This window comes from Apodemus sylvaticus, chromosome 17 (assembly GCF_947179515.1).
Source record: "Apodemus sylvaticus chromosome 17, mApoSyl1.1, whole genome shotgun sequence".
Classification (NCBI taxonomy): Eukaryota; Metazoa; Chordata; class Mammalia; order Rodentia; family Muridae; genus Apodemus; species Apodemus sylvaticus.
In genome coordinates this window covers 22,763,923-22,908,101 of record NC_067488.1, presented here as the reverse complement: position 1 = coordinate 22,908,101, position 144,179 = coordinate 22,763,923, and the positions used below count along the sequence as shown (strand labels likewise).

Below are 144,179 nucleotides of genomic sequence, written 5' to 3'. Positions count from 1 at the left end.
TTATTAATCATTTCATTTGTTTACATTCCCAGTTTCCTTTTTGCAAAGCCCCTACTCCATCTCCTCTCCCCTTTGCCTCTATGAGGGTGCTTCTCCACCCACTCACCCACTCCCACCTCACTGCTCTAGCATCCCACTACACTGGGGCATCAAGCCTCCACAGTACCAAATGCTTCCCCTCCTTCTGATGCCAGATAAGGCCATCTTCTACATATCTGCAGCCATGGACCCCTCCATGGTTGATGGTTTAGTCCCTGGGAGATACACTCTATCTGTTTACTCTCATGCTGGTTTCTGTGAGTCTGAGGTAAAGGATTTGATAGAGGCACTGCATTTAGTTAGAGCTGTGTCCAAGGACTCTATTTCTGCATAGTGCTTGGGTGTGGGTCTTTGTACCTGTTCCCATTTGATGCAGAAGTAATCTTCTCTGATAATTGAATAAATCATGAATCTATTAGGATAGCAAAATATCATTAGGAGTTGTTTTTTTAATATATTTTTCATTTTTAAGATTAGTTGTATTTGGTTTTACTCTAAACCTCTTGGCTATCTAGTCTCTGGTGATTGGTCATCTAAGCAGTGTCAGGCATGGGTTTAATCTTGTAGAATGGGCCTTAACTAGACATTGTTAGGTTGGTTATTCCTACAGTTCTATGGTTTCATTGTTCTGACATATTTTGCATGCAGGACAGATTATAGGTCAAAGGTTTAGTGGTTGGGCTGTTGTATTTGTTTCTATTCTGGTAGCTTGTAGAATTCCTTTCCATATCAAAGATACTAGAACAAATAGGTGAAGGCCCAATATAGGCATCAGCTCAACTTATCAATATCCAATGAGTTGTATGGGTATTATCCTCAGCAACTGGGACTCTGCTGTCCCTTTGTCAGAGCGTCCCTGTTGTCCTGGCAGCAGCTTGGCTTGTTTGAAGATTTCCATGGGGCCCCCTTGGCAAACAATTCAATTGAATGTAACCCAGTTTCAGTATTGAAAGCATCAGTTGGTCACAAAAAATAGCCATTTGGGACTCCATCTCCCTCCTTATTAAGAGACCTCATTAGGAACACTTTTGTATATTTTAGGAAGTTTCCACGGCACTAGGTTTTCACACAATCACTCAAATGCCCCCCAATTCCACTGTCCATCCCATATTTCTTCCCTCAACTTTTATCTCCCTCCTCCCCCCCGCCTGATTTTCCTGTTCTAGCCTCTCTGCTCCCAGTTCAACCACAAAATCTATTTGATTTCTCCCTTCCAGGAAATCCATATGTCCTTTTCTCCATACCTATACTCTCTGGGTCTATGGATTATAAATTGATTATCATTTATTTAATTGCTACTATCCTATATAAGTAAATATATAATAGATTTATCTTTCTGGGTCTCAGTTACCTTACTCAGAATGTTTTTTCTCTAGTTTTATCCATTTGCTTGAAAATTTCATGATGTCATTTTTTTTTAAACAAAGCAGCTGAGTGATACTCCATTGTGCAAATGTATCACATATTCTTTATCCATTATGTTGGGAGCTATTAGGTTGTTTCTAGGTTCTGGCTATTATGAATAGAGCAGCAATGAGCATCGCTGAGCAAGTGTCCTTGTGTTAGGATGGAGTGACTTTTGCATGTTTTCCTGAGAGTGGTATAGCTGGATCTTGAGGCAGATCAGTTCCCGACTTTCTGAGGAAGGAACATGCATTTCCATAGTGTCTGTACAAGCTTGCACTTCCTCCATCAACGGGGACATGTTGCCCTAGCCTACATTCTCACCAGCACGACCCATCCCAGACAAGTTGTCACTCATTTTATGGATCTTTGCCATTCTGACAGGTGTAAGAGAATCTCAGAGTAGTTTTGACTTATGTTTCCTTGATGGCTAAGGATGTTTAACATTTCTTTAAGTGCTTCTCAGGCATTTTCTGAACTTTATGTTTAGATCTGTATCCCACTTTTAAATGGGATTTTTTTTATATATAGTTTTTGATATGTATTTTGAAAATTAGTCTTTGATGGCATGTGGAATTGTTAAAAATCTCTTCCCCCCATTTTTGTACGCTGCCACTGTCCATAGTGGTGGTGTTCTCCTCCTTACAGAAGTGTTCATGAGGTCCCATTTATTAATTGTTTGATCTTAGTGTCTGTGCTATTGGTTTTCTTTTCAGAATATTGTCTTTTGTTCAAGTGAGTTCAAGGCTATGTCCCTTCTATTAGGTTCAGTGTATCTGGTTTTGTGTTGAGGTCTTTAATTTTCATGAAGTCCCATTTATTAATTGTTGATCTTAGTGTCTGTGCTATTGGTGTTATTTTTACCATTTTGTCTTTTGTTCAAATGAGTTCAAGGCTATGTCCCTTCTATTAGGTTCAATGTATCTGGTTTGGGGTTGAGGTCTTTAATACATTTGAAGTTGAATTTTGTTAAGGGTGATGTATGGATCTATTTGGATTTTTCTTTTGGCAACCATATACCTTGACTAACAGCATTTGTTGAAGATGCTATCTATTTTCCATTATGTATTCTGTCTTCTTTATTAAAAATAAGGTGTCTGTAAATGTGCAGATTTATGCTTGAGTCTTCTATTAAGTTTCAGTAATCAACATGTCTGTTTTTGTACCAACACCATGTGGTTTACATTACTCAAACTCTGTACAACAACTTGATATCAGAAATGGTGAGACTCCCAGCAGTTCTTTAATGATTAGGGTTACTTTTTTAAAAACTATCCTGGGCTTTTGTTTTTCCATATGAAGCTGAGAGTTTTTCTTTTAAGTGCTGTGAAAAATTGTGTTTGAATTTTGGTGAGGAATGAATTGGTTCTGTAGACTGTTTAAGTTGTACAGCCACTTTTACTATGTTAATCCTGCCAATCCATGAGCATGGGAGATCATGCCATCTTCTGATATCTTCAGCTTCTTTCTTCAAAGACTTAAGGTGTTACCATGCAAGTCTTTCACTTTCTTGGTTAGAGTTAACCCAAGATATTTCATATTATTTGAGGCTATTGTGAAGGGTATTTTTTTTCTTGATTTCATTCTCAATCCAATTGCCATTTGTATATCAGAAGGGCAACTGATTTTTGTGAGTTCATCCTGTGTCTTGCCACTTTGCTGAAGGTGTATATTGGCTGTAGTAGCTTCCTGGTAGAATTTTTGGGATTGTTTATGTATACTTTCATTTCATCTGCTATCAGTGATGCACTGATTTCTTCTGTTCCAGTTTGTATCCCCTTGATCTCCTTTAGTTTTCTCATTACTCTAGCTAAAACTTCAAGGACTATATTCAATAGATATGGATAGAGTAGATAACCTTGTCTTGTTCCTCATTTTAGTGGAATTGCTTTGGGCTTCCTGCCATTTAATTTGATGTTGGCTACAGGCTTTCTGTAAATTGTCTTGATTATGATTACACATGTCCTTTGTATTGCTGATTTCTCTAACATTCTTTTTTTGTTATACAAAAACAATCAACGTGTATTTATTTAACATATGGTATAAGGGTTCAAGCAGACTTAATTAAAAAAATAAATAAAACAAGAATAACATCACAGCTTAGAAGTTAAGAAGATAGGACATACCATGGAAGACAAAAGAAGACACATGTAGACACTTGACAGCTTGGGCCAGGGCTCTTGGCTGCAGACCTGCTTATGTAGATTTCTTACAGGTACTTCGTAAATGCTGTGGGGTTTTTCCAAAGCTCTGCAGCATGTGTGTTCAAAGAGCTATCCTAGCAGGCTCTGGATAGAGAGCAAGATGGTCCTGACATCATATAGTTGCCCTGGGTGTCCTCATTGGGGTGGTAGCAAGGTGTGAGGAACTTTACTGTAGGGGTGTTGTAAGAGTGGCCACTGTGAAACTCTAGGGAAAGTTTATACTTCAGATCATCACATAAGATGCTGACTGTTCCAAGGATGGTCCTTACCCATTTGAACAGGTTGTCTGATTCAGAGAAGGTGGAAATTCCTTTTTTAGCAGACATCATGAGTATCATCAGCTCCTTCTGCAGTCTCTTGCCCACATGGCCTGGAGCCCCTCTTGGGCTTGACTGCCTTGCAAAAGGCAGCAATGTTGGCTGTTGCAGTTTATGCAAGGCCGTCCCAGAGGCGCTGACACAGAGACAGGAGTGTGTACACAAGCACAACTTCTCCAACATTCGTTATCATGAAGGGGTATTGGATTTTTCTCAAAGGCCTTTTCTGCATCTAATGAAGTGATCATTTCTTCTTTTGTATTTCAGTTTCTTTACCTGGTGGATTACGTTTACTAATTTTCGTATATTGAACCATACCCACATCTCCTGGATGAAGCCTACTTGATCATGGTGAATGATCTTTTCAATGTGCTCTTATTTCAGTTTTTCTGAGTATTTTTGTATCTGTGTTCACAAGTGAAATTGACCTGTAATTCTGTTTTTTTGTTGTTGTTGGGTCTTTATGTGGTTTGGGGTTCATACTGCATGGCCTCATAAAATGAGTTGAGCAATGTCCCTTCTGTATTTATTTTGTGGAATAATTTGAGGAGTATTGAAATTAACTCATTTTGAAAGTGTGACTGAATTCTGCACTAAAACCATCTGACCCTGAACTATTTTTCGGTGAGAGACTTTGGCAGTGGTTGACTTTTAATGGCTACTTTTATCTCATTGGGATTGTAGGTCTGTTTAAATTGCTTTTCAATTTTGACATTTTACATAGTTTTACCACCAAATATTATGGAAATAAATTAGGCTCATATATAATAAATATACTGCATTCTTTAAAGATCTGATAATGCTCTTTAGGCTGTAAATTCTCTCACTGATACATTTTATTCAAAGCTCAGTAAATAGTTTGGGTTTTAATTCATTGAATAACTCATGAAGGAAAATTTTTCTAATCCTTTCATCTGTGTATCCATAATTGTATCTATTCATCCTGGTGTCTAGCCATGCATTTGAGTTACTGCAAGGTTAACAGTCATTATTTACAAAGCTTATTTTGGAGTATCTGCTGTGTGCAATGCCAGAGTTCAGTCTGGTCATTGGGCTCAGTGGGTCATATGCAAGATTTCCAAGTAATTCTCTAATTATTATAAACTGGCTTAGTCATTCAGTGACTAAAAGATGCTGACTTTGAATTACTGAAACTTCTTAGTTTGCTAAGACTGTAGAATACACTATAGGATAAATATTTCTTCAGGCCACTAAAACTTTTTATATGTTGATTTTTTTTTTGTTTGCTTGTTTGTTTTTTTGAAGATGGTTTGGTTTCCCTGTGTAGCTCTGGCTGTCCTAGAACTAGACTGTGATAAAGTCTAGCCTTGAACTAGTCAGGTATCTGCCCTGCCTCTGCCTCATGAGTGCTGGGATCAGTGTAAGTGCCACCATGATCAACTCTACATATTGATTCTTTTATGCTTGGGGTTTTAAATTCAATGCTATAATTTTGGCTATGAATGTTGCAATTTCTGGCTTGAAGTTTTGGTCATGATTGTTTTCATTTTATTTGATACATTTTTCAAGTATATAAATATAATCACACTTGTCTATTATTGAATAGCAAAATATTCCCTTTACATGATAGCATGTGTGATTTGTATCTTATTTATGGGTGCTGGGTACATATTTTATGATCTGCATGTGTCCTGGGCACAGGCTCATGTACTGACAGTTTATTCTCAACCTGATGGCACTGTGATGGGAGGTTTTTGGAAGCAATTGGAGGCAGTAGATCATTTGGAGCAGGTTCTCAGTCACTGTATTTTGTCCTGGGTGTCTCTTTCCTTCTTTTTGTTTCTCTGTCTGTCTGTCACTTTCCTCTCTCTCTTATTGGCCACCTTGCATGAATATTCTTTTTTTCTATGATATTCTCCCAAAGTTGGCCTTGGACTGAAATTTATGCTGGAGCCATAAGGTCTAATAGATCTTTTCTTCTTTAAAATTTTTCTTAGGAGTTTGTAATCGTGTCATGAAAGTCTTCTAGCACTATGAGTATACACACATTCATACATATACATATGATAGTCAATATATACTCATAATACCAAATTCTAGGCTGTCTTTGCATTCAGGAAATAAGATACACTAGCAAACACCACAGCTTAGAGAGTTAATGAACTTTACTGTAAGGTGGCTTTAAGCTTTTATTCTATAATTCCAATTTGTTTGCAGCTTCTCATTCTTGGCAAATATTACTAGAGTAATCATGATCAGCAATTAAGAAACTAAAATGCTCAGGCAATAATATGAGGAAATCTGATAACTTGGTAGAAAGAGAAAACTACAATTCAGACACCAAAATTCTGAAAGGACGGATACTGATAAACATCGATAAACTCTACTGCATAAGTTCCTACCTCTTTCCTATTTTATAATTCATAAATACTTCAACTGTCAAAAATATTTTTCTTTCTCACATATTCTTTAAAATTTTTTTACAATTAAGTTTATAAAAATTTCTTCCAAATATTTAATAAAATTGAATTCCTAGTGAGGCTAGATTAGCCTAGACACTTTAAATTGTTTATTCCCTGCAATGTAAAGTAACGCTATCAGTTACTTTTACTGGGATCTAACTTCCTGTTTGTTTCTTTCTGGAGGTTTCATTGAGAAGCCATCTGTTAATAAGATTTGCTTAAATGAATGCATATTGAAAGTCCCAATAAGCAGAAACATTGCTTGCTAGATTGTGGCTTAAAATATTTTATTGTCTATTCTCAGAAATTTCTTGAAAGTTCTTACTATTAGCATAATTTCAAAGTCATTCTGCAATCAGAAGCATGAATATACCACGGTAGTGCTCTTCCAATTGCAAAGTTCTTTGTTGATGCATCTTCTTCTCTGAATGACACTGGAGAACATTTCTTGGTGTTAATGCTACCACTGCTCAAATCTTGAAATGCATGTTAAAGAACTTCATAATTATTTTAAAAATCATTGGTATTTAATGTAGATGTGTTGGTTTTTCACTTATAGTTCTCATTTTCTTCTTCCAACATTAGATTTGTTTTCTCTGCTGCCATTCATGTTCATCTCTCTTCCTCCATTCTTCCTCCATGGGAGTCTCTGAGATTTCTCTACTAGAAGATGTTGAAAGGGTTGAAGTTAAATTAACATGTATAAATGTTAGGGACAGACAGGAATTCAGCAGCAAAATGAATGATAATGGACTTCCTTCCATATGTTAAATCTGACAGTCTTTATGGGTTATTCTCATACTGTAAAAAGTTCCTCTTTTGTCAGAGGGATGGGTGCTGGTGGCTGCTCCTCTACCTTTATTTGTTAATAATCCCAGAGGAAGAAAGATAGATGGTGTCTCTCCAAATCTGTACACTAGCTTATGAGAATAAAGAGGTTGGTCTTGTACGTAAGCCATATATCATTTTGGGAACCAATCACAGTAGTTGGAGAACGCAGTTGATCTGATTGGCCAGTCTAGCATGACTTACCCAAAGAAGAAGATTCAGGCACTTTTTAGCCTCCTCATGATGACAGGGAAGCAGATATATTGAGTAACAGTGTAAGTGCTTCATCGCAGAGTGACAATCTGAGCCCCCTAGTTTCATTTGTATTACTAAAGACATAATTCTACTTCCAAAGTGCTTACAGTGTCTAAAGCCTATTGTGTAGGCATGAAAATTTGTACTGTCTTTGTATTCTAAATTGAACATGATAAATTGTCCTCCTGAATATATAGACTTACTTTGGAAAGAAATATTAGTCTATTGATAGTGCCTCACAATGACAAGTGACAACACATATACAAGGGACATGCAAGTCAAGATTGCCTGAGAGTAGAATCATGTAAGAATAGCGAAATGTATTTTAAATCCATTAGAAAGGCTTCAATAGATAACAGTAATGAGTTTTACAACATCCAGGTCAGAAACACCAAACAAGCAGCTACTTCACTCCACAGGATCCATTAATCATTGTGTCTGCACAAGTGATCTTTTAAAATGGACCATGCCCATGGTAGGTAGGGAAGATGCCCATCTGTGAAATGTTCAGGCAGAAGCCCACACAGATATTAACCACAGTGACAGTGGTTATATATTAAATATTGAAGGCTGTGATAACATTAGGGAAAAAAAGATGAGGGAAAACGAATGAAAATATTTTAGCCAGACAAATGATTATTCATTTTTGGTACCCTGCAAAAATTTTCCCATGCTCAGCATAAAACTAAACACAATCTTTCCCCAAATCTGATTGGGTTGTTTCACTGATTGACTTTATCACTTGCTGAATCACAAGGGACCCTTCCCAGAGGCCCCAAAATTCTTCCACCTGCATGCTTCAGATAGTATTCACTGATGTGTGCGTTGATTCAAATGCGTTTGATTCCAGAGCCACTGTATGCCAATTCACTTGTTATTATAGGAAAACCACGAAATATTAGTGAATGTGAGCAATAGTTGTTTCTGAGAAAACCTAAGTTGCATCTATTGTGAACTCTTATTTTCAAAAGTACATTGCAGCGTTGAGGGAGTGTTTTAGCTTCCTGTCTTCTGAATTCAGGAAGATTCAGGAAGCTGAAGGAGAAAGCCTCATGAATGCCTTCACAGGCTCCCTTGCAGTTTGTGCTTTCCACACGTTCTGGCCAATGAGAACCTCTGGGCATGGGATGGGGGGAGGGAAATCAAGGGAGGTTTCAATGTTTGTTCCCCTTCTCCCCTGTGAATCAACAGGAGGTGATCTCCTGCACCAAAGTTCTCACTTGTGGACACACAGAGGTCTCTCTTTGGTGACCACGCCTTCCCATTTCCTCTCAGACATACAAGTACTAATGCTGTTCCATTTTTGCCAGCCCACAAGCTCTGTGTTTCTCCATGCTTTGCCTAGGTCTTCATTATCCTTCCCATGTTTAAGCTTACTCATTTTGAGTGTACCTTCCAGTTCATCCCAGTACTCCAATAGACACAAGACCTGGAAAGAGGTTAAAAAAAATGTCACCTCCAGTCAATTCTGGTGGCAAAATTTGACTTCATTGCTTCCTATGCTGATAGAAGAAAGCAAAACATCAAGGAAAACTTTCAAATTACAATCAAATATTCAGAAGCGTGTGATTAATAAGTTCCTTACAGGCACATGTTCTGTTCCTACTGCACAGGGGGAAACTAATTATTTATAGCTTTGTTTAATTCAGTGTCTGTCACCAGATTTAATAAGTACACATTACTGGTACTACTTGAAATTTGGTAAAAAAAAAAAAAGTTTAATTTGTGATTAAAACCAATATTTTTTCAGATGTATGCTCTAATAAAGTCCTAAACACTGACCAGATAACTTCTGAATGAGATTTAGGAAGAATATTCGTTAGGCATAACTAGATTTGACCATGTAGAGAAGTTTTATTCATGTCTTTTCATACCAACAGAATTGAAGTAAAGTAAAATGTGCAAATATAAATGTGGTAAAAAATATGAATCATGAAAATGCATGTTATTTTGACAGTAGAACCACATGGGTCATGGTGCCATACATACATGTGCGTACCTACATCTGATCATCTAACCTATTGGAAAATCCTGTATTTGTTAGTTTTCTGCTGCACTATGTCCTGAGGTTTCAACATTTTTCTTTTTTTTTTTTAAATTAAATTGTTATATTTAGGCATGACATTTTACTCTCCTTTCAAAAACAATTTTTCATTTTTTAACATAATTATATTATTATATCATTTCTTCATTCCCTTTCTACTTTTCTTTTTTTAATATTTTTATTTTCTATATTCTTTGTTTACATTCCAAATGATTTCCCCTTTCCCAGATCCCCCCTCCCCATATGTCCCATAAGCCTTCTTCTCTCCACCCATTCTCCAATCACCTCCCTCCTTTTTCTCTGTCCTTATATTCCCCTCCAATGCTAGATCAATCCTTTCCAGGATCAGGACCCTCTCCATACTTCTTCATGGGAGTCATTTGTTATGCGAATTGTGCCTTTGGTATTCAGAGTTTCTGGGCTAATTAATATCCACTTATCAGAGATTACATTCCATGTGTATTCTTTTGTGATTGGGTTACCTCACTTAGGATGATATTTTCCAGATCAAACCATTTTCCTAAAAATTTTGTGAATTCATTGTTTCTAATTGCTGAGTAGTATTCCATTGTGAAAATATACCACATTTTCTGTATTCATTCCTCCTTTGAGGGACATCTGGGTTCTTTTCAGCTTCTGGCTATTATAAATAAGGCTGCTATGAACATAATGGAGAATGTGTCTTTATTGCATGACAGGGAATCCTTTGGGTATATGCCCAGGAGAGGTATAGCAGGATCCTCCGGAAGTGTCATGTCCAGTTTTCTGAGGAACTACCAGACTGATTTCCAAAGTGGTTGTACCATCTTACAGCCCCACCAGCAGTGGAGGAGTGTTCCTCTTTCTCCACATCCTTGCCAACACCTGCTGTCTCCTGAGTTTTTGACCTTAGCCATTCTGACTCCCTCAATGTGGGATTGCTTCAAGTTTCTCTCTGTTTCTCTCTTGTGTGTGGGTACACACATGTGCTCACATGTTAGTACAAGTCACGGTGCATGTGTGAGGTGAAAGGATGAGATCAGGAGTCAGTTCTCTTTTTTTTTATTCGATATATTTTTTATTTACATTTCAAATGATTTCCCCTTTTCTAGCCCCCCACTCCCCGAAAGTTCCATAAGCCCCCTTCCCTCCCCTTGTCTTCCCACCCACCCCTTCCCACTTCCCTGTTCTGGTTTTGCCAAATACTGCTTCACTGAATCTTTCCAGAACAAGGGGCCACTCCTCCTTTCTTCTTGTACCTCATTTGATGTGTGGATTATGTTTTGGGTATTCCAATTTTCTAGGTTAATATCCACTTATTAGTGAGTCAGTTCTCACCTCCCACCTCCTACCCTTGGGGCAGGGTCCCTTATTGCTCACCACCATGTATGCCCGGATTGTTCGTATGCATGCCACAAAGGTTCTGAGCTTCCCCTTCCCCCGTACCCTATTTCACCACAGAAGCTTTGGGATGTCAGTCATCCGCTATTACATATAGCTCTACCCACTACTTCATAAAGCTTTGTGGAGCATCCTGAGATCCGAAGTAGATATTCACACATGTGTGGCAAGCATTTTAACCCCTGAGCTATCTTCTTGGGTCCAAAATGATGTGACACTTTAAAAACCACATCACCATGAACTGCACATCATATTTTTCTCAGTACTTTATATGTGGAAGACATATGACAATCTAGTGTGGTAAGTTGTTTATTCCTCCCATTTAAAGAGAAGGCACCTGAAACACAGAATTGAAGGATTTGTTTAAAAATCACTATCTATACCCTTAACCTAGAGCTTTTAGGAACATTTTTGTTCCATGTTTGACACACTTTCCCTTCTACAGCCCACAAAAGGAATATCTTCCCTAGGTCATTCTATATTAAGAACACTTAATTTTTCTCATGGAAAATTCATGAGATTCATTGTATCTTACTTACTTATTTATTTAGAGACAGATTCTTACTGTATAATATTGACTGTCTAGGTATTTACTGGAGTGAGTAACCTTAAACTCATAAAGGTAAACCTGCCTCTGCCTCGCCAGTGCTGGGATTAAATTATGTGTCAGCACTCCTGGCCATATGATTCATTTTAGACTGAATTCTCTTCAATGGGAAAAGCATTTCAATTGCTGGGCATACTGGGCCATTTAAACAATAATATTTTTGTTTCAACTTACAGAAATAAATATTTTTCACTTTCTCAAAAAGTGTCTTTGGTGTGTGTGTGTGTGTGTGTGTGTGTGTGTGTGTGTGTATGCAAAGAAAAAGATGCAATGAATTTGAGAGAGATTAAGGATGTGGGAATGGTGCCTGGGAAAGGTTGAGGAAGAGAGTGGAAGAGAGAGAATAATGTAATTAATATTGTAATTATATTTTAATTAAAAAGTAAAGAAGTGTCACCTTATTCATCTACAGGGGACTAATCTAATTTTAATCAAGGAATATCATTCTATGGAGTCCAATGATGAAACACTATATGGAGATACTCAAATCCCTTCAGTCTCTGTCCTATAAAATCATGCAGTGAAGCTCTTACTTTTTTCCTTTACTGTGGTGACCTAGGAGATTAAAGGTAACCTATTGTATCCATATGGGATGGAAAGGAGTGCCTAGCCTGTTCTCAACTGTAAAGTGAATAAAAATTAACTTTGTTATTCTATGATGCATAACCAGAAAGACTATGCCACCAGCAACTAGAGCAGAACAGGCGGCATTAACCTATGCTTTTAGAAATAGATGGATAGGCAAGAACATCAAAATCTTGGGTCAATACTGCTTGCCTTGGCAAGGTGATTATAAGTGCATGTCTAAGAAAGAAACTGGCCACCGCATGAATGAATCAAGAGAAGCAAACTGTGGAAATCGGAGTCTTGCATGTAAGAAGATCTTGAATCCTTGATGATGAGAAGTCCCAAGAAATTGAATAAGGTCCTAATATAGCAAATTTCAGCAGGACATAGACTTATTACTTTTGGTTCCAGAGATTTTCCAAGGAAAAAAGGCATTGGCTTAGGAGAGACTATGGTGACAGGGAGGGTGAGCAAGGTTCTGATCCAGGAAACAGACATAGGGTTTGAGAACTCCTCTGTCAAAGAACTCTGCACTTGCACATGGGGCCAAAAGTAAGCATACCAGAAACCTACTAACTTCTGAGGTGTTTACATTACTAAGAAAACTACAATCCTGATCTCTGAAAAAAAAATCATTTGTATTTTTCAGACCTCAAACTACTCTTAGGTCCCAAAACCTTTGAAGAAAAAAAGTCAAGCTGCAAAGGCTATCACAGTTCATGTGTAAGCCTGGTCTCCAATATCCACATTAGATGTGGCTGGGGAGAACAATGGACAAAGGAGATGTCCTTGCCACAAAACCATGGCTGACAGAATGCCTCAGTCGAAGGCATTCTCCTTTCACAGAGAGGAGCCCTGCTGGTGGGGTCAGCAAGTAAAACTCTATATGTATACTTATCATAACTCTCTGAACAAGCTCCATTTCTTAAATGACAGTGTTATCAAGTTTCCAGATATAGTGAGTCATCTTAACAGAAAAAAATTTGCTTTAAGTAACAGAAGCAAATATTGTTTCATCCCTGAAATGCAAGCTTGAAGTAAGTGTAAATACACAATAAGATAATGATGGGCATTGTAACAATTTGAAATACATTATAGAGCTTGCATGCTTGCTCTGTGGAAAATTGCAATTGCGAGCACCCCATTTGGGAAACCTCCAGTAACTGTCTAAATACTCAGGAAAATGAAAATCTCACTGAATTTGAAAGTGATATGGCATTATAAGATTGAATTCTGGGCAGTAGTTACATCCTTATGGTCTTATTCTTATTTGATTTCTGTGTATACAGTAAGCATAGTCTTGCTGGTTGGATTGAGGTTTAAACCAGTGTTCCCAAGGAGGAGCAGGTCAAAGGGAAATGTTGCCTATATATATTTTTTTTACTACCAGCTTTAGTTTAAGGCTGAGAGGACTCATTATTTTACAACAAAATAAATGCGCTGCACTATGGAATAACAGATCACATCTTTTAGAAGAAGTCTTGGGATAAGATGCATAACTGCAAATGAATTCATGCCTACAGCAATCATATCTGACAAGTGTCTCTGGGCTGAATCACTTGGCAGGAACAAGTTAACTGAGAACTGGAGGATGAGAGAGAACAGAAGGAATTAAGGAGTGTAGGAGGCATTCTACAATTTAGCAAGATGGCTAGTGATGCCTTGTGATAGTTATATATAAAGTCCCACTGGTCTTAGGACACTGGGAAGAAGAACTAGATGGTATCAGGACTTTTAAGATAGAAAGTGCTGAGTAACTATGATGGTAGAGTCGTAGCCTACATATATCAACTAACTGTATTTTACATATTTACCTTCCTCCTACTCAGCTCTTCATTTAAAATTAAGTCAGCACAGTTCAAATATTAGTATTTCATATGAGAACTAATGTTTCTATCTCTGGATTGATATGAAGAATACATCAACTCTATGGGCTAGTGAGATACTCTATTATACCCTCACACTTGTCATTATGATGTGTTGGAACATGGTCTAAGAATGGAGTTGTGTAGGAGAATTCTTAGTACTTGTGTGAAAACTCCATGAAAATAAGGGTCTTGTGACCTAAGTTTCTTCAAAAACAGAATTGTTCTTGAAATGTGTTTTTAATCTCCTTCAGGTTTAGCAGATTGGAGTGAGTTTACTTCAACTTATTTATTATACTTGGCTATTATTATTTATTTATATGCTCCTATGGAAAAGACATGCTTTTGCTACATGCAGTTTGTCTGCCATATGTGACTTGTCCTTATAATTGTACACTTTACTCATGTGACTCTTTCTAATCCCCAGAGGGGAGTTCAATGTCATAATCATAATTGTCCAATGCTCTGAATAAAGTTGGCTAATGCATCAGGCTTTAGTCTGCCTTATTTATTGACTCCATTTTCCCAAGGTCCTAGCCTCTAGAATAGTGGCAAGGGTGAACATAAGATCAAGAACAAACATTTGTGGCAACTACAGGTGCTGGGTCCTGCATGGTCTTGGAAGAAAGAGTGTACTATGTTTTACTATCTCTGGAGCAGAGCCAGCATTGGCCACCATGAATGTTGACAGTTGCTCAGCATGAGGCTTTGTATAAATATATATATATATGTGTGTGTGTGTGTGTGTGTGTGTGTATACCGCTCTGCCAAGGATAATGACTCTATGATAATTAGAGACAGCTTGAGCCTGACAGGTGAGGGTTTATCTATGTCTTTAGCAAAAATGGTAAATTCTGTAACCTTCAGGATAGCTCTTAAGGCTGTGGGAAAGAATTCTGAAAGCATGAGTTCAAAAATGAATAATTTCTCAACTATGCAAAATATAAGAATGCACTATGAATTATATGAAGGACTTCATAGACCTAAAAGAATATACACAGCCACACTGTGAGGAAGCTTGTTAGAAAGATACAAAGGCAGGCAGATTCAAAGGCAGTCAGATTCTGGAGTTCAAGGTTGGCCTGGGACAGAGTGGTCCAGGTGTGGTTGGAATGATAATCTCAGGATGGGATCTCACACAGCTAAATTTATTGTTTGTGCTTACAAAAGCAGGCAAATCTCTGAATTCATTTGCAATTTAAAAAAATGTGTTTGCTGTCTTTTTCTAAGAATCATAGAGCTGGGGTCATGGTATGCTGATTCATGAAATAATCAAAAGGGAATCTGGAGTAAATGACTGTATTGATATGTAAATGAAACACTGGGCTTTGGTCTGGGAGAGCTGAGCTATCTCAGGAACTGTCTGGAGATCTCCAGAGAAAGCTGACTTGAGCAGAACTCAGGCCATCAACTTGTACCCCATGATTGACTTCAAGTCACTTTTTTGCTGCTTTCTTTTTTATTTATTTATTTTTTTTATTTACATTGCAAATGATTTCCCCTTTTCTGGGTCCCCACTCCCCGCAAGTCCCATAAGCCCTCTTCCGTCCCCCTATTCTTCCATCTACCCCTTCCCACTTCCCTGTTCTGGAATTCCCCTATACTCTTGCACTGAGTTTTTCCAGAACCAGGGCCCACTCCTCCATTCTTTTTGGACATCATTTAATTTGTGGATTATGTCCTGGGTATTCAAAGTTTCTAGGCTAATATCCATTTATCAGTGAGTGCATACCATGATTGATCTTTTGAGACTGGGTTACCTCACTTAGTATGATGTTCTCCAGCTCCATCCATTTGTCTAAGAATTTCATGAATTCATTGTTTCTAATGGCTGAATAGTACTCCATTGTGTAAATATACCACATTTTTTGTATCCATTCCTCCGTTAAAGGACATCTAGGTTCTTTCCAGCTTCTGGCTACTACAAATAGGGCTTCTATGAACATAGTGGAGCATGTGTCCTTATTGCATGCTGAAGAATCCTCTGGATATATGCCCAGGAGTGGTATAACAGGGTCCTCAGGAAGTGACATGCCCAGTTTTCTGAGGAACCGCCAGACTGATTTCCAAAGTGGTTGCACCATCTTGCAATCCCACCAGCAGTGGAGGAGTGTTCCTCTTTCTCCACATCCTCGCCAACACCTGCTGTCTCCTGAGTTTTTGACCTTAGCCATTCTGACTGGTGACCTCCACATAAAACCTGACACACTGAAACTAATTGAAAAAAAAAAACTGAGGAAGACCCTGGAGGACATGGGCACAGGGGAAAAGTTCCTGAATAGAACACCAATAGCTTATGCTCTAAGATCAAGAATTGACAAATGGGACCTCATAAAACTACAAAGTTTCTGTAAGGCAAAGGACATTGTCAAAAGGACAAAACGTCAACCAACAGACTGGGAAAGAATCTTCAGCAACCCTAAATCCGACAGAGGGCTAATATCTAATATATACAAAGAACTCAAGAAAGTAGAACCCAGAGATCCAAATAACCCCATTAAAAAGTGAGGTACGATGAAATCTTAGGGTTGTTTTGATTTGCATTTTCCTAATGACTAATGAAGTTGAGCATTTTTTAAGATGCTTCTCCGCCATCCGAAGTTCTTCAGGTGAGAATTCTTTGTTTAACTCTGTACCCCATTTTTAATAGGGTTGTTCGGTTTTCTGGAGTCTAACTTCTTGAGTTCTTTATATATATTGGATATTAGCCCTCTATCTGATGTAGGATTGGTGAAGATCTTTTCCCAATTTGTTGGTTGCCGATTTGTCCTCTTGATGGTGTCCTTTGCCTTACAGAAACTTTGTAATTTTATGAGGTCCCATTTGGGGAAATGCAAATCAAAGCAACCCTAAGATTTCATCTTACACCAGTCAGAATGGCTAAGATTAAAAATTCAGGAGACAGCAGGTGTTGGAGAGGATGTGGAGAAAGAGGAACACTCCTCCACTGCTGGTGGGGTTGCAAATTGGTACAGCCACTCTGGAAATCAGTCTGGCGGTTCCTCCGAAAACTGGGCACCTCACTTCCAGAAGATCCTGCTATACCACTCCTGGGCATATACCCAGAGGATTCCCCACCATGTAATAAGGATACATGCTATACTATGTTCATAGCAGCCCTATTTATAATTGCCAGATGCTGGAAAGAACCCAGGTATCCCTCAACAGAAGAGTGGATGCAAAAAATGTGGTATATCTACACAATGGAGTACTATTCAGCCATTAGAAACAATGAATTCATGAAATTCTTAGGCAAATGGATGGAGCTAGAGAATATCATACTAAGTGAGGTAACCCAGACTCAAAAGGTGAATCATAGTATGCACTCACTAATAAGTGGTTATTAACCTAGAAAACTGGAATACCCAAAACATAATCCACACATCAAATGAGGTACAAGAAGAAAGGAGGAGTGGCCCCTGGTTCTGGAAAGACTCAGTGAAACAGTATTTGGCAAAACCAGAACGGGGAAGTGGGAAGGGGTGGGTGGGAGGACAGGGGAAGAGAAGGGGGCTTACGGGACTTTTGGGGAGTGGGGGGGTTAGAAAAGGGGAAATCATTTGAAATGTAAATAAATTATATCGAATAAAAAAAATTTAAAAAAAAAGTGGGGTACGGTGCTAAACAAAGAATTTTCACATGAAGAACTTCGGAGAGCTGAGAAACACCTTAAGAAATGTTCATCATCATTAATCATTAGGGAAATGCAAATCAAAACAACCATGAGATTTCACCTCATACCAGTCAGAATGGCTAAGGTTTTTACTGCTTTCAAACACCTCTTCTCTTAGACCTCTCTCCAAGCCAAGGCTGGTCCTTAGCACACAGGTGTTATGTCATCCTGTGGGATGTATTGTTTTTTTTTCCTCTCAACTGATAAAGAGGAAGAATAAGAGTCTGAGCTATATCAATTTTCCTCTAATAGGATGAGAAAACAAAAAGGGAGATGAACAAAGACTAAGATAACCAAAAGATTAAAACCAGATTCACTGGTTTCCAAGTCATAATCGAATCATGGTCCTGTCTTCTGTTTTCTTCCTTGCTTCCATTTGTGTGAGCTGGATTTCTGTCTCTTGTAATTGAAACTCCTAACTCCATAAGGCTTCATACATTTTGCATCGCATCAGGTTTTTAATCATTCCTCCCAGTTTTCACCTCCAAGTCACATCAGGACTACTCATCTTAATCTTATTTTTCCAGTGTTTGCTGCTCTTTGGATTTCAAGGTTTTTGAACTTCCTGTTTTTTCTTGATTCTTATAAGGAATATTCCTCATAGGCAAAGATTATCCTCAGTTGGCTTAAGAAGCATGTATGGAGTTTACTCTGTTTGGGATTTTATTTGCCCATTTGATTTTGTTTCTGTCTGGCTTTACCTTGTTTAGATACTGAAGATGATGAATTTTATACAAGAAATGGATATACTGCCCTCTGGCATCTGGTTTGCGTTGGTCAATGTGCAGCATATGTCAGAAAAAGAACAGAGGATTCAGGACAACTCCTGAGCTTTTGGCTTCCCTCCTTGACTGGATGCAGGAAAAATTCTTACCTCCCCGTTAGTTCTTGCCAGGTAACTCTTGTGTGAATGTCGGTCAGGATCTGTAAGTTGTTTCGACCACTAGCTGAAGAGGCTGTGGCTTTCCAATGTGTTCATTATCCAGTGAAATTTCTCCTTAGGACCTTCATAATTCATTACCTTTACTATTCTTCTCAACTCCTTTGTTAATACAGGCCATGTTTCTCAAAGTTTGTACAATAGCATCTTGCACATAGTAGGACCCAAGGCAGCAGTGATTTTACATTCTATTCCCAGCTTTACCACTTATGAAATAGTTATTGGGTAAATATCAGTCCATTACTTGTTATATCCTGGACACTATTTTGACATTTGTGTTATGAAGATGAATGTGGCACCATAAGATGTCATCCATAAGAATTCAGAATAAACTCTCGACAGACACAAACCTGTAGCACCTCACATTTGGACTGCACAGCCTCTAGAACTACAAGAATTAGATATCTGTTGTCTACAAACCACATTAACATTTTTTCTGTTCTTTGTCAAGACAGGGTTTCTCTGTAGCCCTGGTTTTTCCAGAACTCACTCTACAGACCAAGCTGACCTTGAACTCAGAGGTTCACCTGCCTCTGTCTCCCAAGTGTTGGGATTTAAGTTCTGTGCGATTATGTCTGGCTATAAGCCACATAACCTCTGACATTTCCTTATAGAAACACATTTGCACTAAGACAGTGGACAATAGGCAACAACACACTAAGTTAATAAACATAAATCAGGAAGGTGAGCCCTCTGTGAATACTACTAATAGATATATAGGTTTAAAAATGTGTATCTAAAATCACAAATGATGGGAGTGAACTTATAGAGAAGGTTACAAATAATGCATATTCATTCATTCATTCATTCATTCATTCATTCATTCTTGTTGCCTGTGCCCTGGACAGCTCTCAGCTCAACCTTACCTGCTCTTAGGGGTTGGGAATGAGTTGGTACAGAGTCAACCACACTGATTCCGGGAGCAGGTGAGAATGCTGTAGGAAGCTCCTTTAATATCCTCCCCTGATGCCCCCATTGGTCCCAAGAAAGTATCTATTCTAAGCACCAGTTCTTGATTGGCTGCTGTTGTTTACACCAGTAATCTCTGCTCTCTCAGGCAGTCCTCAATTAGGTCCTCCTGAAGGAGATGCTTCTGCACGGGGCCTCCAGCATTTACATAGCAGCAGCCCTGCCATTCCTGCTACACATTCATTCATCAAAATGTAGGTTTTGTAGATGTTAAGAGTTCACAGTTTTATTTTGTGAGGCTTCAAGAGAAAAAACATGATTGCTGTCATGGATAAATTGAATGCTACTTCATATGTTAAATAGAACTAAAATAACCTGGTATACACATCACAATAGTAAGAGAAGGAGACCAGTATCATTTTAGACTGATGAGAGTCCTTTTTGGTTCTAGAACACTATTTTTTTTTTCATTTCTGAATTTTAAAAATTATTTTATTTATTTACATTCTAGTTATTTTCCTCCTCAGTCCCCTCCCCGCATTGTTCCTCATTCCATTCTATTCCTCCTCCCCTTTGCTTCTGAGAGGGTGCTACCCCACCGTCCAGTCTCCCTCTTCCCTGGAGCCTCAAGTCTCTTGAGGATTAAGCACACAAGAATACTATTTTTTATAATAAAGGACTTACTTGTTTTTAGAATCCTGAACAAAGGATCACTCCTCAGCCTTTCTGCTAAGTTCAAGGGTAGAATCCCAAAAGAAAGGACCTAATGTCCTTATCTCTATATACCCATAAGCCTGCTTCTCTCTAGCAGCACTCAAAATGCCCTTTAAGAGGGCCCAGTGCTCTCCATGTTTCTGTCATTTGCTATTCCAATATCTCATTGCTGTAGCCCAGGGGACTCCAATACATCATCTTCTCTCTTCTGTCTGAGCAGTCGCCTCTCAAGTTCTTTTAGGAAACTTTATCATGTCTGACTTTAAGTGTTTTCAACCAAGTCCCCTCAGAACACTCTATCTCTATTAAAATCAATTCCTTTATGTGAGGCTGTATTTTTACTTGCCTTTTGAGGGACAGGGAAAAGAATAATTTCACAATTCTTGAAATATCTATTTGTACCTTTTGAGAAATGGATAAAATGTTCTCAAGTTTCAAGTGTACCCATGACTGATGGAAATGTCGTGAAGTAGCAATGTTTTTCTGCCCCCATATATCCATGAACAGATGTGCTCTACATGCAAATAATGGGCTTAAAAAGAGCTGAAAGAAATCACATAGAACATGAGTAGGAAAGCCATAGTATAAATTCAAAACCTTGCAAATGCCAGTATTGTATATGATGAGACAGAATAGTGCAGTGGTTAACTAATACTGCAGTAGATCAATGGGGTAATTGAAATGTTAACAAGTTGACCTTAGATTATAAGAAGGTGACCTTAGAATGTTACTAATCTTTGTGACTCAGTTTTTCCTTTATACTATAGAAAATACTCCTACTACAGGTACAACATGAAGTTATTTGAATATTAAATGAAAATTGCATGTAAAACGCTTAGAACTGTGTTCATGTGGTAATGATTATCACAGCAATTGCTCCTTATTGGTTGGTTCACTTCTTATCATTTCAAATGCTTGAGCTCAATATGGTTCACAATTTTGCATGGAAAATGTTGGAAATAAGAAATGGAGGCTTAGATTTTGAAAAAAAAATTCCTTTTAATAAAGATTCTCAAACACTTTGATCCTCACTTCTACTTGTTGTCCAAAGGTAGGGAGAGAAAAGATGGCAAATAGAACAAAAGGACATGAACTCCTTTAGAAGTAGTTCCTTGGGGGCAATTCCAATATCCATTGTCAGGACACCAGCAGTCCAGTTCAGTAATGTTAGGCTACCAAACACAAATCAGCAGTGGTGGCATGATCTAGCAGAATGATCAACCACTAGGCCTCGGCTGAATCAACACTAGTGAGCGGGAGTGACCAGGCCTAGCAGTGATGCCAGGAGAAGTTCTTTGCCATGCCTCTCTCAAGGAAGTGAAGATCAGTGAAGACTGGAGAACAGCACTGCAGAGCTAGCTGTGCAAATCCCTCTCTCTATTCCTTAAGTCCTATTTATATTCTCTCCAAACATCATATGTACTCCTATGGGTCATACCTCAGCAAAACACCATGTGAGTCTGCCCTAACAAATCACTATGTGAGTCTACATCGTATGACATTATCAGAAATTTCTACCTCAAAAAATTTATAATTTAAAACTATTTACTCTTCTGAGTAGAAAGATGAAATCTTGTGTGTCCTCTCTCTTCCCAACCCAGGACATAAATAACCTGTGTGGAAAGTGTATCCTCACTGTATATAATCTGCCTAGGGCATGAATATTCTCTGTGCAAAGTGTATCCTCACTGTACACTATCTGTCCATTTGTTACTTGGCAGCTTCCTTGGTTATCTAACTGTCACAACTTGTATTTAATTAACTCTTATTTTGCTTAATAATTGCTCCAAATCATGAAGTCATAAATACAAGAAATTTGGATACAATAAGAAGAACCTGTAATTCAATATCTTTATGTAAAAAGAAGAAAATTCTGTGTCTAATATGAAAAGAAAAATATTGTATGTTGAGCTAGCATTGGTGAGAACCACCCTTTGGTCTATGAATTTATGATCCTAATACTGATTTTGTTGCCATACCTCACATTGCAAGTGTTACTGTCATAGTACAGGAAAAATGCATGGAAAAGACATAGCATTTGTAGATGCATGTGATGGGGGCAAGCACAAACTGGTTTAGGTATTATCTTTAGACTGAGACATCTCCTGAGGTCTTGGACTATAACCCTAGGAGCTGAAAAAAGACTTACTGCCCTGTTTTCTGGGAGCCATTTCAGACACCATTCTTGATTTTTTTTTTTTACTTCCTTTCATCTCTGCAAGCAAGCTTGCATCAAATACTACCCATGCATTCTTCCTTCACTTCTTTCAGTTCATCTCCTCTTCATTCTTACTCCATGTTTTCTTTTACCTCCATTGTGATATTGACAAACCCAACAGATGCTTTAATGCATTTGTATACATTCAATACAAGTGATTGTTTTCTCTTTGAGCACTTTTGTATCTATTAACTACATTTCAGGCTCTTTTCCTTATGTCTTTCTAAAGAAATGCTCCTCATTTTTCCTTTTTAAACTTTTCATATAGCTGATAGTGTATTGATGCATTTCTCAGTCCTCATCTGAGAAACTTCTCTAGTACATGGTGACTAACACAGTGACCTACAACTGGCAAAGATTCAGAGAATAGGAAATTACAGAATGCTCAGCCATAAAGATAATATTTATAATGTACCCTGCCATCCAAGGCTCAGGAATCATTACTGAAAAGGGGACCAAAAAGAGTGTAAGAGCCAGAGGTACCAGATAACTATAAAGAAATATTATTTTTTCAAGAACGCAGTGGGTCAGCTGCAAATATGAACCCACAGAAGTTGCATCAGCAACACACACAAACTTGTGAAACTATAGGCTGGAGTAAATCCCAGCATGGAGATAGGATATAGGCACACAGGCCCACCCTTAGCCATAGCCATAGAGATATTGGCAATTGTTAGCTGCTAGGGGAGGGAGAGACAGTCTTTTCTAAGAGTGCATCCCCTGGTAAGTCAACTACTGTCCAGTTGATGTCCACATATCCAGGAGTATTTAGGCAGCACAAATTGGTCTTGAAGAGTTAAAAAGGAAGACACAGAGTTAGGTGGGTGGATTTAGGAAGAATTTGGGGAGACAGGCAATTATGATAAAAGTCTCAGCCCTAAAAGAATTAACTCTTGAAGAGTAAACATTTAGAATAACTTAGATCTCAACCTACTTCTCAAATTCAACATCTTTTCTTTTAAGTAATCACACTCACATCTATACTATCAAGACTTAATCTATGTTCATGGTTTCTATAGTGCTCTATAGCCAAACTTGGAAAGTACAGGAAAGAATGTAGGTGGAAACCATCTAGGTTTTATGACATTGCAAAGTTGACATTAAAAAGTGTGAATCTTGGAATGTGGTCTTTAGTTATGTGTGACATGGCTGCTGAGTAGGGAAATCAAAGTCTTCCATGGTAACTTAAGTTGATTCTGACAAAGCCTTTTGAAGAAGAAACTTGATTGCCTAGGGCTTGTCTACCATACTGTGCATCTCATCTCATGTGGGTTTGCTGAGCACTATCAACAGGAGTGAATCCTAATGAGTAGTAGATAAGAAACTTAGATGTATAAGCTTAGATGTATAATTTGGTAGATATCAGTCTTGGTTAATTAATCAAATGTGCATAAGTTTTATTTCTTCAGCACTTTAAGTCATTCCTTACTTCTTTGATCTAGGTCTAAGATATTCTTAGGGGATGAGTTTAATAGTAAAGATAATCTAATAGCTGATTGGAGATGAAAGGAAATAAGGATAGAATACATTCTGTGTGTCAGAGTGGTTTGGTAAGAGATGAGACAAAGTCTTATTGAACACATTCCACTAATGGTGGTAAAAGAGAATTTATGTCCATGTTCTTGAAAGGTGGATCAGAAACTGACTACTTTTGGCTGCTGTGGAATAATTGGAGAGAACAATTGAGTACAGAGATAAGGCTTAGAGAGAGAGAGAGAGGGGGGGGAGAGCAGAAGTCTTGCTTTCTTTAAGCACGTCAGTGTTATTGGGACAGTTCTTTGAGTCAAATTGCTGCCATCTCTATCAAATCAGCTGGACCCTCCACTCACTGAAGTTCACCGGAAGAAGTCAGACTTGGTGGTATCTTCTATTAATTCTGATACAAGGAGACAGAGACATGCAGGTCTCTGGAGATCGCCAGCTAGCCTGCTTAGCCTATTGGCCAGCTGGAAGCCATTTAGAGAACCTGTCACCAATGTGTTTGGCCCCTATGGAACCATACCAGGTTTTCCTCTGGTTTCCACATGCATGTGCTGTGTGTAAATCCATTTATATACATACATATATATAAAAGCATATATATATATATATATATACAGACAGAACACACACATGCATGCACACGTGTGTGCACACAGCAGTTTCTAAATAAATGGGAAATATCATTTTTGAATTTGTTAACCCTAGATATTTCTACATAGTGAGATATTTTAGAAATTTAAAAAGTTATAATTTTTTTTGTGTCAATCTTTTTGAAAATACACAAAGATGGTACAAGACCCTCTTCCTTCAGATGACCAGTGTCATTGATGCAGGGGTAAGCATTATGCCCCTTGGGGTCTATAAAAGGGCTTTTGTGGTACATCCCTAACACCTACATTTTAGAAAACTCAATAATTTGATTGATACCAAATGTTTGAACTTTATCAATTCCCATTCCACAAATCATCGTAATCATGTTTGTACAGTGATATCACTCATAAAGCAAAGGCTGTGCCCTCTACACACAAGCTCTCAGCCCTGAGTGAACATAAACCACTGTGTACCTGGTTCCTGCTATTTGCAACCTCTGGTAGTCTTTACTGTCAGATTCTTTGCATTCCTGAGTAATTTGTGAGCTTGTGGTTCTGAGTCATTCTTGCTTTGATCATAACTTTCCGTTCTATTAGCTCGTGAGCACTACCAGTCATACTATTCTCAGTCAGACTATTTTCAGCCTTTTCATGAACTTGCTGGGACAATAGATTCTCAGTTCCTTTACTCTTGACACGACTGCTTTCATTGGTACTGATTGCTGAAAATGATAAAGGGTATCTGCCATGATAATTAGGAATTAGTCCCTGCTTCTTTAGGTTTATGAACTCAAAATGGCTTCTCTTAGTGTAAGAACTAATGGATTTCTTTCACCACAATTCAATGAAGTCTATCTTACCTCACCCAGCCTGGATTGGTAATACTTTAACAAATGTTGGGAGATATTTGTCTAGGAAGAAGACAAATCTTTCTTCCTTCCCAGACACCTTTGTACACTTCACTGGAAGAACACAGATGAAGCTCCTAGTTGTGAAGAAGGGTAACAAGGCCAACTGCTCAATGTAACAGAGACAACAGAAGCTCTCAGTCACCCACTGGGCATTAGAAGTCTTGGAAAATTAAATATGCAAGATTTTGTTATATTTGATCCTTTTCTGTAACATATGTTATCTGTTCTTGGAAAGTTCTTCAGAGACTTGATGTTTGGTCAACCATATATCTACCCTAAAAAGAGCTATTAAGCCCATAGACACATCACCTAGGTGGAAAGCAATTTAACATTCTGCTCCATTTGATTTACTGATTGGTGGAAGAGTCTTTAATTCTAAGTGGTGGCTGGGCAAACTCTTACCTCCTCCTTCTAAAGTCCTAGACACATACCTGGCTTCTATTCCACTATACTTCAGCCTGGAGAACTGAAGTTCATTAGGGCTACTTACAGTGTATGAGTGGGGGTTCTGGCAGAAGCTTGCACCCAAGCAGACACACTGGGAAGTGTGCATCTGCAAGAATCCTGTTCTTTCTCAGCTCCCAATGAACCTGGCATCAGATGTAATCAGTTGCTGCAAACTCTTGCTGGTGAGCTATTCAGCATCATGCCTTACCTGATGTAATAGGTTTGAGGCCAAATAAATTCTTCCTCTCATAAATTACATGGACATGAAGCTGGTCATACCTATGAGCAAAGTTCTAAGACTCTTTGGGTATGCAAGGGTCTCTGTTATTTGAAATAGAGAGATACAGGGAATTCAAGTGCCAGTAGAATGTTTCTTCAATAATTGAAGGATGTGCCACCCCCAACAGTGCTCTGGTCACAAAAGTCAAGCACTAACATTTCCTGAAAGTGTTCACTTCTAAAACACTCCCTTTCTGTTGGCAAGCTTTCTCCAGGGTTCCATTTTGTGAGCTGGTTCAGTAAACAGCTATGTAAAGTTGTGACCTTCCAGAGAAAATGATCTCATTCTTTAATGTCATACCAAGCCGACTGTGATTCTCACTTTTATATTTGCAATCACCTTACTGGATTGAAAGTGAATGTTACTTTATTTTCTCAAGACTTGGCTGTGCTTCAGTGACTTGTGGGGTATTTTACACACCATGATTCAAGTTATGAATACTCTTTCTAGGACTAGAATTTTCTCAGTATATCAAAGGGTGTACTGTAACCAGTGACCATGTTAAGCCCAGCTCCTGGAGGCGTTCTGAGTATATATAAATTAAGCTAAACTTCATAATGAGAACAATGCATGTGACAAAGAGTTAAATTGCATAGGAATCTTCTCTATTTCCCAAAATGTACTGCAAATGTTAGGTAAGGTTTGTAATAATCACAGTTTAGTCCACTATAAAATGAAGTAATCACATTGTTATCCCCTTCATATTTCACTATAAAACTGACAGTCTTGGAAAATAAGGGTTTTACTGACTGTCAGGTATAGGTCAGGAGAATGATAAGGCAAGAAATGTTTGCCACTTGTGAATATTCATTCATGCACAAACCCAAAGATATATTCTATCTTGTAAAGAAATAATGTGGGTGTATATACACATTGACATGGGACGTCTTGTTCACATAAAAAATGAGTAAGCTGAAACAGATGAATTAATATATTTGAACAGATGTGTCAGTGTTACTCTTTGAGAAAGGGTGATGTAAATCCTCCTACAAAATTTCTTCAGCCAAGTTATTTTAGTGTACTGTCGAAGAGATATTATGTTAAAACAACACAGATGTAAAGCAGCATGCCTTTATATAATCTTGGCAATGTCTTTAATCTTGAATCTCATTACCATAGACTTGATGTACCAAGGACCCAAACTAAGTTCTGCTCATGCGGGTGGAAATCTGAGTTGTCTTCTCCATGGTTTTCTCAGTTCTCAACATGATAACATTAGAAACACAGTAGATAGACCATCCCATAGATGATCGGTGCTGAAGCTAACAAATTTTGTTGCTATCCTAAACACAGCTTATTCTAACTGCTCCCCCATGAAAACATTGTGCTTTTGTGAACATGGATTATAATTTTGACTTCATTCTCCCATTGCTATAAGACTTCTGTCCTTAACACTTTCTATGGGATTTGCAAACCATCAATTTATAGTGTCTTCCCCAGATGTTAGATTCTGTATAATACAGTCACTCATTGAATAAATCATCTATGATCGAGATGTCCCAGTTGATTGAGTACTACCCCCTTCTTTTCATCTTTACCTCTTGTGTCTCATGAACACAATTTAGATTAATTGGTTGTGATAGAAACTATTTAGTATTTGAGAAGGTTGTGGTACTGGATACCACTTTGATAATGTTTGGCATGGCAAAGACAATTCTTTCTCCTGTATCCCCTTTCCTTCAGAGCCTGCTGTTGATTCCCCAGTGGATCTCAGGACTAGGCTTCTCAATTATAAGCAGCAAAACGCAGAACAAGGATAATGACTGCAAATTAGATGAAATATATTTTAATTTGTTACAAAGAATTATTAAATTACCGAAATCATACAAATACAGATTGAACGAGCATCTGTTAGAGTCACTGTGAAACATATCCCTATACTTTATAAAGGTTTATGTATAAAGGATCAATGGAAAATAGTTCTTCTTCAATCCCCATTGATATGAGATATTTTCCCTCATACATGAAAGGATTCAGTTCTTGTATGACAAGATACTCTAAAGGCAGTACAACTAACAGTTTTATTTTTTTAACATAAGATTTATTTTACTTCTACAATTAAATGCAAATATGAGTATGTGTGTGTGAGATTGTGTACATAGCAGTGTATGTGCCCATGAAATCCAGATAATAGTGTCTGTAGGTTTAGATTTGTCAAAGTCCACATTATTTAGGGTTTTAAATGCTTTAATCTTCCTTCTAGCCTCTGAACCAGAGGTAGGGGAGAAGGAAGATTAATAGTAAAAGGGGGTTGTAGTCCTGTTTAGAAGTAGTTCTTTAGGGTGATTCTACTCTTCATTGTCAGGATAGGAGCAGTCCAGTCTAATAGCATACATCAAACATGAATCAGTAGTAGTAGCACAATCCAGCAGAAACTGCAAGTCTGCGCTGAATTGCCACAAGTCAGAAAAAATGGGCAGAATCAGCTGGAATACCATGAGACATTCTTTGGTTTGCTTCACTCAAACAAAGTCAAGACAAAGACCAGCCAAGACTAGCAAAGTGTTGCCCAGCCAGCAAAGATGAGCAAAGTATGCCATAATGTTGTAATGCAAGAGAAACCTTTCACTGATTTGGGGGATTCATTTATATTCTTTCTAAACATCATGTGCCCTCTCAAGTGTCTGTTTTCAGCAAAACATCACATGCTTCTCACAAAACAGTTTCCATAAAATACCAAGTGACATAATTGTGTTTTCAAAGAAACCAGAAATTTACACTTCAGGTGCTGGATACCTTGAAGTTGGAATTACAGACAAATGTTAGCCACATAATGTGGATTCTGGGAACTTAACTGGGGTCCCCATGGGCTCTTGGCCACTGAAGTATCCTTCCAGATGCCTGTGATTTTACTTTTATGTTTTAAAACTCATATTTTATGTAATTAAATATAATTTTTCTATTTATAATATACTAATGTACATTTATATTTACTTTAGTAAATTGATATCAAAATATGTTATATATCTCAAAAGATTCTTTGTTTCTCTCATGTACCCCATAGCACATGTAGTTAGTAGTAATGTGTGAGTCCTGTGTCACCCATATACTGTGTCTAGTTGATACTCTTCCAAATACCTCATTATAACTCCTCTTTAGCTGTCAGGGTTCTCTATGGCAAAAAAAATGATAAGGACAAAAAGTAAAAGACATTTAAGTTATATCCAGAACATGGCTAGGAAGACTCGCAGTCAGCAATGACGTTTAGGGAGCTGTCATGGCCAGATGTAGAGTTTTGTGCAGTGTTGACTCAGGAGTATCTCCCTAAATGAGCCCACAGTACCAACCTTCTCATTGGCTATAACTCTTACAAATCTCAGTCTCTGTAGACACTTCAGTGAGGCTGCTCACCTCATTCCTCAACCCCCACACCTCAACACAAAGACCTTGCTACCTTCTAAGCATGCAATCAGGGAACTTTCGGCTTGGACCAGGATAGAAACTTGCTTTTCTCTCAAATGCACCAATTTGTTAATATCGTTGCTTCTCAGAGCTGCAGTGTTTCCACTGGAAAATGGCTGTAAACATTCCTTCCTTGAGGAAGGAGGTTTAGAGGCTTTCCTAAAATACAGAACACATTGAAAGGCATATTTTCAGCTGGGCTTGGTATTGCATAGCTGTTACCCAGCATCCAAGAGGATGAAGCAGGAAATTTTTGAGTTCAAGGACAGCCTGGGATATATATTGACACTCTCACTTGAAAGACAAATAGAAAAAGATACTCGTTTTTACCGAGTATTGATGTAATGTCTTAAGACATTCTTCCAGGCAGGAATGGATGGATCCTATTCCTTGAGGTTGTCATCTACTTTGTGAAGTGCCCTCCCAACTGAGATGAGTGACTGAGAGAATGATTGTTAGCATTATAAATTTTTAACAGAAATAATAGCATTTGCCATATGTTCAAAATATTCAGACTTCAGGGACTCAGAGCAATTTTAAACAGGAATCCAATAGGAGCCGCCCTAGGCTGGGTTTACTCTTGGCCACGCTCTCTCTTCTCTCAGTCCTTTCTTTTCCTTCACATGTTTCTGAATGTTCCAATTCTCTGAGATCTTGGCTGGCATTTGGCGTGATGCCCTGATTTGTTTGTAATTATATTCAACTGATCAGCCTTCAAAATACCCTATGCCACATTCTCAAAAGAGACTCTGTAACTACTTTAACCCGATAAATGTCAAAGATTTAACAAATTTCTCCTATTGAGCTCAACTGAATAAGGCTTTCATGGGAGACCTGGCATTAAAGTCATCATTTCCTAATAACACCTGGCACAATTAGAACCTTCCCCGGAGATGGAAATGGAAAGTTCAGAATTGGGTTAACAGACATTTTATTTTTAGGTCTTAGAGCCTAGGTTAGATATTGATTAATTGTCAACACTTAGAAATATGGAGTTATAAACTTTCAGCCATTTGACTTCAGTTCAAATGTCAGGATACTGACTGGCAGTGATTCTGGGTCTTTGGTGACTGTGACAGCAGTGGCTAAGAAGTAGTTGGCTCCTTCAAAGAGCAGTCTATGACTAGTGGATTAGGGGCCTCACCACTCCCAGTTCATCTATTTATGTCATCTTTCTGGACTCCATAAGATGTGGACTTGTGTGTGTCTTGGTGAATTCACAGAGCCAATGCCAGGAATCTCTTCTCACCCTACCAGTTAGTCATAGGCGAAGTCATGAACAGATGGTTTAAGGAGAACATATGTTGTTGATCTGTTTCTCTTGTTTCATTAACTGTTTTGTCAGCATTTTAAACGATCTAATCATGTGTCACAACCCATAAGCAGGGCATCCATTTCTAAGGAGAGAAGCTAGAGTTTTGTTCAACTGTTTATTTTCAAATGCTAGATTAAAGCAGCTTTGAGGTTTGATCTGCAACTCTAGGTAGACTGTTGCCAACTCAGTAAATGAGGATTCTAAACACATTCCAAATGCTGTGCTGGACATATCTCTGTGATGTCAAAATAATAGAAAGGGCGTCTCCAGCCACATTAATTTTCGTAGAGTGAAAGGCCTCCCGTGAAACTTTTCCATGAATGACATATTAGCTGGTAGGGGAAGTGGCCCTGGAAAGGGTAGTGCTTTAACACTTTTAGAGATTTCTGAAGGCTTGAACCCTTACCTCTTGATTATTTATGCTGAAGGTGGAGAATATCTATATGAACACATTCATGAAATAAAATGGAGTCATTAATAGCAGGGGACAATTTAACAGAAGGACTATAACTTGTATTGTTTCAGAACTACCTCTTCCTTCCTCTTCTGAGTTCTAGTGTCTTCCATCTGTTATGCCAGAGGGTTAAATAAAGATGCAAGGGAAAGATCCCCCAAAACATCCAAGTAAGCATCATGTGTAAAACTGTCACAAAACACAGAAGATAGTGGGGGGGGGGGGGACAGAGCCGGTATGTCATTTTATCAAGAGCAACGTAATTAGGAAGGCAAAGATGGATAAAAGTAACTGCAAAGAGACCCAGTGAAAGGGTAACTGTGTACCACGGGGAAAATTATTTTTTCTTCTTGACAAACTCACAGACAAAATACATGGTAAGATGACACTCTGTGTCATTCCACCTGCCGGAGCTCAGCATTTCCACACAGTCCTCATGGCCGTAGGGGTCACTAGGCTCCCCCTCCTTCCAGTTGCTGTAGTTCTGCAGTGGAGTGTTATCTGTGAACACATACTGCCCCTCCCTCTCAAGGTCATTCACCCCAATGAATACTCTGAAGAAGCCACTCTTGGCGACATAGTCAGCAATAAGGGTGTTAACGACTTCATCCTTGGGCATGGCTAACATCCCTCCCCGGATCCTGCAGTGGGTCAGAGATTCCCTGTAGTTCTTTTCCTCCTGCACAATGTAGTAGAATTTCTCTTCAGTTTCCCGGATCCCTGCTATGACTGCAAGGAAGAGAGGAAGAATAGCATAATGTATCTCAATACAAGAAGAAGCAAATTCCTATATAATATTGTCACATTGGTACATTGGTACTCAGAGCATTCAAGAGCTCTTTTGCAAGGTTACAATGAGGTAGCTACTCATTTAATTTCTTCTGTGCCTTTCTGTTTATTGGATACAAAATGAAAGTCTACCATTTGTTCTCTCTCAACTTCCTCCTTAGCTTCTCACATATTTGTCCCATAGCACCCCTGGTAACAAAAGCCCTATTAAAATGAGCTGCTCCCTGGATCATCTCACCATTTTTGAATCAGGTATATGTGGGACTTTTCTTTCTCACCCACACATTTCATGCCTGGGAAATCCCTGATGGTCTTTACATCTCAGAGATAATGAGTTTTTCCATATGAAGCTTGTTCAATACCCCATGGTGAATGTGGGGTTTTCTATGTCCTCGCTGTCCTTTCCTATTTCCTTTTAATATCACTCAGCATAGTCTACTTTGCTTCTTTGTGTATATCTTCCATTGAACTATAAATGTCTTGAGGTCAGTCATTATGTCTGATGTTCTTCAACCTAATGCATAGAACACCCTACGAAATGCCAAATTATTATTACAAGCAAGTTCAATGGACAATATGGGAATAAGAAACTTTTTTGTCTATTTCAAGAGTTTGTAGAATATGGGCATACACAATAATTGAGATTATCCACACAGTTATAGAGTAGACTTCGCTATTGAATTTTCAGGATACAACTAGATATTGAAAATGACTTTCAACTCATGATACTGTCTTTGTGGTTTGTAATCATTTTGGGGTCCTTAACTTCGATAAGAAACCTGTAACTGCTGAAATGTTATAACTTTTGGTTGTCATGTGTTCGTGACAGTCTAAGTCGTGTAAAATATGCAATTTTATCTTTAAATTTATTTTTATTTATGACTGTATGTATGCCTCTCTCAGTAAAGGACATGTTATATGAGGATGCCCATGGAAATCAGAAGATGGTGTCAGAATTTTCTGGAAGTAGAGTTTCAGGTAGTTGTGAAATGCCTAACATGACTGGTCAGAATTAAATCTTTTTTTTTATTCAATATATTTTTTATTTACATTTCAAATGATTTCCCCTTTTCTAGCCCCCCACTCCCCGAAAGTCCCGCAAGCCCCCTTCTCTCCCCCAGTCCTCCCACCCACCCCTTCCCACTTCCCCTTTCTGGTTTTGCCGAATACTGCTTCACTGAGTCTTTCCAGAACAGGGGGCCACTCTTCCTGTCTTCTTGTACCTCATTTGATGTGTGGATTATGTTTTGGGTATTCCAGTTTTCTAGGTTAATATCCGCTTATTAGTGAGTGCATACCATGATTCAATTTTTGAGTCAGGGTTACCTCACTTAGTATGATGTTCTCTAGCTCCATCCATTTGCCTAAGAATTTCATGAATTCATTGTTTCTAATGGCTGAATAGTACTCCATTGTGTAGATATACCACATTTTTTGCATCCACTCTTCTGTTGAGGGATACCTGGGTTCTTTCCAGCATCTGGCAATTATAAATAGGGCTGCTATGAACAGAAACTAAACAGGGACACAATGAAACTAATTGAAGCTTTGGACCAATAAGATTTAACAGATATATATAGAACATTCTATCCTAAAGCAAAAGAATATACCTTTTTCTCAGCACCTCATGGTAGCTTCTCCAAAATCGACCATATAATTGGTCACAAGACAGACCTCAACAAATATAAGAAGATTGAACTAATCCCATGCCTTCTATCAGATCACTACGGAGTAAAAGTGGTCTTCAATAGCAACAAAAACAACAGAAAACCCACATACACGTGGAAACTGAACAATATTCTACTCAATGATACCTTGGTCAAGGAAGAAATAAAGAAAGAAATTAAAGACTTTTTAGAACACAATGAAAATGAAGACACAACATACCCAAATCTATGGGACACAATGAAAGCAGTGCTAAGAGGAAAACTCATAGCCCTGAGTGCCTCCAAAAAGAAAATGGAGAGAGCATACATTACCAGCTTAATGACACACCTGAAAGCCCTGGAACAAAAAGAAGCTATTTCACCCAGAAGGAGTAGAAGGCAGGAAATCATCAAACTCAGGGCCGAAATCAATCAAGTAGAAACAAAGAGAACCATACAAAGAATCAACAAAACCAGGAGCTGGTTCTTTGAGGAAATCAACAAGATAGATAAACCCTTAGCCAGAATGACCAAAGGGCACAGAGAAAGTATCCAAATTAACAAACTTAGAAATGAAAAGGGAGATATAACAACGGAAACCGAGGAAATCCAAAAAATCATCAGATCCTACTACAAAAGCCTGTACTCAACTGGAGAATCTGGAAGAAATGGACAATTTCCTTGACAGATACCAAATACCAAAATTAAATCAGGACCAAATAGATCATCTAAACAGTCCCATAATGCCTAAAGAAATAGGAGTCATAGAAAGTCTTCCAACCAAAAAAAGCACAGGACCAGATGGTTTCAGTGGAGAATTCTATCAGACCTTCAAAGAAGAGTTAACACCAATACTCTTCAATGTATTCCACAAAATAGAAACAGAAGGAACACTACCCAATTCCTTCTACAAAGCCACAATTACGCTGATACCAAAACCACACAAAGATCCAACAAAGAAAGAGAACTTCAGACCAATTTCCCTTATGAACATCGATGCAAAAATACTCAATAAAATTCTTGCCAACCGAATCCAAGAACACATCAAAACGATCATCCACCATGATCAAGTAGGCTTTATCCCAGGGATGCAGGGTTGGTTCAATATACGGAAATCCATCAATGCAATCCACTACATAAACAAACTCAAAGAAAAAAACCACATGGTCATTTCATTGGATGCTGAAAAAGCATTTGACAAAATTCAGCATCCTTTCATGCTTAAAGTCTTGGAAAGAACAGGAATTCAAGGCCCATACCTAAACATAGTAAAAGCAATATACAGCAAACTGGTAGCCATCATCAAACTAAATGGAGAGAAACTTGAAGCAATCCCACTAAAATCAGGGACTAGACAGGGCTGCCCCCTTTCTCCTTATCTTTTCAATATTGTACTTGAGGTACTAGCTCGGGCAATTTGACAACATAAGGAGGTCAAAGGGATACAAATTGGAAAGGAAGAAGTCAAACTATCATTATTTGCAGATGACGTGATAGTCTACCTAAGTGACCCAAAAAACTCCACTAGAGAACTCCTACAGAATTAAATATTGATCCTCTGAAAGAACAGTACAAACTCTTAACTTCTGAGCCATCTCTGCAGCCAAAAGATGTAGAATCTCATTATGAGTTCCAACTAGAAGTTATAATCAATTAAGTTGCTTAGTTAAGCTTTGGTATTTCCTATGCCTCTATCATTACATTGTGACTCTAAGCAATCGGTGGTATTTGCTTCTACTAATGTGCAACACACACATCCGTATTACATTAAGTGAAAGTTCAGCCAGATGAAATCGACCACAGTCAGTGCATCAGATTCTTCAATAAAACTCTCTCAGCCAAGCCATTTCCAAGTTGAAGTCTTTAGTAATGACAAGTGTGGGAAAATTGACAAGGGGCAAGAAAAATGATCAAGCTGAAAAATTTATAGAAACGCCTAAGACTTGTACTGAATGTATTATTAGGAAGGGGTCAGGAAAACACTACTCTGCTCTGTGTATCTCTGGATGGGACACTTCTCATGCTCCAGATGACTCGCAGCACATGGAACATAATACTGAAAAACAGCAAATGCTCTCTTGTTAGTAGTTAGGTGCTTTCCCAAGCACTCAGCAATTAGCCCTGGCTACTAGGCTAGTTTCAGAGATTCTCTTTCAATCTGTGTCCGTTCTGGCATGGCATGCTCTGCTCTCCTCTTTCCTCCTTCTGTTTGATGAACCAGCTCACTGCATCTTAAGATTAAAATCCACCTCACCTTGTTATGAGGTCAAAACAAGCTCATTCCTGTTTCTGTAAAACCTGGATTTGACCAGGTCTTGACCCATTTTCTGGAATTTGATATGTTCCCCATGCCCTCCACCCTGATAAGATAAAATATTCTGAAAAATAACTTTGAAATGTTCTGCTAAGTTCCTACATAACCAAAAACCCTGGAAAGTCCCTGGGCCTATAGTATTTTGGGTTCTACAAGTCCAACTTTTTCCTATGTTTGATGCTATTTTCTCAAACCTCAATTTAGGGAGATAGCCTTGTGTGACAGAAAATAACACTTGCTTAATTTGACCAAATAATTTGAATAATGATATTTGCTCCCATTCAGTGGGATCAATACTTACTTTGGCAAAATCCCCTTTCCTACTGAAACACCACACACATATGACTGAATCTGTGCAGTGAAATTAAAATTATTGGAATCTGAGAGGATACTCAATCTTTTGAGAGGCTTTTGAACTGTGATATTTCGCTTGACCTAAGGTCATATTTCTTGCAAAGGAATATAGTTTTTAAAGACCAGATTAATAGATATGAAACAGAGCAAAGCCCTGACTATGTTTACCATTCTTGATGAATTTCATTGATGTCTTAAGTCGAGAAACACTAATATCCAATTGTCCAACCACTTTCCGGTACCTGCCACAGTCACAGATGGTACCTTGAAAAGAAGGACAGAACTGTCAGTTCATGTTGAAGTACACCACGACTTTTTGGAGAGGACCATTTCTCTATTTTCAGTGTTTTCTATCATTTTCTAGCCGGGCTACATATCTCTATGAATTGCTCCATGTTTAAACAAGGCTTGCAATTTGTTATTTTCTCTTAAAAAGTTCATAAAATGTCTTTTAGAAATGTTTGGTTAGGGTTATGGGGATAGTAAGAGCACTCACATCTCTTCTAGAGAACCACGGTTCAAATCCCAGCATCCTTAGGGCAACTCACAACTCTCTGTAACACCAAAATCTGACACACACACACAAACACACATGCAGGCAAAACACCAATGCACACAAAGTAAAAATATATAGATAAAAAATAAGTCTGAATAAGTTTTTAAAAACAAATCTAGGCTCTGAGTCCACAGCCATGAGTATGATCAGGTTACAGAGACTTGCCTCTACTGCCTTCCGCAGTGGTAATAAGAAGGTCTGATTGGACCCCAACGACAGCAATGAAATCACCAATGCCAACTCCCGTCAGCAGATCAGGAAACTGACTGAAGACGGGCTGGTCAGCTGGAAGCCTGTGACTGTCCATTTGTGGGCTCGCTGCCAGAAAAACACCTTGGCCCGATGGAAGGGCAGGCATATGGGCATAGGGAAGAGGAAGGTTACCGCCAACACGCGGATGATTGAGAAGGTGACCTGGATGAGAAGAATGAGGATCCTGAGCCGCCTTCTCAGAAAATACCGGGAATCTAAGATTGACCACCACATGACCTTCGCAGCCTGTACCTGAAGGTCAAAGGGAGTGTATTCAAAAACAAGCAGATTCTCACGGAGCATAGCCACAAACTAAAGGCAGACAAGGCTCGCATGACTGGCCTTACTGGATGACCAGGGCGAAGCTGGCAGGTCTAAGACCAAGTATGGAAGTGTCAGGAGGAGCGCCTCCAGGCCAAGAAGGAAGAGTTCATCAAGACTCCGTCCAAAGAGGAAGAGAGTAAAAAAAAAATTTGTTATCGTTGTTGTTATTATTGTTATTGTTTTTTATTCAATATATTTTTTATTTACATTTCAAATGATTTCTACTTTTCTGGCCCCCTACTTGTTCAAGAGAGCGAAAAATAATGCTACCCTCATGGCTGTACATAGCAGCCTGGCCGTGGCCTCTCGTGGATCACTCATTAAAATAAATCAAGCCTTTGTCCGTTCAAAAACAAAATGATAAAATAAAATAAAATAAAATAAAAACAACCCTGTATGAGGGGTTTTATAAGGAATGATCAGAGATGGTGAGCCACTTGGCATTTCTGTTGAGTGTGGAATGGTCTGGTCAATTTCAGGAGGAACATTTTACAGCTTCCTTAAAACATATTTGCAGCCAGGCCTCTGTTCTGATGCTTCATTATTCATGAGCTCCCATAGCCCTCCCAAGATACAGGAAGCTTTTCATGATTCAATCACACGTTAACTCTGATTATCCATGGAAAATATAGCTGTCCAGTTTCAAAGCCTATGTTTAAATACTGTAAATAAATGCAGTTTAAATTTTAAAAGACATCCGTCCAGTTTATCGGTTAACATAATCCACACATCAAATGAGGTACAAGAAGGAGTGGCCCCTTGTTCTGGAAAGACTCAGTGAAGCAGCATTTGGCAAAAACAGAATGGGGAAGTGGGAAGGGGTGGGTGGGAGGACAGGGGAAGAGAAAGGGGCTTACGGGACTTTCAGGGAGTGGGGGGCTAGAAAAGGGGAAATCATTTGAAATGCAAATAAAAAATTATATCAAATAAAAAAAAGAAAATGAAAAAAAAAGAATTATTCTAATTTGTTGTGCTGCTTGTTTGGCTTTCTACCTGCCTCATGTCGTAGCGAGGAGAAATGGAATCAGAAAATGATTGGTAAACGGCTCTCTTTTATTTCTGTTTAATGGTTGTTGCATATAGTTTTCCATTTCTTTATCGCTTGGAAGCATGAAAAGTTAAATTGATTTTATTAGGCAAATGGAAAAACACCCAATGCTTTAATTAATCCATGGACACAGATAAACACAGGGATTATTGGGCAATTCTTTGAACAAGTCTGAGCTAAACCACTGTGAATAGAAACAATGGGATTTTTCTCTAAATAATCTACTTTCCTTCTTCATATCAAACATTACACACTGAGTTGTCTGAGGACTCCTCCAGTTCGTGTAAGAACTGGGTTAGGGTTAGGGTTAGGGTTAGGGTTAGGGTTAGGGTTAGGGTTAGGGTTAGGGTTAGGGTTAGGGGGTTAAGGTTAGGGTTAGGGTTAGGGTTAGGGTTAGGCATGTAAGGCAGGGCATCCTAGCCAGGTAACCTTAAAAATCAGCACTGGAGGGCAATCTCAGGCCAGCATTTGGCTCAGATGCTCTGAGCCAGGACTCAAGGCATGGATGCTGATGCAGTTTCTCACGTGGACGTTTCTCTGGGGTCCAGAAAGCTCCAGGCCCTGATGTACCAGGCTCGCTTCTCACCATGAGCACAGCAGGGATGGAATGTGCTCTTAATCTCTTCCCCAGGGCTTTCAAAGGCACCAGTGTGCAGACAGGAAGGTTTTCTTTCTCCAAGTCCTCTAGAGCATGGAAATAAGGTAGAATGCCCTGAAAGAGGTTCTGGTCTTGTTTGTTTGTTTTGTGTGGTTTTGTTTGTTTTTCTCTTATTAGTTTTTGTTTAACACATAGTTTTGAGCTTGACACATTTGAAGTGGTGTCAGAAATCAACAAAAACAAAGTGAGCACCTCATTCATACCTGCCTTGCCTTTTTCTCCAGGAATGCCAAGCAGACCCTTCTCCCCTTTGTCACCTAAATAGAAACAGAAACAAAAAAACCTCATAATAACTAAATAACAGTGAGTTTTTTCAAGCTGACATCATCCTATATCCTATACCTCTAAAGCCAAAGGAAACAGCCTCCAAATTTTATTTTCATTATCTCCAACTAATATCCCTTGGATTTTTACCACTGACTTGCTTGAGGTTATTCATAAGCATAAATAATCAGGTGAGCCACAATTTATTTAGAGTGATCATTGAAATTCCTGCCGGATATATAAAGACCAGAATCTGTGGTACTTCTCTTACTGATAATATGGCCTTCATCTAGTAACAATGCCAATAGCATGGTTTTAATTTTAAAAATACAATTGCGTTGCAAATCTGTATCCACGAATCAACATACTGAGCTGCCTGTAGTTCTATCTTTCAGGTCATTCTATATGGTTTTCACATTGGCAAAACAAAACAAAACAAAACAAAACAAACACACACATTTTTTGTAACCAAATGATTTCAACAAATATTTGCCATTTATTTTGTATAATACTTACAGCTAGGTTTTTGGGGAAAATACACAGAAGGACAAGATTCAACTTCCGACTTCAAGGTATTTACAATTTTTAGGAAGGAGGTAACACATGAAAATATCAGCTCTTCTGCGTCATATCACATTAGACTAAAATGTCAACCTTGATAATTTTTCTTTCTTTTCTTTCTATGGGGCTGCAACATTACTTAGTCAGAAGCCTCCAAAAAATAATTCTCAAAGAAGCAGGGCTTTTGAAACAGGGAGAAAGAAATAAAAGAAAAATATTGGTTCTATTTTTAAAACTTCAAAATACCTCCTGAAGCCCACATCAGACACAATAACTGAAAGGCAGGACTTTTGATTTCCAGGAGAACATGTTTGGCTGAGATTCTTGAAGATCAAAAGAGAAGACACTGAGCAGGGTAAAATAAGGTTTCATGGACTAAAGGTGATCTGGCAATATAAGAAAAAATATTACCAAGGATAAACACAGACTGGAGGTCACCCAGATTGAAGGAGTGGGAGGCAGTTCTTCTTGGATAAGAACTTAGGGAAGGCAGGAAGTTGGGCATATGATCCAATAGGTTCTGCACGGTGTCATCTCTCACAAGGCCACTCTAAAGCTCTCAGGTTCCTTCTGTCATCTGCTCTCAGGGTGTCATTCTGCTGACACTCTGTCTTAGACAACCTCTATATGCTGAGTACTTCTCGCTAAGATTCTTATGTGTTGAAGAAAGCATTTTTAATGGGATACCATGGATTTGCTATGCCTTTCTAAACTGATCTTTATGAACACTTTCTTTACAGTGATGCCACACATGCAGGTACTTGGATAGCAGTTGGGAAGAGGCCGGTGTGAGAGTAGAAGTCTCAGAACTTGCTTGTGGACAATGCTGAACTCAAGAATCGCATAGTATGATAAATCGCATAGCAAGTATCTCTGGGAGTGATACTTCTAATAAACATGATCTACCTAAGAGGGAGTCAGAAGCGATAGGACAGTAGTAGGAAAGATGGAGTACTTTGCAATTAAGTCTGGCCATCAAGAACTTCAGCTGCAGTAGATAGAAGAGCAGAGACATCATACATGTGGTGAGAAAAACAAAAACAAACAAACAAACAAACACTTGAGAAAATGCCAAATGTTCTTGCTGAGGAAGATTGTTCATATCTTAGTTGTTTCCTAAAGATTGTTATTCCTTCATATGTAAATTAGAGAAAACTGTGAGAATGAGTTAATAGAAGAACACATACATTTTCTAAATATAAATAAGTTGCCAGCCATTCTCCATACTTCACTTATATTATCAGAATAAATCCCATGAGGTAGGCAGTCTGATTGCCTTCTTTTTACAACTGTAAAACTTGGGTTCATGTAGGTGAAAAACATGCTCAACAGTTTGAATGGCAGGGTGGGTATTCAAACCCAACCATTTCTGACTTCCTAGTTCGTAATGCCTCGCAGATGAGGTTGGCTGATGATCTAATGAAACCAAATAAAGCAAAAATGTCATCCAAGTGAAATAAGCCAGGTACAGAAAAATAAAAATCTTACTCATATATGCAAGTGGAAAAAGTCAGTCTTGTAGATGCAGACAGTAGGATAATAGTTAGCAGATTCTGGGAGGGGTAGGATCAGGAGAAGTTTGAAATGATTGGTTCAGGGGAATAAAATTAAACTTAGCAGCAGCAAGCCCTGGTGTTCTGTTGCACAGCAGGGCGATTATTGTTGGTAGTAATGTGTTTTCTGCTTCCAAATAACTAGAGGAGATTTTGACCATTTAACTGTAAAAGAAACAGCAAGTATTTGAGGGGATAGATATGTGATGTGCATACAAGTCAAAATATCATATTATAGCCTTTAGGTCTGTCTAATGATCTGAGGTTAAAAAATAAAAACAACACTTCTCAAAGAAATAGCAGTCTTTGCAATAAAAATTCACATAAAATCATGAATATGTGTTTAGAAGATCCAGCAGCCCCATCAACTAGAGCAATAACACTATTCTATGAATGCAGGTTTAATATGTTGTTTTTTTATAATTTCTATTTTGATTGCAATTAAATCTCTTTAAAATTGACATGGATTGAATATGGATTCTAATTATGTTATAATAACTATTTTGGATAAGTCTTCTAAGAGACATAAAATATAGATAACAACAATCTCCCCTTACTGACTTTTGATTTCTACAGTTGTAGATCCCTGTGATCAACCATAATCCAAAATTTTTAAATGGAACCTTCAGAAGTCAACAATTGATGAGTATAAATGACATGTACTGAGTAGTACAAAAATATCTCATTTTAGCTTCCTGGAAAATTAATCTTCCATTTGCATGATGTCCATTCTGTGTATGTTACCCATCTAGCAATTAGTTAAATGTTATCTCAGTTATCATATGGATTGTAACATTAATATATTCTACAATAACACTTACAAAGAATCATAATCATTGGAGAGAGCAGGAATTCAAGGTCCATACCTAAACATAATGAAAGCAATATACAGCAAACCAGCAGACAATATCTAACTAAATGGAGAGATACTTGAAGCAATCCCACTAAAATCAGGGACACGACAAGGCTGCCCACACTCTCCATATCTATTTAATATAGTACTTTAACTTCTAACTAGAGCAATAAGGCAACAAAAGGCAATCAAGGTGATATTGGAAAAGAAGTCAAGGTATCACTATAATATAAATAAGCAACCTCAAAAATTCTACCAGAGAACTTCTACAGCTAATAAACAACTTCAGCAAAGTGGCTAGATATAAAATTAACTCAAACAAATTAGTATCCTTCCTTTATACAAATGATAAATGTGCTGAGAAAAAAATAAGGAAACCACACCTTTCACAATAGTCACAAACAATATAAAATATGTTGATGTAACTCTAACCAAATAAGTCAATTATCTGTATGACAAGAGCTTCAGTTTTTCAAGAAAGAAATAGAAGAAGACCTCAGAAAATGGAGAGATCTCCCATGCTCATGGATTGGTCGGATTAACGTAATAAAAATGGCCATTCTACCAAAAGGATTCTACAGATTCAACGCAATCCCCCCAAAAGTTCCAACACAATTCTTCACAGACATGGAAAGAGCAATTTTCAATTTTATATGGAATACCAAAAACCCGAGATAGTGAAATCAATTCTTAACAATAAAAGAACTTCTGGGGGAATCACCATCCCTAACCTCAAGTTGTACTACAGAGCAGTAATGATAAAAACTTCATGATATTGGTACAGAAACAGGTTGATCAATGGAATAGAACTGAAGACTCAGAAACAGACACACACTTATGGACACTTGATCTCTGACAATGAAGCCAAAAAATATAATGGTAAAATAAAGGCATCTTCAATAAATGGTGCTGGTCTAACAGACAGTCTGTACATAGAAAAATGATAATTGATCCATATTTATCACCTTGCACAAAGCTCAAGTCCAAGTGGTTCAAGGATCTCAACATAAAATGACCTATGGCATATATGACCCAAAAGGACTTGTATAGTATGTATTCACTAATAAGTGGATATCAGTCAAAAAGTACACAATACCCAGGATACAACCCTCAGACCTTAAAGAGTTTAACAAGCAAAAAAGCCCAAGTGAGGATGCTTCAGTTCCACTTAAAAGGGGGAAGAAAATAATCAGGGGAAACAGAGAAAGAGAGGGACCTATGTGGAAGAGAGGATGGGGAGGGGAAAGGGGCTAAGGCATGGAGGGAGGGCAGGATAGAAACCCAGAGGGCCAACAAAATGAATGGCAATATATGGCTTCAGAGGGTGGGAGGTGGGAGGTGGGAGGTGGGAGGTAGGGGGACTGGGTCGAATGTACCAGAGACCTGGGAGGTAAAAGACTCTCAGGTCTCAGTAGGAGTGACCTTAGATGAAATGCCCAACAGTGTAGAGAGAAAACTCAAAAGAGTCCACCTCCAGTAGATAGATAAGACCTCAAGTGGATAGATAGGGTTACTAATGCACAGTCAAATTTTCTGACCCAGAATTATTCTTGTCTAAAAGAACTACAGTAACCAAAGTGGAGAAGAGACTGAGGGAAAGGCTGTTCTGTGACTGACCCAACTGGGGATCCATCTCATGTGGGTACACAAAGACTTAATGCTATTGTATACTTATATACAGGAACCTAGAATGGCTATCCTCTGAGAGGTCCAACCAGTGGCTGACTGAGACAGACACAGACACTTGCACCCAACAGTTGGACTGACGTCATGGTTGAATCAGGGGAAGGATGGAGGCGCTGAAGGGAAAGGTGACCCCATAGGATACCAGCAGTTTCAACGAATCCAGACATCTAGGAGCCTCCAGACACTGAGCCACCAACCAAGCAGCATATGGGAACTTGTCAGAGTCTCCAGACATATATACAACAGAGGACTGTGTCATCTGGCCTCACTGGGAGAAGACATGCCTAATTCTGGAGAGACTTGAGGCCCCATGGAGAGGGAGATGCCTGGGGAACATCTTCTGGAATACAGAGGGAAGGATGAATGGGACTTGGGAGCGGGCAATAGCTGGATTGTAAAAAAAAAAAAAAATTACAAAGAATGTATGAATTGGGAACAAATTCTTGCTGAATAAAGACAGTGGATTATTATCTGCAGCTTTGGTATCCATTGCAAATCTTGGACGTTTCTGCCAGGAATTATAAAGGTCCCTATTTGCTTTGGAAGAAAGAAGGAATGGCTGTTAAGGAAATAAAAACACACAAGAGAACAAGAATATTGACATCAGGATATACTAACATTTCAAAATAAACCAAAAGCCTGGTAGGTAGTCGGAACAGGAAAAGACCCTTGTGAATCACCGCAGCAACGGCTACAAGGCGGCACCATCCTGGTCTGATTTTTGTGGGACATGGTTTCTTGAATTGATATGTGGCCTCTTCTGTTCTGAGAAGCTGTGATCACTGTGGCCATTTTTTAACGTTTTGACACAAAGCCGAAGTCCTTTCCCTTTGTGACAAATTGGAAGACACAGCCGTGAAAGTGAATGTCCAGGTGTTTGAACTGTGTGTTTGCTGGTTTGTGGACAGGCTGCTGAATTTTCTTAAGTCTGTATTTTTCCATCTTAAATGGGAATAATGGTACCTAAAATGATAAGTCATTCGGGGAGTAAACAAAGCAATCCCATCTCTTAATGGAATTCTCACTGGCCTCTACTCAGAGGAGGCTGAACCAACCTGAGCTCAGAGTAAAGCACTCAAACTGCATCCTTTGCTTGCTTACCGAATATTTAGGCTTAGTATATCTATCTTTGCTAATAATGAGTTCAAGTCTCCCCCAAGACCTTCTTTGGACCTCTGAGTGGGAATATGCCTATAACAAGTCTCTTAAGTAAAGAATTAGAGGTCACATTCAGAGAAATAAAAAGAAATCAGAATGCTTTCAGTGTGAAAAAGATTATTGGCCTTACTTTGCTACGGAGATTGAATTTACCTATACTAAATCATTCTTATTCCTTATTCTTAAAATGGAATATTGACATCTGGAAAGCTACCTTAACCATACAGGTGACAGCATTAAGGTCAGCCTAGAGAGAAAGTCGAGATTAATCCAAGCCAATGAAAAACTAGGAGGGGAACAGCCAAATGAGGACAATACATTTCAAAGTACTGATCAAAAATGAAATTAATCCAGGTAAGCCAAAATACTTCATCTTCGTTTTTCTTAAGATAGGTTCATAAATTTTTATGACACATCTCTAGAGGGGAAGGAAATCTCAGCAGCCAGTAGTGAAACTGGTAGTGTAGAAAAGTGGTTCTTAAAAGAAAAGAGTGAAAATTTAGGCTACCTTGTAGGAAATAGTATGTTTTATCATTCAGTTTTTAAGTACACCCATGAACACCTATACATGGGTAAACATGTGTGTTTTTGTGTATGAAGCACAGAGCTTGTCCTAGGCAACCTTGCTGACATTCAGCTATATCTGCAGTCAAATTGTTGGCATTCTTTTTTTTTAAGATTTATTTATTTATTTATTAAGTATACTGTAGCTGTCTTCAGACACCAGAAGAGGGAATCAGATCTCTTTGCAGAGGGTTGTGAGCCACCATGTGGGTGCTGAGATTCGAATTCATGACCTTAGGAAGAGCAGTCAGTGCTCTTACCTGCTGAGCCATCTCTCCAGTCCTTTTTTTTTTTTTGGCATTCTTAGTACAACAAATTATTAGAATATTTTTACTTAGTTATAGGCATAAAGGTTAAATTATAGTCCTCAGGTAGTTTATATGTGAACACATACATGTACACACATACACACACACACATACACACACATACACACTCATACACACACATATTTTGTGGGTGTATGTGTATTTATGTATGTGAGTATGATACATGTACACCTGTACATATGGACTTGAACACCGTATAGAAGCCAGAGAAGGACATTGAGTGTCCTGTTCTACCATGTTTTGCCTTGTCTTTTCAGACTTGGGCTTCTCTGTTCTTTGGAAATCCTTGGGAATCAATTAAGTCTGAGCAAGTTTCTCGTCACACCCGCATCTCACAGTGTTGCCTCCCCTGTACCCTGGGCATTGCATATGAACTGATGAATGTCCTACGTAGAATCCACAACGTAATTCCACTTTGACTCCTCATGCTCCAGAGCATGGCTGCTGCTCTCTTACGCCTTCACGTGTAAGCACATTTTTTGTTTTGTTTTAAAAACTTGGCCACTCATAATTTTCAGAAGGATTAACTTGATGTAGGTAGCAGCCTCTTGCCCTAAAGTCAGTGTATTGTTTGATTATTAACTATGCTATTGTTCTTCTACCATAGCAACTTATTCTTGATAGGATATGTATGTTCAGACTATCATCATGAGGACACATTCTGGTAAAACCCTCGTCATGTATACCCGAGGTGTCTGATTTGCAAAACTCCAAATTATCTCCAGCCCTAGATTTGTCAAGCATTTTTCCCTTGCTTATTTCTCTACATTTCTTGTGTTGCATGTGCCTGGGCACAGTCAGCACTTTTGTTTCATGATGTGTACTGGCCCACACAGTAGGTGGTAGGACTATTCTTGGAAGCTATCCCTACATTTCACTTGTTGTTAATAACTTAACTGTTTATGAAAGTAACTTCAAACTGCATAAACATTTCAGCTTAATTCCAAGCTAAATGTTTTTCTTCACTTAAGCCTGTCTCAGTTCACTTCATGAATACTTGTGTCCACTCCCAAATCATTTAATACAAGAAGGATGATAGTGAGAATTTAGAGCTGGAGACAGTGGTCTTAACTCATGTTTTGTTGGTAGCAATATCAAAAAATGGGTTAAGGGTTGAAAAAGAAACACACTTTAATATATAATACATACCATTATATGCTAATATATTACATATGTGTGTGGTTGGAGGGACAATCATTTTAAAAATGTAGAGAATCACAGTTTCAACTGATGGATATAAAGTGCTTACCAAGTTATATATCTGTATAGAGCCGGGAGAAGCCTCCTCTGAGGATTTTGGGTAAGACCTGTGCAAATGAAGAGTTCTGAAGCTAGCTCGTCTCAGATTTTTTGAAAACACCACGGACTCAAGCAACAACAGCTGCCCCAGACTATGAAGCGCTTTTGTAGCATTCCTCAGTTGGAAAGATTTTAAGCAGTGATGAACAACCAAGAGAGACATCCATCTATGTCTCTCAGTCCTACTGGAGGAAACTCCTTAAGGATCAATGTGGAGAAGAGTGGGCTGAGACAGACAGGAGGAAGCAGAGCCTCCAGATGAGACAAGAAGCCACAAGCTTTAGCACAGACTACATTCTGGCAAGGTGCATAAGAATGCACGGTTGAGCACCACTAGACACTTGATCAGTTTTGAAAAGGGCCAAATGTTTATGAATTATGCATTTGTCATAACGTAAAAGATGCATTATTACCATACTCATGGCACTGAGTAGCTTCTTCTTCTTCTTCTTCTTCTTCTTCTTCTTCTTCTTCTTCTTCTTCTTCTTCTTCTTCTTCTTCTTCTTCTTCTTCTTCTTCTTCTTCTTCTTCTTCTTTGGTTTTTTATTTTTGTTGTTGTTATTTTCGAGACAGGGTTTCTCTGTGTAACCCTGGCTGTCCTGGAACTCACTCTGTAGACCAGGCTGGCCTCGAACTCAGAAGTCCACCTGCCTCTGCCTCCCAAGTGCTGGGATTAAAGGTGTGCACCACCACTGCCCGGCTGGCACTGAGCTTCTAATCTGAACCTTTGTAGAAACTATTTCATGCATTTCCCTCAAATGTCTTTCCCAGGTCCACAAAGACTTGTTGCCATTCCTTGAGACCTATTTCAGTTTCTCCTCATGTCGGTCCTGCCTGCCTTTCCCATTTGTGCCTCTAGTACTCATGTTCAGGATTATAATTCTTCTTGAGAAAAATCTTATCTTTCTGAATCATCTCTGAGCTGCTGGCAAAGCATTTTGACTTTTCCTTCAGCTTCATGTTTCCAACCAAGTGGAACAATGCCTGTATATATAAATGTATTAATGAACTTGAGAACAATTGAAATTGATACCATTGGGAAATTTTATGAGAAGAGGGCAGGAAAGGGGAAATTGGGTAATAAAAAGCAACTTATTTAGGCTGCAGTTATAGAAGAATCTGTCCAAATGGGTGGGTATTTTTGGATATACTTCAATTTCCTATCTTGATAATAGATTTTGGAGACATTATTATTATTAATTTCTCTACTTTATACATCTCTACATTGTGTTTTATAAGTAATCATGACAGCATTTTAATCATAATATCATTAGGTCATAGCAAAGGTTAGTAGTTGTTCAAAGATCCAGGGAGGGAGTTCAACATAGAACCTACCAGAATTTTATGTTTGCTTCTGTTCTAAAATCTGAAATCTTGCTTACTTTTACCCCATGGTTTATTTTAATTCACAACTATGAGATATATTATTTGTGTAAGACTCAAGTTCAGGAGATAGAATGAACACTATTTAAGAGAAAGAAAAGTGATCATTTTCATGACATAAAACATTAAAAGAATGCATTCACCACGTTCTCCCTTGCTTTAGTTTGTACTGCCAAATAACATGGCCAACTTACCCTTCTTGCCAATAGGCCCAGACTTGCCAATATTGCCCTGGGCTCCCATATCACCCAGCTCTCCTTTGACTCCTGAAAAACAAAGCATGCCTTTGTATAACATGGGGCTTTTTCTTTCCTTTAAGGATGTGACTAACATGATCTTCAATTAAAATAGATACCAATATACATATACTTATTTATATAGTTATTATCTACATTTAGTTATATATTAGGTTACTGAGGTTGAATATATTATATAGAATTCTATAAGAAAAACTATATATTTTATAAAATATATAATATATATTATTCTATGTATGTATGTATGTATCTGTCTATCTATCTATCTATCTATCTATCTATCTATCTATCTACCTATCTATCTATCTTCTACCTAAGATGTCTAATTGTGATGGTTAGTTTGCTCAATAATTAGGATGACCTGCTGGTATATCTGTAGGGTTTATCTTGATTATGTTCATTGATAGATGAAGATTCGTTCATTGTGGATTGCACCATTCTTTGGGCTTAGTCTTGGAGTATGCACAAACAGAAAAGAAAAAAGTGAGTTTGGCATATACACACACACTTGCATTCTTTGCTCTCTGTTACTGATTATGGATGCAATGTGCTAAGATCCCCCAAGCTTCAGCTGCTGTGGATGCTCAAGTCCTTCTTAGAAGGGGGGACAAAATATTAACAGGAACAAATATGGAGACAAATTGTGGAGCACAGACTGAAGGAAAGGCAATCCAGAGACTGCCCCACCTGGGGATCCATCCCATATACAGTCACCAAACCCAGACACTATTGTGGATGTCAAGAAGCACTTGCTGACAGGAGCCTGATATAGTTGTATTCTTAGAAGCTCTGCCAGAGCCTGACAAATACAGAGGAGGATGCTCACAGTCAGCCATTGGACTGAGTACGAGGTCCCCAATGGAGGAATTGTAAAAAGGACTGAAGGAGCTGAAGGGGTTTGGAACCCAATAAAGAACAACAATATCAACCAACCAGAACCCCCAGAGATCCCAAGAACTAAACCACCAACCAAAGAGTACACATGGAGGGACCCATGGCTCTAGCTGTATATGTAGCAGAGGATGAACTTGTCAGGCATCAGTGGGAGGAGAGGCCCTTTGTCCTGTGAAAGCTAGATTCTCTCTCACCTCTTTAGGGCACGAAAGTGGGAGTGGGCAGGTGGTTGGATGAACACCCTCATAGAAGCAGGGTGGGGTAGTATGGGGGTTTCTGGAAGGGAAACCAGGAAAGGGGACAGCACTTGAAATGTGAATGAAGAAAATATCCAATAAAATAAAAGAAAAAAGATATTACAGGAGATATCATAATACCTGACCTCAAGTTATGCTATAGAGCCATAGTGACAAAGTCTACATATCGGTATAAAACCATTAATGTTAACCAATAAACAGAATATGAAGAAATAGCACAGCTAAGACCATCTGAATTTTTGTCAGTATGTGTCAAGAACTATACTGGGAATAAAAACCAGCCTTTTAAACAAAGAGTGCTGACAAAACTAGATTTTTCTCTCTCGTGCTTCTTAACAATCAATTCAAAGTGAATCAAAGAATTTAATTTAAAAGCATCAAAACAAATATCAAGATATTTATATGCAAAATCATTCTGAACCATATTCTAACAGCATAGGGATTTCTTCAAAAAATAACAAATGAACTAAATTAAATTGAAGTTCCTGCACAGCAAAGTAAACTATCAAAAGCTTTGAAAGATAGTCTACATAATGAAAGAACATTTTGGAATATTTTAAAGAATAAATCTTAGGAAAAGACAAAAGAGGTTGTGACAGGGATTAAATAGATTACACTTTTTTTTCTAAGCTAGTTTTGATTTTAACTTCTTCCAAGCACCTAGATAACAATTGTGAGCAATTACACACAGCTACACTGTATTCACTACTGCCTAGTGTCCGTGATACTGGAACATATTTTGGATGATAACAGAAGAAAAAAGAAAACACCAACTCAGCTACAATCTCTTTGATCTGCAGTCATGTCCTGACTGCAAGATATACTAGTACTACAGAGGCACAAAAGCTGTGTGGGTAATCAACCAGTATGGGATTGGGTTTAATGCCCTCTATATAAGATGGAATCCATGCTCGCTCCTGTTTGGGTGGACAATGCCCTGGGACTACATAGGCCATGGACCTGGGGCAAAAACATATACTAGTGTTCTGCTAAAGGAACAGAGTGATAAAGCGACTCTTCGTGGCATTCTGCTGTGTTCAAATTCAGGGACTTCCCCAGTCATCATCAGAGAATCTTCCTCCTGCAGTAGATGGAAACAGAGACCTGAAACTGAACAATGTGCAGAGAGAGAGAGAGAGAGAGAGAGAGAGAGAGAGAGAGAGAGAGAGAGGAGACCTTCGGTGATGTCTCCATCAAATCCCTCATCTCGGGGGACAGGGAACTCTGCAGAAGAGAATGCAGAAAGATTCTAACAGCCACGGGCATGGAGGACATCTAGGAAACAAGGCATTCTAAGCAGAGCAGAGCTTATAAGCATGAAACCGAGACTGTCACGAACGCACAGGCCCTGCATGGGACAAAGCCCAATGTGGTCCCAGTGCTGAGAGGGGAAGTGGACACACACCTGCATCCCCAACCCAGAAACTCTCTCACATTGGTAGATGTTTGTTAAGGGAAAAAGGGTTTGACAGTGAACATTTCACTGGGTGCAAAAACCACACTTAATAGGCAGCTCAAAAATAGCCAACACAAAATAAACTCAATGGTATTTTTCTAGAAAAAAAAGGAAATGAACCCGACACTAATATGTATATACTATGTTTAAATAGAGTTAGAAGGAATCTATTAATTGAAATGTTATGATTTTAACAATTCTGGGCATGTTAGTGTTAAAATATTTACTGCCCAATATTAACTAATGCCCACAGCAGAGTGTCTGTAAAATAAAAGGTAGATAAGTGGCAGAGTAAGCTTCTTCTATTTTGTTTTAAATAGGTTCACCTCTAGATAAAGTTCTGGTTTTTGCCTTCGGATTGATTTCTCTCTCTCTCTCTCTCTCTCTCTCTCTCTCTCTCTCTCTCTGCTTTCAAACAAGATTTGACAGTTTTTTGCTACTTTGGAACAGGGAGGAGAATGTGTAACCATAAAACCTGGTGGTGAAAGAGACATTAGAAACTGTCTTGCTGAAGTTCTGTTGCTTATTTTTGTCTTTGGAGACAGCATCTCACACTGTAACGCAGACTGGCCTGGTGTTCACTCCAGGCTGACCTCAAATGCAGTTCTGCCTCGTGTCTGGATGCTGGGATTGCAGATACTGTCCACCACAGCTCACTGTGCTGCTGAGCTTGTAATCATCAGGAACCCGCTACATTATTTTAAAGTCTTTGTTTAAAAAAATAATAATAAGGGATGGGTATTGTTGTGCACACCTATAATACTAATTACTCAGGAGGCAGATGCAGGTAAATTTCTAAGACTAAAAGGCTAGCCTGGTAAACATAGCAAATTTAGAATTTTCCAAGACTGTATTATGAGACCTTTCATAAAATACAAGTGAAATCCAGCCAATCAACCAAACAAATACAAACAAAATTCCCTCAAAAGGCATAAAGAAAAATAAAGCCAAACCAAATTAAAGATCAAAGCCAAGCCTAAGTAACAAATAGGTGATACTATAAAAACATTCACTAGATACAAATCTTTGCTTTGTGAGACTTAGCAATTAGCATAAGAACTTTTAGACTGGTACAGTGTTTCTCAGATTGAGGTTCTAAGGGTTTGGGAGTTTCCCCTTCACTTTAAATTAACTAAAACTTCAAAGATTTCTCACCTGAAGAACTTTGGATGGCGGAGAAACATCTTAAAAATGCTCAACTTCATTAGTCATCAGGGAAATGCAAATCAAAACAACCCTGAGATTTCACCTTACACCAGTCAGAATGGCTAAGATTAAAAACTCAGGAGACAGCAGGTGTTGACGAGGATGTAGAGAAAGAGGAACACTCCTCCACTGCTGGTGGGGCTATAAGATGGTACAACCACTCTGGAAATCAGTCTGGAATCACTTCTTTCGGAAGTGACATGCTCAGAAAACTGGGCATGTCACTTCCGAAAGATCCTGCTATACTACTCCTGGGCATATACCTAGAGGATCACCCAGTATGTAATAAGGATAAGTGCTCCACTATGTTCATAGCAGCCCTATTTATAATAGCCAGAAGCTGGAAAGAACCCAGGTATCTCTCAACAGAAGAATGGATGCAAAAAATGTGATATATATATATATATACATATATATATATATATATATATATATATATATATATATATATATATATATATATATATATGTATACACACACACACACACACACACACACACACACACACACACAATGGAGTACTATTCAGCCATTAGAAACAATGAATTCATGAAATTCTTAGGCAAATGGATGGAGCTGGAGAACATCATACTAAGTGAGGTAACCCAGTCTCAAAAGATCAATCATGGTATGCACTCACTAATAAGTGGATATTAGCCTGGAAAACTGGAATACCCAAAACATAATCCACACATCAAATGAGGTACAAGAAGAAAGGAGGAGTGGCCCCTGGTTCTGGAAAGACTCAGTGAAACAGTATTCAGCAAAACCAGAACGGGGAAGTGGGAAGGGGTGGGTGGGAGGACAAGGGAAGAGAAGGGGGCTTGCGGGACTTTCGGGGAGTGGGGGGGCTAGAAGAGGGGAAATCATTTGAAATGTAAATAAATTATATCGAATAATAAAAAAAAATTATGAAAAAAAAAAGAAAGAAAGAAATAGAGAGCTTGGGCACAGGCAAGAGTTTCTTTCTTGTGCAGGCAGCCCTTTCTATGAACATGACTATTTCTTTCTTTCCCTGAACATATTTTCATTCATTACTTGGGAATTTCACATCATGCACCCTATTGCACTCAATGTCCATTCCTCCCATGTCTACTGTCCACATCTTCAACAACGTCCCAAAAAGAAAAGTAACAAAAAGGGGGGTGGGGAATCTAAGTCCAATTTGTGTTGTTCATCTACTAACTGGAATATAAACCAACTCCAGCCTCTTAAAGGAAACTGAGTCCTCCTCCTGTAACCTTGCCCTCAAAGCTTTGGTGCCCATGTTTCTTAAAACTCATCATCTTTTATTTTTTTTTCAGAGATTGCTCCTCCCTGAGCCACAGAGTGTGAACAGCCTTATGATACGGCCTGAGAAAGCCAACAGAGTCTAGCCTTCAGGCAAGTCCATAGGGGCCCTTCGCTGGTCCCTCAGACCTCAAACACATTATATCTAATTCTGGGGCAGAGAGCTTGTGAAACTGCTAATTTCTAAGACAAGGGCCAGGGGTGAGAAAGAGGGGGGAGAAGGGAGGGGAGGAGGGGAAGAGGGGAGGGAGGTGGGGAGCATTGCACATTAGACTGGCCATTTCAGACGGGCTACCCTACCTTTTGGTCCCTGGCGTCCCACTTTGCCATCCTTGCCTTCTTCTCCCGTGTCTCCTCTTTCACCATCATCTCCTTTTAAAACAAAGTAAGAGAGAGTAGGTCATCTCAACTAACGGCTAAGCTCAATCTTCCCAGGGAAACAAGGCCATACTCAAAATGCCATTGCAACGTGGATGGGAGAATGTCCCTAGGATACAAGGATCGGTCGGCTGAAAAGAAAGGATGTCCATAGTAGTCATCACAGCAGCTGTAGTTATCTGCACGGGTCCTACATAAGAGTGACAATCAACAGTCTGTCATGGATGGGAGAGGGACTCATTGATTCTTTTTTTCTCACATATTTTTATTGACTATATTCTTCATTTACATTTTAAATGTTATACCCTTTCCCAGTTTTCCCCTCCTAGAAAACCCCCAACCCATCCTCCCACCCCTTGCCTCCAAGAATATGCCCCTCCACCCAACCCACTCTCATCTACCCCCCACCCCGATTTCCCCATGCTGGGATATCTATTGAGTCTTCACAGGACTAAGGACCTCTCCTCCCACTGATGCCCTACAAGGCATTCCTCTGACAATCTTTTTGACTGGAACCATGTGTACCCCTTGGTTGATGGCTTAGTCCCTGGGAGCCCTGGGGCATCTGTTTGACCGACATTGTCATTATTCCCATGGCAATGTAAACCTCTTTAGCTCTTCCAGTCCTCCCTCCAACTCCTCCACTGGGGACCCTGCACTCAGTCCTATGAATGGGTGGCTGTTAGCATCTGCCTCTGTATGTGTAAGGCTCTGACAGGGCCCCTCTGGAGACAATTATAACAAGCTCCTGTTGATTCTTGATCCTTATTGCTGAATTCATGGCTATTTGTAGATGCTAGGAACTTGGAAGAGGGTCAATGTCTTTCTTTACCTTTGGACCTGCTGCTGAGCCCACAAGACTCTAACAGATAGCTCCAAACTCATGGTCATTCAGATGGCATTGGTTAAATGGGTCAGAATGCAGGAAATAAAAATGAACGTGGGAAAAAGATTTGTAAGGAAAAGGAGAGATTAGATAGGGTTGGGATGGAGGGAGATGTTAGGTCATTGTTTCATTGTAGATCAGGTACACTCTGGCTTTGAAATTGTCAAATAGCTAATTAATAAAGTAATAAAAGGGAAGTTGCAGTATATCTTCTTCTCTCATTAGAGGGACCCCAATTTGAGGTCTGGAGTGGGAAGCTAAGACAAGGAGACTAGGAATAGCAAAGAGCTGACAAGCAGCTGTATGTGACAGTGACGGCCACAGCCACAGATGAGTGGAACTTCAACAATTCAAATTGACTGAACAGATGTTCTGCCGAAACATTTACTGAAATGGAGTATGAGTTGGAAGGCACAGATAATAATATCATGCCAGTTGCTAATAATTTGAGTGGTTCTTTGATATGTTGTGATACAGCTTATTGCTTTTGGTGGAAGAAGGACCCCGCTCCTCTGTGACCTAGATGGAGAAATATAAACAAATGACCATCTTTTCTGAGCCTCATTTTTCTTTAATGAAAATTAAAATAATAATGTGTGGGCTACTAAAAAGTTTCCATGGACCAATATACACAGAAGATAGGAGCACAACTGGTGTGTTATGGTGGCTACTGTTACTCTCTCCTGTATTCTGTGTTTCCTTATCATTAGTATGGGATATTACCTGCCCTCCCTGACTTGTCTAGTTGTTTTAGAATCAATAATGCAAGAATGTGAATTTGCTTTGGAAACAAAGAGCATAACACATACCATGTTGTGAGTATATACTCACATCGTCACCTCAGGCTCAGGACAGTGAAAACATGAAGAATGATTGAAAATGAGATTCCAGGCTGTGAGATTATCCAAGTGTCTGGCTGTTTTACAAGGCTGACAACAGGATCCTTCTGGAGTCGTTTTTTTTACAAAGATGCTTAGATGACTTCTGTGGTCAGACTAGAGGAGTTGTGTTTGGACTGGATGGCATTTTACAGTGCCGGAGGGTTGGGTAGGTGGGTGATGTTTATTTAGCAAGGTTAATATGTGGTGTGCACTTGAGCTAAAGATTTTGACATGGAATTGTGGCAATTCCAGGAGGTAGAAACTATTCTCACTCTAGTTCATAAATTAAAACAAAAGCAAAGAAAATACCCAACAACAACAAAACATCTAACAAGATGCTGTGTGGTTAAGATACTTGTGAATTATCGCAGAATTTCTGGGTATCCCAGTGAGAATTTTCCCATGTCTGTATCTGCCCTCCCCATGTAAATTTAAGACATTCTCTGTAGGCTTCAGGGGCTCCTAGCAGATGGTAGATTTTAGGAAACTTGACATTTGTCAGCGTTTTCAGAGAGACTGGGAAAAGTTACCAGGCCAAAAAAAAAAAAAAAAATTGACAATTTGTATTAACTTCTAAACGAGAAAGATAGTTGGAATCTTGTTACTATTCCAATGACTTAATTCATGCAGAATGTATCCCAGGGGTAGAATTTGTGAGACCTGGCTTTGAGGCTCACTAGCAGAGCAATTCTTCATTCTAGGAGTCTTTTTTATCTTTTTGAGTATTGTTTTACTCAGTGGTAGAATGGACAAAATATATTTTTATTTGTGTGTGTGTGTGTGTGTGTGTGTGTGTGTGTGTGTGTGCATGTCTTCCAGAATATTTCCTCCCCTGCCCCCATCTTTTTATTTGTTCTTTTCTTTATTTTCTCATTTTTCACCCAAGCTGACATTATACAGAAATCTATATCTTCGCTACCATTAGAAGACTGAGCTAAATTCTTCTGGTTACCTTTTTATATTTAATGTGTCAGCTCATCTCTGCTTAAAGCTCACATTCAGTCCCCTAAGACCTGAGGGATAGGCTTCAATCCTAAACAATTTTTTTGTTTGCACACAGAGAATTTAGCACAGCCTAATCTTGAAATGTGATGGACGTTCTGTACTTTGTATGAACCATATGACACTTTACAAATGTTATGATAGTGTTATTGAATATTATGAGCCAAAGTGTCCATTCTACCTGACATGTACTCTATCATTTGATCCCCATGACAACCTTTCAGAAGGATGCTATCCTCAGCTCCATTTTACAGATGAGGGAATGAGGTCAAGCAGAGGTAAGGCAACATCGCTCTGGTTACAGCATGAGTAATGGTAATGTTGGGATTCTTATTTTGCGTATCTTTCCTCAGAAACCTGTGTCCTGCACAAGTGGAGTGATTTTAAGTGGATTTTTATTCTCATAATCTTGGGACCTGGATTGTGGATCCACCCAATGGGACTAAAGAGACAATTCCTGGTCAGTAAAGGGCAAGATCATAAAGCCACATGGGTGTGAATATTGGTTCCATTATTTTTTCCTTCCGTCCTCCACTCCCTGGGATCTTTCCCATTAATTTCCAAGCAAGCCTCTCACTGGAGGAGGCAAGGTGAGTGATTTAGTCATTTGCTGCTCCCTGGTGGCTTCTGAAGAAAAATCCTGGAGGACAGAAATGAGATTATGGTTCTTGTGACCTATATGACTACACCAGCCTGCCGGCTAGAGCTGAAGGAAGCAACTTGTGTCTTCATCTTCTGCTTGGGTCCCGGTAATTTAATCTTTGAGAGTTACTTTAGTGAAAACAGAGGCCCCACATTTCAATGTTGTCTTTTACTGTCTTGGAAATATTTTATGAGATTCCTTCATTAAAAAAATAACTACTTACATTTTTCAAAACAAGCTAAGCTAAGCTATAAAAGACTAATTTTAAGTTTCTAAAAATTATTTGCTTGAGCCCCTCCAGGCCATCAGCATGCTGTAATAATCTCCCCAGCAGAATTCCAGCACACATACAGTTGACCGCCTTTTTTAGGTAGGATTTATTTGAAACTAAATAGCTGAACTCAAGTCTGTAGCATGAATTTAAATGGAGTAACTATGTAAAGGGATTATTATAATCATTTTGGAAATGCTAAATAAAATCACTGGAAAGTGTGTATTTTCTAATGTTAAAGTAACCTTAGAGACAGGAGAGAAGTTGTTAGCAATCTTTCCTCTGATCGCCCTTAGAAGTGGGTGGGGCATGTGGTATGAGAGCCCCAGCAAGGCTCTGCCCCACAGCAAACTCCTCAGCCCTTCTTAAATTTTGTTTCCAAATTTGCCAGTTTCATCTCTTGTTTTGAAGTTTTCAGTAGAAGGACCGAGAGGGCTCATGAGCCTCAAGGGATAAAGTTATTATACTGGATATATATGTTTTCTTCTCATCCTCTCCAGTTACTCTTCTCCAGTTACTTTGAGTTACTTTGCTGAAATACGTGGTCCTTCTTGGGATCGGCAATTGTTTGCCTTACCCTTGTTTTTCTATTTATCACTTCCTCAGTGCCTTCATTTGCCTTCTTGTCTACTCCAATTTCTTTCTGCTCAGTCCTCTCTACACACCTCTCCCTGAGGCACAGGGAACGGGTTAAATTGTTGAAAATTCCCATTTCACCTTTTTGAGTCTTAATTTTTTTATCTTTAAAAGGGGAAAAACTCACCTATTGCATAGGACAGTCTCAAATGAAAGTTATCTCATGCAATGGGTGAAAAATCTCCAGCTACTTGTTTGGTATGCTCTACTGTTTGTGTTTTAATAGGGAGTTAAAAAGTGATTATCCCTGTGTATTCACTACTTCAACCCCTACCCTGTAACTTTATTACATTTTTGCTTGACTGCATGGTTTTTACTTCACACCACAAAAATTTTCACACTTTGAAAGAAGGACAGATATACCAGTACAAAGATATAGCTACTAGCTTGGTGTCACTACCTTAACTATGTTTTGCTGATTTAAAAAAAAAATCCAATTACAGACATGACAACATATCATCCTTAAACATGTCGACAAATGTCTAAGGGTTAGGAACAACATGCTATGTAAGCACATTACTATTGCAACAATATTGAGTTTTATTCAAGTACTTGATAAGATCTGCTTCATAGAATTCTTGTGGTTCCTCTTGTCATCTGCCTATAGCAGTATGCTTTTCCAGTCTAATCTAGTAAGAAGGAAAAATGAACAGTTAGAAAGAGAAGCCAACATTTATAGCAATGGACCTGAGTTCTTTGAAAACAAATCACGAACAATTATGTCACTTTTCTCTTCTGCTGAGAGAACTATAATAGACTGAAAGGAGCTGGGGAAGACAAATTCCTGATGGTCATTTATAGAAAGCAACTATCCTGAGAAGGTTGGGTATAAACTGATTATATCCATAGGATCGAACCTTACACATCAAGAGTTCCAGTTTCCATCAGATCACTTTCTACCTTCTGCTAGAGTTTGGATGGAGAGGGGTCTCCTGCAGTTCATGTCTTAAAGACTTAGCAGTTGGGGCATAGTATGAAGTTCCTTGGTCATTGGAGACATGCCCTAGCATGAGATTTAGAAACCTAGTCTCTTCATTTTCTTTTGTTTCTTATCCATAAACTAAGCAGTTAGCTTTTCTAAGACCTACACCATTGTCATGTTTGCCACATGTTTGCCAAAAAGTAATGGGTTTGCTCTAACAGCAAGCATTAAAGTTAACTTCTTTACATGTCAGTTATATCATGCATTCTGTTACAGTTAGGGAAAGTTGATTCTTCCAGGCTTACAGCACAAAAGAACCAGTTGCATCTTAATTAACTGGGACTCTTGTCCTTAAGTTATCGATCTTACAAGACATATAGCAATGCTATAAGAAGATGTGACTTGGGACTGGAGAGATGGCTTAGTGGTTAAGAGCACCGACTGCTCTTCCAAAGGTCCTGAGTTCAAATCCCAGCAACCACATGGTGGCTCACAACCATCCATAATGAGATCAGACGGCCTCTTCTGGAGTGTCTGAAGTACAGCTACAGTGTACTTACATAAAAAATCTTGCTGGGCAGTGGTGGCGCATGCCTGTAATCCCAGCACTCTGGGAGGCAGAGGCAGGTGGATTTCTGAGTTCGAGGCCAGCCTGGTGTACAGAGTGAGTTCCAGGACAGCCAGAACTATTCAGAGAAAACCCTGCCTCGAAAGAAACCAAATCCAAAAAAACCAAAAAACAAAAAAAAAAAAAAAAAAGAAGAAGAAGAAGAAGATGTGACTTTATACTATCAATTCATGAAAAGTTTAAGCACAGACAGTGATAAATTCAAAATATTGATGAGCTCTGAAATGTCAATTTGCAGCCTTAGGTATCAGTAAAGAATGGAGCCATGCTAGATTCACATTCTTTAGCAGTTTGGTCTCCTCATGGCTTTGTTCTCTTCTATAGTTGGATTAAAGATCCATTAAAGATGCCTGGTGTTTTGCAGAAGTGAATATTTAACCAATTTTAATTTCCTATGTAAAAATAAACATCCACATTAATCTAAAAAAATGATATAGTTTGTTAAGGGCTCTGGCTTTGAGAATAAGTGCTGGGATACTCATTCAAATCTGTATATATAAATATACATTTATGTATTCTTTGGATGCACCTATATGAGATAGGCTCAAACTTTAAATTTTCCAAATAAAAGCTCTTTAATAACATGTTAAATAATGTATAGTTCTATTTCATCAAATCATTACATTTAATAAATAATTGAATTATAATAATTTTAATACATAACTTGTTAAATTATTTTATCAATAATTTAAATTTAAATTTAAATTAAATTTTACACTAAACAATTAACATCTATTCTTCAGAGTTATTGGGAATGGAACTATTTTGTTATGCAACTACTTGAAAATCATGTGAGATTATGGATGATCAAACTCATATTGGAGTCCTTGGATCAAAGGGATCCATTTATAAATATGTATATACTGAATAGTCATCCATTGACTTTATTTTTGGTATATTTTTCTGGGATTCTGATAACATGTGACCCTATATGGAACCACAAATTTTAATTAAGGATTTTAATTAGAGCTCCCATAAACTAGAGGAGAATCAGTCTGTCTTTAGGGGTTTGAGACAAGATATTGAATAGATCCTAACAGCACAAGAACAAACAAGGTTTACACTGTAGCAACTGTAGAGAGCAAAGCCAAGGCAAGAAATGTGAGCCCAGAACAAGTTGGTCAAGCATGTGGCTCTAGCACGGCTCCATTGCCTCATGATACAGGCTTCATGCCTGTAAATTGGCATTCTCTCCTCTGTTTACTGTTTTGGCTTGTGTTAGATTCTTTCACTTGTTAATACAAGTTTCTTAATAATATAATTACTAGACGATGATTAAGACAGAAACAGGCTTCTCTGTGGCAAGGGCACAGCCTCAGGAAGCCAAATAACAGTGTAACAAATGCTAAAAGAATCTGTTACAGGAGTTAAAAGAGCCACTGGCCTCCATATGCCTACATCCCCAGCTCTCCCTTGATTTTTGTTAGGGAGAAGTAGCATCTCTGAGAGGGATTTAACAGAGTAGACTTACAGCTAAGACAAGTGCACAAAAATGAGCCAATGTAGAGTTTCATTAGTGTATTATAACAAGTGTGTGCTAAAACACTCTCACCAATAAGAGCTCATGTGAATTTTTATATTCTATTGGGTGACACGCTCCTGACAATCCCAGGTCAAGATCCTCCTAGATACAGGTCTGCCTAAAGAATCGCACTTTAACACAGAGAATTAATGGTGCTCCCTAAAGGGTATTCCTCCAGCACCTCATAGCTTCCTACTATAAGGAGTCATCCCAATATTGGATAGATCAGAAACGACATACGCTCTTCTTTGCATTCCCAGCACTTGGCATCAAGTCTGAGCGGCAATATTGAACTCTGTTCAATAAGAGTTCTTGAAAGGAATAACATCCCTAAAGACAAGATGGATAAATGTGAGCTTAATGACAATACAGTCAAATGAATTCGTGATTGATTGAAATGTCATTCTCCATAGTGGTTGATTAATGAATTGGCCTCAGTCTGTGGTACAACCTATAAAGCAATAAGGCAGCCAGGAAGATACACAGAACAATACTCCTGCTACTGCCCTGCAGTGGTTTTGTTTCTTCATCTAATTTATTTTCTCTCCTAATATTTCTACCATGCTCGAATGTCCCAGGCTCAACAGTCAAGCTGGTTTTGATAATTTATGTGTCCTCAGGCCCATCTTCATTCTTACCCTTTCTCATTTTCTACCTTTCTTTTTCTTCTCTTGTTCTTGTCATCTCTGTCTTACCTATTCTAACTTCAGGCCCCAATTCTTATGCATTGTATATAATTCATAAATGGTCTTTATGAATTATAAGCCTAATATTTATAATGTTTAAGTAATTGATGCATCCAATGCAATTAGAATAGTTTCTGTTCAACAAACTATTGAAATACCAGTTTACATGAATCTGAACTTTGCTTTATCAAACTATCTTGCAATATTTTCACTGTTACTTCCTCATTCAAAATGTTCTAACAGTTTCTGTAACGTAAGACCACGCTTAGTCCAGTATATGGCCTTGCAGTTTATCATCAAGGGAATTATTACACCTTATTTTATGGTCTTCACTCAGAGAATCTCTTCTTGACCAAGCTGTTTGTTTCTTGATCATCAAAATGCCCTTGAGCTCTTGTTGTCACTGAATGGCACATACACATTCTCTCTGTGTGAATTTCATCCACATAAAGAAAAAACAAAAGTCATAAAGGATAAGTGACTTGGTGAGAGTTTAAAGTAATATACATAAATTTATGAAGAATGTAAACAAATAAATGGCAAAAGAAAAAGTGAATACTTGATATAAGAAATAAGTAATTGTCGCAATATACAAAGAACTTAGAAAAATTCCTTTTCAGAAAGGGCAATGAATGATTTCAAAAGATTACTCAAAGGTTTAAATAACAAATACTATATATATATATATATATATATATATATATATATATATATGTATATATATGTATACATATATATATATGGGTGTGTTGGTATATATATCATATATCATACACCATATATTATATCAGTATCCTATATTATTTATTCTTCTATAAATATCTATGCCCAAAGAAGACATAAATATTCCAAAGAAGACATAAATAGTGTGGAAGTTTCTCATTCATGATTCTTGACAACAGAAATACATCTAGAAACTATTTGGAAGTAAGATTAAAGGGTTGATTGGGGAATGGGCAGAGGGAAGAGGGCTTATGGGATTTATGGGGAGGGGGAACCAGTATATACCATTCCTGGGCATATACCCCAAAGAGTCTCCAACAAGTAACAAGGGCACATGCTCAGCTATGTTCATAGCAGCCTTATTTATAATGGCCAGAAGCTGGAAAGAACCCATATGTCCTTCCACAAATGAATGGATATAGAAAACGTGGTATATTAACACAATGGAATACTACTCAGTTATTAAAAACAATGACTTCATGAAATTCTTAGGGAAATGGTTGGAACTGGAAAATATCATCCTAAGTGAGGTAACCCATTCTCAAAAGAACACACATGGAATGCAGTTACTGATAAGTGGATATTAGCCCAGAAGCTCTGAATACCCAAGACATATCAAATGATTCCCAAGAAGACGGAAGGAGAGGGCCCTGGTCCTGGAAAAGCTTGGTGCAACAATGTAGGGGATTACCAGGACAGAGAAGTGGGAGGGGGTTGATTGGAGAATGGACAGAGGGAAGAGGGCTTATGGGACATATGTGAAGTGGGGGACTGGAAAAGGGGAAATCATTTGGAAAGTAAACAAAGAATATAGAAAAGAAAAAAGAAAACAGACTACTCCAGCCAGGGAAGCAGGTAGGCTAACTGCAGATCTTCCCTTGTTCCTACACCCTCCCAAAATCAATTCTCCAGTCCCATCCTCATTTCTATAGCAGAACAGTTGCTGTGGCCTCCCCTTCCTCTCTGCCTACTTCTCCAGTGGATCACACAGAACTTTCTCTCCAAAACTCCCTTTGCTATAATTTTCCTGGGCTTTATCCAAACCCCAGCAAGGCAGAGGATAGTAAAACAGGTAGGCTTTTGGCGTATCTTCGCCGGTCCCTCCATTCTTTCAACTCCATTTCTCACTCTCATCCCCAGTTCTGTATCAAAACACCAGTTAAAGATTTTCCTCTCTGACCCCATTTCCATGGGAATAAGCAGAACATGATGGATACCATTTCCCTCTCATCTGTGGACCTTAACCCCTTCCCCAGCCCATCCTCATTACCAAGTGTCAACTCACAATGCCTAAAAATACATTTACCTGGAACCTCAAATGGTTATACCTATCAGGATTCCAAAACAATTCTTTTCTACACAGAACACAAACACACAGCCATACCTATCTCCTAAGAACCAGAGAAGATGATAGGAACCAAGGAGCAAAGCACTGACAAAAAAGATAAGAACAAATATCAGCACCTCAAATGATAATCTTCCTAAACCCAGAAGACTAGATGGTAGCATAAAAACACAGCCAGGGCAATATATCTCTACTAGAATTCAGCAACACTACCACTGTGGGACTTGACTACTGAAACACAGCTCAAACACCAGTAGAAGACCTTAAAACAGTCTTAATGAATACCATAGAGGTTCTTAAAGAGGAAATTAATAAAACAGCCCCAGATGACTAGATGCTAGCATAAAAACATAATCAATAACAGTTAGGACTATCATAGAGGCTCTTAAAGAGGAAGTGAATAAAACAATCTAAAGTGTCTAAGAGAAAATTTAATTAGTAGAGAAGACCCAAACTCTAGGAAATCTGGAAATGAAAAATTTAGGGCCTCAAACAGGGTCCTCTGAAACAAGGCTCATCAAAAGGATATAAGAGATGGAAGAGGGAATCTCAGTCATTGAGGACACAATAGAAGAAATGGATACCTTAAAGAATGTTAAACTTAAAAAATCCTGACACATAACATCTAGGAAATCAAGACACTATAAAAGGACCAAATCCAAGAATAATAAGGATAGAGTAGGGAGAATAATCCTAAGTTAAGGGCTTAGAAAATATTTCCAACACAATCATTGAAGAACATTTCCTTAACTTAGAGAGGGAGGTACCTATCAAAATACAAGAAGGATACAGAACACCAAATTCACTGGGATAAAAAAATCAGTTACATAATAAATTAAACCAATAAATGCATAGAAGAAAGAAAGAATCCTAAAAGCTTCAAGGAAAACAAGACCAAGTAACATATAAAGATGAATTCAGAATAACACATGATTCCTCAATATAGAACCTAAAAATCATAAGGAACTGGACATATGTTCTATTTACCATAAGAGAGCACAAATGCCAGCCCAGTCTACTATACACAGTAAACCTTTTGATCACAATGGACGGAGAAAATAAGATAGTCCATGATAAAACCAAATTTAAACAATATCTTTATGTATAAATCCTGCCCTATAGAAGGCACTAGAAAGAAAACACCAAGCTAAAGAAGTTAACCATACCCAAGAAATAGAGATAATGAATAATCCCAGACCAGTAAATCAAAGGAGGAAAATGCGTGCACACACTACTACCACCACCACCAATACCAGCAGTGCCACCATCACCCACCACCAGCAGAACAGCAAAAAAACATGAGGAATTAGCAAATCCTGATAAGTCTCAACATCAGTGGACTCAGTCCCCACAACAAGAAGACAAACTACCAGAATAGATATAAAATCAGAATCTATCCTTCTGCCGCAGCTAGGAAACACACCTTAAAAATCAAGTATAGATACCACCTCAGAGTAAAAGGATAGAAAAAATTACTTCAAACACATGGACATAAGGGGAAAGCTGATTTAATCATTTTAATCTCTGACAAAATATACTTCAAATGAAAACTAATCAGAAGAGATAAAGAAGGACACTACATACTTAGCAAAGGAAAAATCCACCAAAAAGCTGGTTCAATTCTTAATAATAAGGACACCAGTTCATAAAATATTTAAAAAACAACTAAAAACTTCAGCTTGAATCGCAAAACACTTGACTCTCAAAACACTGTTAGAGATTTTAATACTCCATTCTTGCCAAAAGACAGACAATTCAGACAAAAATTAAACAGAGTAATTTGGGAGCTAAATGACCTTATGGACCAAGTGAAACTTGGAACTAAAATAGCTTTGCAGAACATTTCACACAAACACAAAATAACATACCTTCTTCTCAGCATCTCATGGAATTTTTTCTAAAACTCATCACACACCCAAAGTAAGTCTCAACAGATTTTAGAGCATCAAAATAACACTCTGCATTCGATCTGACTACTACAGATTAAAACTGGATATTGTTGATAACAGAAAGAACAGAAAGTTTACAAACTCACGAAAACTGAACAACTCTTTTCTAAGTGAAAACTTGGCCCAAAGAGAAATGAAGAAAGAGATTAAAGACTCCCTAGTATGGAAAGAAACTGAATAAACAATATACCAAAGCTTATAAAATATGATGAAGGTTAAAAGGTTCTAAGAGCTCATAGTACTAAGTACCTAGATAAACTATCAGAGATCTCTACTAGTAAGTTGACAGCACACTTGAAAGCCAAAGAACAAAAAGAAGATATCACATCTAAAAGGAGTAGATGGCAAGAAGAAAAAGGTCAAACTCAGGACTGAAAATATTTCCAAAGAAAGAAGGAAGGAAGGAAGAGAGAGAGAGAGAGAGAGAGAGAGAGAGAGAGAGAGAGAGAGAGAGAGAGAGAGAGGGGGGGGGGAAAGGGAGAGGGAGAGGGAGAGGGAGAGGGAGAGAGGGAGAGAACAAACTCCCCAAAGAATCAATGAAATCAAGAGTTGGTTCTTTAAGAAAAGCGTAAAATTAATTTAAAGGTTCAGAGAGAGAGTATCCCCCAAATTAGAAGTGAAAAGAGAACATAACACAGATACTGATGAAATCCAGAGACCCATAAGGGCATCTTATGTCCTTTAAAAACTGCACTCCACCAAATCGTAAAATCTAAAAGAAATGGATAATTTAATCAGCATATACCACTTTACCAAAGTTAAATCAAGATGAGAGAAGCAATTGAAACAGACCTATAACTCTTTGTGAAATAAAAGCAGTTATTAAAAATCTCACAAGAAAAAAAATAACGTCCAAACAAAACCACTGAAAACAAAACCAAAATAACAAACAAACATTCATACACACAAATAACAACACCCTAAAGCCCCCAAAAAACAAGAAAAACCTCAAATCAAAAAAAAAAAAAAAAAAAAACCAAACCAAACCAAACAAACAAAAAAAAACCCCAAAAAACCAAAACATGAAAAAAAAAAAGGTCAGGTGGCAGAAGTACAGTATATATATATATATATATATATATATATATATATATATATATATATATATCAGACTTTCAAAGAAGAATTAATGGCAATATTTCCTAAATTGTTTCACAAAATAGAAACAAGGAATATTGCCATATTTTTTATGAGGCACAGTTAGTCGGATGCCAAAACAACATAAAATCCAGTAAAGAAAGAGAATTACAGAATTACAAATTTTCTTTGTGAGCATGGATATTCCCAATGAAATCCAAGAACATTGCCAAAAGATCATTCACTATGATCATGTAGGTGTCATCCCGGAGATGCAGGGATGCTTCAACATGTCTAAATAGATAAATGTAATACACCACATAAACAAGAAAAGTTAAAAGCGACACCACACAATCATTTCATTAGTAGATGAAAAACTTTTTAACACTTCCAAAAACTTTCTATGATAACAGTCTCAGGGAGTTTAGGGAAACAAGGGACATACTTAAACATAAAAAAGATAGTTTACAGAAAATACGCAATCAGCATAGACTTAAATGGAAAGTCAAACAAGCTCACTAAAGTTAGGTTGTCTACCCTCTCTATACCCATTTAAGACCTAAAATCTTAGCCAGAGCAATAAGCGAAGGATATCAAGGGTATACAAATTCGGAAGAAAGAAGTCAAAGCATCATTATATGCAGATGATATGACGGTATACACAAGAGAATCTAAATTGGTAGGGAACATTTATAGCGATAAACACTGGATAAAAAATTAACGCAAAAAGCTAGTAGCTGTCTTACATACAGATTAGAAACAAATGGAAAAGGAAATAAAGGAAACAACACCTTTTATAATTACCTCAAAAAAAAAATCTGTGCTGTGGTAACTCTTACCGAGCAAATATGATAAAAACTTTAAGACTTCAAAGAAAGAAATTGAAGAAGATATCAGAAGGTGGAGATATCTCCATGATCATGCATTGGCAGGATTAACATAGTAAAAATGACCACTGTATCAAAAGTAATCTACAGATGCAAAACAATCTCCATTGAAATTCAAACACAATGAGAAAAAATGCAAAACAAACTACTTTGAGAATTTCCCTACACCAGTCAGAATGGCAAAGACCAATAAAACTAATGACAAATCATGCTGGTGAGGATGTGAAATACGAAGCCCACATCCATTCCTGGTGGTTTCTGAGGAAACCAGTGTGGCAGCTCCTCAGAACGATGGGAATCTGTCTACTTCCAGATCCAGCTATTGCACTCTTGGGCATAAACCCACCTACCACAGAGGCACTTGCTCGACATTGTTCATTGCTACTCTTTTCATAAAAGCCAGAAATTGGAAACAACCAGAGGATATCCCTTTAACAGAGGAATGGACAAAGAAATATGTGGTACATTTACAAAATGGAATAGTACTCAGATGATAAATGAAACCACGGCATTTGTAGTTAATTGGATGAAACCAAAAAATCATTCTGAATGAGGTAACTCACATGCAGCAAGACAAATATGGCATTTTTTTTTTTGCTTATATATGGATGTTAGCATTTAAGTGTTCAATTAGTAAGCTACAATGGATGATAATCTGAAAAAAGAAATCTCATCTTAGGTCTATTGCAAGATAGGAAAACAGATCATATTTCCTGCTTTGTGCCTTTCCTAGCTTCCTGGCAGTGGCTTGTTCAATGTTTTCAAACTGGCTTTGCCACACAATCCTTGAAAGGCTGCCTGCCTTGCTCTTTGAGGAATAAACTGAGTAAGAAGATGACACAGGTAAATTCATATTTCTAGACGTCCATTTTCTGAGGGGACATTCAGTGTAGCCTTCCACATATTGCTATGCCCATTTCATTCCATCTTAAGTTGGCAGAGACATATGAATCTCATATCATTCCTTGCTTTGTCCATAGGTGGCCCAAAAGATGGTTCAATGTCATAGAGGTGACTTTAAGTTTAGTCTCTGAATGCTATTGTTTTCTTTTGAGACAGTTTCATTTTTAGAACAGGAAAGCACCACTATTGAAATTTTGATTTACTTCATCAAATACTTCTTCTTACTGTGTCAGCAATTTGTCTCACAATGCATAAATGAATCTAGAAGAGCTTTGAGTGTAAGGTGTAGCAGGTGTCACTTGGTCAACAAAGTTGGTATCAATGGTTCATCTAGTCTTCCTTATTTAGGCATCTATTCTTCCTTATTCCGGCAGGGCTAGTTCTTCTGATGCAATGTGACTCAATTAATAGATACAGTATTGGTGATGCTTACACAAACCATGGTATTAAGGAGGGAGAATAAGTCAGAATTTATTTCTCTTTAAAACACTTGCCCATCATGGTTCAGTGGAATCATAAACAAAAGCAGTGCCTGAGTTTTCTCCTCTTGTAAACAAGGGCTGAGATCCCCATATGTGTCAGCAGTGCTAAAAAAAAAAAAAAAGATGCACCCTGTTGTAAACTCTAAAGTGATGTGCATTTGCTAAAAAGATACAAGTATTGTCAAGTGGCCACAAGAGACCTGAAATGATGCTTATAGAGTTCTCAAATCAAGTACAATCACAGTAAATAAGCTCCAAATATTAAATTATTTAGATGACATTTCCCTTGACTGTCTGGAGTTCAGAATTTTACTGCATGTATTTACAATCTATCCCTAAAAGAGCAAAGATAGCTATAAAATATAATTTAGAAGACTTTTATGATATGATAGAAGATTGCAGATCAAATAATTTGATGCATAAAAGCTGGCAGACTCATTAGGGAATGAAATGGCATGAGCTGTGACGGTTGATAAAAGCATTTTAAAAGAGTTACCGGGTTATACAAGAGGAGTTTCATAGGCTAAATGGAGAACAAAAAGAGATATAAGTTGTTGCCTGACCAGTGACTCCCAACAATGGCTGGAGGAGAGCGAATGTGTTGCCCAGTGTAGACAATAGCTGATGCAGTGCTGCATGAAGGAGGAAAGATGGAGAAAAAGAAGGAGGAGGAGAAGTAAGAGGAAGAGGAGGTGGAGGAGGAGGAAGAGAAGGAGGAGGAGGAGGAGAAAGAGGAAGAAGAAGAAAAAGAAGAAGGAGGAGGAGGAGGAGGAAGAGGAAGAAGAAGAAGGGGGAAGAGGAGGAGGAGGAGGAGAAGAAAAAGAAGAAGAAGAAGAACAACAACAACAACAATAACAACAACAAAAACAACAAAGTTTCAAGACCCAGTCTGATTCTCCCTTTGCATCTGCTAAACTTTTTATTTGGTTACATTTACAGAATCATGAAGCTATATCATATATAGTCATTTATATGTGGCTCAACTCCTTCCTCACAGTGATGCCATGACACAGGTAGAGAATTCTCTTCCCCATGTTGCAGTTGAGGAAAAAACGAGGCTTTGATAGGCCTGTAGTGAGTTTGAGGTGGGACTAGAAGCTAATATGAAGTTCCAAAAAGGGGTAGAAAGTTATGGTCTTCTCAGGTGGAGATGCTTTTGTAAAGCCAAATTGTTAAGCCTATAAATGAGTTTTTGAGTGGAAGTGAAGAGAAAGCAAGCTAATGTTGACTAGTAAGAGCAACAGAAGAAGGCAGAAGAAGTAATGATAGCTGAGATATATGCTTGAATTTAGTTTCGAAATAAGCTTTTAATATGTATGGAACCATATATTCCATTTACAGTTGAGGGCACCAAAAGTTTTAGGCAGCAAGGTTAGTTATATACATACATGTATGCATATTATTATATAAAGTTATAATATATACATATAATTGTACATATATACAATATGTATGATAATACCTAATATTATCTTTGATACTTATATATGTATGCAGACATATATAATTATAGAAGATCTCAAATTTAAAATCATACACACACATATATATCTATATATCTATCTATATAATTTTTTCCAAAGCCAACAAGTTTTATCAATATGCAGGAGCCTGCTGCTAAGGTCTCAATCAAAGATTTGTACATACACAAATAGTTACATAAGAGAATTGGGAAATGATACAGAACAAGGGTTATGCCTTATTAAAATGAGACCAATAACTTCTAAGATCACTACTGTTCACTACCACTGATTCATCTTTATAATTTGATGAGTGAGGGTTTTATACTTCCCCTCCTAACCTAGCTTTGAAATGTTATCTTGGCATCTACTCAAAGGAAATAGGGGAGGGAAAGTGGTCCCAAACACCCTCAACATAGAATCTAAAAGTAAAAGAAACCAAGCTACTTGCTTACATGCTCTGTGAAAGTCTCTTGCACTGGCCAGGTAGCTTAATACGTAGAGATGACCTCATCAATTCTGTCCTATGTTGTGTCATACATTGATCTCATAGATCTCTTTTTCTAATTCTAACTTGTTAAACCAAACAATCAGCACACACACTGTGAGAACATGGATAATGAAACAGAATGGGTGAAAAGGTCAAGGTTCTCAGCTCTATTTGGCACTCGGCCATCAATGCCCGTGAGACTGGCATGACATTAGTATGCCTCACTAGACCTCAAATTCACAAAACTGGGCTCAAACCAAATGATCACAGAGAGTTGCCCGACAAGTGATATACACCTAACCTAAGAATGCGAGAGATTCTTTAAATGTTCCTTGGTGTATCCAATTTTACACATGAGGAAGTGACAAGAACCCATCTTCTTACTGGAGGTTAAGAATTGTTTGGAGAAATAACCAAAACTGAGTCAATTCTGCAATATAGAGTCATGTCAAATAATAAAGAGGATGACCAACTATATGTCCCTTTTCTACAGTTAAACAATTTTTCAGGAAGAGCTTTTCATTCATCCCCATGGGGGATGATCTTCACCTGTCTTCTCTCACAATATGGCCTCTCTTAGTTAAAAAAAAAAGCTGTGACACACATAGGCCATACATAGACCATAAATTTATTGCTTTGCGCACAGACGTGAGCTCTCGTCTCCCCATGTATGAGTTCTACAGGGACCAATGAAAGTTTTAAGTAAAACCCAAATCAGCTAATTTCTGGCTCCAGGCAATACCACATCGCACTCAGCATGGTTTGAGGCCCATGCTCTGGCTAGCTAGACCATTCCTCAGGCTGATTGCAGAGAAATACGAATGGAGCTGTGCAGAACCCAAGTCTAACATTCCTTTTCCAGCTCAGAGCCATCACACTAGTGACTCCGTAACTCTGAACTTCAGTTTCTTTATATGGCCAACGGGAATTAAATATCTTTAGCAAAGTTTATTGAGATAATTAAAGTCCACCATGTGGCAAAGTACTTACACAGTACTTCAAATGGCAATAATTTAACATGCGATACTAGAATAAAATAATGTTACTTCCAAATAAATGAGACACCAAGTTTTAGTGATTAATGCGAGTATATGCTTCCTTTGAACATACTTTAGTGTCCAGTACCACCAACGGACTGAGGTGATTTGAGTTCAGTGTCCTGTGATAATGAACAACCAGTGATTACCATCAGAAGGTAGCCATCGGCTGTATTCGTATACAGTGTAATATATGACAACTACAAACTAAAGTATGTCATGGAGGGACTGGACCTAGACGAGAGGGCGAGCAAGTACAAGAACAGCTACAGCTTTAACTGAACTCGGGAGCTCTACTTGGCCTTTCTAAAGATTATTTCCTCATGCATATGCTTAGGATATTGATAATAGATATGGATGCTGTGAAAATTAAACAGGACAGTGTATTCAAAATCTACTCGCAGTTTGCCAAGCATCTGCCAAATACTCCTTACTGATTTAAAAGTTTTAAAAAATTTTTTCTCATCCATGTTGTTTACAAATAAAACCACCAGAGGTCAGGCTTTCACATAAGTTGCTAAAAGACTGCAGTGGGATGGATAAAAAAAAATAACAAAAGAACATTTTCTGCTAAGCAGTATAAAATAAACATTTCAGGTATAGAAAGAAATATAATAATGGAGACTTTTAGCAAAGAAATCTTGGTAACTAGAATACTTAACACCAAAACTGTTACTTGGTGCATGTGAGAGGCAGGCAAAAGAAAGAGAAGTCAAATTTGTTAAATATGCATTTGTGATATCTGTACAAGGTTAGTTTATGGTAATTCATATATCTTCAAAATAAGAAATATATATATATATATATTCACATATAGAACCTGAATCCTGAGTAGATCCAATAGAGTCTCATTCTTTTCCTTGGATAGAATGCAGTTCAGACATGCTGAAAAGCATATTCTGTAACTGGTTAGTATTACTGGTGCTTCATCTGCAGGTCTGAATAATTTATTTAGTTCCCACTATCCTGAACAAATTTAGAGTCACATTCCTTTAATTGTCTGTTTCTTGGAGAATCTGAAAATTTCTGAGCACAGTATTGCTGTGCTGGTAAACATGGAAATGAGATGATTATCCACGGAGGAAAGATACTAAAGAAAAAAAACCCTATAATTTGGCAGCTTACAGTGACTCCTTGGCCATCAAATTATGTTTTCCCCTTACAAGGAGTGCAGTATTTAGACCTGACTTCTTGGAGTGAGGGAAGGCCTATTGTAGTTCTTAAAATGAATAAAGGTCCCGTGTACGTTTACCTCTAATACTGTGTCCAGAAGACAGGAAAGGCATCATTACACATGCAGAGGTTACTGCACTGTGAAGGCAGTTCCCAAAGATACAAGCCAACTAGGAACTCGGCTAGAGCGCGCAATCCATTCCCAAGCTTGCTACCTAGAGACAAGACCTGAGATGAAATCCCTATCTTATCTCAAACCTACATCAACTTGGGAAATATTCAGTATGTTAGAGAATCATGGACTCTATTTACTGAGAAGGGAACTTACAACGCAAGTGGTGCAAAGGTCACATCCTTCACGAGAGGAAACCAAATCCGCATCTCGACGATGTGAGGTTCCGAATCGCGGTGTTCTGAAGCTCTCTCTCAGCTCCTCCTTCAAGGCATGTTTATAGCTCTATCCTTCCTCACCAGCTCAGAATCTGCCCACGGTTCTCCCTGGGCTCAGGGAGAGAGTGAAGCTTGCGAAGTTTAAAACTGTACTTTAATTTCTAATGAGAAGACTACCTTTGCACCAGACATAATTAAAGGAGACTTATGGATGCTATTGGTTCTCGATAAACACTATTATAGATTGAAGTGATAAAATGAAATAAAGATGTTTAATCTTTTAGAAGGTACATGTCTTCGTTTTTCTCTCTTATAAAGAAACCTGCATTGTTTCTCATCAGGTAGATGGGAGTCATCCTGCTTCAACCTCCTGAATGTGGTGGTACCCGACTGCTTTTTGCAGACATTAAGGATTTCTGCTACATATTGCCTTTGGAAAGCCAGAATTAATGAAGGCTTTTTTTTTTTTTTTTTTTTTTTTTTTGGAGATAGGGATTTTCTGTGTAGCCCTGGCTGCCCTGGAACTCACTTTGTAGACCAGGCTGGCCTCGAACTCAGAAATCCGCCTGCCTCTGCCTCCCAAGTGCTGAGATTAAAGGCATGCGCCAACACCGCCCAGGAATGAAGGCTGTTCTTAAGCACATTCTATAGACTTGTTCCCGTCAATACAATTTCTGTTGTCACCTGTTCTGCAGTAAGATGCCCAGGCCTCAGCTCAATATTCTCTTAGAAAACCTATGCAAAACAACGTATCTCTTTATTGCTTGTGACACTAATATATTATTTAGTGCACTGCTGTGCCTAAGATGGGACCTGGCAATATATAGTCAATGTCTACTAGTTGAATTGCAAGGCACATAGTTGTCGAATGGGAATGTGTTATGTTCAGTGTATTTAATTAAGAGCTTCTTGTGCTTTCTTATTTCATCGCAAACATTGTAGCTTTTCTTCAAGGGGGGAAAATACCTCAGCTAGATTCTCTCAGTTGCTCATCTCAGGAAGCCTTCAATATCCAGTCCTCAGGACACCACAGGGAAACACAATTTCCTTGTATTCTGTGTAAAGACTTAAGTAAATAGTATTTCTAACCAAAACTTTCCTCTCTGCACATTTGCCCTTACATTATTCATTTATTCACCAAGGAAATGATTTGGAAGCCCCAAGGTCTCACTGTGACTCCCTCCATTTATTTTATGGTAGCAAAGGTTAGAAGCTGGATTGCAATCAGAAGAGAAAATTAATTCAATGATTAAGGAAAATGCGCTTTAAGCAACACACATTTAAATAACTGACAAGCATTGGGCCACGTTTCTTTCCTTCGTTTTTTCTTTTCTTTTTTAAAATTTATTTATTTATTTACGCTCCATATTCTATTCTCCCTCATCCACTCTCCAACCCTTCCACATCCCATACCTCCTCCCCACCCCTGTCTCCACGACCATTCCTTTCTTCTTTTAAATCCTTTTTTTTTTCTATTTGAAATTTTAAGCAGCTACAGTTCCTCCATCCAACAGCCTCGGGAGGCATAGCATGAATTACTAATAGGCGAGAACCAACTGCAGTGCAGTGACCACTTTCAGAACAAAAGGGTAAGAGCTGACACAAGGAAAACAGATTCATTTAGCTGTTGCCCGCCCCACCCCAAGGAAAAACCAACCAGTGCTAGAAGGGTATCTGGACCTTAGACCTTGACTATACTTTGGGGGGGAAAGCAGTATTTTAATCTTTCTCTGGCTGAAGGCAATTGACCTCAGAGATTCCACTTTCAAATAAAAAATATTCTTTTGTATACTACTTTGGATCTTTAGTTAAAAATAATCTTCCCCATTGGAACTTAGGAACCCATTAATTATAAAATATATACTCCAGAAAAATTATTTTTGGTCACCTAGCTGAATTTCTCTTCAGAATCAGTGTGAGTGAGAAAAGACAAAAAAAAATAAAATAAAATAAAATAAAAAAATAAAATAAAAAAAAGACGGCAGTTCTAGAATGAAGGAAGGTGGTCTAACCAAAAGGTTATGGCTCCTCAACCCCATCTAAATGCAATGGAAGAGTTTCTCAGCGTATTCAGTGTTTGACATCAGCCTTATATCCTAGGATTCCACCTTCTCTAACTCACAATCAAGGGAAGCCTATGGTAAATAAGTCATAGTCCACGGGTGTCTAAAATAGACAGGAAGTCAGAAGAAACTAGGAAGGAGGGGGAGGGAAGTCACACAGCTCTAGGGTGGATGTGAAATGGAGAAAGAGATCCACATATTGTATGAAATTTGTGGTTTCTTCCTCACCTTTAGGTCCTGGTGAGATGGTATGTGTGGCACAGACTTCTGCAGCAGATCGACTCTCAATATCCAGACCCAGACTCTGAAAGTGCAGGAGAAAAAGCAGCACCAGGATGGATAGGTTGCTTCGAAGCAGGACTCTAAAGCCATTCATGACTGTGGTTCTTCAACAGAGGGTCTCCAAGACACACGAAATAAACAGCATCATTTTTTTTTTAAAGTAAAACCTTCTGCTACAAAGAAAAGAGAGGAGGTTTCTGGAAAGCACCTTCCAGAAATGACTGCGAAGACAAGCAAGGAGGCATTCCCTTGGTTGTTTATTTTCTCAGGATCTCAAATGAACCATACATTGTCCAGACTGCTTCTTTTCCAATGACAACAGTTTATTGAAAATTATCTCTAAAGTAAACACTCAGATGTGTGGGTCAGTGGAAACCTCCCCGTAAGCAGAGAGAAGAGAGCTGACTGCTGCTTCGGCCTCCAGCTGGCTACTTAGTCTGGCATTGAGTTTAAATGTAGCATTCCGGGACTGTTGGGGAGGTTGTGACCTGAGATTTCTGCACATTTTGCAAACATAATGTGTGGATTTGAGATTCTCATAATGTGGTGCTTGTTACTGGATGTGGCAGTTGATCACAGATGTTGTTAATATTTTCTATGACATACCTCTTCCTCTTGAGTGCATAAATTACCCTGAGAGTAAGCTCCAAATGAATGAATTTTTCTGCAAGTCAATCTGGTAATAAGTATGAAAGCTATTGAAAATGCATATAATTATGCCCTGGTTATTGCCCTTCTAGCATGCTATCTCAAGGAGATAACATAAAATAATGACAGCTTTATTTGGAAAAGGGGACAAGATAGGAAAGGACATGATTTGTCTATCTCCACAATAATAGCTGACAAGTTATGGTAAAATACAAATATGTGAGAATGAGGTTTGTAACAAGTTCTTTACTTAATTGTGGAGAAAGTATCCAATTATATTTCTTAAATGACAGATGATTTTTATATATTGTATGGACTTGATATAGATGAATAGACATTATGGTGATTGAGGTCTCCATTTATGTATCTCTATTCTCATATAGCTGTGTTTCACTATGAACAGTCTAGATTTGATTGTAACTTATTAGAAAATTAGAATCAGTCATTTACATTGGAGAGACCTCTTATATTCTTTTTAAATTTTGTGTCTCTCTGTCTATCTTTTCAGGTTATGAATCTCTCTTCCTTTCTCCCTCCTCTCCCTCTTTCCCTTCTCCCTCTCCCTTCTCCCTCCCTCCCTCTCTTCCTCCTTCCTTCCCTCCCTCTCTATTTTCCTCCCCGCCTCCTGTGTATACACATGGATGCAGGTATGGTCATAAGCAAGCATGTGTGCATGTCAAAACAAGAGGTCAACATTAGGAGTCAGGTGCTCTCTACCTTGCTTTCTGAGATAATGTCTTACTAGCTCTAAAACTTGCTGATTTGGCTAGAGTGACCAGCCAGGAAGCTCCTAGGTCCCCCTATGTCCACACCCAAGCACTGGGATCACAGGCACTGGGGTGCCACTGGGTCCAGCTTCTTTTACATGGGTGGTAAGTATCGAACTCAGATAGTCATGCTTTCATGGAAAGCATTTTACCAACTGATTTATTGCCTAGGTTCTTCCATTTTTGATTATTGAATTATTACATTAATAGATGTACTATATAGAATTAGATAAAATGCACTTCAAAACCATTCCTCACTTTGTTAATGAAGGTTCTTAAAGATATGACTGAGATAGTCCTTAAGAGAGATCATTACAAGTAATAACCAACCTAAAGAAAAGAAAAACAAACAAAAAAGACTGTATGTATGCCAGTATCTCAGTGCTAACATGATGGAGCACCTAAAATTGGGTGCTTAAGCAACAGAAATTTGTACTAAAGTGCTTTCTTGGTGAGAGGCGAGCAAATCCTCCCAGGAACAACAGTAACAGTTGAGTGAACTGTTGATTTCTTGAAATACAGAGAAGAGGGAGGAAGGGGACTGACATTGTGTCTTATATATAATTATATATTATGTATTATATCATTATATACCAGAGATGAACAATCTCACTGTCACCTCATTTCAGGCACAGATATTATTACTATTACTATTCTCTGTGGAATAGATAGTAAGGCACCCATTCTGTAGCTAAAGCAGCTGATGCTCAGAAACTCTAAGTATTTTGTCTAAAGGCAACCACTGAAGAAGCCAAACACACAAACACACTCTCTCTCTCTCTCTCTCTCTCTCTCTCTCTCTCTCTCTCACACACACACACACACACACACACACACACACACACACACAATTGAAGGAAAATTATTTCCTAAAATTCTTGCACTTAAAATTTGGTTTCTACAAAGGTAAGTCCTCTCCAGTCTTGAGCATGCACTGAGTTTTACAGTCACTTAGGATGTCCAGAGTGGAAGCACTTATCAGGCTGACAGTGACAGGAAGATAGGGAGAACAAACACAACGATGCCAGAAGCTTCAAATTCCACATCTGTCACTAGTAGATACCTGACAGAGAAAAATGACTCAATTTCCATGGCAGCACAACACATAAAGCAAGCTTTGACTTTATATCTAGTGCTCTTTGAAAACTGATACCCTTTAAATTACTTAGCCTAATCTGAATCTATTTCATTTCTTTTCTTTCTTTTCAAGGATTCCCAGGAATGGGGTGAAAGCAGACTTGTTACATTTGTGCATAGGGTTAGCAATCTGAAAGAAAGGCCGGTCCTTAGCATTTTTGCTAGCTCATTTCTTCTATCTCCAATCTTCACCTTTTAGTAAACAGTGCCCATAAATATCTTTCAATGTCTAGTGATAGAATTGTTACATTATAATTTAAGTAATTGCACATTATTCAAATATTTTACAAATAAAACTGTCTCTAATCAATGTAGTAGCAGAGGCATTTTAGACCCTATTGATGTTATGAATAACACTGTATTAGGCATGTTTATCATCTTTTAGCCTAGTCCACATCCATTCCTTTTGATTCTTAAGGAAGACAAATACATGTGGCTTTTGAATTCATTGACTATTGCAAACTATAGATTACAAAGAAACAACTTAAGATGGTATTCTACTATACTCATCTCTCTTGTGTCGTTTGTTTTAGGTTTGATTATTTTCATATTTTAACTTGGAAACTATTTTTCTTTCTGACTGATAAACTTGGAAGCTTCTAAATATGATATTCAAATAAGACATTCATGTATCAGGCATTTTAACTAAAAGATGTATCCTTTTAGCTAAAAGGGTTACCCTCAAAATCACTTCTTGACTTCAAATTAGAGGGCTTGAAAACATATTATTCCTACTATGTGAATCTGAAGCAGTATTAATTTTTTATGTTTCCATAGTTTTATTTCTGTGTATATGTACATGTGTGTCTCCAATATCTTCTCAACTACACAAAAAATAAGGCATTTATCTTTTAACAATTTTTGAATGACTAAAATCCAAAATCTTAATAACTTAATTTACAAAATGCCCTGACATTTCTTAAGTTTACATATTATTGCAATTATAAGGTTTTGCAGTGATTTGGATGTGATAAGCTTTGTCACATCTTTTATTTGTTACACTTTTGAAGTCACAGGGATTCAAAGAGACATTTTATTCTCAGTTGCACAAAATTGGAGTAAGATTCAATGCAATCCCCATCGAAATTTCAAAACAATTCTTCATGGAGATAGAAAGAGAAACTCTCAAATTCATCTGGAATAGCAAAAAAAAAAAAAAAAAAAAAAAAAAAAAAAAAAAAAAAACCTGGATAGCAAATACAATTCTCAACAATAAAAGAACTTCTGGGACAATCACCACCCCTGATCAATAGTATAGAATCGAAGACCCAGAATAAACTCACACACCTTTGATCTTTGACAAAGAAGTCAAAACCATTTATTGGAACGAAAGAAAGCATTTTCAGAAAATGGTGCTGGTTCAACTGGCTGTCGGCATGTAGAAGAATGCAATTGATCCATTTTTATTTCCTTGTACAAGTCCAAGTGGATCAAGGACCTCCACATAAAACCAGATATGCTGACTCTAATAGACGAGACACTGTGGAAGAGCTGTGAACACACTGGCACACGGGAAATATTCCTGAAATTATTACTTTTGAAATAAGAACATTTAGGCCTTTGTGATTAAGGAAATACCAGAGTGAAGATTATAAGCAGGAAGTTTGCAGATCTCAAGTCTGAATCAAAGTCTAAAGGAAACTCTGAGACTGTAAATGAAAGTAGAATATTGCAGGAAGAACTGTAGAATATAAATTTCAAGAGAGTCACCATTCAGGTAGTAGTCTATACACAGATAACAACCAATAGTGGAAACCAAAAGACAAAAACAATTGGACATAGCACCCTTGTCAAACAAATCCTGGAAACACGAGATGAAGGCTGAGCACAAACTGGGCATCTCAGGAGTCAGTAATGATCAACAATAATCTATGAATGAAATAGACCACTCAATGGAATGAATTAAACAAAATGAAGGATGGGAGTGGCAGAGTAACATCCTACCCCTGCATGTTCAACAGTGATGATGATAACAAAACAAGTAATAGAAACACTTATTATTACTGAATTTTTGTCATGTGCCTGGGACTGTGAGAGTAACTTAATGAACAATATTTTAATACTTAACACTACTTTTTAAAGAAAAGCAAGTATCCATTTCACAAAGACAAAAGGACATGGTTGAGAACACAAATGAGCAAAGTCTTTGAATTGTTCCCAAATCTCATTATCTCAATTATTTACCCTCAGCTCCTGGAAAACAAGGATTCTTTCTTTTCAAGGGCTCTAAACAGTGCTTAAATCAGAAAGCAGTTAAACTTGAGTAGTTCAAACAAGGAGTCAATGGAATTGCCTCTGATTTCTCAACACATTTGTTGATGCATTTAAACAAAAACAATAGTAGAAGGTGTTGATAGGAGTCCACTTGTGAACTCATTAAAGTCGGCAGGTATGCACATGCATGTGCATGGTACCAACACTCTGCAAAAGGCTTATTTAAGTTCCTTGATGTCCCTATAAATATGGGATGGCAAGGATTTTAAGAGAGAAGAATTTTAAAATTGTCAAATTACGTTAAATGTGTTTTCTTTACTGGGCTAAAAATACTTCACGTTGCTGAGGAAGACTTAATACTGGCGTCGCTAAGACTTCACTTTCACTTATCCCTGAACTGAAGCAATTGAGAAATTCAAGTCAACACTGGTTTTGGTCCATAATATTGTTTTAAAATAGACAACAAGCCCAACAAGTTTATAGCTGCAATAAAATTGGAAGGAGGTTAAAGCAAAATCCCAAAAGAAAAGGCTCCATGACTAGTTTTCAGAGCTGTTTCCAGAATTTCACATTTTCTTGGCTTATTTTTCTTCCATTCTCCAGGACAATACATTTCAGGCTCAGCATTGCCCAAATATGACGTTCTACTAAAGGGAATAATATGTAACATTCCCCCTTTATACTCCTGTACAGTTTTAATGGTTTAAGTGGCAGCTTTCTATAGATGTATCCGTATCCTGAATTCCCCAATCTGTGAATGGAACTGTATTTGGCAGATTTGTTTTATAGATGTCATTAAAGAAGATGTTTTGAAATGAGATCATGGATTATCTCCATTGGCCCTAATTCCAATGGCAGGCGTCCCTATAGGAGACACCCAAACAGAAAGACAAGGTCAAGAGTAGAAACACATGTAAAGACAGAGGCATGGACTTAGGCAACCCATAAGCTAAGAAACAACCTAGCCCCTGCCAGAAGACATAAAAGGCTGGGAACGAATCTGCCAAGGAGCCTTCAGCATGAGCTCAGCCCTGCTTGAAACTTTGAGCTTGCATCTTTGGCCTTTAGAAATCTGAGGTAATAAGTTCCGGTTGTTTTAATCCACCAAGTTTGTGCTAATTTGTTGCAGAACTCGTAGGAGTCTGAAATGCCATTCTTGTGATTTTCGTGCACAGTTACTGGAAGAAGTGACACATGAAAACATTTGCTCAGTGCCTGACAGAGACCTGGGAACATCTGTTCTGTGCACGTTTTAATTATCATGCATCCAGCTCAGATGGTATCTGGAGGGGAAACCAAATCCAAGGTATAAAATGAGCATATCCTAAGGCAGTTGTGTTTTACCAGCAAAAACAAGTGGGGCAACCACCTCATCTCCACAAGGGCTTTCCTGACAAGTTGGTAGGACTTGACTTTGCTGTTTTCTCTGGTTTGTCCATTCTTGTAAGTACCTTACTGGGTTCAAGATCCTTCTGGTGGGTTGACTTAATTTGATGCAGTTTGGAAGCATCAGAAATTAGTAGGATGGCTTTTACAATGCATATTTAGAAGAGAGCATGCAAATATGCCCATAATTCATTTACTCTTTTACATGTCAAGTTAAATATGGATGAAAGCATATTTTAAAAACTCAAATGGTGTTAGCAGACCTGTAAAATAAAGGCAGAAGCTTACAGCTTCTCCCTTTCCACTTCTAGTTATTATTCCCACAAGGAAACTATTTGAATACTTTTAGTATCTATTCATTTACCTCTGCATTATAAATAACAAATAGATAATTATAATATCTTAAAATGTAGATATTTATTGGCTTCTGAATTTGAAAGTTAGAAAATTCTTTTCCTCTTTTCCCTCCAACTACCCCATACATATTTCCCTGATTTTATATTTGTAACTTAATAGTATAAATTTAGAATAATATTCAATGTTTGTATTATGATAACTGCACAAAAATTACTCACAGCCAAGTCACAAAGTGCATTATAATTACATTTTGTTTCTTGTATTATTGTTTCCTGAGTTTAATGATTATATTATTTTCTTTTGCATGGATTTCTATGTACATACAAATTCTTTAACATTTATCACTTCTATGGAAATGTAAAATGTTCTGTTTATTTCTACTGCTTTTCTTAGATAGCACTCTCTTCTGGAATCCTCTGGTTTAATGTATTATTCAGGCTGATTACACAGGCCTGTTATGCTGCAATATCTCTTTGTCATTGTCTAGGGACCTACAATCCCTTTTCTGATAGTCATATCTTTTCCTCTCGACTTCATCTCTCATTTTTGTGCTGTATGCTTTACAGCAGTTTACTGGGCCAAAGTGTATTGTAGATTAAATTTAGAGACAATATATTTCTGAAAATCTAATAATTCTCCTTTTGTATCATGTGACAGTTTTGCTGGATATAGAATCCCAGGATGAAAATAATTTTCACTCCCTGTGTAAAGACATTGCTTTAGTTTTGCAGCTGAAACATTTAATGTCAATCACATTTTCTGCAATTTGTAGAGATTTTTTTCATTCCCTTTTTTGAAGATTTTTGAGAGCTTCGCTTATCAGTGTTACAAGTTTTCTTATGCTACTTTTTAAAATAATTTCCTTGCTCTTACCATCAATCACCTTCACCTCCATATTTATTTTTCTCTTTCTCATTCTCAAATACTTTCATAAATATATTGAGTAACTTAAACTGATACTGTATTACTTCTCAACATTTGCTTTTTAATTCTTCTGTTGAAGATATCTCTTATACTTTATAGTAAAACATTATAAATTACTTGTTTATCCAAACTCTATGACATACACTCAATAAATATGTATTGAGTACTTATTAGCTGTCAGATATGTTATATTTTTCCTTCTCTGTAGAGCCTCCCTTTTCCAGTACAAGTGATTGAACACAGTCTTAGCACTGCTAGGCCAGCACTGCACCCTTGAGCTATATCCTCAGGCTTTTTCCTAATTTTTATTTTGAGAAACAGTTTGGCTCATTTTCCTAGGGATACTTGAGCTTACTCTGTAGCTTAAACAGATCTTGAATTTGTGATCCTTATGCCTCAGTCTCCTAAATTACTAGGATTATAGACTTGTGCCATTAGCCTTGGCTGTAGCACCTGTCTTTGTTTCAATTTGTCATTTTAGCTTATCAGTTAGAGTCTTCAGAGAAACATATTCTGTTTCTTATATTGTCCCTATTGAATATAAATTTTCTAACTTCTGATTGTTTTAATTTATGCATATTTATCCCTATTTCTGTGAAAATGTTTGGTCACTCCACAATAATCCATTTGTAATTAAGAGCTGTGACATGTTATAAGAAAACTATATGACTATAAATAGAATTAGTTGGGTGTGGACTGTGATTAGTTTTAATTGTCAGTGCAATTCAAATCACCCGAGAACAGTCGTAGTGAGGGATTGTCTTGAGTGAATTGGCCTGTGGGCTTGTTTATGGGAATATGACTTTATTATGTTTATTGGTGTAGGAAGACCTATCCCACTGTGGGCGGCAATACTCCCTAGGCTTATGTCGTAGACTGTACAAGAGTGGAAAATGATTTGAATAGTAAACATGAATGCAGTTATTCATTTTGCTTTTGTCTGTGAATATGATTGCTTTAAATTTTTTGTGTTTTTAACTTCCATGTTATGAAACTTGGAAATGTGAGCCAGTGTAAACTCTTTCTACCGTAAGTTGCTTTTTAGGAAGGTATTTTATCATACCAAAAAAGCTGAGACTAGGGCATTAACATATTACAACTATAGTAAGAGAGGGTCAAATGGTGCCTAGTTTAATGAAGACCACGCATTCTCATCATTTTTATAGTTTTTCCTGACCTAGGCAATTTACATAGGGTACTCTTTTCTTTTGCCCAGTATGACATACACATCTTCTTAACTGCTTCTGGTATGGGTAGGATTTAGGATCTCTAGGCTCATTTTACCTTTCTCTTTGTCTTCTATTGCTCAGCATGACCTCAGTTATCCATGAAGTCCCCTGACATACTTTTTTCTTTTTCTTTTTAGTTTAGTCTCTGTGTGACAAAACATTATCTTATTTAAGCTCCAGTATATGAAGAGTATCTTTCCAGACTTCCAGAATGAGCTAGGAAGCTCAATGCAGAAATCACCCTTTAAAGACTTCCATTATCTTCCAATTTTGTCAGCAAGCTAAATGGCATCTTGTAGCTTAAGTACCCCAGTCTTCTGGGTTCTGGTGTATTGCTGACTTGGATATTTCTGTCACTCATGGTGACAAATAATTTTCATATCTTACTGGTCAGTTAGGATTGTATTTTCACAATAACAGTGTCACTTTCCCTGTTGCTTCTTACATTTTTCTCTCTGTCATTGAGGAATGCTTTATTTTATGAGTGCTATTTTGGGGCCATTCTGTAGGGAGTACAGAATAAACATGTAGATTCAATCTGCCATATGGACACAGATGTTCCAAAATAACTTTATGATATAATTTGATGGAACTCCTGTGGGAAAATGTGCTGAAATGAGGTTAAACAACATATTTTTCCCCATAAAAATCTGAACGGGAGAGAACATTCCAACAATGGCTTTGCAAAGTGTTCAGAACATTCTTCCCACAAACATCTATAACACTACATGATATTATGCAAAAGAATCATTTCAGAGCCTGTACACATTGGCCAGAGTAGGCAAGTTTTTATGTATTTATTCTTGCAAAGCTGCCACTGATTTGTGTAAGAACAGTGCGGTTTAAAGTCTTTTTTATAGAAAGCAAGTCTACCACTGCGAACATCTCAGCTGGTGACAACAGCTATCTGATGAGCAGAGATGGCCGGAATATACTGCAATTTCATTGCTGCAGAACAGATTCAATATAAAGTATGGTTTGAAAACAAGCAATGGTTACTATAAGGAACTCGTAAGAACAAAAATAAACACTCCTGGTAAGTATTAATTTGCTGTTAATGAAATTCCTGCTGTGGTTTGAATGGAAAATGTCCCCCAGTCTCTTGTGTTTGAGTATCTAGTCCTCAGTTGGTGACATTGTTTTGGGGAGATTATATGATTATTGGGATGGGAGGCATTGCTGAAAGGGGTATAAAATGGAGGATAGGCCTAAAAAGGTAATAGACTGGGTTCATTTGGGGCAAGGATATTGTTACCTGCCTGCCAATGTGATATGATGATTTGAAGGTTTTCATCACCAGTGGTCGAGCTCTTCCATCCATGACACTGTCCACCAACATGGCCGAATCCATAAATCTGTATGCCAAAGAAAACACTCTTCCCTAAAGTTAGTTGCATAAGATATTGGTTGTAGTAACTTAAAAGCAACTGAAAAAATATCCCCCAAAAGTCAGTGGAGTAAATGATAGTCTTATTAGCAATCGATACTGGAAATTATGCACACACAAGTAAGTGAACTTAGAACTATATCACACACATGCAGAAACTACACTCCAAATTATAGAATAAAATACAAGATTTTTCACTGTCTTTACTTACATTGAAGATCCTTACTACACAAAAAACAAATTCATGAAAAGCTGTAAATTATACTGCATGAAATCTAGAAACATTAGGCTAGAGAGATGTTTCAGTGGTTAAGGTCCTTGCTGTTCTAGCACAGGACATAGGATTGTTTCTCAGCACCTATACTGGATATTTCATAGCAGGCTATAATTCCAGTTTCAGTGCACTCTCTGGCCACTGTGCATGTGCTGCACATATGTACACTAAGTACACCCACATACACATAAAATAAATAAATGTTTAAAAATTATAAACATTATTATAGAAAACTACCATTTAAAACAAACTCACACAGACAAGATACAGATTGAAAAAGAGGTATTTTCAATCATATATCTATTAGAGAACTTGTATCCAACTATATAAAGAAAATATTCACAAATTGTATATTCAATGAAGGACTTGTGCTTGACTAAACAGCAATACATATTACCAACTGAAAATCAGCAAAATATTTATACAGCATAGCAGCATAGCTAATATATATGAAAGTATACACCATATCTCTTCATTAAATTCCAAAGAGAGATTATTACGAATAGATAAAATTGTACATCACTAAAATTAATCTGATAACCTGTAATAATCACTGATTGATTGTTCTGATGTGTAGTAACAGAGTCCCTTTGGAAGGAAGTTTGCTAGCATCTCAGGAAAGTTAAATATAAACTTCAGCCATAGAGCCAATCAAGCAGTTTGACTCCTAGATATCTATTTAAGAAAAAATAAAATAAATGACCACTTGAATTTTTGTAAATGAAAGTTCACAATAACATTGTTAAAGAAAAAGGGACCAAAATTGGAAGGATTCATCAAGCAGTGAATAGATAAAAAATTGTATCATGTCTTCCGAGTAGATTGTGAATTAATGGTTATGGAAACTGTTTAGTAATAAATAGAAAAAAATGGATAATATCTCTACAAACTGTGCAAAATAAAAAATGATACAAGCATGCATTATAGATTCCTTTTAAGATGAAATTTATTTTTAAAAGTGGGGATATATGGTTGCCTAAAAAGGGAGCAGGAGTCGATTGCAAATGAACACAACTTTTAGAGGTAAGAGCTCTATTATACAATTAGGTTAGAGCCAACTGTACAGTGCTATATAAATTTACTAAAATCAAACTCTTCATTGAAAAATCAGTTAATTGTAAAATATATGATTCATACCACCATAAAACTGTAAAATAACTGTCATGAAAATTGCATTTAATGCTGTTTGAATGATTATGAGCTTTGAGTAGTGTTTATTTGCTCAGTATCAGTCAATAGATGAATTCCTGCTTTTTGTGAAATGTCCTTGTAATGTTAGTAAGTGAGAAACCTTACGCTTGTTTTCAGTTCTCTATAATCTGATTCAGTACACCTAAAACTTTTCTATAAAGAATTTTTCAATCAAGATAATTGATCTGAAATAGATAAAAGACAAACATTAGCAGACACACAACTCAAAATTTATGATTTATATCTAATGATAACATTAATTACAAATTAATTATATTAAAGATCATAGAAATCCCAACCAGCTTTATTTACAAAGGGATCAATATCTTCTTCTGATGCTAATATACTTGGAGGTAAGGCATTGATTTTCATTATTGTTCTGCAGTGATTAATTACATAGCAGTGTTTTGACTTATATTGGTTAAATTAGCATAGATAATTATATGGACACATAATGAAAGTTTAATTTTGAATGATAGTTATGTGTAATCATAATGCCTTCATCCATCTACGTAATATTACTTATTAGATACCATTATAAGTTATGTGAATTTTATATATAACAATGAATAAAGTGTCTTTTCCCTAAGAGATTTATCTTCATCTTACTGAGGTTCCAGAGAAAGATAAGATAAAAGCAATTGCCATCAGTATGAGGCTTACTTTATATCAATATGGTATAGCACATGATATATTGTGCATATATACTGGCCCTGTAGTTTTCATGGAGAGTTAGAGGTGAGGCACCGTACCTAGGTATAGCAGATCATAGGATCTGTTGGATTATGGAAAGCCTGATAGAGTTTGCTGGTACAATGAGCAGAATAAAGGTATGCTATTCCACATAGATCGAAAGCACATGTGTCTCAGTTGCAGGATAAGAAGGTGAATTGGGGAACTGGAGAGAGTCCATCAAAACTAGAGCTGGGAACTTGATAGGGTGAGTGGGGTACAAGGCTTAGGGTAGGGAGCAGATGATGTAGGGTACAGTGCATGTTGTTAAAGAGTTATAAAGTCTCTTCAGTGAAATGAGAACCAATGAAAAATTTAAAGACAGAGAACGATTTCACTATTAGAAGTGAAGCAAAGATTGTGAAATATGCATCAGAAGCAGAACTTCACTGCGTCTTTGAAATGGAAACCAGAAGCAGGTTTGGAGTTGTTTCTTGGTGTAGAATAATTTTTCAATTTATCTGAAGCTTCAAATAGGTCTCTAGCACCACAAAGGCAAACAGAAAAGAGACTCAGAAAGAATAGCTAGGTGGATTCATGGAGTTAGAGGTGTTTTATTTGCTTCTTTATTATGTTGTTTACTTTTCCCCTAAGTTTTTTAGTTCTTTGAGAAGCCAGTATAATATATTTTGAAAATATTCACTTCCAATATCAGCTCCTTTTAAAGCCACCCCATTTCTATATCTACTCACATTTGTGCCCTCTTTTATTTTGCTGTGGGCTTAATAAAAGTAAAATGTGTGCTTCTCATATATTCTGGTATGCGCATTCTTCTGTTGGACCATGGTCAAGTTACTAGTATTCACGCCCTTAAAGAAAACTGATTCCCCACTTGGCTAGAGCTGGGACTGGGACCTCATGCCCATCTCCCCTTTCTGTGCTTGGAGTTTAGCTTGTACAGATCTTAAACATGTTGTCACAAATGCTGTGAGTTCATATGTGCAATTGCCCTGCTATGTCTGGGAAACAGGATGTTCTTGTAGTTGGTAACCACCTATGGCTCTTAGAATCTTTCCATCCCCTTCCTTACTATTGGTCCTTAAGTCTCAAGAGGATATGTCTCATCTAGGATGAAACAGTCGACGTTCTCATTCTCTGCACCTTTACCAGTTCTGGGTCTCTGTGTTAATCACCATCTACTATGAAGGAAGCTTCTCTGGTTCTATGATGGTGGCTGAGAGATGCACTCAACTATGGATATAGGGGTAAGTCAATAGGAGTCTGTTTGATACAATGCCATTTATCATATATATAGTAGAAATTTCTTCCTTGAGACCTTTGACTTGTTTAGCTGCAGCTGTTGAAATTGATAATATAGCATGAATGGGTTTCAACTTGTGGGGTGGGGCTTAGGTCCAATCAGAAAGTGGTTGGTTATTCCCATGACATCCATGTTACTACTGCATCTGTCTTCTTTCCTTCCAGGTGGATCATTTTTCTAGATCACCGGTTCATAGATGAGTAAGAGTGATGAGCACTTTCATCATTTGGTAGCATCCATAACAATTTCCATCACTAGGAAATCCATGCTTTATAGCTGGGAAATTCTTTGATGCTTTTGGCAGTACAAAAGGAAATTGATGTTTTGCAACACTTTTTTTTTCACATCATTCAAGGCATTTTTTTTTTAATATAAATTCTTTGTACTCAGCTTCAGTACATGATAACTTCTAAATTGCCTTATACTCTCCAGACAAAGAGGATGATTAAATCGAATTTGTTTAATAGAAATTATGTTTAACAGTAGATGTGACTTGACATTATAAAGACCTGGGTCTAGTTTTTAATTATATCACAAAGTTTGCTTCTTGGGTGATAATTTACTTATACTACATCTTAACTTTGCATTTTGCTTGCAAATATGGAGAATGAGGCCCATTTCTCTCCCTACACAGAGTTGAAACAAAGGCCCAGAGTGCTGGACTCAGGACAAATGAACAGATAAAGGCGGAATGCTGATGGACATACGTGCCTTTCTGCTGTCTGTGCATGGGGTCAAGGACGAATGTCCTCCTAGTCAGTAGCCTTCATGTTCTTTCACCCGTGGGTTCTGAGAAGCCACAAACAGTGAGGCTTCCACGCATTCCAGGCAGTGTCAAGCTGATCTGCTCTGTTTGATATTCAACACAGTGGAGTAAAGAGGCCATCAGGCATTTGTTGCGCTGATAAAGCGTAGTGTATAACTGATTCCTGGGAAAATATTTTCTGCCTTAAGGAGATAAATATTTATCTCTGCTCTTCTGGGAAGCATGCTTTTAATAAACGATGTTTCTTTTTCTAATGGTCTGTTTATTTTTTAAGAGTCTCCACTTTACAAATTAGAGTATCTCTCATCATATATAACTCTCAAAATGTATTTTTTGTGAAATATTTTCAAGAAGACTGGAATTTACTTATCAAGAAAACATTCTTCAGTTTCTGAGTTCCCATAAGTGGCTCAAATTTTGACTTCTTAACCAGACTAGATGCCAGCTCACATAATTACTTTTTATTTCAAGGACATATTACAATTTATTTAATACCCAGGGGCAAATTTTATTTTAAAAAGAACATTTTGTTGCAAAATATTTTTTCTGGTTTTTTTTTTCAGTATTGAAGGTTGAACACAGAGCCTCACAGATACTAGGCAGGTGAATTATAGTTGTATCCTGAGCACCCTCCTCTCTTTGGTATTTTTAAAAAAAATGGAGATAGTGTCTTGCTGTTTCTCAAATCTGTACTTGTATTCACTGCCTAAGCATGACTTGTAGTTGCAATCCTCCTGCATCAGTGTCTTCAGTCAATGGCAATATAGCTGAGTCACCAGACCTGGCTTCAAAAGCATACCTTTTATACATGCTGATTTCAGAAGCAAGACTATTTCCTAGACAATGGAAGCTAGCATTTATGAACTCTGACTGAAGACCATGAGTGATTCTAAGTAGGCCTCTATTTTGGGATTACAATACTGAAACGAACTCAGTGTTGGTTTTGTGTTCCGTTCACTTGCTAAGTAACTTTGTCACAGACAGACTTCATAAACATCTTCAGCAACTATCTTTCAAAATATAAACATCCTGCCTACCCCATGTGCAATATGTTGATATGGAATAGTCTCCCTAGTGAATAATTACATCTACAAGCTTCATTCTTGAAATAAATGCTTTCACCAAGATTAATTAGATCTAGACAAAAGGAAAGACTAGACATCATTTTGTAAGGTCTGCCGTATGCGAGCATTCCTACTAGGGGACCCATGTTTCCATTTTTATTGCCTATAATCCGAGAGCCAGGTGTTTTCTGCATTTTACAGATGTGGGCCTGACTTTACAAAGGTGTGGTGACTTCCTTACAGCTACAGAGGAAAGGAAACACCTGGATCCAGCACCCACTTACATGTTGCAAAGCGTACGTTAAGAATAATTGCACATAACTTTCAACAAGGCTTCTCATGCTACAGATGTCTGATGAGTGTTGAATGTCAAATCTTGAGATTTCCTTTTGGAGACCCATCTTGCTTATTCGTGTCAAAATAAAACTGGTTTGAGCCTTACTGCTATAAACTTGGCCAGCCCAGTACCCATTGTCCAGAGTATTGTCAGTGTGATGGTCAGCCTCATTACTCGCTGCTGTGCCTTGTCTCATGCCTCTCTGGTCTAGTTGTTCTCAACCTTCCTAATGCTGTGACCCTTTAATATAGTTGTTCATGATGGAGTGACCCCCAACCACAAAATTATCCTCATTGCTGCTTCAGAGCAGCAAATTTGCTACTGGAATGAAGCTTAATGTAAATATCGGATGTGCAGATGGTCTTAGGTGACCCCTATGAAAGGTCCCAAAGAGGTCATGAGCCAAAGGATGAATTACTGCTCCCATGTGTGTCTTCTCTCATTCTTTTTGATTCTCCAAGCTGTTCTAAGGTAGAGCACATAGCCCTTGCCTTCAGTTTCTCTGGGACATCACCAGTACCAGGTAGTTTGATGTAACTTGCTTTTTCCATTCATTGAGGTAGAGGGAATAGCAGGAAGGGGTGATCCTAGAAAGCATCTAAGTGCATCATACTGAAGTTTTGACCCTCTCGTTGCCTGCAAAGTTTCTAAGAGAGGAGCTTCCGCTGAGCGTTTTCTCACAGGGTTCTCTCTCCATTTTGACCCTAGCATATTGCTACCACTTCCACACTCCTCATGATTCTCAGGCCTCCTTGCCCAGTCTCTCCTGTGTGTAGTCCAGGGGACTTTGACATGCTGTTGCTTTGTTTTCCTTCCATGAAGGATTAGGCTTTCTTCCATCTTTGACATCTATAAAATCTACCTAATGACTTCAGACATGAATATCACTTTCCTAAGATAAATATTTCCTCCACGAGCATATATTCAAATTAAAATGTGTTAAAACCCCATTTCTTTCTCTCCAAAAAGATAGAATAACACAAAACCATCAACAAAGATCAAGCTTGGGAGGTGGCATGGTCTTACTTTACTGTGTATGGTTTGAGTCACCGAGATCGCATTCAACTGAGACTATCATTTGCTCCACTAAGAAATAGATACTGAGGCCCTTTAAAGACATGACAAGTTTGTATAACCAATAAAGTCAATAACCAGAAATTGAATTTTGATCTTAAGAATTAGGTCAGCAATGAAATCTGTGACAGCTTTAAAAAATAGACGAATGTTTGGGATAATGAAAGAGCTGCCATTTTTTTCCCTCAATTTTAAAATACTTTTCCAGCAGAGAGAAGTTGTAATTAAATGTTGCCCAGCGACACTGTCTCCCTAGCATGAATTTAGTCCTTGTGAGAAATCAGTATATGCAAATATATCGCCTAGCTACTATTCTTTAAAATATGAGTAGCATTTGACCTTCTATAAAAACATAACTGTCTGGCGCACTCTATCTTGGATCATGGGGTGTTATAGGACCACATTATTTAGTACATCTCAGTAACCACTCCAGAAAGGTTATTTGTTTATGCATTTATGTACTTATGTATGTGTATATTTATGTGTTTATTTATTTATTTATTTATTTATTTTATTTTTGGAGAGCCACATTTGTTTATTTGTTTATTTATTTATTTGGAGAGCCACAGTTGTTGCTTCTGATGCTTAGTATGTAAAATAGTTATATAAAGTTCCCATGAATAAACTGAGTCACAGTAACTTGCCAGTATCAGCTAGAAGCCAAAGTACAGTCTACGATTCAAGTATCAATCTCTACCATGATCTACTCTGACCCTTTATCTCCATGTTCTATTGTCTTCCTTGGAACTGGGATGAATAGATTCCACCAGTTTCTGGTCCAGCCACAACTGACAAAGTGTTACAGCTCTCAGAAGAGAAGTGAGGAGGTCTATCTTGGCTATGGTCTTAGTTCTACCAGCATTGGTGAGCAATGATGGTGTGTGTGATTGTGTTAGCAGAGCTTGAGCCAAGCCTGCCAAGTGGGTGCAAGGCCCAGTGATGAATGTTTCAGGAGAGAAAACTCTTCCCCCAAATACTGTAGCTCAGTAAGGCAAGCATTCTCAGAGGATTCTTGGTGAAATAACTTGTGCACTTTATCCCATGTAAATAGGGCCTTTATAAATATTGAGGAGTAGAGTGGGATTCAGTGGTAGATGCTTCCCTTTGGCTCAGCCTGAGATTCTAGTGATGCTCTATTTGTATGGGGAAGGTATTTTCTCTACATGACAGAGTCTCATGGTCTTCTCAGTAAAGTCTACTTGTTCCAGAGCAGGTAGAGTTAGGCAGGGAGTTGGCCCCACTCCTACTTTTCTCAATTATGAGATTCATGGGGTTTGGACTCACTCGCTCTTGCCAGTTCTTCTCTCTGATGGCACAAGTCACTTGCCCCACAATATTCTGCCATTAGCTGCAGAGGATATATTCATCACTTTCGATGTTGCTCTAACATTTGAGACAACATTAAAGCTATATAGTCAAGAACCCAGCATGTTTATATCTCCATATTTGGTTAGCAAATAAAAATGTCTATATGTCTGTTTGTGTGTCTGCTTATCTATCTATGCACATTTATGTATGTATGTATGTATGTATGTATGTATGTATATGTATATATGTATGTATGTATATATTCATTTATTTATGGACATTAAAGAACAAGTAATGAAAATAAGGTCTTTAATCGATGCATTTATTGCCTGTCTTGAACAAGTATCTATAATCTGTACTTTGCCTCTGGATTATGAGCATGGTTAGCCTTTAGGCAAAGCTTCAGGCTCAAGGCCATATTGGCTCTTCTTGCAGTGGCTAATTCAGCTATAGAAATACTATTTTCCTTGAAAAGTGAAGAAAATGGAGCATTTATATGATGGCACTCTTTGATCATGACAGCGATAGACTGTGGTGAGAGCAGTAGCCCACGTAACATCAATGCTGAAATGACATATTTCTTCTTCAGAACGAGTCATTTTACTCTCCTCCCAATAGTGTGCGATTATCAGAGATTATCAGAACTTTTTAAGCCACTTTTTGCCAATGTGACAAAATAATCAGGAAAAATCCACTTAAAAGAGGGAGGGCTTATAATTTTGGAACAGAGTTGGATAACTCTGTTGTTTTGTGTCTATGGCAAAGACAGGCAGCTGACGCCGGGGCAGTCAGGGAACAGTGACGACTTGAGAATAAGGCACTAGGGACAAAATACACCCTTCCAGACCTTGCTCTTCTCCAGTGCCTGCTCTTCCAGGCCTCATGAGAACCTGCATTCTCCCACCTGCCAACAATACCCCCATGTTATGCCTCTTTCAACTGATTAAATCAAAGACCCCATGATGTAATCACTTTCTCAAAACATCACTCCTGAGCATGCATTGAGGACCAAGACTTTCACATATAAGCTTGATCCAACTTATAGTAAGTACCTACTATGTTTTGTGAATTGGCATAAAAGTTAGAAATTGTAGTATGAGCTGTAATCTTTGAACTCTCTTAATTAAAAAAAATTTTAAAAGAAATTAAAACTTTTAAAATTGTGCTCTTCTTCTTTATTAAATTACCATGTTTAAAATAATTTCTTTCTTTGATGAGTGGGCGCCTGAATTTGTGCATAATTAGGCAGAACGAAGGCTTTTACCTCATGGTAGTTCACAAGGGGATTTAGAAAAATGGATTAAATTTGTTCAAACTAGAATTTGTCTTGAAAATCAATATTTCTAGCATCCATAAGAACAACTTATTTTATTGGTCTCTCTAAATAGAAGAAGGCAGGACAAACTTCATTTAATTTTATTATTGCAGAGAACTGTAGTTTTATTAATTAGGTTGTTTTTTTTTTTTACAGTAATTGCTATGACATCCTTGACAATGAACACTCAAAACCATTTGCTTCATCCTATTCCTTTTTAGTTTCTTTTTACAGTAAGATCCTGAAAACTGGGAGGCTTTATAATAGAAATCAACAGTAACAAATATACCCCTGCATAATGCACAGAATATCTCCCATTTGCACACAAACATTTTCCAGAAAGGAAACTTATTATTTCAAATGAACTTATGGAAACGTTTCCTCCCTTACACATGGATACAAATGCACATTATGTGAAAGGGTTCCCTCCTTTTGGATATGGTGCTCATTTATATCCATTTGTCCACACTTCACCAATGATGATAATAATACATTTGAATAATATTGGAGATAAGAATGCTTAGTTACTTAGATGAGATAAACCAGCACTCAAGGGTTTTCCAAGGTCTGCACGTCCCAAGGCTTCAAAGGGCTCTCAGCTGAGTTCTATTCATGACCATTCATTTCAGATGAAAACCAAAACTATTTGATTCCTAAATAGACAGTAGAAAGCTGCTATCCATTTTTAGTTTTTTTCCATCAATCTGTTGATTAAGTATATATATATATATATATATGTATATATATATATATATATTAAGAGGATCAAAATATTAAGGTAAAAGTTACAATCATTTGGATATACAAGTCATTTTTCTCACGTTTGGAAGAATTCTGACATCTCAAGCTTCAGCATAGCGAGTAGACATATGAGATGTAACATTCCAACTCTATATTGTTCCTTTTAAGAGGCAACACAGAGGAGATAGCCTGGGCACAATAAAATATGGGCAAAGCAAGTGCTGAAAGTACTTTTTTGGATGATAAATTCATGTCAAGAATTTCCAATTTACTGTACATCTATGGGCTTATGATCGCCAGCATTAATCATGGTCTTCTTGCTGGAGCCTATTATAACCTGTACAGAATAACCAATGGGGGAGAAGTAAGACAGAAAGGCAGGTTGCTAGGATGAATGTTGTCGATTCCAAACAAAGATGAGTGACACACATCGGGTAGGATAAATCCACAAATAGCATAGAGCCAGACATCAGACATTATATGAGGTGACAACCTTTTCATTAACTAAAAGAGACAGGGAAAAAAGAGAGATGGAGACAGACATGAAGTTGACACGGTCGGTACAATGGCATGATTCATTTCCACAGAAATCACCGTTGAGAGGACATTTTTCCTTCTTCAGAACCAATAACGAGCCTCCTGTAATTAAGCAAACGTTCTCTCTGCTATCAAAACAAACTGTTACGCCACAGAGTGTCTCCTGACACATCTACCCCTCAGCCAAAGCTATAGTATTTTAATCTAACTGCAATGCAAAGATGTGTGAGTCAGTCTACCGTAAGTTTTCAGCAAATAGTATGTGTCATTGGAAATAACTTCGGCTTTTCTGAAGACCATAGATTTATTCTGTAGGAGTTTTAGAAACAAGCAACAATAATTTTAGCTAAAGCAATTCCCCATGTTCACTAAACCATAACCGTCTGAAACTAGTTATTTCTAGAATTACACAGAACTAAAATAGCAAACATGTAAACAGAGCTATGGGATAGAATTCATCAAGTGAGAGGAAAAATGTTTAGAATTTTAAGGTATAAAATATCACATCTGTCAAGTATTTATAGATGTCCAATTTAAGTGCATACTTCAAACACTAATTAAAAACATTCTCTATAAATAGAAATCCAATTTGCTGTGTGTGCAGATTGAGGAATACAAGCAACTTTCCCTAGATATCAGTTTTCTCTGCATGCAAGCAGTCAAAAGTAATTGACCTTTGGACTTCTCATTAAAACTCAGCACTGGAGGCTGGAGCGAAAAGCAACTGGGTCTATTCATGCCGTGAAGCAAGGTTATAGCCAGTCTAATGCCTTTGTTTCAGAGCTCACTTGTGTCAACATGACTTGATGGCCTTACAGTTTTAACTAGTAGAACAGAATGCAGAGTTAAACACAATGCCCATGCCATGCTTTATATAATGTTTATGTATAGGTAGATTCTTTGTTTGCATTTAGCTAATGAAATATAACATAAGTGGCATTGGCTTCTGTTGAGCATTGAAATTTGTTATATGACCATCACTAATGCCAGAAGCAAACTCCAGGAGCTAATATTCTCTGTGTTGCTTATCTCTCTTGTTCTTTGAAAATTTCTCAGGGAATATTTATGTTATCAGGAAGTTGAGACTAATTTATGAGTGGTGTATAATAAATTTTTGGAATAAATAAATTGTGGAAGTCCCTTAAGAATTCAGTTAATATCACATGATTTTAAAATACATAAATTATTTCCCCTATTTTGTAGAGGATAGATATGACAAGGGGCTGAGGCTGAAGAGATTGCTTAAGAGGTACCAACATTTGTTGCCCAGTATAGGGACCTGAGTTCAAATTTCCAGGCTTGGCTAGACTCACCTATAACATCAACACTCCAGCAGGTGGGGACAAAAGGATTGCTAGGGTTTCTTGGATACCAACCTCATTTTAGGCTCAGTAAGAGACCCTGTCTCAAAGGAATAAGGGAAAGAATGATACACACACACACACACACACACAGCTGTACACATTTGCTCATTTATAGGCACATACACAACACTTAATCACAGAAACAATAAAATAGAATAAGGATAAAGTTAGCAACAAGGAACAAATAGCTTTGAGGCATGGCTGGGACTGAGCTCAGAACCCTGAATCCTTTAGCTGTATTTTCTAAGTTCTAAGACAGCTTCACTATTCTCTCAGTGACCATGGCAATTCTTATAAAAGAAAAAAATTCTTTTTTTCTTTTTTTATTGGATATTTTCATTATTTGCATTTACATTTCAAATGTTATCCCCTTTCCCAGTTCCCCACCAGAAACCCCCTATCCCATCCTCCCTCCCCCTGTTTCTATGAAGGTGTTCCCCTACCCAGCAACCTACTCCCTTCTCCCTGCCCTGGCAATCCCCTACACTGGGGCATCAAGCCTTCACAGGACCAAAGGCCTCTTCTCTCATTGATGCGCGACAAGGCCATCCTCTGCTACATATGCAACTGGAGTCATAGGTCCCTCATGTGTACTCTTTGGTTGGTGGTTTAGTCCCTGGAAGTTCTGTGGAGGGGTGTGTGTGCTCTGATTGGTGGATACTGTTGTTCTTTCTACGGGTTGCAAACCCCTTCAACTCTTTCAGTCCTTTCTCTAACTCCACCATTGGGGACCCCATGCTCAGTACAATCATTGGGTGTGAGCATCCCCTTCTGTATTTGTCAGGCTCTGGCAGAGCCTCTCAGAAGACAGCTATATCAGGTTCCTGTCAACAAGCTCTTCTTGGCATCCACAATAGGGTCTCCATTTGGTAACTGTATAGGGGATGGATCTCCAGGTAGTGCTGTCTCTGGGTGGCCTTTCCTTCAGTCTTTGCTCCACATTTTGTCTCCACATTTGCTCCTGTGATTATTTTGTTACCCTTTCTAAAAAAGAACCAAAGCATAAAATATCCAATAAAAATAAATAAATATATATTAACTTAAGACTTCATTTAATCAGTGTCCTCGCCTTTCTCTCTCTGATTCTCTCTGGCTCACTGTCTCTGTCTCTGCCTCACTGTCTCTGTCTCTCTCTTTCTTTCTCTCTCTCTCTCTCTCTGTGTATGTTTGTGTAGGTGTGAGCATGTGCATGGGTGTGTGATTTCTATGATTGTATGTAAATTTTAAAATGTCTATTTCCATGAAAAAAATAGAATACAGGTTTTAAAAGACTTATAATTAAATCCAGAACTTAAAGAGCAATTTATCAAATCATTGTACATATAATTTTATTCATTAGAAATTCAAGAATCTAACTTTTTTCAGTTTTTAACATAGCAAGAGTATTCCCATGCCTTTACTTCCTCCAAATCTTCTCATATAACTCTTTGGGCTCTACTTCAAATTCACTTCACTCTTTTTCCTTAGAGGTTCATTGTGTGTATATATGGATATATGTCATTCTAAATATAACCTGTTCAATATATATTTTAAAAAAGAAAATATTTATTTGGGGCTGGCTTACAGTTTCAGGGGTTAATTTGATTGTTATCAGAGCAGCAAACATGGCAGCCTATAGGGAGACATGGTGCTGGAGAAGGAGCTGAGAGTTCTTCATCTTAATCTAAAGGCAACCAGAAGGAGACTGTTTTCAGCAGGCAGCCAGGAGGAGGCTCTGGATTTGACATATATATGAAACCTCAAAGCCTTACCTCCACAGTGACATACTTCCTTTACCAAGGCCATATTTCCTCCAGTAAGACCACACGTCCTAATAGTGACACTTTCCATGGGCCAAGAATATTCAAACCACCACAAAATTCGATTATTGACTCTTATCTGTTTGTGAGTTACTGACACACAGTAAGTTTTTTTTTTCTTCTTCACCTGTCTGGAAAATACTTTAGTTGTGGATACTGATGGTGTAATAGTGTCTCTGATGGGGAAAATCTCATTAGATGCTGTGGTGGTTTGAATGAAAATGCCCCTCATAGGTTATCGGCAGTGGCACTATTAGGAAGTGTGGCCTTGCTGGAGTAGGGGTGGCCTTGTTTGAGGAAATGTGTTACTGAAGATAGGCTTTTAGGTTTTAGAAACTAAGGCCTGGCCCAGTGGACTTGGTCTCTATTCCTGCTGCCTGCTGATGCAAACATAACTATTTCAGCTCTCTCTCTAGCACCATGTCTGCCTGTGTGCCACCATGCTTCCTATCATAATGATAATGGACTAAATCTCTGAACCTATCAGATGGCCTCAATTAAATGTTTTCCTTATTAAAAACTGAAAAAAGACTAAAATCCTAAATAGGAAACTATCAAAGAACACTTTGAAAACATGCTATTAGGATGCTGAAGTGGAACTCTCTACATTTGATAGTGTGAAAGGACGCGAATCTATCTGAGCCTTAGGCTGCTGAGAGTTAGACTACTCAGTAAGTGTATAGATAATACAAATTGGACTCTCTTTTTTCCAGTTTTTTTTTAATTTTTAAATTTTATATTCATTTATTGTTATTGCATTTTTTGATGGGAAAGGTCTCAGTGGTTGGGGAGTGGATTTGGAAGGACAGGGAAGTTAGTATAATCTGGGTGTGTGATGTTAAGTCCCCAAAGAGCCAATAAAAATATGTTGAAAAAAAAAAGAATTGCTGTGGTCACAGTCTTTCTTCACAGCAAGAGAAACTCTAGCTAACACAGATGGTGTCTGTTGGCTTTTAGTTACCTCCTGTTTGACTAACCCTCAGTTTCTAGGCATATTCCTTAGCTTCTTGCTCTTGTTTCTAGTATTTGGAAAATTCTTTGCATCTCTTCTGTGTCTTCTGAAAACAATGTTTGCAAGACAAAAGGAAATTGCAAAACCCGTATAACTTCAGAGGTGTGAAATATTAAAACATAAAAACATAAAAGTGGTTGGCTAAGGAACAGGGATAAAATTCATCATACATTCTTGATCCGTATCTGCTTTAATAAACCTTCTCTTTTGAATTGAAAGTGATAAGCCTTATCTGCCTGCTGCATATATCTTGGGCATAATTTGGGGCAGTGTTTTACTTTTTTTTTTTTTTTTTTGTACTTTGCCTGTCTGAACTTTTATGTTTCAAAACTTCATCAAGTCGTATAGTTGAGCATAATTATAGCTAAAGGCATCATCACCCTTGAGCAAAACACAAAGGCTGGATTAATCCCAAATTCTGCATGCATCATTTAGCAAGTGTCTTTGCTCCCTGCCATGTACAACATATTCCAATCTATCTCTGCCTAATCTCATCATTTATCTATGCCTTTCCTCCAAAGCTAAGAAGGATATGATAATCCAAACCGAGAGAATCTCTATGGCTTACTAGCATTAGTCTGTTCTTCCTAGTAAATGATGATGTTCCACAGTCGCAGAAACTACTTTTTCTAATTATTTTTCATGAAATAAGTCCACAGTACAGATTGGGCAAATAAAAGCAGAATGCATTTTTGCTAAGTCATCTAATCACATTTATTGATACCTAACATTTAATGCTTACCAGGCATAAGGTACAAATGACAACATTTTCCCAGGGTCATACTGTAGGAAGAAGGAAGACAAATTGAAAAAAGTCAATTCTAATTCTTCAGCACTCAACCATTCTGGCAGACAGTATTCCTTGCCTCTGATCCATCTGATAAATGTAAAATGCATTCTAATAGTGTTTTGGTACTAGGTTACTGGATTAAGTATTATGTGTAATAAAGGAAGCTTGAGGTACAGTCTTATATTTCAGTCCTAAATGGCAATCAATAACTCAAGGACAAATCCAGAAAAAAAGTAAAATACTGTCTGAGTGGTTTCTTCCTCAAACACAAAAATTCAGAATTAGGCAGTAATACATCTCTGGATTTGGAGCAAAAGAATCTGAGGGAATGTTAGGTTTGGGTCCTGTTTCTACCAAGGATCCCTGGAAGCAGAGTATTAGATAGGAGTCTGGGTGCTCTTTCAGTGTGGTATCTGATAGATGTGACATTTAACCAGGTCCTTGGAAAGATGAATGTCCAACATAAACTTCATTCCTCTATATTTAGGTTTTACTCTGTGTTGCAGTGATTTCTCCATTGCTACAGCAAAACAGCATAACCAAGGGAACTCACACAACTCAGCGTTTAATTTGGGACTCATGGATAGGAGGGTAGGAAAGTCTATGACTACCATGTCAGTAAACATGACATCAGACAGGCAAGGCATGGTGCTGGAGTAGTGCCTGGGAGTTTACATGTTAAGACAACAGCTGTGAGGCAGCAATAGGTAGATGATATATATAGATATAGATAGAGATAGATAAATATAGACTAGATATAGATTAGATAGATATAGATATATAGATATAGATTAGAGATAGAGATACACAGATAGATACATAGATACATAAATAGATACATAGATACATTGATGAAATATAGATGATAGATGATAGATAGTAAATAGATAGATAGATGATAGATAGATAGATAGATAGATAGATAGATAGATAGATAGATGACAACAACCACGAGGCAAAAAGAGAGACAGAGAGACATAGAAATATAGAGAAACAGAGACATAGATACACACAGCCACAGATACATGCAGACACACATGCAGACACACACATACACACACACACACACACACACACACACAATGGGAAAGATAACTAGGAAGGGTATTGACTTTTGGAACCTCAAAGACCACCCTCAGTGACACACTTCCTCTAACAAGGCCACAGCTCTTAATCTCTCCCATACAGTTCTACCAACTGAGGATCAAGTATTGAAATACATGAGTTTTGGGGGACATTCTCAGGCACAAACCACACTTTGCATTAATTATTCTCCATATGCATTGTTCTTATTATATCACATTATGATGATCTTCTTACCCTGTGGTCTTGTGCAAAAGGTAAGAAACACTGATTGGAGATGTGTGTCACATTTGAACACATTTCTACTATTAATGGTCACAGCTACCAATCTTTCATTCAATTTGATATTTGTTTTTTTTTTTACCATCTTTCTTTCAAATCCTGCCATTCATCTCTGTAAAATGTCTTTTCATTAAATTTTTTTTTAACTCAAAGCCCCAGAATGCACATTTTCCTTCTGGAGTTCTGGCAGATGGACATTTGAGTCGATATTTTTTATGTATCTCAACAGACAGGATAGCCTAACATATGCTCACTATACAGCCTTTTCCTCCTTCTTCCTTCTTTCCTTCCTTCTCCCTAAGCACTGCTGAACCAAAAGTAATGGAGCCTCTCTGTTTCCCTTAGAATAGATAGATTCTTCATATCACATGCTGAATTTTACTTCTTATAGTTTAGAATAAAACTCAGTTCTCAGTATTCCACATTGATATGCCAACATATTAGTAAGAAATTGGGAATGTTCTTGTTTCTTTGAAAAATGACTGTGCTTATGATCATAATCATCATAGGACATAAAAAGAAAACATAAAATAACAGCTAACATAAGAATCAAATGTAAAAAATCACTGTGCTTAGAAACTGCTTTCCATTTTTCCACGTATGCTGCCTCATAACTTCTATTTGCTATAGTTACATATTATTTACTTGAGATAAAAGGGCAGAATATTGCTGTGTTTCCACTAAGTATTATTTGGATTAGAAATAGAAAATACCAAAGACACCATCACTTTAATGTCTTATTTTATGGAGGTAGAAGTTTATGGATGGAGAGTAACATGTTTATTTTAAGCAAAATGATAGGTCTATGAGATATAAATAACCTAATATTCAGAACTTTATACTAAGTTATGATAGATGGCAACAGTGCATTAGAAGTGTAGATGAAAAATAGTTGCAACTTTTACCTCTGCAGATCAGGTTGGCCTTGAATTCAGAGATACACCTACCTCTGCCTCCCTAGTGCTAGGATGAAAATGTGTGCACCACTATGTCCAACTGAAAGTAGCAATTTAAATCAGGTTATATCACAAGGGGACGTTTAGTTTGGATTGCCAGAGTGGCCTTACTGTAGTCACTGAGCCTTCAAATGAAGAAGAGTGGAAAGCCTAGAAGAGAGTCAAAGAAATGGCATCTAAGAAGGACCCAAGGAGCTGAAGGGTCTGCAGCACCACAGGAGGAACAACAATATGAACCACCCAGTAGCCCCAGAGCCCCCAGGGACTAAACCACCAAACAAAGAGTACACATGGAGGGACCCATGGCTCCAGATGCATATGCAGCAGAGTATGGCCTTGTTAGACATCAAAGGGAGGGGAGGCCATTGGTCCTGAGAATGCTAGATGCCCCAGTATAGGGGAATGCCAGGACAGGGAAGTGGGAGTGGGTAGGTAGGTGAGCAGAGGGAAAGGGATGGGTTAGAGGGCAGTATGAGGGGGACTAGGAAAGGGGATAACATTTGAAATGTAAATAAAGTATATATCTAATAAAAAAAAAAGAAGTATCTGACTGGATGCTGGCACTGAAGATGGAAAAAAAGAATATCTATCAAGTATTCTATATGTGCTTGTTAGCCCTCAGGACCTCCAGAATGAACAGTACACAGCATTAATACTTTGTAGCTTGTTTGGGCTTCCTAAGACCCTAATCTGTGGGGTACTATTTTTAAACCATTAAATTATTTTAGTATCAAAAAGAAACTAACAACATTCCATAGCATATACATTAAGGTGTTTAGCTCAAATTCTTTTTTTCTTGTTTTTGTTTTTGTTTTTTTTTTTTTTTGCTTAAATTTTTTATTAGCTATAGTCTTCATTTACATTTCAAATGTCCCATTTCCTGGTTCCCTCTCCCCAAAATTATCATAACCCACCTCTCCTCACCCTATTTCCTAATCCACCCTCTCCTGCTTCCCTGTCCTGGTATTCCCCTACACTGCAGCATTGAGCCTTCTCAGGACCAAGGGCCTCTCCTCCCTTTGATGTCCAACAAGACCATTCTCTGCTGCCTATGCATCTGGAGCCATGGGTAACTCCATGTGTACACTTAGGTTGATGGTTTTGTCCCTGGGAGCTCTAGGTGTATTGGGTGGCTCATACCGTTGTTCCTCCTATGGCACTGCAAACCCCTTCGGCTCCTTGGGTCCTTTCTCTAGGTGCTCCATTGTGGGCCCTGTGCTCAGTTCAATGGCTGGATGAAAGTGACCCTTTCTGTATTTGTCATGCACTAGCAGAGCCTCCCAGGTGACAGCTATATCTGGCTCTGGTGAACAAGCACTTGTGGGCATCCATAATAGAGTATGGGTTTTGTAGCTGTATATGGGATGGATCCCTAGGTGGGGCAGTCTCTGGATGTTCTTTCCCTTAGATTCTGCTCCATAAAATTCTTAATCTATAGCTATTTGTTGAACATCTTATTTGGGCATTTCACTGTGACAGATGAAAAAACACTCAATGAGAAATCAGATGGCCATAGTCCCTCCCTTCTTTGATAATGTAATAGATGAAGATGTAACTTACATGTATCCCCATATAAGATAATGGACGGAAGTGATAAACACATTGATATTTAGTTAGGAGACATATTAGTCACAGGAAGTTTGCTGTACTTTTATGACCTGCAGAGTAGGTGAATGAAATAGAGGAGTTTCTGATCATGATTGTTTTCAGTTGACTATTCCAGGGTGGGCAAAAATTAATCAACCTTGGAAATATGGATGGGAATGGGATTTAACACACAAGGAAATTGAACATGGAAAGAAGCACAAATGCATCTCAGAAGGTTTTCTTGGCTGGAGTGATGATTTAAGAAAAAGCAAGGTAAGAAATAAGGCCTTTGATTATCAATAGAGATGTATATGCTACAGATTGTTGCAGTCTCTGGTACTAACTGATATTGATAGTGTGACTTAAGAATATTCGAAAGACTGCTTTGACTCTCTATTCGTCAATATTGTGATGCTGTGGGGATGTACAGCATTCAGAGCCAAGTGGTTATGCAAAGTGGCAGAGATCTCAAAGAAACTGAAAGAGTGGCAGAGGGAGAAGAAGATGGAGAGGGAGATGGAGAGGGAGAGGGAGAGGGAGAGGGAGAGGGAGAGGGAGAGGGAGAGGGAGAGGGAGAGGGAGAGGGAGAGGGAGAGGGAGAGGGAGAGGGAGAGGGAGAGGGAGAGGGAGAGGGAGAGGGAGAAAGCACAAGAGGCTCACTGGACCAGACATGGTGAGGTTAGGATACTGGTTGCCCAACTCAGAAATAAGAAGTTCTGTAAATGCTGTGGGCTGGTAGCTCATGGGTAAAATGTAATCCCACTAGGCAGATGTCACCAAGAAATGAGAGTGGGAAATTCCCAAGTGTCATCCTTCCATTCAATACCAACACTGGTTCATCAATATGTTCCTGAAACAAACTCAAATACCACATTATATAGGAAGAAAAACAGAAGATGTGTATACATAGTTTTGTTCTAGCCCATTGAATTGGGTTTTATTTTTACTTAGGAGAAATATAGCCTAATAGTAAGATTAATATTCTGTACCTTGTGGGTAAGAAGGATTAAAGAGAATGATGGTTTACATTACACTATGCTTCTTTTCTAAAATTACAACAAGAGTCTTAAATCTCCCTTCATTCAAATATACTGGTCCATTCTTTTTAATGTGAACATATTCTCTGACAATACTCCAGGGTAAGGTACTAGGAAAAGGAAAGCTAACATCATATCAAGTGTCAGGGAATTTGCAGGGTATGTAATCCTATTACATGTGCCTCCAAACCTCAGAAGTTGAATATTGCTTTGGGTCATCAGTGGCAAAGCTGAGATTTGAGCTCATGTCATTTTTTTTTCCTTTTCAAAGAAATCAGAGCCCAAGTCCAAGTTTCCACTCTCTTCACTGTGATGGTTTTCATGCTCCATTCACTGGTATAAAAAGAGTGAGAATCCATTGTGGTACTGTGGCTCAAAGACTAGGGAGATCTATGCCCTAGGCTGATCCCCAGCCTCAGAAGAGGGGAAAGAATGCTGATCACCAGAAAATTCCCCAATTCTATTGCTTGCATTTTCTGTCTGGCTGTGCTTCTGAATATCACCATGAAAAACCAGGGAGCTGCTGAGATGCATTTTGGTCTATCTAAACAGTGGTTCATGGGTGCTAAGAAATAGGAGGAACTATGTGTGTAATAATAGTACAGTTTTCAAGACCTGATACACAAGAAGAAAAACAAAAACAACTATGAAGCACTGCCATGTGTCATGAACCTATTTTTATAAAACAAACATTATGTATGTGAGTGGATTCGTGTTATGCCTATGAGTGGATCTATATAAAATTTAGAAAAGAAATTTAAAAAAGTTAAAAGGAGAAAGTTAAAAGGATTGCCTTTAGGAAGAGAAACTAAAGAACCATTATCCTGGCTGTTTAAGCTTTGTTTCCTTCCGTTTGAAAAACCATGTGTGTGAATTAATTTTGTTATATAAAATAAAAAATATGTGGGAATGTAATATTGCTTACGCTATAATGTCTATATTTGGAAAAATATGTGGGAATGTCTATATTTGCTTACCCTAATAGAGGAATTCTGCTTTCAGAACTCGAAGTTTCTTAGAGGTGAAATATAACTTTTTAAGATAAAGTTATAATAAACTGTGTTGGCACATTAAGTAGTATCAACATGTAGCCTGAAATGGGAGCATTTTACTTCACTTATTTTGCATGGAAATCTATTGAAACTGACTTCAAAGGCCCAACCATACAGCCACGAGAGCCACCAGGAGCCTCATAATGTAACCGCTACTGGTATACTCTCTTATTATTTTTTTTTTTTGCCATACAATTATAACTACAAATCCCAAACCGTATAATTGTCAACTAAGGTTTGGAAAATGCAAATACTTTGTCCAGAGTATAAAAGGCCCCTCCACTTCTCTCTGAACTGTCTGGTGGCCTTCAGATACAAAATAACCTAGTTTGAGTGATCCTCAAAGATGAGGAAAATAATTGTATTTCTGGAATCCATGCTCTCTAGACATCAAAGGTCATTGAGATGGGTTCTGTATAACTCTATTTCCTTTTCCCAGAAAATGCTGGCATCCATCCAGGGTTTTCACTACAAATTAGCATCATCATGCACACAAATATGTTTTAATATCTGAGATCAGCTGGTATAGCCATTTTATGCAAAACCTATTAATGTTCTGTTTATGCCTTAGATATTATCTTATTAATGTGCAATATTTTATATATTTCCCCTCATGTATGCTTTTTAGAGTTAATCCAAACCAACCTTAAAATTGCTGATGATATTCATGAAAGTATACAAAACTATGGTTACTACCCACATGAAACCATCTTAAGCTCAGATTTCCTTCTAGAAGAATGCAAATCATATTATTTGAAAATGTTGATAATCCCATGTATACAAACAAATGTACTGCACTAATTTATCTGTATTCTGTTTTATGAAAGCAGAGGCTGTTGCTTTAAGATGGCTAGTTACGCAAGGTGAAGGCAAGGGTTTCATGTGGTCTTATTCAGTAATCAGGAGACTTGAGGGTATACACCTTACTTCTGCTGCTGCTTCAGAATAGAAATCTTAACTATTTTTCAAAACTATAGTTAATTTTTGTTTATTAAACTTCAATATGGTTTTTCTTAAACTTTCTTTTAAGTACTTCATACGTTTGACTGAATTTAAAATTGATGTCACATTTATACGAAAAATATTTTCTAGTGGAATCTTCTTATTTTCCTTCCACTAGGCCAGCCTTAATATGAAGACTTTTGCCTTGTTTTATCACATCTTGTTTTGTCAGGCTTAGTTGTCGTCTTTTAGAGGATTGCTTTTTTTTTCCTGAATGTAAAAGAAGAGGTAGTGGATCTGGAGGAGAGGGAAGGTTGGGAGGAATGGAGAAGTAGAGGGAGGAGAAACTGTGGTAAGGATGTATTTATGAGAGAAGAATCTGTTTTCAACAATAATAATAACAATAAACAGAGAAATGGAAATTCTGTTTAGGCAAAATAATAGAAACTGATAAATAACTCTCTCCTATTTGCCTTTATCCCAAACTGACTTCTTACACAGACAAGAAAGAACAAGTCTAGATGGCTAGGGTAAATACGTGCAATCTGGTAGGAGGAATAAGATGTCACTTTGGAAAGGGTCTTACCCTTCACCCTTCCTACTGTATTCTTTCAGCAGCCTGCCTTACACCAGGAATCAGTCTGGAGGCTCATCTGCATAGCTACTTCTGTCAGAAATAGAACTCTCTTCTCATTAACCTGGCTTGTTCAGGGCTTAACCTCCACCCATCCGTTAACACTCAGCCAGACTCTGTCATGGTGAGGGTGACTCTTTATCCAACACCAACCTTTTCTCCCTTCCTGCATGTCTGACTTTTCCACACCTATAAAATTGTAGCTTTAATTCTTACTTGCCTCGTTCCTTCACCAATTCCTAGAATTTTCTAGGCCAGAAGGTTGATACGTTCTTTATTGGCACTGCTGTGTCCTTTATAACACTTGACAGGCAGTACGTGCTCAACCACTCTGTTTTATTATGAATGAGGATCTTCTATCCTCTTGTGACTGATCACTATTTGTTGGCGAAGGCTATTTCTTTTGGTCTACGTGTTCCAGAGACAGAATTTTGGAGGAGGTCCTATGAAACCTTGATGTACCAATATATTCTTTTTTTAACTAGATATTTTCTTTATTTACATTTCAATTGTTAAACCCTTTCCCTGTCTCCCCCACCTCCAAGAAACTCCCGATCCCACCCTTCCTTCCCCTGCTTCTATGATGGTGTTCCCCTACCCACCCACCTACTCCTGCCTCCCTGCCCTCGAGTTGAGCCTTCACAGGACCAAGGACCTCTTCCATCGATGCCCAACAAGGCCATCCTAGGATACATATGCAGCTGGAGCCATGGGTCCCTCCATGTGTACTATTTGATTGGTGGTTTATTCCTTGGGAGATCTGGGGCTTCTGGTTGGTTGTAATTGTTGTTCTTCCTATGGGGATGCAAACCCCTTTGGATCCTTCAGTCCTTTCTCTAATTGCTCCATTAGGGACCTTGTGCTCAGTCCAGTGGTTGGCTGTGAGCATCTGCCTCTGTATTTGTCAGGCACTGGCAGAGCCTCTCAGAAGACAGCTATATCAGGCTCCAGTCAGCAAGCACTTCCAGGTATACACAATAGTGCCTGCATTTGGTGACTATATATGGGATGGCTCCCCAGCAATGGCAGTGTCTGGATGGCCTTTTCTTCTGTCTCTGTTCCACATGTTGTCTCCATATTTCCTCCATATTTCACCCACACTTTGCTCTTTCTTCTTCTTGAGCTTCATGTGGTCTGTGATTTGTATGTTGGATATTCCGAGCTTCTGGGATAATATCCACTTATCAGTGAGTACATACCATGTGTGTTCTTTTGTGATTGGGTTACCTCACGCATGATAATATTTTCTAGTTCCATTCATTTGCCTAAGAATTTCATGAATTCATTATTTTTAATAGCAGAGTGTAAATGTACCATATTTTTGTATCCAATCCTCTGTTGAAGGATATCTGGGTTCTTTCCAGCTTCTGGCTATTATAAACAAGGCTACTATTATTCATAATGGAGCATGTGTCCTTGTTATATGTTGAAGCATCTTCTGGGTACATGCCCAGAAGTGGTATAGCTGGGACTTCAGGTAGTACTATGTCCAGTTTTCTGAGGAATCACCAGAGAGATTTCCAGAGTGGTTGTCACACCCCTCCCATATCTCACTAACAATGGAGGAGTGTTCCTCTTTTCCACATCCTCACCAGCATCTGCTCTCACCTTAGTTTTTGATCTTAGCCATTCTGATGGAATCTCAGGATTGTTTAGATTTGCATTTCCCTGATGATTAAGGATGTTGAACATTTCTTTAGGTGCTTCTTGGACGTTCGATATTCCTAAGTTGAGAATTATTTATTTACCTCTGTACCCCATTTTAATAGGGTTATTTGATTCTCTGGAGTCCAATTTCTTAAGTTCTTTGTATATATTAGATATTAGCCCTCTTTCAGATGTAGGATTGGTAAAGATCTTTTCCCAATCTGTTAGTTGCTGTTTTGTCCTATTAACAGAGTCCTTTGCCCTACAGAAGCTTTGCAATTTTATTAGGCCACATTTGTCTATTGTTCATCTTAGAGCATTATCCTTTGGTGTTCTATTCAGAAAATTTTACCCTGTGCTCATGTGTTCAAGGCTCTTCTGGGGAAATCACCATCCCTGACTTAAATCTGTATTACAGAGCAATAGTGCTAAAAAACTGTATGGTACTGGTAGAGAGAAAGGCAGGAAGATCAATGGAATATAATTGAAGACCCAGAAATGGACCCAGATACCTATAGTCACTTCATCTTTGACAAAGGAGCTAAAACTATGCAGTGGAAAAAAGACAGCATTTTCAACAGATGGTCCTGGTTCAACTGGTAGTCAGCATGTAGAAGAATGCAAGTCAATCCATTCTATTTTTATCTTTTTATTGGATATTTTCTTTTTTAATTTTAATTTATTCTTTTCTTTTCATTTCTTCTTTTTCTTTCTTTCCGTATATTCTTTGTTTACATTCCAAATGCTTTCCTGTTCCCGGTTCCCCCCTCCCCATAAGTCCCATAAGCCCTCTTCTCCACCCATTCTCCAATCACACCCCTCCCATTTCTCTGTCCTGGTAATCCCCTACAATGCTGGACCAAGCCTTTCCAGGAACAAGGACCTCTCCTTCCTTCTTCTTGGGAATCATTTCATATGTTAATTGTGTCTTAGGTATTCAGAGCTTCTGGGTTAATAAATATCCACTTATCAGTGACTGCATTCCATGTGTATTCTTCTGTGATTGAGTTACCTCACTTAGGTTGATATTTTTTCAGTTCCAACCATTTGCCTAAAAATTTCATGAATTCATTTTTTTAATTGCTGAGTAGTATTCCATTGTATAAATATACCACATTTTCTGTATCCATTCCTCCATTGAGGGACATCTGGATTCTTTCCAGTTTCTGGCTATTATAAATAAGGCTGCTATGAGCACAGTGGAGAATGTGTCCTTATTGCATGCCGGGCAATCCTCTGGGTATATGCCCAGGAGTGGTATAACAGGGTCCTCTGGAAGTATCATGTCCAGTTTTCTGAGGAACCTTCAGACTGATTTCCAGAGTGGTTGTAACAGCTTGCAATTCCACCAGCAGTGGAGTAGTGTTCCTCTTTCTCCACATCCTAGCCAACACCTGCTGTCTCCTGAATTTTTAATCTTAGCCATTCTGACTGGTGTGAGGTGAAATCTCAGGGTTGTTATGATTTGCATTTCCCTAATGATTAATGATGTTGAACATTTCTTAAGTTGCTTTTCATCCATTTGAAATTCTTCAGGTGAAAATTCTTTGTTTAGCTCTGTACCCCATGTTTTAATAGGGTTATTTAGCTCTCTGGAGTCTACCTTCTTGAGTTCTTTGTATATATTGTACATCCTCTGTTGGATGTAGGGTCAGTGAAGATCTTTTTCCAATTTGTTGATTGCCGTTTTGTCCTTTTGACAGTGTCCTTTGCCCAGAAACTTTGTAATTTTATGAGGTCCCATTTGTCAATTCTTGATCTTAGAACATAAGCTATTGGTGTTCTGTTCAGGAACTTTTCCCCTGGGCCCATGTGCTCAAAGCTCTTACCCAGTTTCTTTTCTATTAGTTTCAGTGTGTCTGGTTTTATGTGGAGGTCCTTGATCCACTTTGAGTTGAGCTTAGTACAAGGAGATAAGCATGGATCAATTTGCATTCTTCTGTGTGCTGACCTCCAGTTGAACCAGCACCATTTTTGAAAAGGCTATTTTTCCCCCACTGGATGGTTTTAGCTCCTTTGTTGAAGATCAAGTGACCATAGGTGTGTGGGTTCATTTCTGGGTCTTCAATTCTATTCCATTGATCTACCTGACTGTCACTGTACCAATACCATGCAGTTTTTAACACTATTGTTCTGTACTACTACTGCTTGAGATCTGGGATACTGATTCTCCCAGAAGTTCTTTTACTGTTGATAATAGTTTTGGCTATCCTGGGTTTTTTGTTATTCCAGATGAACTTGAGAATTGCTCTTTCTAACTCTATAAAGAACTGAGTTGGGGTTGTCTCTGTGTACCTGGAGCTACCTATCCTCTCCATCTGGGAGTGAGAATGGCAGCGGGAGTCCCTCCAAGTGCCAATTACTCTGCAGGGCAAACGACCCATGACAAGCTGGCACACAGACAGACTGCAGAGCTGTCCAGGCTTTGGGCGCAGGCAGAAGCCTGATAGTCTGTGTCCCAAGCGATGTTAGACTCAGGACATCTCTGTACCTGGAACTGCCTGTCCTGCCCTTATGGGAGCAAAGATGGTGGCTGCGAGCTGGATATTTTCTTTATTTACATTTCAAATATTATCTCCTTTCCTAGCCCCCCCCTTCAAGAAGTCCCAATCCCATCCTCCCTCCCCCTGCTTCTATAGAGGTGTTCCTCCACCCACCCATCCACTTCCACCTCCCTACTCTCGATTCCCCTACACTGGGGCACCTTTTGAGCCTTCATAGGACCAAGGGCCTCTCCTCCCATTGATGCCTGACAAGGCTGTCCTCTGCTACATATGAAGCTAGAGCCATGTATACTCTTTTGTTGATGGCTTAGTCCCTGACAGCTCTGTGGAGTCTGGTTGGTTGATATTGTTGTTCTTCCTATGAGTTTGCAAACCCCTTCAGATCCTTCAGCCCTTTCTCTAACTCCTCCATTGGGGACTCCCTGCTCAGTCCAATGGAATACACAAAGTATTCACTCACTGATAAGTGGATATTAGCCCCAAAGCTCCAAATACCCAAGATACAATTCACATACCACATGAAGCTCAAGAAGAAGGGAGACCAAAGTGTGGGTGCTTTGGTTCTTCTGAGAAGGGGAACAAAATACAGGAACAAATATGGATACAAAGTTTAGAGCAGAGACTGAAGGAAAGGCCATCCAGAAACTCTTCCAGCTGGGGATTCATCCCAGATACAGTCACCAAACTCTGGCATTATTGTGAATGCCAAGAAATGCTTGCTGAAAGGAGGCTGATGTGACTGTCTCCCGAGAGGCCCTGCCAGAACCTTACAAATACAGAGGTGAGTGTGCAAGTCAATACATTCTTATCTCCTTGTACAAAGCTCAATTCCATGTGGATTAAGGACCTCCACATAAAACCAGACACACTGAAACTAATAGAAAGTGGGGAAGACCCTCAAAAATATATTCTTATAACTGTATAATAGGGTGTTTGAAACCACAACTCAGAGTCCTTTAATCTGGTCTAAAATATTTCTCAACATTGTCATGATCCTATGTCTTTTCCCAAAAACTGTATTGGCCCATTAGATATGATTTCCATATAATGTGATGACAGAATGTGACACTCTCTTGGACTTTCTCCCCATCCTTCTATCTTGAAGCCACCATGAAAACTTAAAATATTCCAATAAAACATAATATTAGTGATTATAATTTTTCTATATTCTAGCTCAGAATTACAAATGAGGGTTAGGGTGGTAATTATCTTTAATATGAAATAATGTTCAACCCATATGTATTTCTTTTCATGTTTAAATTTTCTGAAGGATAGGATATTTTGTTAAATTTACTCCTTCAAAAATAATAGCACACACTATTAACATGTTCATTTTTATTCTAAATTATTGTGTATATTTATTCACACAAGCCTCTCAACAACCCAAGGCAAATGTCTCTATGATTATAGCTCTCTTTACAATTGAAACTGAGACACAGGAGTATTCTCTCTATGGTAACATAGTTAGGCAACACTAGAAACAGGTATAAAAGAAAACACTGCAAACTTCAACACATTTCATATTGTAGACCACATGCATGCAAGTGTGTGCACATGTATATCACACACACACATACACACGCACGCACGCACACACACACACACACACACACACACACACACACGCACGCACGCACGCACACACACACACACACACACACACACACACACACATTTAGCTTTAAAACATTTAGGATGCCTTTCAATAATGGGATCATTACTGATACATCAAATCCAGAAAAAACTGTGTTTTTACTATTGTGTACTATTTCTAATATTATATTACATTTCTCTTGAAGTAAAAGAGTTATGCTCACTAAGTACATACCTACAATATTTAAAAGTCTTATTGCAAATGACTGCAGCTATATGGTTTTGCTCTCCTGCATATTTTACAGCTTCTTGTCTACACTGTTAACAAGATGGTACATAAGTGACTTTAAGCAACTCATTGTCTAAATTGGATTTGGATTCCACAAAGGTTCATGCCAAAGAATATGAATATGAGTTTATTTCTACCATGTAACCATACATATAAATATAATAAATAAATAAAACTACATCTTTTACTCACTATAGTAGTGGACTCCTTGGTCAACTCTTATTGCTGGCTATGTACTTACATAGGTCTGTTTGGAACTAAAGAATCCATAAAGAGTTCCAATTTATCAAGTAGGGCATGAATAATGTTTAATTAGAGGGCTAGAAACACAGCAAGCTTATAGTCAGTCTTTATTTTTCACTTGTAATTACTACATAAAGTTGTTTTCTTTAGCTAGATTAGACGTTCCTGAGAAATACAAAGTATTTCTATTACTTTACAATTGCCCCCAGGAATGGTACAATCTAAAGAACATGAATTGGGTTCTGATTGGTATTCAGTGAGATGCTCAGTTTGTAAGTCAAAACTTTTCCACCCTGAAATAACAACAGACAAGATGCCTAATGTAGTCTCCTTTACGTAAATGGAATTTCTTCCTTAAGTCTTTGTATGAACATTATCATGACACCTGTGGTCCTTATTCTCATAAATCATAACATATAGTAGCATATATAATAGCATACTTTTTATAACATATACATATATTTCACATTTCACATACATATATACAAACATATATGTAGAATATATATATATATATATATATATATATATAAAATAACATAGATAATAACATCTTTCAAAAGATGAAGAAATTAGTGAATGAAGATAGAGATTTAGAGAATGAAACCCCAATTGCCTAGATCCTGGTGTCCTCCCACATGAGCTTTCCGGCTCTAGTTTCTATGGTGAATATGCTGTCATTGTCCCTATTTTATAAGTACAAGGCAAAGTATAGGGAGACATTCTCCCAAGAACACAGAGCTATGATAATAGTAATGGTGACATTCTCCTTTCCCTTTAGGATTAGAAAAATTCCTTTATGGCTGGTAACACTGCCCTCAGGAAACCCTCAGCTCTCAGACCCATTAAGGGACCTGCACATTTCCCAAACTCATTTTACCCTTCCCAGAGAAACCTTATAGCCAATGGCTGATCGATGGAAATGTCCACAAAGTTCAAAAAGTTCATCTCTTCTTTTTAGTTGCAGATAACTCAGTGAGGCCGGTTTGGCTGAGAATACAACACAGCTATCGTTTTTGTCCAAGCTCACTTCTTTCCATAAGCCTCATGATGGTGATCTGAAGTGGGTAGTGGAAGAATTAAAACTTTTAAATATAAAACTTTTCCATAACAAGTAAAACATTTTAAAAAGGGTATTCCTTAGAAACTTCCTTCAAGTTAATCTCCATTTTATAAACTGTTCTCTTCCCGAACAGCCTCCAAGTGAACCCAGATAAATTGCTTATAACAGCCATAGCTGTAAAAACCTTTCTATATAGCTTCCTCATATAGAAAACTCTAGAGCAGAATAGTTCTACCTCAAGAACCAACTATATAACTCCTGGCCATATACCCCAAAGATGCTCCAACATCCCACAAAGACACTTGCTCAACTCTGTCCATAAAAGCCTTATTTGTAATAGCTAGAACCTGGAAACAACCTAGATGTCCCTCCACTGAAAAATGGACAAAGAAATGTGGTACATCTATATAATAGGATACCATTCAGCTTTTAAAAACAAAGACATCATGAACTTTGCAGGCAAGTGGATGGAACTTGAGACTATCATGCCGAGTCAAGTGAGGTAACCTAGTCCCAAATGGACTTGCACAGTATGTATTCACTTATAAGTGGATATTAGCCATAAATTCCAGGTGCCATTCTATACTCCACAGACCTAAAGAAGCTAAACAAAAAGGAAGGCCCAAGCAAGGAAGCTTGAATCTCAGAGGAGATGGGGAGAGAGGATTGGTGAAGGATTGTAGGAGAGGTGACCAGTATGTGGGATGTAAAGTGAATAAGTAAAATTAATAATAACAATAATAATAATAATAATAATAATAATAATAATAATAATAACGCCAGTGCTGCAAAAGTTATTCACAAGTGTGATTGCTTATATCTTTTATAGTTGTTCATAATAATCCTGATAATGTCATTTAATAAACTTCACATGAAATAAGGTGGATCGAGATATGGAACTAGGTTATGTCAAAATCAAAAACGGTGTGGGGTTCAAGAGGCAGGAACCAGTCAACCACATCAAGTTGTTATTAGATGACATAGTCTGCAAAGTCGTCAATGGCTTTTGAGAATGGAATGGCTTGAGAAACACAAGTGAATTCTTCTGGCATGTTACAGTGAAGACACAAGCAGTGGTGCCATGCCCCAGACAGAAGAGAAGGGGAGGATGGAGAGAAGGGGAGTAGCTGTCAACCATGTTATCCATCACTTTGGCTTTCAAGGGAATCAGGATGATGTCTTCATGATACCAATATTGCTATCTGTCAAACGTGAGTCAGGATAGTACTTACTGCATATAAACAGAGATCCTACTTGATATGGTCTGTAGTAAATCTTAGACAACACATACTTAACTACAGAGATTGTCTTTTTTAAGCTTTAGCTGCTATAGCCTCTATTACATGCCTGGTTACTACTCTCTGCTGAGAATAAATAAGCACAGAGTGACCCAAGCATCTCAAACTGGATGCTGTGCCCTGTGGGTTTGTGGGAGAACATTTTCAGTGGTTACTTTATGGGGCCCCCCCTCCGCTGTGGCCATAGGTAAGCTATAGGTAAGCTTCAAACCTGAAGCAGTTCCTGGTGTATTTCATAGGTGTGACAGGTCAACCTCGAGGAAAACATCACCTTGCATAAAAGTCCAATGTGTTTACCTATGCAAATCATGTGTTCTTCCTAGCCACTATCTAGAGGTGACCCAGTGAATTTTCACATTCCTTACTTTGATGTGCCCAAGATTTATGCTTAGTTATTTTGTGTCCATAGTTCACACATTGGACTTTTATAAAAGGTGATGTTTTCCTTGAGCTTGACCTGTTGTCACACTATGAAATACACCAGGAACTGCTTCAGGTATGAGGTTCTTCACCTAGGGCCACAGTGGTGGGTGGCCCCTAAATTAACCACCTAAAATGTTCTCCCACAAACCCACAGGGTACAGCATCCACGTTTGAGATGCTTGGGTCGCTCTGTGCTTATTTATTCTCAGCAGAGAGTAGTAACCAGGCATTATGTAATAGATGCTATAGCAGCTAAAGCTTAAAAAAAATAATCTCTGTGGTTAAGTCTGAAATCAAATGGTGAAGACTAGAACATTTCAGATTTTCCACTCAGTAGATTGAATTGCCAGATACTCCAGCATCGCTTTCTCTCCATTTAGTTTTGGAAAGCAAAGATCAAATGTATGACCTTGCAGTCAATTTCCACAATTCTTCAAAGAAGAGACCCTGGAGATTGAAGCTAGAGTCTGAGCTCTGAAAAATGGCACTGTGTAGACATGAATACTTATTATAGGAACTGACTGACTCTTTTATAGGCAGCAGCATCTTTTCGTCGCAGTCACGATTCGTGTGTATTATCAGTTCACTGTAACCAGCTAGTGGAAATTCCATGTGGGTTATCTTGCCCCAGTTTATTATGGGGTGATCAAGGATAACAAAAATTATGATTTTTATGAATTCTTCAGTCCTGAGACGTATCTCTCTGTAGCTCTTCTGCCTCTTCTACCTGCAACTGCTTACTGCTTCTGAAAAGTTCAGGAGGGGCCTTCAAGGACCCTGCATGTTTCTGCCTTCCCATGCATATGGTATTCCTTTATAGTACATGTCCCATGAGTCTGCTCTTGCCTTCTTGTGGAAACATTTTAATTTGGAGAAAGCTGCTACCCAACACCAGTATCTCTAGATGCTTCATATAGCCATTTCTGTTTGAAGCCATGCATTGACCTCTGTCACCTTCACAAACTAGTCTAAATTGTATGTTTGCAGCTACATTGTAATGAATCACACTGCCTTTTTGGAGGTTAACCTTCCGACACTAGACTGCTGATAAATGTCAGAGCCAAACTCAAAGCTCCTTGAGAATGTCATTCTAGCCACATTGCTATGGTGACATCTAAGCATGTTTCTTCTTGTGGCTGGTTTTGCATTCAGGAAGGAATGATGGCTAAATGCTATCACCAGAGAAATTTCCAGAATAATTTAAAGTTTCTAATATTCTACTTTACTTTCATTTTTTTTCAAACATTGACATTTTTCTTCATCAAAGGCAAGACCAAAATCCTCAAATTAAAGGTAGGTAGGAAATAAAGGCTTGGTGCTTACCAACTTTGGATTTTATCAAAAATCACATGCATGTAAGCATAATAATTTTCTTAGAACACAAGAGTGAGTGTTCTAGAGAACAAAGACATGCCTTTTCTTTTTTAAAAAAGATTTATTTATTTATTTATTTATTTATTTATTTATTTATTTATTATATGTAAGTATGGTATAGCTGTCTTCAGACACCCCAGAAGAGTGGAGTCAGATCTCGTTTAGGATGATTGAGCCACCATGTTGTTGCTAGAATTTGAACTCAGGACCTTTGGAAGAGCAGTCAGTATTTTTAATTGCTGAGCCATCTCTCCAGTCCCAGAAATGCCATTCCTAAACTATACTAGCACACATTTTACCTACTGGCTCTATTCAAATTAGTATGTATATACATGTTTTAGCAAGTCAAATCAACTGGATGGAGTTTACTCCACACAAGGTTTTAATTTACAGTGCTTAGCTCTATACAAAGAAGCTTGTGGACGAGGTTGGTACACATCTTTCCAAGACATAAACAGCAACCTGAATGCTGCTGCTGCTGTCTGTTCATTTCAAATGATTGTAATCATAGTTCTCACAGAGTATGTTGACATTAAGTAGGTTGACTGAAGATTAAATATGGAATGTGGCAGAGTTTTTTTCTGAAAGATTTAATGATTAAATTAAAAATTCTAGCAAAAATAATATTATTATGCAGTTTCATTAAATGTTCTTTCACTCTTTCAACATAACTACAGTTTAAAATCAGAATGTTTTCCAACTTTCACAGAAGGTACGGAGGAACAGCAAAGACAAATACTTAGTGTGTTAATGAGGTTAGGAACTAGATGGGAAAACAAGACTTTGGAATTAGTTTTAGTTTGAGCAACTACACTCTTTTACATCATCATTCTTTCTGAAGCACCCTCGCCTTCTTTATTTAAAAAGTATTCTGTGCTAGGATTTTTATGTTTCCATATGGGTTCTCTTTAAGTCCAAACCCTCAGGAGCATTGCGATGAGCTAGTGGAGTAACACTCACCTATTTACTGAAAAAAGGAAATACATGAATGAACCAAGTCGTTATAAATCTTAGCATGCTTATAATTCATATGTGAGAATGAATGAGAGGTAGGTACTAAATAATAAGTACAAAATGTTACACAGAATATTAAACTAAATAAGAGCTGCAGGGGGAAAATCAGAGAGTCTGGACAAGCAATACTAGTAAACAGAAACGGGGCAATGTGTGTGTGTGTGGACAGAGTGAGATTTAATCAGAGTTTCTATTTAAACAAAGACTTGAACATGGAAGTATAGACCATTTATCTGGAAGATAAAAAAATCACTCTTGTCTGTTGTAGCAGCAGGGGGAGGTGCCTCAGGTAGATGGCATCCTCTGAGTGCAAGGAAGAAGCAGGGGCCCAGGGTTGAACTCAGAGGAGCAGGAGAAGTGGGATGCTGAGGGATTTGTGAAGATTCAACACTTACTAGAAGTGGGATGCATGCCACTGAAGGGTTTTAGTAGACGTATTACATGTCCCGATGCATCTAAAAAGAACTATTCTGGCTAGTGGGTTAAATTCACATCATAATCCATGTAGCACATTTAATTTTCTTGTGACAGCTCTATCATCCCAGTCCTGACAGTTACAGCTTCTATTTTTCTTCTGACACATCAAGAGATTATATTTAGATATTGCTGGGAGAGGTGAGAGAAATCTTGGCATTTTGAGTTCGGTGACTGCTGGAGGAAGGGATATCAGCCAGGAAATGGTCCAGTCAGCTCTAGCCCCACAGTCAGCTTTGGAGGTGATGATGACATGACCTAATATGTACAGTGACTGCCCTTCAGCTGGCCATCGTGCTGTCACATGCATTGACCTCTGTCACCTTCACAAACTAGTCTAAATTGCATGTTTGCAGCTACATTGTAATGAAGCACACTGCCTTTTTGGAGGTTAATCTTCCTACACAAGACTGCTGATAAATGTCAGAGCCAAACTCAAAACTCCTTGCAGAATTTCATTCTAGCCACATTGCTATGGTGACATCTAAGCATGTTTCTTCTTGTGGCAGGTTTTGCATTCAGGAAAAAATGATGGTCCATTAGTGGATACTGTCATACTTAATATCTTGATAAAGATTGTTCTCTTTGGGGATAACAAAAAAAAACCCTGGGTTCGTTCAGTAAATATACTAATGCTAACTGCATGTTCTCTGCAATTAAATTATGCCTAGCATATGGAAGCTGGCTCAGTCAGTAATATGCTATGCAAACAATAGGGTCACGAGTTCAACTTCAGAACTCACTCACAAAAAAAAAAAAAAAAAAAGCTGGGTATGGTGGCATAGGCTTTTAAATCCAGCTCTGGGAAGCTGGATCTAGGAAATCCCTGGTGCCCACTGGCCTTTCAGTCTTGAGGCTTTGTCTGAGAAATAACACTTGACCTTGTCCCTTTGTCCTCTGGCTTCTACATGACACACACACACACACACACACACACACACACACACATACACACACACACACAAGCACACATGCACATACACATGCATGCATGCATGTAGAATTAACTAACTTATTTCCTCCTTAGGAAAGCCTTTAGCCCCTATTAGGTCTATCAGAACTAATTCCTTCACACTCCCATTGCTTTGGTTTAGAGGACATTCATTCCCTGGCCCTAAACTATATTACAGACTCCCTATCTTGCACATAATTGCTGTTGTAGTTCATCTTCAAGGAGGAAAGTTCAATGATGAATGCAAAGACCTGTTTATGAAGTCTGCAGTGCTTCACATCCCTTTAAGGAGTGTTAAGTCCTATCAGTATAAATCTGAAAATAATTTGATACATGTCCTCTTCATCGACTGGAAGAATAAAAAGTTGCCTCCTGCCTTTTTACAAAATAATACAAATGGGCTGAGCACTGTGAATTTAAACAGAGGCTGCTTTCAAAATTGGAATAACATAAGGCACAAAATTCCGTCCCTCAATAGTTTATAGGTTTTCCAACTAACTTTGAAGGTTTATTCCTTTAAAGTTTGCTTACTGGATTACAACTAAAGTGTGCCAGTGAACAGTAAACGGCCTCTATTTCTATATGCCAAGTACCATCCTCAAAGTCAAAAGGACTATCAAAGACAGTGCTGTTTAATCACTCATCAACTAAAGTAGCATCATTAAAAAGACAGAGATGGCACAGCATGGGACTCATAGGATTTTAATGATCTTAGCTTAAAAACAAACATGTATAAAATCCACTTTATATGGTTTTAAACATAATAAAATGGGAGTTATTTTCTTTAAAAATAGAACTGTGTACTTTTTAGAAGATGAAGTTTAATTTACTACAATCTGAAGAATGGGTTCAGTATTGTCCAGGACATTAGCCTTTGGGATATTCAGAGATGCACAGAGAGCCTTCACACAGATATCTGTGCCTATGGCAACCCTAGGCAAACAAAAACATCATCTGCTCACTTAGCTACTACCTGTGTTTTCCTTACTGAACATACTTTTTCAGGGCATGAGATCATCCAATTCATAAGGAGAAGAGCTAGACTCTTAATCACAGCCTTAGAACGCAACCCTTCGAGTTCATCAGCGTGTTTGTATTCCATCATCTCTGTTCACTTCTTAGGTAACCACAGTTACAAAACAAACCTGGAAGGCATTTATGTAGTTCTTGGAAAATTTAAAACTTCCAGCATGCTTGTTTGATGGAGAATTTTTTTTTTATTGGTGAACCCTAAGTACCAAAACAGTACCTGGTAAATAGTTGGGGATTCAATAAATATATGTTAGTTGTTGTTTAAATGAATAGCCGCTACCAACCCTACATCCGACAGAGGCTTATATCCAAGATATGCAAAGAACTCAAGAAGGTAGACTCCAGAGAGCCAAATAACTCCATTAAAAAGTAGGGTACAGAGCTAAACAAAGAATTTTCACCTGAGGAATATTGAATGGTGGAGAGGCACTTAAAGAAATGTACAACATCCTTAGTCATCAGGGAAATGCAGATCAGAACGACCCTGGAATTTCACCTCACACCAGTCAGAATGGCTAGGATCAAAAACTCAGGAGAAAACAAGTGCTGGTGAGGATGTGGTGCTGATGGAGTTTCAAGATGGTACAACCACTCTGGAAATCAGTCTGGCAGTTTCTCAGAAAACTGGGCATGATACTACTGGAGGACCCTGTTATACCACTCCTGGCATATACCCAGAAGATTCCCCAGCATGTAATAAGGACACATGCGCCACTCTGTTCATAGCAGCCCTATTTATAATATCCAGAAGCTGGACGGAACCCAGATGTCCCTCAATGGAGGACTGGGTACAGAAAATGTGGTATATATACACAATGGAGTACTATTTAGCCATTAAAAACAATGAATTCATGAAATTCTTAGACAAATGGATGGAACTGGAGAATATCATCCCAAGTGAGGTAACCCAATCACAAAAGAACACTCATGGTATGCATCACTGATAAGTGGATATTAGCCTAGAAGATTGGAATACCCAAGACACAATTCACATATCAAATAAAGCCCAAGGAAAAGGAAGGAGAGGCCCCTGGTCCTAGAAAGGCTCAGTGCAGCAGTGTAGGGGAATACCAAGACAGGGAAGCAGGAGGGGGTGGATTGGGGAACAGGGCGAGGGAAGAGGGCTTATGGGACTTTCAGGGAGAGGGGATCCAGGAAAGGGGAAATCATTTGAAATGTAAATAAAGAATATATCTAATAAAAAAATAATTGAATAGCTGCTCTGTTTTTCACCATCATTTCAATCTTTTAGAAGGTACGAGTCTTTCTCCTGTGCTAGGCATCGTGCCAAGTTCCTAAGAAAAGCAGAGGAGGCAGGCGATGAAGAGCTCTGGTTTATGAGCTTCAGCATCTAGCAATCTAGAAAGGCAGGGTCCAGTGAGGGTACAGTGCACACAGTGCTCCAACTGAGCTCTCACCATCCCAGCCAGAAAAGTCACCGCCTGCCTGAAGAAATCACATAGGACCCCAAAGAGGAGAGGAGGCGTGGTTTAAATCTTATGAGAGATGCTTTCAGACGTGAATGAAGCCCCCCAAATCAAACAGGCTGCCTTCTCTAGCATCAATAGAAGAAAATATGCCTAGTCTTACTTCAATTTGATATGCCCAGGCTAGTTGATATCCTTGGGAGGCATTCCCTTTTCTTAGGAGAAGGAAAGGAGGGGTAGGTTGGGGTGGGGGAGAAAGGAGGGGTAGGTTGGGGAGGGGGAGGTGAGAGGGAGGGACTAGGAAAAGAAAAAGGAGTGGAAGCTACAATGTGGGTGGAAAGTAAATAAGTCACTTAATCAAGAAAAATAATCCTATGTACAATTTTTTCTCTCTCTCAAGTCAGTTTTTATCCTAAAGTTATTGCATATTACTTGTACAAAATAGACTTCATTATGACATTTTTATACATACACACAGTGACATTTCATCATATCTACCATAATACCCTGCTTTTTTAAATTCAATATATTTTTTATTTAATTTCAAATGATTTCCCCTTTTCTGGCTTCCTACTTTATTTCCATCTCCATTCTCTGTGGGTCTCCTTACTTTTGAGATTCCTCATATGCATAAAAACACATGCTACATCTTTATGAGTTGACCTTATTTTGTTTAACATGGTGTTCTTTTGTCTCATCCAATTTCCTGAAGATGACATCGTTTTGTTCCTTATTGCTGAATATGTATAGACTATAGTTTTCGTCGTTGATGGATACCTCTGCTGATTCTACTACTTGGCAATTGTTACTAGGGATACAACACTTCTCTATTGTATGCTCCCACTGATTCTTTTGCATACGCAAACATTCATGGTACAGATGGATGACATGGTACTTTGATTTTAGTTTGTTGTGTAACCTCCATGCTGATTTTCATAGGTTTACAGTAATTTATGTTCCTCTAAGTCGTCAACATATTTGCCTACATTTGCTGTCTTCTGTCTTCCTTACAGCTACTGTGACTAGAATGAGATAGATTCTCAATATACCTTGATTTATATTTCCCTTATAGCTAAAAATGTTCAACATTTATGATTTATTAATGGGTTATTTGTATTTCTTTATTTGAAAAGTGTTCATTCAATTTATTTGTTGATTTGGCAATCTTCATAACTCTACAAGAAGCCACATAAATTAGTCATGATATTGCAATCTTAGCACACAGAAAGTGGAGGAAGGAGGATGAACATTGAAAGCCAGACTAGGCTACATAGACTGACTCAGCAGGAGTAGGGAAACTAGACATTTTCACCTTAAAATTTTAGCATAGCTGTCTAGATTTACTTATTATTTGTCTACTCAAATATTCAAATGAACAATGCTCATTAAATAGCAAATGTTATGTCCAATGAGCTCACTGCTTTAGTGGATTTATATTTCAAGATGGGAAGGGGACCCAAGGGACATTGCAAGCCTAGGTTAGTGGGATAGTATGAATAAACAATGTGAAATACAGTATTGTGTCATGGCTACAGAAAAAGACAGCTCTCATCTGGGCTGAGATCCGGAAGATTTTTTTTTCTTTTCTCAGTGAGGACTTTTAGGCTCATTCCTGGTGGATGAGAATAGACAGTCAGAAAAGTCCAGTGGCATGGAAAGGAGAGACAGACATTCCAGGAAGAGGGAAGAGCTTGAAGGGAACCACCCACTCCCATAGCATCCAAACGCAAATTTGAGGGAGCGTATTTAAAATGACCAGCTTCAAGAGTACATGGAAAACAGGTTTTCCTGTCATGCCTCCTCCACTTCACCTTCTCACAGGCTCCTTCAGTACAGCTGGACTGACAGACAGGGAACACTGGCTTTAGGTTTTCCGGTATTCTCTTCCCACTCACCCTGAAGTTGCAAGCCACAGGTTTCTTGGAACCATGAACATTGTTTGAACTAAAGCTAAAACTGGAGATGTGCTCTGAGTCACACTATGCGGGCATATTTATATCATCTGTTTACGACACTCACAGGTGGACATGATGACTCATTACACAACATTCTAAACATAGAAGCCTGGAAAGCCCTGAGCTCTGGGAACTTGTTGGGTAGGAATACCACTGCAGATGAGGAAGATGACAGAGACCTTCCCTTAAAGTATGTGTCTACACATGAAGTCTTAATATAGCAAAATGATTTTTAAGAATGTGCTGCCAAACGTATTTGAACAGGTGAGTGTGGGATGGAAGAGGATGAGGAAAGATCATTGATGCTGAAGCTGGTGATGAAAGGGCCCCGTCATCTATGGACTATGAAACTACATGTGTACACACATAGGCACACCTGTGCAAAAACTGGAATGCATTTCCTTACCATGGGGCCAGAAACAAATCACTCCAATGTTCAAAGAAATGATTTGAAGTCAATGACTGGTTAGAAGTCAATGATTTCTTTTTCCACACTGTTTGTGTCTGATTTAAAATTTTCAATTTTTATTTAACTTCATATACAGGTACTTTCCTTAGATTAAAAAAAAAAGACTCTTACCCTTCAATCACCCTCCACACAGATGTATAACTCAAGCTACAAGATAGATCATTATTTTTCTAATAGGAGTTATTGTCCTGTCCAAACATAAAAAAAATAACATTCCTATAAGCCAAAGCTTATCTATCACCCTATTCTGTATATTTTAGCCCAATGTGCAAACTTTTAACAGCTCAATGGAAAGGAGTAACTTTTAGACAAGTTTCTTTAAGTGAATATTTAAAGCTGAGCTGTCTGATAGGGGCCCTTCCCACTGGGGGAGAGGAAACATCTAAAAGAGTCAAGGAAGAGAGAACTCACTGTTGTATTCAATTAGTTAAGAAACCATCAAAGTAAATAAAGCAATAGTTTCAAGAACACACACAAAAGGAGTCAGTGAAGTAGAACAGATTAAACGAAAAAGAAGAAGTCTGTTTTAGCTACCAAGTGACCCCTGGGGTGAAGAATAATTTCTTCTTCAGGACACTCTTCGTCAAGGTCTTCCAGCAAGATGGCTATGTGGAAGCAATTTCTTTCTGTGTCTATGGGGAGTTGAGAAAATGTGCAGGAAATATAGACCGACTTTAATTCCAAGTAAAGTACAGGAGGTCAGCGATCAGGAACAACTTTTGAAATGTTTGTCATCTCCCGGAATACTAATGGTTTTGAAACATCCCAATGGTCATGAAGTAAACTATTTGCACTTTAGGAACAAGAAACAACTCTGAGAGAACCTTACCACCTCTATGACTTTACTCTTCTCTGGAATGGTTTTCACACAACTTACCTAACGAAGCAATTAACACTCATGAAATTACTTTGAGCATACATTTAGAACCTAGTCTACCTCTGGAAAAGAACTTGTGTCATTCTGTACAGATAGTCAAATATACAATGGTTATGTGTCCAAGAATCAGAATGTCCATTGTGGTAGCACACACCTTTAGTCTCAACACTTGGAGGCAGAAGCAGACAGACCTCGGTGAGTCTGAGGCAATCCTGTCAACATAGCAAAGTCCAGGACATCCAGGACTGCAGACAGAGATTCCATCTCAAAACAAACCAACAAAGCAGCATCATAATAAGAAATGCTATTAGATTCTTATTATATAAATACTAATACAAAATAATAATGGTATAAATAGCAATGTATATGTTCTGAAGACATGCTGACTTTGGAAGAAAGTAATCTTTAAGCTAGCAAGGCTCTAAGCATAATCTCAGTTAGAACTTGAGGGTCTGGCTCCTATAATTTTTCTGGACCTGCTTCTACAATGTTTCAGAAAATTGTGGGAAAAGAGGCAATATAAAAGTCCCATTTAAGGTTGGGTGCTCCATAGATTCTGACTTTCTGCATTTGGATTACTTGTGAGTTTCTTTTTTTATTAGATACATTTCATATGTTGTCCCCTTTCCTACTCACCCCCCAAAAATGCCATAACCCAATCCCCTCCCCCTGTTCCCCAATCAACCCTCTCCCACTTCCTTGTCCTGGCATTTCCCTACACTACAGCATAGAGCCTTCCCAGGGACAAAACTATCAACCAAATAGTACACATGGAGTTACCCATGGCTCCAGACACATAGGCAGCAAGAGGATAGCCTTGTTGGACCTCAAAGGGAGGAAAGGCTCTTGGTACTTGTGAGTTTCTGCATTAACTACATCCCATTGTGCCAAGAAACTGATGTGGTTTGAAAGCTGTATTAATATATGGTTAGAGAGGCAAAAATTTAGAAAGTAGTTTGATACTATGTCCTTATAGCAAAATGATAATAGCTGACTCTTCCTTGGAATATTTTAGTTCCCTATCTGTGGGTTCTTAGCCAGATTTTCAACACACATTTTCTCCAATGAAGTAGGCTTTAAATCCAGTCTGAAAGTGGCTGATTACTCCCATAATATTTGTGCCACTACTGCAGCATTGATGTATCTGCCCATGAAGGTCATTATTATAGCTCCTAGTGTCCATAGCTTTATGATATTATTTATTCCCTTAAATTTTTCAAACATTATGAATGACTACAACTTGAGTTAAATTGATATTTGGGCAGAAACTGCCTTTTTTAAATCACAGATGATCTTTGAATTCTATGACATTTTTAAAAAAGGAAGGCCTTGGAAAATAAGCATATTTTTTTATACTTATTTTCCTTCAATTGGGGCTGGTGAGATGATTAAGTGTTATAAAGGTAACTGCCTCCAACCCCGATGAAGTGAGTTCAATTCACAAGGTCCACATAATTGAAAAAGAGAACCTTCTGCTCACCATTTGTAGGTCATAGTACAAGCACTCACATCCATACCCACACATAATGAACTGATTAGTTTTATGTCAACTGGACACAAGCTAGAGTCATTAGAGGGGAGGGGACCTCAAAGGTGAAAGTGTCTCCGTAAGATCTGACCAGACCTTATGGAGGCATTTTCTTAGTGATCAAAGGGAATGGGTCCAGTTAGTGGTACCATCACTGGGCTGCTGGTACTGAGTTGTATAAGAAAACAGGGTGAGCAAGCCTTGGTCTCTGTAAACTCCTGTCTCTTGGTTCCTGCTCCACATGTGTTGCTACACTCACTGCTTTTGTTAATGAACTGTTTCATGTAACTATGAATGAAAGAAACTCTTCTCTCCAAGTTGCTTTTGATTACAGTGTTCTATCACTTCTATAGCAACCCTAACAAAGCACATAATAAATAAATAAATAAATAAATGTAATAAAATTATAAAACAATGTTCTTTGATGACTTTTCATATGTGCATAACACAAACTGACCTTTTTCAACCTAACCATATCCGATCTTCCTTCTACCAATATCTACTATCCTTTCTCTAGTCTATAAATCTGTTTGTCACATCTACATCTTTTGTATCTTGGAGGGGGGGCACTAAGTATAAGCAAAGAAGTCTGTGTGAATATCAATTGACAGGTATCCACTAGAAACTAATGGGGTTTTCAGTGGGTATACAACTGAAGACTATGAATTCCTCTCTCCAATAGTTTGTCAATAGCCAATAGCTAGCAGTAAAGGAGAGGTCCCCATGAGCCCTTTCTCCCATCTGTAACTTATTTAGGTTAGTCCCGTGCCTCTCAATACAGGTAGCTATAGCAATTACATTTCTTAGCCTATCCTCCAGCGCTTAGATAGTTCTTTCTACCTCTTCCTGGGTGTCCCCTAAGCTTTAGAGCTGAGTATACAAATGTCTTATTTAAGGTTGATTCCCCAACCAGCTTGTACAACTGTGAGTTCCTGAACTGATAGTTGCTCATGGCAAAAGAGTATTCTCTGTGTAAGACTAAGAGCAGCTTTTATCATTGAGTATAAAACATTGAGTATAAAGTCTTTTAAATTTGTCATTAGTTATTAACATACAGAAGAGTACATCAAAGGTAATGGACCCAACTTCCCCCAAGAATGGAGCACAAACTACAAAATAGGCCCCACTTGCGCTGTGTCTGATGAATTTGCCTGTCGATAGGCTTCATTCTAAGTGCCTATGACATCTTTTTATGAGTGTGCTGACATCATGGGAAGGTCTGGATCCATGGTCCACTTCACCTCTATCAATGTCTGTGCGTGTTGTGCTTTATAAGAGTGGACCTCAAAGAGAGAATGCCATGGACCATTCTTAGCAAACACATATTATGTATGAAAGTCATTGCCTGCTCACTGGCCAAAACACAGAATATGTGTGGGTTTGAGTTCAAGAATTGCAAGTAAATATGTAATAAAGTCTTTAGATCGGTTTGCTAATTGGTGAAAGAAAAGAAGGATAAAATGGGGGGGGGGGTAATAATATATTACATGATAGCAACTGTGGTAGATTCTATGTATGATCATTTATTCTCAATCACTGTAATAATTCAATGTCCATAGGCGATTCATTGCTCTTCATTTACATTAGAACAAACCAAGGATCAGAAGTTTTATTTGACTGCATTTGCAGCACATTCATATTAAAATTGTGGTCAGGACTTTATATCTAAGTGTGACAGGTTAACACCCAGTCTTGCCTTAATGCACCATCGAGCTGCTCACCATGGTCTTAAGCAGCTTAGAGACTCCAAGGTTCCAGAATGTTTATTCCACAGCCTAGGCTCCAGAAGTGTGTCTCCCTGAGGACAGGCAAATCTCTGATCCATCATGGAACCAAAATTAGACTCAATTTGAATACAAGGTTAAAAAAATGCTATTAACAATTATGTGAAGTAGGACTTCCTTTTCCCTACAGCATTGCAATTACCTAATTACTCATTTTCATGGGAATCATGAATGAAAAACGCTGCCCCTGGCATATGTGGGAGTTGAACCCTAAGGAGCAGTATCGTGTCCTGGGACTTTCCACTCTTACAAGCTGTCTCCGCTCAGACATTAGTCCCTGCTTCATTCCTCTCTACTTACTGCTTACAGCTAGTTGCATTCACCCACACAAAAATGCCTTTACAGAAAGTCCTGGATTTGAAAGCACAGTGTTGTGTTATGTCTATACATATGTACTTTAAAATTTAGCTGTGTCTTCAGCTGTACTTTCCCATAGAATTTATAGTCCCATTTTTGCCTTGTAAAGATTACTACATAGAATATGTAAGTAATACGATTGGAGAAGAAATACTACTTTTGATTGAACAGAAATTATAATAGTTATAATAATGCAAGGTACAGGACTGATATACACCATTTCATGGCTAACTCATGAAACTATTACATCCTGTTTCTAAAAAAAAAAAAAACAGAAAACCTCACTAATTTCTTGAACTCAGTTAAGGTGTCAATGTAAAAGCTTATAACTTGTAAGCTCCCAGGATTTGAATTGAGATCCAGTACACATTTGCTGTGCTGGCTGCCCAGACTCTTTTAACATTTTGATGTAATAAAATTGTGGTGTCAGAGACAGGAGATTTGATTTCGATTGGAGTCCTGTTGTTAATATGCTTTGGGCAAGTCCTTTAACTCACTGAAACTTGATTACTTAATTAAATAGTTTGGACAAATGGTCTTTAAATTGGAGACCAACTCAGATCTGTAATGATAAACCATTTATCAGTTCCCAAAGTGGTCCTGACATTATTCCATGGTTAAACATTTTAGAGACATCCTTTTCTCTAGCCAATCAAAATACCAATAATTTTCAAGCATTACTGTCCTATAACCCTACACCATAAGCTAAATGCTTTTCCTGTTTCATTTTCTAGTGTCAATCATTTCCAGTCTCCTTTTAAAATAAACTTAGTTTCAGAATGTCATTTGCTAGTAATGACTCCAACTTTACTATAAACAGTATGCTGAATGTGTTTAAGGCAGTATTATGACTATGGTGTCAAAAGAAGTTATAGTAAAGGAGGCAAAAATAAAAATTAAGTCATTGGGATTAAATATTTATTGATTTAACCTAGGTCATGTCCAGAGCCTCAGAGAATGTATAGGAATCCCTGACCTCTTTGGGGATGTATTAGTCATAGAAGTTAAGTTGTGATGAAATGAAAATAAAGCTTGGTATCTCAGCAGCATAACACAAAGAGAGCTGTTTACTCAAGGGATGGCTAAAGTGGTTTGATGATATTCCTTGGAAATTGTCTTCTGAGTGTTGAAATAGGATCTGACTGCTTCTTGTTCAAAGCATTCCATCTTCAACTTCTCTACTACTTCAGTGTATACTTTGATAGGTGGAGATACACACAGTTTTATTCCTAGACTTATATAATTTACCTCATATATGCCCGATTGGAAGTCAGTTATCGGTTTTTTTTTTTGTTTTGTTTTTTGTTTTGTATATCCAATGGCCAAGGCAAATATATTGTTCCTGCATCCCCAGAAATCAAACTATTGAGTGTTTGAAATGCATTATTCTGTTCAGAAACTCAGGGGAGCCTACTCAGTGTGCTAAAAGTAAGTAAAAATAACTGAACAGAGTTTTACAGCTGTTAATTCTGTTGGCATTGTTTTGGACAGAAGAAAGATTCCAGAGAAAGATCCAAAAACTATGAATTTTACATAACACGCTTTGCTTGAAAACACTATTTATGGTATAATATTTGTTGGCCTACACAATGTGTTAGCCATTCTGCTAATTTATGTAATCTTGCTAAAAATGATCTATACAAAAGCCTCCCCACCCTCCACCCCCACCAAAAGCTCCAGTATCAAATTCTTCAGCCTGGGCAGTCTATTTAAAGGAGTACCTAGAAGGCCAAAATGATGGACAGGAGAAAATGAAACAGGAAGGAGGGCAAGCCAGTACAAGGTGGCATTATTAAACTGCTCACTGGTACAGGCAACTGTTGCCTGGCCCTCAAGGTCACTGTCAGAGATTTTTTAAATGGTTCTCAAAACTGACCCAAGGATATCTAAAGCTGTGCACAAGAGATAAAAAATGTCATCCAACTTATGTTGCACAGGATGTCCAGTCCAATATAGAGTCTATTTCAGAGCAGTAGCCAGTTGTTAAAGTTGATCAGTGAAACTAGCTCCAGTCCTTCCTGATATAGATGGACCTGGGAAAAATATCAGAAATCATTCTGTCACTTTTATGTTACCAACATTGCTTTCATTCCTGAAAATTCATATGTTAAAACAGTAATCTCCAAACATCATTATATTAAGAGATAATTTTATATAGTTATTAAGTTTAAATAAGGCAATAAGGTCAGGATCAGACAGGATTAGATTTCTTATAAGAATACAGCTAGAAATAATCTCTCTATGCTCCTCTCCTTTTCCCTGTATATAATGCTCCCCCCATTCTCTTTGTCTTGCCAGTTATAAGCCAAGAAAAGGGCACATGCGCATAAAGTGTGGAAACAGACATCTTCCTCCCAGGAAGATGTATGCACTGGAACTGAGCATCCAAACACTTGGACCATGTACTTCAGAACTGTATGCATTAAGTTTCTATTGTTAAAATCACCTAACCTATGATCTTCTGATGCACATCCCAAGCAGACAAATGCACATTCCTTGTGATCTGGGTTACTTTGCTCTGTGTGGTATGGTTGCTTGCATAGCAAGATAATCCAAGATCTTCAATTCTGGGGTCTTTTGCATATACTCTTGGCTGATCACAATTCTTATATTTGTCTAGTGAACATTTTACTGGTTATAAAATGAGCGGATTAAGGTACAGGTGATTCCTTGGTTGACAAATGTTTTTCTTGTTTCGCAGCAACTTCCCTACCTCCAATTGAACATGATCAATTACTTAGGCATGTATTGGAATCTATTCATTGTTGCTGACAAGCAACACCCATGGTACACAGTAAACAAAAAGCATACATTTGCTTCAGAAGAACAGCCATCAGAAAAACAACCTTAAGTCCAGTACAAATTAAGCATGTGCTTGGCAAGTGGGCTTCACTGAGGCATGGTAAGATTTCTCCACTTTATGGAAGTCCTTTGCTTCCTGGATTCCTGATCCCACACACTTGGAACCCGGAACTGTTCTCTGGTCATGTGCTGTTCTGAAGGTAACCTGCTTCTATAAGGACAGTATTTATAACTTAGTCCATTCCTTGTCTTCTCACTAAGACTTTACTCTGTTTGATTTATTGCTTTTTAATGATGGGATATGCAATATGACAAGTAGAACCCATTATTATGAACCTTCCCCAAGCCCCAAAACCATGGGAGCCTGTAGGGCAAAAGAAAAGGCAAGCTACTATCCATTTATGTATCATGGTTCTGGCAAGTTCCTTATTTCCACCAAGAGACTGGTTCATCCAATTGAGGGAAGGTGCCATTAGGAAGGCTATTTAGTCTTTGATGCTGAGATAGGCACCTGGATTAATCGATGCTTTCAAGCTCATGCACAAAGTCTGTCTCTACCTCTATGCTCACGTTATCCCCAGGCTCCATGTGCCAATGTCAGGCCAACTGAAATCTATAGGAAAAATCATTCTCCCCAGCTACTATTGAGCATGCCTTGTGTCTTCAGGGCTTGCTGCCGCTGTGGACATGGATCCACTTGTAAGCATTTTATGTAGACCTCCTTTCTGTACTTCCTCTAATTGTCCCAATTCCTATCCAACCAGGAATCCAGGGATTCGTACATATTCATACTTGCCTATTTTCCTTTCCAAGGTAAACTAGGCTTTGCTCACAGCTGTACCCTCTGTAAGGATTTGCCTCATCATCTTTTTTTCCCTCAAGAAGTAGCCATGGCTGAGTTTATGATGTGGTAACTGCACATTTACAGTTACCTCCAGTTTAATGCATTAGTAACCAAGACCATTGCCATGACCAGAGCTTTGTTGAATGTATTTCCTAGTCTTTGGATCTGGTTTTCACATCCTTTACTATGGTGCTTTTATTTCTGGAAACTTTCTGTTTTTAAGGTGCAAAGACACAGAAGTATCCAGTTTAGTGGAATATGGAAAGAGAATTCTTATGATTAAGAAAGTCTCACGTCAATCAAATTATTGAGATATAGAATAACCCAGCTTTCCTTCTAACAGAAGCCGATTATAATCCATATCATGCAAGAGTCTTAATAATTGTATTATGGCATACCAAAGATTATTAACACCTACTTCTATAAGTAATTGGAATTTTTTTCTTTCTGATCTACCATCAGTTCAGCTCCAAATTCCAATCACAAAGATTAGTTATATATACAAATGTTCCTAGTATCTAGAGATTTTTACATTTATATGAAATTGGAGCCTGGATAAAGGCTTACACAAAAGTAATTTATTTACGGAGTTATCAAAGGATAAAAATGATAGAAAGAGAATATTAACGTGTTGCTATGCAATAATCCCAGCCTCTGGGGAGCTAAGTCAGTAAATTTATGTGTTCAAGGCCAGCCTGGCAAAATATTGAGATCCTGTCTCAGAACAGAACTAACAAAACATTAACCCTTCTAATGATGAAGGGATGGGATTTTAAAAAAGGAAATGGAAAAGGACATAAATACTAACTCTCGAGATGGCCATTTGAATAGGCAGCAGGTGAGCCAGACAGTGTGACCACAGTAGAGGTTTGTAAACTTCCCTGAACTGCTGCCCCAAGATTCTGTCTCCCACCTATCAAAGAGGCAGCCTACATATAAATATTTCACACATTCAGACTGATCATTTATGAAGATAAGAGGCTTCCTCACAGTGCCTCATGTGTTCGTGGAAAAGAAGCCTCGGGGAAGGAAAGGCTGTGGTACAGGATTCAAGCTGAGGCATGTGCCGAATGCAGCTGATGGTCCCAGCCCATTTCCAGACAGACTAGTTCATTACAGCAGGTACATGACTGAAGAACCACGTCAGGGGTGTGGCCTAGTCCAGAAGAAATAGTTGATCTAGTGTGGTGTTAAAAGGAATTGAATAAAAATAATGCTGTGCACTTCGATAAAGATCTGATTCCAAGGCTGTTCAAAAGTGATGAAAAATAATTTTGGTTTGCATTCTTTCTTCAGTAGATTTCATAGGAGGATTCTGAGTGTGCAAATAGCATGGTTACACCTTCATGTTTCAATAAATTAGGCTGTTTATAGGCAGTGTGAGAGGTGCTACCACCATAGCACAGTAGTATAAAGAAAAACAGATAGGACAGTTTCCAGTAAATGTAATAAAACCTTATGAAATTTCAGTCAGTGAGAATATATCATAAATGACCACTTGAGGAATAGTTATACACTGGGCCTGAATTTGGAGACGACTGCTTAGGAAAGAGAGGAAGCTAGGATTACTTCTATATGAATAAATGAGTGACTTAATTGCCAGAGGGACATACAGGTCAGGAGGAGCTGGCTTATGGGAGAAAGCACTGGTTGTAAGAGACTGTGGATACCCAGAGTCTGCAGGACAGGTTTCAGATTTGAACATATGTATTTAAGGAAGAATTTATACTATCAGTGTGAGGTTGGAGGAAGCTAGCTAGAATGGAAATTCATACCATTTAGGTGGTAAAAGCAGGAGAGAGACGGGGGGAGGGGGAGGAGGAAGGGATGGGAAGAGAAAGAGGGGAGGGAGAGAGGGAGAGGGAGAGGAGGGGGAGGGAGAGGAGGAGTGGGAGAGGGAGTGAGGGGGGAGAGAGAGGGGGAGAGAAAGTGAAAGGGGGAGAGAGGGGGGAGAGGGAGGGGCAGAGAGAGGGGGAGAGGGAGGGGAGAGGGAGGGGAGAGGGAAGGGGAGAGAAGGAGAGGAAGAGGGAGAGAGGAAGAGGGAGAGGGAGAGGGAGAGAGAGAAGCAGCCTCAAAAATGTTAAAATATTGTTACTAAGTTATGTGTTATCTCAAAGAATAGTCTCAGCATCTTTGGAATAAAGGAGATGACTGAAAGTAGAGAACATAATTCTATTTCACTAGAAAAAATGACTTACATTTCCAGAAATCGTTGCTATTGGGTAGATTTGGGTCAGATAGATCCTCATGTGGGTAACCAGAATATAATGCAGCTTCAATGCTAACTTAATAATACTTCACTGACAGGAAAAATGCTAGCCAGATGTAAAATAGGTTACTCTCACATAGATTTCAAAACAAGAATGATGCTAGCTACTATTTTGAGCATTTACTACAGCAGGTATGGGTTGAGTTTCAAAACATCATCGCAAAACATTCTACTAGTGAATGGGTTATAGTCAAGTTAAGCATGTGTGCAGATTTGTACAATAAATTGTGGAATTATTAATACATACGATTTATTTCAATTTTAGAGATGCGTGATAAATTGTGAAATTGTTATTGATACATACTCTTTCACCTATGGAAATGTTCATGATAAATTATGTGATCCTCTTAGATATAAGGATGGAGATGGCTATCCATTAGACAGGACCAGGGAATTTAATCTAATTGTGAGGCTAGCTCTATTTTGTTCTGTTCTCATATTGTTTTTTAATGAGCTAGGTAAATATTATAACTTCTGTTGCTCCTGAGATGTGAAATATCATGTAATTGGAAAACTGGCTGGGTTTTATCTTTAAATTTTAGTGGCTAAGTTACAGGTTACTTGGTACAGCCAAGGCCAAGCAGGAAAAGGGATCAAACCTATGTCAGAAGCTACGAATCATTTTACCAACCCAAGTTGTTCCCAAAGCATCTGTATACTGACAGCACATCTAATTAATTCTTCCTGTGTTCAGAGATGCTGTCAATTCTGTAATCGTTCTATGAAGGTGACATTTGATAGCATTGCCAAGACAAAAACATATTACCTCACAAGGGCTAAGAGATAGATTGTTCTGAATCCGAATCTTTGAGACGATGGGCAAGGAACACAGATTGAAGTTACCCTAAATTCTGAGTTTTATCATAGAAGTGATTGCATGAGGTTGTGTATATTAGCAGAACAAAGAAAGTCATAAATAAATATACATTCTTAATACAATTTTGGGTACAGCAGATAGGCAGGTTGTAGCATAGGCAGAATCAGAATCTCTGTCATGGGTTTCAATGCTGTTCTTGGCTTTGAGCTTGGTGGGAACAAGTTGTCTGTTGATACATTCCAATAGGGCTCCCTAACAGTCACATAAATGGTAGGTCAGACATGGGGTTGGGCAGTAAGTAGCTATTAAGGAGATTGAAGCCTAAGAAAATTTGTAATTAGACCCTGGACCACATTCTAACCTCTCTACTGTCCTGAAGTTCTAATTAGTTACTCGGCCCTTGAGAATATTCTGTGTAAGGTGGGGCTTCTTCACAGGATGTTTGCTTTATAGTGCCTCCACCTTTGGGATTATATTAAAAAGAGAAAACGATCATATTTTTCTAAATAATCACACCATTTGGAAACCAGTTTCGAGGGCATTGAACATTTTTGATGATCCAATAATTAGTAAGCAAGGTTCTGGTGAAAAGCGCAAGCTGTTTTGGAGACCATTTCTATTTACATGACCTTGAACACAGATCACTAAGTTAGATCAAGTATGGCTTACTTATCAAGCTTCCAAGGATGTCTGATACAGAAGATTTGCAAAGAGTCGTTGAAAAATATGACCAGATACACATTTCTTCTCTCTGTTGTAAATGATACAATTTTCTCTTTTGTAATCTCTCACACAGAGAATTTTCCTATTTATTCATACTTTACATTTATAAAGGTTGTCATGATCTTCAGCCAGGATGTTTCACTTTGCATGTTATAAATCCTATCGGGACTTAGTAAATGAAGAGCAGAATAAAATTAAATACGACCATGTGAAAATTTTTCCTATGTTAACTTGCTGAAGTTTGCACAGTCAGTGACAGAATGGGAATGGAGACAGATTTAAATGATTTCAATAGACTGGGGATTTGAGAGGACACGCCCCAGCATATGCAATGATTCATGCTGTTCAACTGAACTCCGCCTCATGAGAGTCTGTTCTTCAGAATCTATTCAATTCCATTCAGTTGGAGTCCCTGTCTCACTACAAATTCCTACTGTTCATTTACCTCATTTTAGATAATCTTTTCTCTTCTTTAAAAATTTTATTTAATCTTTTTTTACTCCCCCTCCAAGTCCACCCTCTGACTGTTCCACATCCCATACCTCCTCCCCTCCACCTTCATCTCAATGAGGATGTCCCCACCCCAACCCTACCCACAACCCCACCAATCTTTTCAACATCATAAAGATTGATAGCGTCCCAATTCCCTCTCTCCAATTTTGCTAATCTTAACACTTTATATCTATTTCTGGTTTTACTTTACTACCTAGGCAGGCAACTTCTGGGCAATGATTTCAACAAACTTCCCCCAGGACTATACAACCCACTCTCTGTTTTCTTGATATCATAGGCAAGCCCCATTTATTTCAATTGGTGCCCTCTGTAAATAAATATAATTGACCAGAGAAAATCTGGCAGAAATGTGAATATTTTTCATCACTGTAATGAAATATCCAAGTATCACGGAGGCTATTCCATCATTCAGAAAACATAAACTATATTATCCAGCTTATTTTAACCCACTAAATAATTGATGAGGTAGACTTTCACAGAAAGGTCCTGGCCCCTAACCTATGGTTATTCAATTTCTTTTGAAGAAAAATATTATTTAATATCTTCATGGGAAAAATAGCTTATTCACTCATAGAGTTTAAAATTTCTAAAGTTGCTTATCACAAAATGAAAGCTATCTTTTAATAATGTGTCCTCAAATATTTCATTAGAATGTATTGTTTCAGCTGGGGAGTTATATTGTGATATGAAAGTTTCAAGAACTATATGAGTACATACATGATGCTTTATTAGTAATAGTACTTTTTTTGAAATATTTTATGCTAAATTATTGAAGTTTATTCCAGGTCAAATCTATTCAGGCAAATAGCAATATATACTTGATGAAAGTATTAAAATTCATTAAATTCACCTATCTATACTCAAAAAATCACACATATGCACACACAAAACTATGCTGCACATATAATTGAGTATTGATGTTTAGAAACATGAGCTATAAACTAACTAGACTTATTTTTCCAAGTCATCCATAAATATAATCCCAATTTCATTATGATCTTTGTTTTGCAATATAGAGAAATATCAATAAGATTATGCATTTGAATTGGAGTGAATTCCATAACCTAATTAATAAAGTAGATTATGATTTTGATCTTTGCCTCTGCCAAAATCCATTTAGTCCTATTTTGGCATTATGAATTTTAACACTATGAAAAGATTCTTGGTCTTTGTAAGCTTTAAATTTTGAAAGTCAAGGGTCCTTCTTCTCACTTTGTATTTCAAATTTTTAAAAGGTAAGTAAAATGTTGCATTTTACTTTATAAATTGCTTTCTCTACTTTAATGGCAATGACATTTTGTTGCCATGTGCTCTAGAGACCAGCACAATTCCTTGTCTTCTGGAAAATTTATTCCCTTCTGTGGAATCATCCATGATGCATAAGGTAGCATCACTGTCACCCATCACTTTAAAAGATCCTGTGCACTTTAAAAAATCCTGTATTGCATGGGTGTCCTCTTCTTGTAGGAAGCAGCACAACACTGATGAACAAGTGTATTCACTTCTTTCAGAGCCTCACTTTCCAGTCTTGGGTAACCTCACCTTAACTGAACTGTTGTAAACCAAGGTTATTTTTATCACGTCACTGACATCTTTTATCTTCCCAAGGTCATGGGTCATTTTTGTTAAATCGTTCATTAGGAGTAAATAAATCAGATGGAATTCCCTGTAATTTTATCCAGTAATTTTATCTTCTATGCTTCTGAGATCATTTTTACATGTAGTTTCTGAGATCATTTTTCATATGTACTTTTTTCCCTCTTGATAGTATTTTTGTTATCCCATGTGCTGTGACTATGACCTTATGAGCCATCTAATTCGAGGAACCTCTTGGACTCTGTCTTCACCCTTTCCTCTACTCACTGAAGTGTTGCCATTTGTTATCCCATCTTCAAACAATATCTTGACAGCAATCTTCCAAATAAAGAATAATTCTATCAGTTATGAGGAACAGATTAAATAAATGGCAAAATTTCAAGGATGTTGGTAAGCTGAATACATTTTGTGTATTTTTAAATGTGAATTTGAATAAATTATGTTGTGGCTTAGTTGGTAGAATTATTTCTTGCTTGAGATGTCTGTGTGACTTAAATGGTAATATCCACAAGGCACTTAGCATAGTGCCTCACAAATAGGTAGCACACAGTAACTACTAAGATGATGAACATTAGTTTTGTTATTAGTTTTTAATTGGTTTAATATTAGTTTTTCAATCATATCCAAATTGTCATAATTTTAACTCATGTACATGATTAGAAAACTCACTTGGAAAACCTGTACTCAACACAACTGGAGAATCTGGAGGAAATGGACACTTTCTTAGACAGATGCCAATCACCAAAATTAAACCAGGATCAAATAGACCATCTAAACAGACCTATAACCCCTAAAGAAATAGAAGGGGTCATAGATAGGCTTCCAACCAAAAAATGCACAGGACCAGATGGTTTCAGTGCAGAATTCTATCAGACCTTCAAAGAAGACTTAACACCAATACTCTTCAAACTTTTCCACCAAGAATTGACAAATGGGACCTCATAAAACTACAAAGTTTCTGTAAGGCAAAGGACACCGTCAAAAGGACAAAACATCAACCAACAGACTGGGAAAGGATCTTCACCAACCCTAAATCTGACAGAGGGCTAATATCTAATATATACAAAGAACTCAAGAAAGTAGAACCCAGAGAACCAAATAACCCCATTAAAAAGTGGGGTATGGAGCTAAACAAAAATTTTCACATGAAGAACTTTGGAGAGCTGAGAAACACCTTAAGAAATGTTCAACATCATTAATCATTAGGGAAATGCAAATCAAAACAACCCTGAGATTTCACCTCACACCAGTCAGAATGGCTAAGGTCAAAAACTCAGGAGACAGCAGGTGTTGGCGAGGATGTGGAGAAAGAGGAACACTCCTCCACTGCTGGTGGGATTGCAAGATGATGCAACCACTTTGGAAATCTGTCTGGTGGTTCCTCAGAAAACTGGGCATGACACGTCATGAGGACCCTGTTATACCACTACTGGGCATATATCCAGAGGATTCTTCAGCATGCAATAAGGACACATGCTCCACTATGTTCATAGCCATATTTGTAGTAGCCAGAAGCTGGAAAGAACCCAGGTGTCCTTCAACGGAGGAATGGATACAAAAAATGTGGTATATTTACACAATGGAGTACTATTCAGCCATTAGAAACAATGAATTCATGAAATTCTTAGACAAATGGATGGAGCTGGAGAACATCATACTAAGTGAGGTAACCCAGTCTCAAAAGATCAATCATGGTATGCACTCACTGATAAGTGGATATTAGCCTAGAAAGTTTGAATACCCAAGACATAATCCACATATTAAATGATGTCCAAAAAGAATGGAGGAGTGGCCCCTGGTTCTGGAAAGACTCAGTGCAAGAGAATAGGGGAATTCCAGAACAGGGAAGTGGGAAGGGGTAGATGGAGGAACAGGGGGATGGAAGAGGGCTTATGGGACTTACGGGGAGTGGGTACCCAGAAAAGGGGAAATCATTTGCAATGTAAATAAAAAAATTAAATAAATTTAAAAAAAAGGAAACTCACTTGGCCCTTTAAGAACTTCTGTTTATGAGTTCTCCTAGCACACTGCCTAAATGATTAACCCTTTATTTGTACAAGATGTGATTTCCTGGCTCCAGTATGCATGTCCCAAATCATGCCATGTTTTCATTGATTCTCAGAATAGAGACACAGTTGACTAGAATCTCAAAATGGCTTTCAGTTGTTAAATATATACATAGTGCTTAC

The 144,179-nt window shown here is 38.0% G+C and overlaps 1 protein-coding gene and 2 pseudogenes across 1 annotated transcript; 1 reads left to right on the top strand and 2 right to left on the bottom strand.

Moving 5' to 3' along the window:
* Positions 1 to 3,652: 3,652 nt before the first annotated feature.
* LOC127667234 (ubiquitin-conjugating enzyme E2 C-like) lies at positions 3,653 to 3,985 on the bottom strand (annotated as a pseudogene).
* Positions 3,986 to 31,605: 27,620 nt separating this feature from the next.
* Colec10 (collectin subfamily member 10) lies at positions 31,606 to 77,030 on the bottom strand. The gene is made up of 6 exons (XM_052161138.1): positions 76,883 to 77,030; positions 54,521 to 54,592; positions 49,054 to 49,125; positions 39,413 to 39,466; positions 36,540 to 36,635; positions 31,606 to 31,997 (listed from the first exon to the last, which is right to left on the bottom strand). The coding sequence occupies exons 1-6, from the start codon at positions 77,028 to 77,030 to the stop codon at positions 31,606 to 31,608; spliced, it is 834 nt and encodes a 277-aa protein (XP_052017098.1).
* Positions 37,064 to 39,337, top strand: LOC127668077 (60S ribosomal protein L19-like; annotated as a pseudogene).
* Positions 77,031 to 144,179: the final 67,149 nt, after the last annotated feature.

Coding starts and splice junctions, on each gene's coding strand:
- Colec10 (XM_052161138.1), bottom strand. CDS start 77,030: ATGAATGGCTTTAGAGTCCTGCTTCGAAGCAACCTATCCATCCTGGTG. Junction 54,593..76,882: donor CATCTCACCAGGACCTAAAG/GTGAGGAAGAAA, acceptor TTGTTTTAAAAG/GAGATGATGGTGAAAGAGGA. Junction 49,126..54,520: donor GGGACGCCAGGGACCAAAAG/GTAGGGTAGCCC, acceptor TTTGTTTTTCAG/GAGTCAAAGGAGAGCTGGGT.